The 144,179-nt window shown below is 38.9% G+C and overlaps 1 protein-coding gene and 1 long non-coding RNA gene across 2 annotated transcripts in view; one reads left to right on the top strand and one right to left on the bottom strand.

Annotated features, from left to right (window-relative positions):
- Positions 1–50,407: 50,407 nt before the first annotated feature.
- On the bottom strand, positions 50,408–129,322 carry LOC146321121 (uncharacterized). The gene is made up of 5 exons (XR_014771351.1): positions 129,237–129,322; positions 129,027–129,104; positions 96,032–96,198; positions 52,714–52,833; positions 50,408–50,682 (listed from the first exon to the last, which is right to left on the bottom strand). It is a non-coding gene; the product is annotated as an uncharacterized LOC146321121 (long non-coding RNA).
- A 2,368-nt stretch (positions 129,323–131,690) lies between these two features.
- The window catches only part of sall3a (spalt-like transcription factor 3a), a 17,009-nt gene continuing 4,520 nt past the window's right edge, over positions 131,691–144,179 (top strand). The window contains exons 1-2 of the mRNA XM_084726158.1: positions 131,691–133,107; positions 142,779–144,179. The exon at positions 142,779–144,179 is cut by the window's right edge and continues 1,749 nt beyond it. Of these exons, the coding sequence (XP_084582284.1) occupies positions 133,026–133,107; positions 142,779–144,179 (1,483 nt within the window). The 5' untranslated portion in view covers positions 131,691–133,025. The remainder of the gene's footprint in view (positions 133,108–142,778) is intronic.

The following is a 144,179-nucleotide window of genomic DNA, read 5'->3' as shown; positions in this document are numbered from 1 at the left end:
GCGTTTGTCATTGGTTATCAGGGGATGATATATAGTCTAGCCTGCAGAGAAACATGTGTTGTGCTTTAATCTAGAGTGCATAGGCCAGTATTCATGACCAGCAGCTGGAGAAAATCACAGGAGACGAAGAGTCCACCGTGGAGAAAGGAGACATACTGCCTGCCTGCCTGGCAGATGCTGGTTCTTGTTATCAGCCCTCTCTCCACCTTATTTATGTGGTGACTTACAACCCGACACCCTCTTTTTCCGCTCACACACTGCTCCTTTGCCCACACAGACACATTTTCATATGACTAAATGTCTGTTGTCTGTCTGTTGTGTTGTTGCTCAGCGTATTCTTGTATATTACCAACACACGCAACAATTACTAAACTAAGTTAGGATATATTGAAATGAGAAACCATGTGTTCCTTTGGAAAAAACAGAAGCCTCATGGTTAGTTGAAATTTTAAACTATGATTTCTGGCTGGTTGTTATTTTAAAAAGCTAAGAACTCCAATACTGGACAAAAAAATGACCCTCAGCCATACTAATGTCTCTGTGAGGCTGTAGTTAAACACAGCTATGAGCTAAAACAGCATACAGGCCGTACCTGTTAACAACTGAGAGAGACTCACTAAGCTTTTAAGTTTGTCAGGGTAAACTAGAGCTGCAACTTGTAAACAGTGTCTTTATTTGATCACTGGTAATATTAATGATCAATTTATCGATTAATTGTTATTAAAAAAACATTTAAAAAATTGTTTCTTACCAAACATAAAGAGTTTTTTTCCTCCTCAGTCAAAGCTTTATTTCCATTGAAACATATTGTATATTCTCTGACACATGTAAAGAAGTAAAGGCCTACATATTAAACACATATACCTGAATACTGCATAATGTGGAGCACGCTCATAAAAATTTCAGTGATATTCAAGATATCTATTTAATAGTAGATCAATTAGATTTTACTGGATTGACCAAATTTTTAAAGGGACAGTTCACCCAAAAATGAAAGTGAGTTTCACAGGAAAACAGCTTTGCAGAATCTCTTAGACAAGGTAAGTGAATGGTGAATAGTGTTCAAATGTAAAAAAAAAAAACGACTGGAAAAAAAAACATAAAATGCCTCCATACTGATTGTCTGACATAATACAAGTCTCCTAAAGCTCCGACATGCCTTTTGCACACCGTCACACCACACACACACACAGTTCAGACAGTGTGCATGTGCACGTGAACGTGGCTCCAAGCTAAGTATCTACAGAGAAGATTCAGGTCAAGAACATGTTGTCAATATTTTGTTTTAGTGAACTTGGCATGTTGGTGCTTTATATGATGTATGGTGTCAAGAATTCCACTTCCTGAATGACAAGAGCAATGGCTGCTAAGAAGAAAAACAGGTATTGGTTGCACAAAGAGACGCTCTCACTTTACTAAAAGCAATTTGATCAAATGAACCACACATTTTGTGAAAATATTCACACAGATGTCTTGTACCAGCACCTGTCTATACAGAACTTCATTCATTGGACCAAAGATAGAGATAGAGATAAAATGAAGACACTGCATACAAGGTGTGATGCAGAAACATCACTGACATGACTTAGATTCGAAAATATTATTTTTCAGAAATGTATCAGAGATTATTTTTATGTGTTTGGAAAAAGTTCACAGGAATTCCCTGCTTATTCAGGAACAGTAAGACTTATGGTTATGTGATACAATCCCAATATATTTAACAGCTCCTATTGTCTCAGAAGCAGTAAGCTTCTCATCTCCCCTCTGCCTCATATCCATATATTAGTTTCTGTTTTACGCCCCAGTTTCACACAGTGCTGCTCTCTTATTGACAAGCCCCTACTGTGATATTTATGTCACATATTTAATATGGACATGGGAATGATTATCAAATCCATAGTTGCCAAGAGTGTCCGATCGGCCTTAAATAATGGATGAGCAAGGATGCGACTCAATTTGTGAGGCCGCACAGAAAGACAGGGCAAGTGCAGCCATCGACCCCTCCGCCCACCCCCATCGCTTTCTCCCTCTCCGGAACGTCATTATTCTGGTCGATCTTTTCTCCCCTCGCTTGACATCATTCAATGTAATCATCCTTCAATAAAAAACCTGCTTGTAATAAAAGGAACAACCCGGGTCAATACACAGAATATGGAGAAGGATGACCCTGTGCGAGGAGACAGCGTATAAATGGGCCTCTTTATCAAAGCGGATAGCTGCCTGGTGCCTTAACAGGAATTCGACCGTGGATGGAGTTATCATTACTGTTACCTTTTGTATCATCGGTGTTTGCGCTCTGTGAATATGAGGAAGAATGATGGCTACATTAATGAATCAATGGGCTAATGAAGCAGCCATTGTGTTGGCTTATTGAAATACACTGAGGAAAATTAAAGATTTCTGCAGCATCTCTGCGCTGAACGCTCTGCTGTCATATTACTGGAGTGCCAAACTCACCCATAGTATCTCTGGATGCACTTTATTTTACAGTACATTAATAAGATGTAACAAGCTGTACTTTCTATCATATTATACATAAAGTGGAAATAATATGTTCTTTATTAGACATTAGTTATACCCTAATTATACACTTTACACTTAATGGGACACTAATAAGACATAACAGGCTGTATTAAAAGTGTATTAATATTACACCAAACCTGGAAATGATATGATATGATATAGACCTGTTTTAAACTTTATTAGAGGGTAATTAGGGACACATTACAGCACAATCATACTGTAAACTAAAGTGTATTATTTCCCACCATTAGACACTTTATTAGGGGATCATTTGGACACATTACAATTGAAATGTACTGTAAACTGAAATTAAATCATATATCTAGAACTTGAGACATACCTTTTTTGGTCCCATACAGTTGGCAGAGTAGCAAAGCCAGATGCCTACTTCTTTGATCAAATCACATTATCTGCATGCTAGATATGTTAGCTAGATAGTTAACCTTTTCTAAAAAACTAACTGCCTAAGAGCAGTAACTAGGGAAGCAATAAAATTAGGAGACCACCACACATTAAATGGCAAAATTCAGAAGGCCACAGACTTAGCCTGGTTATCAGTTAACAAGCAATTATTAAACTTAGCTAGCTAACATGTAGTAAAAAAAATGCTATAACTAGTTAGCTAGTTATTGAATGCCACAGAACAAAAAACACCAATCATAACTGCAGTGAAATAAGATCAATATCATGCTGTTACTGTAATTTATTAACAAAATAGTAACAAGTTCAGCCTACCATGAAACCCTGCTCTCTGTGGGCTCTGTGAAGCTCTGACTAAAATAAAACTTTATGGAAACAATCGAAGTTTGGGAAAATGAAAATGTTCAAGCGGCTGGGTCAAAGTAGCCCCAACATGAGCAGTGCAACAGTTGTGTTTACAGTACCCCAAACAACCCAGATTTATGACCCAGCATAATCAACCCAGCAACAAGTTTACAGAAACAACAAGTAGTATTAAGCATTACAATAAGTCACCCATAGACAAAATATTCCTCCACCTCTAGCAGATATGTTATTTCACTTTAGTTTATAGTACACTTCTGTTGTAATGTGTTGTAATTACACTCTAATAAAGTCTAATAAGGCTCTACTAAAGGGTCTACTATTGTCTGAGAAAGACCAAATTATCACTAATTTTGTCTAATTTGAAACACAAGTACAGCCTGTTATGTCTTATTATTGTACTGTAAAATAAAGCGTGGCTGCATCTTTTAAAACATAGTGATTGGCATCTGTCATGTGACATTTGTGCATGAAACTGCAGGGAAAGAAATGCAGGAGAAAAGCAAAGAGCAAAAAGGAAACAGAGGTCACACTTTTGTCACATGCTGTTCTTCAAGTACACACAAGCCAGTCTGGACTGAGGACGGTTCGAGGGTCAAATTAGCTGACAGGGTAATTTTGTCAGGACGACATGCAGAGCTGCTGATTATCCCTGAGCTAGCATCATTTTTGTTTATCAAAAAATGTTAATTGCCTGTTTTTACGAGTAGGGAAAGATTAAAAGTTAATAGGAGAGACTAAATAAACACAATGCAATTGCATGAGGCTGTAGAAGATGGTAATTAATTTGTGGCCACCCCTGAGCTAATTAGCTAATATAAAGCAGGAAAAAAGAAGTTAATGAGGCTTAATGTAACTGATACACTGGAAAGTTTAGACTAATGAATTTATGAATGCGTGAGGAAATCAACTTCATGCTCGCTCTGACTTTTCACGTGGTGAGGCACCTCCTGGAGATGGAAAACTTACTTTGTTGTAACTTGATCACCTTTGATGTGCAATGTAAGAGTTTGGCGCTATATAAAATTTCATAGCTCCGTTTGATTCAGGGTGTGAAAGCAGAATCAGAAGTGCTGCCTCCATGCCGAGCGAGAGATGGTGGACCATAGGAGGGCCCATACCGGCCCAGCGGTTAGTTTGTTTTGTCGATCCTCAGGGTGTAGCTGGTCGGAGGATACAGGAGCTCGTATATTGGGAGGTCTGGGGAGGTCAGTTTGCCTGGGGGAAAGGGAGGAACGGAAAATAATAATCAGTGGGGCTCACAGTGAAGATGGTCCAGGGGGCTATGTCACAATGTCAGCTGCTACATGCAAATCCTAGCATAGACCACCATCTACACTATACCATCCATATCCTCCACTCTGTAAATGTTTTTAAGCAGGGTCAGCTTAAAAATCTAAGTCCCCTCCTGTCATAAAAAATGTGAGTTATCCACACATGGATATAATAATTTGTTCAAAGTTTTCTGATGACTTTTGATGATGTAAAACCAATGAGTTAAGTGAACTTAAGAGAACATTCAAGTTCAGTAAGCTCATGATATTAAGTTGAATCAACTAAATGTACAGGGTCAGAGAATGACATTGATACAGATCCAAATCATGGTTAGAATTGTTGTCATGGTTATGAAAGGGAACAACCATGATTTATCTTAACACGTATAAAAGACACACAGCAATTTCCTGTTTTTTTTTTTTGTTTTTTTTCAAACTACTAAACAGAGAGTTTTAACTCTTAAACAGTTGCATGCTGGGAAGTCTGCTGCTGAAAACAGCCAATTGTTGGACCACATTTAAAAATTTATTTCAGTTAGTTACACATTTTTTTTCAGAATCAAATTAACGAGTTATGTGAACACAATTTCTTTGAGTCAGTTGTACTTAATAATACATAAAAATAATTTGAATGCTTTGAAATCAACAGTTTGCATTAATGCAACCTAAATTTAACGTAGATCAATTTAAAAGCTTCCAATTTTCAAACTCAATTTATACTATAAATATACAATATAATACTATACTACTCCTTAACAACCTCATAGTATGGTTTCAGGAAAAGTATTTTCATGGTAAACTCAGAGTGGCATTTCAGTTTTTTAAATATAATGAATATAATTCCTAATATTAGCATCATTTAAGGTAGCCTGACTAATGATAGCTGGTTTCATTCAATAAGTTTATATAAACTTGAAGAACTCAATTTAACCATTTCAGATGGACTATTTTATATCTGATCATGAAATATAGTTTTGTTTTGCATTAACCATATTTTTTGAGTCACCAAAAGAAATTGTCTGCAGGGGAAACATCTGCATGAATGTCATCGTGTCAGATGTCCAATACCAAGAGAAACCAAACTGCAGTTTTACTGAGATAAGAATAGCAGGTTAAGGGTACGAGTTGTAATTTCAAGTTATTATAAGCCAGAAAAATATGGACTGCCAGCACTAAAACAGAAAGGTGAATGGAACTCATTCAAAATATTACTTTACTTCACCTACTAGTAAAATACTGTACACTTTTTACAGTGTAATATGCTTCTTTCAAAACTTAACTAACTGAGTTGAGTGAACTCACAGCAGCACATTCATTTGACTCAGAAGAATTCAAGTCTGAGCAACTCATGTTTATAAGTGGTCTGAAAATAAAAACTAGACATTGTAATTTGATTTAACTTAAGGATATTATACTGTACATTTACATTAAGTTAATGAGAAATGATTGATTCCACTAAATACCTGTCTAATATTTTACAGTGCAGAGTCCTGAGTGATTGGTGTGTCACCTCTGAGCATGTTCATTCCTGTACTATCTGTCGCTCTCATCACCTCTGATGTTCATTTTAAGAAACATCTTATTATTTCACTTACAACTGTGCTGACCGCAGAGGACATTACTTACACTCAGTAGGGTCACAATGGCATTTACTGTTGACACTATGGGCTAAGGTTCATGGGTAATTTGAATGAAATTATAGGGCCGTGATGAATCCTGCTAGTGAGTGGGAGCCAGAGCGGCGAGGTAATCAGGTAATTGCAGCTTTCATAAATGTAATTTATCACGAAAGGCAAAGGCCAGCAGTGGTAGCTGACTAACTAGCACGCTCGCCGTCTCTTCAGACTGACCTGCAAAGCTTTCACGTGGTGACATATGTCTTTATGAGCTGTAGGGAAGCATAATGGGCGATAAGACAGAAATACCCCCATCAAAGCATCCCTGTCATATTACATAAATCAGCGCTCTAAATGGACATCTTCCCACACAGTTTGCTTTCTTCTTCATGGTTTACAGCACGCAATTTGTCAATCACACTTTGATGGAGCGCCACAGATGCTGTTAATGACATTCATATAATAGATTTACAAGTGTCAAAGGCTGTGTTGCAGTGTCACAAATGGGAACCTGATGGATGAGCTGGTGTGTTTTGTTATCTGTACAGTTCATAATCAGTACTGGCAGAGAGCATATTGTACATTTTAGTTGGAGTCACTCAAACAGAAATGTGGCAGCACAAGCTCACAAAATGTTTTTAAATGAGGATGAATACAGACAAGCGTATTTACGCGAACTGCATCAATGTTAAATTTCTTCACTATAAATGTGGGGGAAACTATATTTGAAGGGGTGTGCATAAGACTGTCATTACACCATAACTATGTCATGACACCTTTCATGAATATGAGCAAGTCTGCATGAAGGTTTATGACTGTCATAAATTATTCAGTCAGTTGTGCAATTTTTAATGCAGAGTTGAAATTGCTTGAGATGACTTTGATTTGACAACTTGTCATAAACCTAGACAACATAACCTGTCATAAACATGCCATAGCAGGCCTAATTACTGAACTTAAATAAAGTGTTATTACACTGTCAAATGCTTTTATAATGGTGCCATAAAGACTAACCCAAAGATAGTTCGACATATGGACAGGAGGAGTTGGGGACTGAACCACCAACCCTGCGATTAGTGGACAACCCAATTATAGGCAGCCTCTCTTTAGTTTGTATTTAGCTTAACGGAAAGAATAGTTTGGTATTTTGGGAAACGCTGAACTAATCTCTGTCAGCTTTGATGTCAAGAGTTAGATGAGAAGGCTGATACCAGTCTCATATTTGTCCATTAGATCTTAGTCAAAAGCTAGCTATCGATTAGCCTACAAACAGGGGGAAACAGCTTGCCAGGCTCAGTCTAATGGTAACAAAAACTGCCTATCAGCACCTTTAAAGCTCATCAGTGCCATATCTTGTTTCTACTTAATGTACAACATTTTAACTGTTGTGTGTTTTAGAGGTGCTGAAAAGTGTTTTTTTTTTTTTTTTTTTAGAAATGTTTGGACTGAATCAAGCTTTCTTCAGTTCCAGTCTTTATTCTAAGCTAATGATTGCTAATTAGTTTCTGGCTGTAGCTTCATATTTAGCATACAGACATGAAAGTGGTTCCAATCTTCTCAGCTAACTCAGCAAAAAAAGTCAATAAAAATATCAAGAGATAATATCAAAAACTAGAAAGAGTTTGGCAAGGATCTGGGTTACGATTAAAGTTTTGGTCACAGTTTAAAGCTGGGGTAAGCGGTTCATTTATGGTGTCATTGGTAAAAGAAAAAAGTTTCATAATAACCTTTGAGTGATAATGTAATTAAATTAGACTTTTGTTCCTCCTCTTGGCTCTGTTTTCAGGGTTGAGAAAATCTGGTCTAATGACAGGAGACTTTGACTAATCACAGGTCGGTAAGATAGTTGACTGAACAATCAACTATCTTTCTCCAGAATTGTTTACTGCACCTTTAATAGAAGCAATATTAATATGCAGTTAAATTGGAAAAAAAGAAGGTAAAATGGTTAATGCATGTAAACATTAAGTGATTGTTTCTAGTCTGCCCTTTTGTGAGTTAATACATAACAGTGAGAAATCATGTGATCACAAAGCACACACTGCCATTCAAAAAAATATGTGCACATATAATATAAATACCACTTAACAAGCATCCAAGTTGCATTGCAGAAACAGTACAGTACATCGATTTCCAATGATGACATTTGGGATTCAGCTGGTCTCCTCATATTGTTTATTGTGTTGGCGGACTGCAATGGCAATCTCAAGCAGAGTCCTCTTGGATGAACAAACATCGCCGTCGACTTAGCTCAGCTCAGATCTATATGAAACACTGGTATCCAACCTGTTGAGAGGCATGTCGAAAGCTCAGTCACAACAATTTGTCCCCTAATTCGAAAACTCTACAGATACATTCAAGGCTGATTCACACAAAGCCAGACTGACAAACAGGTACACATCATCAAGAAAAAAAAGGAGGACAAAACCAAGGAAAATGAATAGAAGCTATACATGTTGGTGTGATGATCCCTCCTTTTTCCTCTGTAATAGTCTTTGGATGGTGGACGGTGATGTAAAACACAGGAGAGAGATGACAAAGGCTTTGTTTATGGGTCAAATACTCATTTCATAAGAGCCTCCTGCAGAAAACTGAAACATGATAGGTCAAATACAGGTCTAAATGCCTTTTCCAGTTTTCCTATTTTCCCATTTCGACATATCCGTCTGGTGTCCGTGCTCTCTCGCTTCTCTAATGGAAAACTATTGCAGAAGCATTTCTCCGTCAGCTGGGGTCAAGGGGTCATCACTGATGTCACTCTCAAAGTAACCAGTGGCAAATAGGTCCTGACATGTGCTCTCCAATGAGAGAATGAGACCGGACAGCTCCTCTGGCTCCCCGACTGATAAGCCATAGAAAAGAATATGTGAGGGCTCGGAGCATCACGGACACTGCTTCTGCCTTTTGAGAGACTAATACCAGCTGCCGCATTAAGCTACAAATAACAACTGGGTGATCTGAAGGAGAGGCGTGTTCCTTTTCTTTTTTCTTTTTTAACCTCTCACAATGCAGTGTCAGTTAGACAAATTCAGAATGTGGCTTTTTTGGTTTGTTTTTTTTAATACCTCTACTCATTTGTTTTTTAGTTTAAGGAGAAATCTGTAATATATTTATGGTAATAAATCACAACCACACCGTGGGCTTTTGTTTTTAGGATACCAAGCTCGACAGACAATTGACACACAAACTTACAGAGGAGGACTCATGACACATTATTGTCAATTACAATATTGCACTTGTCTTGTGCTCCTGAAATATTCCTGCAGCCGCCTGAGCTTCCTTGAGTCTACAGAGGAGGGGACAGGAGGAGACAACTCGCTTTAAGCATAGACAGTATATTAAATAGGATTTCAGTCTATTTATACACCATCTATGGCTCCAACTTGCTATTTGGATTGCAGTTCTCATTTTTGCACGTGCAATTGTTACATATTGTTCCTTTAACTTGTGCGTGCATTTAACACTGTCCCTGCCATTGACAATATTTTCACAGTCATACAGTAAAAGGCACTGTTACATATCTTTAAAATAGTACAGCAGTCCTAGGTCCAAAAACAAGAAGAAGATCTGCTAGAAACAAGCACAACAATTGGAAAAATGAAAAAGAGAAAAACGTTGATGGACTCAGACTGATAATGTATATTTTGACCAACCCTCTGATCTGAATGACGAGTTTGCCAGGGGGAGACAGATACCTTCAGACATGGTACAAGACGCATTTCCCATTCTCACCCAACAGAGGTGAAAGAGGTAAGACACAATCATTTCTGTGTTTTGTTTTGGTTAATAGTTTGAGATTTATATTGTGATGTTATTTAAGAGATGGAATCAAGTGATTCAAGTCCCAGGTCTCCTTTATTCCTACTTGCCAGAGGTCATACATGTAAGATACCATAATTTAGATGATGGTTTATTTAGTTTGGCAGGTTCTGTGATAATTAGATGCGATGTAAAGGGTTTATTTCACAATAATGACCTGCTCACTGCACATTATCCCACTTATTTCATGATACTTATCAAAAAATCAAGTTCACACATATTAATTTAATAATGATTTTATGGATTTAAAAATTATTTTATTGATACTTGCTTGCTTTATTGCTTTATTAAGTCCATGATCAGAGCTGTATTCATAGTAATGATCTATTCTGCTTAGCAATGATCTGTTATGGTCTGAGTATTTAACAAAGCCATGTCAGAAAAGACAAGAATGTCTGCTCAGTGTCTAAAATGATGAGACAAAATGAAACAGAAATAATTAAGCTATCATGTGGTGCACACAATATTTATTAAACTGATCTGATATGTTATTGTATTTATATTATTTCAGATGCACAGTAGAGGGAGTCAAGGCCCAGGAAATAAGAAAACAAATTTGAAATAACTTTTTAGCTTGAAAATTACTTTCATAAATATGCTTCTCATATTTTTGTCTGAAATGTTTTTTGTTGTTTATGAAAATGACTAAAATTCAAGTGTCAATTAATAAATGAAGAAGGGAAGCCAGCATGAAAAATGTGTTAAAATCAAAACACATTTGTATCACAAGAGATGGCATTTTTACCTCCCAGGTTTGTGTTTTACTACATATACAAGTGACACCCTTCCTCTCTCCTATTCCTTCCATCTTCCTCCCATCTCCGTCTCAAGTGTTAGAGCGAAACAAATTCCTCTTGTTCACTGTCAGATGCATGTCGTGTAGTGTGTGATTTGCTATGCACATCCCTGGTCTAGTACAGATTTCTACGCCTGTTTGTTCTATACAGGCGTGCAGTGCGTCGCCATGCAGCGTGACCGCTCACTCCCTGCCCTCGCCTCCCCATCTTCATTCTCATCTCTGCTCGTGTCAGGGCAGAATATACTCTGGGATTGACGTAAATTATATAAAGGAAACATGCCAAGAGTGAAAAAAAAAATCCCTCAAAAATCCCCCTGTACCTGATATTTTAATGAGAGATTCAGTATCTTTTTTTTTCAGCATCGCTCCTTTCTAATCTCTATCTCTTCTCTTCTTTCCGTCTCTGTCTGTCTCTCCACTCTACTAGTCAGAGAGAGGATGACTGAATGAGCAGGAGACTGGCGTTTTCTGATAGAGTTACACCCCACAAATGGAGTCAATCAAGGGCCGGCTGAAAAAATTCATTTTCTGACAGATGTGTCAGCAAGATTGTCAGGCCTCCATGACAACAAATCCATAGCACTAAAAAGAAAAAAAAAGGAGTGTAGAGGGATGGGGTGTTGGGGGGGAGAAGAAAAAGAGAGTTAAGGAGAAAGCGAGAACCCTGACAAAGTGTAAAACAGGAATCCTCGGAGTGGATTCCCAGTCAATCAGAGCACTTACCTTTCAGCTGTCCATAACGCTATTTCATACCAATTATTACCCCCACTGAGCAGGTGACAGGCTTGTGTGCCGACGGCAGCGCCACGCAAACTCCCGGTAATCCCGAAATGACGGATTGGGAGGGAAGCCTTGCAGTGATTTGTGACAAAGTAACTGAACATAGACTTCTGTACTTAGAAACGTGAGAGCAGTTTGTCTTCATGCTTATGGTAACACTCTCCACTTTGATTTGATGCATGGGTTTTAGTCCGCCTCACCAATATTACTCCCCCGGCTTACGGGGGCCATCACCATTCAAGTTCTAAATTGAAAAATTGCTGTAGGGTGTCCATTTGGTGTTTGCTGTGTATTAATCGATAAAAATAGTGTTTTTGTTTCTAGGAAATGTCCTTTTGTATCAATATAATTAACATTTGCACCATTTATATCACTTTATAGCTTTGTTTAAAGGGATAGTTCTAATTATTTGATGTAAGCTTGTGTGAAATACAGTGTATCAGCTACAGTAGCTGCTGGCTGCGCATCCCTAGTTTGGAGAAGCAGAGAAGGACAGCAGCATGGAAGCTAAGCAATGAACTGCTGTGGACAGGGTTAGCAACAAAAGGTATTTTAGTCACTTAAAAAGTCACTTAAATATCAATTTAAGCATATGCTATAGCTAGATTTTTTTTTCAGCTTTACTTTGCCATCCCACAGCCTTTTCTGATGAGAACCAATGTTAAATAAGCCAAATATTACTTTCTGCCACTAACCAAACTCCACTGGTGTAATCAGTCATTTTAAAACACTGAAGTCACACAATAATAAAAACAAAGTAACAGATTTAGGCAGAGGTAGACCAGCAGCTTCCATATTCTGCAAAGTAAAATGACTGATTTTTCCTGTGGAGTTTGGTTGGTTTGGAGAGAACAATGCGATGGCAGTTTCCCATCAGAAAAGGCTGTAACAAAGTAAAGCGGTGAAAATATCTTAAACATAATAAACTAATACACACACAAACAGACACACACACAGAGATATGTATTGGTTTGAACTCTTAAACAATGCATGCTGGGAGGTTTGCTAATATGCTGATCATGTAAACTATGAACTATGTTTATAAGTTCTGAAGTGTTTTGAAAGTAAATAAAAGATATTTTAAGTTTAACTTGAATAAATAAAACTTACATACACATTACATTAATTTTAAATAAATTTAAGTTAGTTATTTTAAGTTGATGATATAAGATTAGTGGTATAAATTCCTACATTCCTGTATGATGTTCGACAGTATAAAATGCAGTGTTTCGCCTCTGTACTCTTCTCTGCTTCCTCAAACTGGGGGCGTGCTGTCAATACAGTCAATACACTGACTATCAATAAGTACCTCATACAGCCCCACATCAAATAATCCGAACTATCCCTTTAATCCTTTCTTTTGTTTTGTTGCCCCTTCATTCTAATGCATTAAACTTCTCCAGCATTGTCTCTGCCAAGCTGTAGCAGGCATATTCACAGACAGACCATAAAGATGGTCGCTTTGTTTGACTGTTACCCATAAAACCCCCCAAACCCCTCTTGCTTGTAATTTTTTTTTTCCTGCAGAGCCCTTAAGTCTTCCCGCCTGTTATATTTCCTCCACATCAATATGTCACCTAGTTCCGCCACAGCAGGATGTCAACTTAATGCAACACCAGGGTTAAGAAAACACCATCTTTGCTCGCTGACTGATCGCCTGTCAGCGCTCACACAAAAAGTTTAGAAATTTGATCCACCTGTCATCTCGCCTGTGATTATGAATCTCTTCCTCTAGCAGCTCCGAGGCCCATTCAGATGCAGTCTAGCTTGGCCTCGCTCAGCATTAGTTACATGGATGAGAGAGCAAACTTCAAATCACTCCGAGTGAGTGGGAGAGAAAGAATCCAGCTCATCTTAATGTAAACAATTGGGCCCAGTGGTGAGCCCACCAAAATAGACGCCCGGGTGGGGAGGACAGTCTTTTTTAAGGAAATCTTGTAATTTGATTTGACTTATAGGAGTCATACAGCACAAATTGAGGCATCTGGATGATTCCTTAAAAAATCTCTGTATTTCCTTAAAATAAAATCAAGAGAACAAATGCAAGAAATGAGCACTCAAGCTAATATCTTGACATCTTTTTGCCCCCTCCTACCTCTGTGTTTGTTTCCTTTTCATCCCCAGAAGACAACAGCAAACACAAAAAGAGAATACGTGTTTCTTTATCTCTAACCTCACGGTGAACTGCAGATGACCTTCTGAGTCAACTGCATTAGCTTTGGGGTGGCCAGACTCTCTCTCTCTCTCTCTCTCTCTGTGTGTGTGTGTGTGTGTGTGTGTGCAAGGGGGGTGCGAGAAGAAAGAGAGAGAGAGAGAGAAAGAGAGGGGGATTTTTCATGCTCTCCATTACAGTTGTTTAGGTTAGAGGGGTTAACTCAATGAGGCTAAGTAAGTTTGAACTGTGAATCACATCAGCAGACTTGCACATTCACTTATGCACAATTGCAAATGTACAACCCAGAGGTAATCACATTACCTCTGCTTTGCCTGTGTGCAAATTGCAGGACTGAGGCCTGGTGAGCGGCAGATATTAAGAGGTCCTTAATTTCTATCCCTTTAATAATGAAATGTTTGCCAATTATTGTTTGTTTTTTTGAGGTTTTTGTGAGCACCACACTGATATATCAGTTGTCCAGTATTACTGGTCCGATATTGGCTTAGCACAGCTATATCAGTCTGTACTGGAATCAGTGTATCTTGTCCAGCATTTTTTTTTTACAGAACATAAGACAGATATTTTTCAGCCATTTCTATATTAATTCAAGTAGTACCACTCAAATGTTTGTTTTTATTATTGTCATTAAAGTATCAAGATTACTGTTTTTGGGGTGCTGTTTTAGATTAAAAGAAGAAGAACATTGACCAATACATCTAGTTTTTACATCATTCTGTAGCTTCTCAGTTGTGTTCCTTATGTATTCGAATCCAATCATTCACATTTTGGCTGAAGTATGAATGCAAAATATTATTTTCACAAGTTCTTCTAGACTTTTTCCCATGTAACCTGATGTAGGTTTCTGTATGTCACTAGGTTAAAGGAGGGGGTGGCAACAGTACTAAACTACGTTACTGTTTTTTGCTAATGGCTGAATGTCCATTTCCACTTGAGAAACCTGAAAAAGAACACAGATGGAGTCAGCCTTTAAAGGGCTAGTTTGGATTACCATATTCATTGTGGAGTTGTATGATTTACTATTGATAGTCTGTGTATGAGCTGCAGTAGATGCTGGTTGACACACCCCCAGTTCGGACAAGCAGAGAGGGGGCGCCAGCATGGAAGCAGAGCAATATACTGCTGTGGACAGAAAGGCCCACCTAAAAAAAACAACATCAGTTTAAGTGCATGCTATATTCAGAAAATTTTCTCTTTACTTTGCCGCTAGACATCCTTTCCTGACAGGAAAATTTATTATTTATAGGTACCGAAATACCTTTTGTTGCTAACTCCATCCACAGCAGAAGCTTCTCTCTTGGCTTCTGTGATAATTTTCCTCCCTGCCTCTCAGAACAGGCGGCATGCTGACCAGCATGTACTGCAGCTAATACACTGACTACCAATCATACAACTCCACATCAAATAAAGTGAACTATTCCTTAAAGATTTATTTGTCAGGAAAAGGAACCATTACAGTAGTTATGGACGGAGGGATTTACTTCACCCACCTACAGTGTCTAAGCAGGTATGGGCACTTGAACTAGCAATCTTACAACCTCAAAGCCATTTGTCTAACCTGTTTTCCTCAAACTAAAGAAAATTCATTGTTTTCAGTTTTCAAACAGCTTTTTCCTGACCGAGCCTCCTTTTTTTTCTTTTCCCAGATAGAGCCAGAGACTGATTTATTATAGATTTTCTGTGTTTTGATTGTTTTGCTGAGAAGCAGGATGGGAAGATGGGACTTCCAGCTGCTCTGGATGCTTGGGAGTCCTGGGAGTCCTGGCCCGGCTGCCCTCCCGGCTGGCCCAGCCAAGTGGGCATGCGCCATTGTGGCCCGCGGTGGGGGGTTGATGGGGCTGAAGAGGATGGGCCAGAGAGGCCACAGATGCCTTAAATGACTTGGCATGATGGGATAGCAAAAGGGGCAGGAGCATGGCTTGCAAGTAAATCAAAACAGTTTTTCAGTGATATGTGTTGGGAATGTGTCAGAATCTTAAGAAAAAAAAATACACTTTTACACATTTGAGTTGCAAAATAATCTATAATAAAAGGTTTTGTATTCAGTTATGCAAATAAAAGATAGTGTTTTTGTTACATGGACCCTTTCACACCTGGATTCTCATAAATGTGAAGATAATTTTTTTAATATTTTAAATTTTTATCTGTGACTAATAGATAATATGATTTTTATTGGATTTAATACTGTCAAACATGTCAAATTCTGCTCTGCTAAATTAAATGAGTGTTGTGTGGAGATTTATCCCTCTTTTCCTGGACTCTTTCCCCACACACCTTTGAACCAGGATGATCCCAGTTAGTCTTGGCTGGCTGTCTCGAACAAAGACGCCCCAGGAAGGGCTTCCAACCTGCACTTGAATCACCCATGATACCAGACCACCAGAAGGGCCCCCATTAGATAGTAATTCATGTGGAAGCTGTGGGACCCCAATATCATTATCGAACCACAGACCTGCCAGCTTTTTTTGTGCCACAGTCTGGTGTGATGCACATTCTTTGACTTTGAAGGGAAACAAATGTGTATTTTTCATGTTAGGGGTTGAATCGTGTGGTCTTTGTTATTGTAAATAGGGAAAAAAAAAGGACATTCGCATGTTTTGAATCTAAAATATAACCAGATATGATATGCTATTGATGCAAAATAGATCATTTTAGGAGCAATTTATTTCCCTGATCCTTTACATCCTAATCATGGCTTTTTTGATGTGCAACACTGGTCCATCAAGTTTTGTGGTAATCATTTTAAGCCACAATCAGTCCCATTTGCTCCCATTTACGTAGATCGAACTGCAGCTTTCACATGTGGTATTAATACATTCTTTATAAGGAAAAGTAGCTGTGTATCAGTCTGCACAAATTGACTTGACAAAGTTTTATGCTGTGAAATACACTTTAATAGAACACCTCGGAATGGTAGTGACATAGATTTACAAAGAAAAATAAAAATAAAAGGCAAATCATAACAGAGTGATCCCAGGGCACATTTCATACAGAGCACAGACTGCAGGGGAGACCGGGGAGTGTTGTAACACCAGGTTAGTTGTAACACTGTCAGTGTGAGTAATCAGAAAAGTGCAGCACTGATGCCAAAATGTTAGAAAATGTTGATCAGTGTTTCCTAAAGCCTGAGGTGATATACTCAAATGCCTTGTTTTGTCCACAGCCAAAATATACTCAGTTTACTGTCACAGCAGAGTAAAGAAACCAGAGAATATTCACATTTGAGAGACTGAAAGCACTGAATTTCAGCATTGGTACTTAAAAAAGACTCAAATGATAAAACAACTATCAAAATAGCTGCTTATTAATTTAATTGCAGATTAAGCGGACCTTCAAGTCCACATGCTAAAACAGTTAGCTGGCAATGGCTGCTTAGGGTGGGGATAGTTATAAAAGTTCATTAAACTGATTATTCTTTATTCTTCGGTAAAGTTATTTCATAAATTGGATTGTGTGGATCTTAGCTAGTGATACAGCTCACTCCAGCAGTAGGGTAGGTTGTAACAAAAAACTCTTTGTACTTACCTTTAACTCACATAAAAAAAGAAAGTGTTACTACCTTCCCCAGTCTCCCCTACTCTTTATAATATTATTTACAGAGACCCAATAGTTCCCACCACTATATAAACACAAACAAAAAAGCAGTTCATCAGTGCACATGAGTGCAGACTAACTCACAGAGCTACACCATTTTTTGACTTCCTGCATGCTCCTTCACTTACAAACACTCTCCTGTGACAGCGCTCGAGCACAGCAGCTCACACTCTGAAATGCAGGAAAAATGTAGGTGATCAGGTGGGACCCAGGAGAGAGAGAGAGAAAGAGAGAGAGAAAGAGAGAGAGAGGGGGAGAGAGAGACGGAGAGGAAAAAAAAAAAGCCAAACTAGTCCCTTTAACTTTTTAAAGACTTTTCAGCATTTGTTCTGCACACTTACCTACGCAAACTCCAAGGGGCCACAGTGACTGGGGTCCCATTTCAGGCCCAGCGTGGAGCCGGAGAGCTCCTCAGCTGTAAAATGAGAGCGCCGGAGCGCAGTGTGAAAATGGATTAGCCTCGCTGAGATAAGGGGAGCCCTCAGCGAGCCATGCACGCCTTCAATGGGGAAAAAGAACTGCTGTACAAATTGTTTTTGGTACATTAAGTACCTGTTACTTTATTTCACAGATGGAAAACAATAACACAGGCTCTGGGGTTGGAACCACCGCTGCACAGAGGAATGTGAGAGGTTCAGCCCACCTAGCGCCCTCGGAGTTTGCCCCTTTTTCTTAATATGCAAAGTGATTTTCGTAAGGACTTTTGACTGCGAGAATTCAGCAGATTGACAAACATAACATATGATGATAAATGACAAAGTGCCACGTCGGCAGCCAACAGGCTACTGAGGGAAATCATACAGAATATCAATGTTAATAAAAAATAAAATAAAAAAGGGTGAATGTTCCCACTCAGCAAACAGGGCAGGGATTTTTCATTAATAGGCCCGCTGCTGCACCAGGGCCCCCCAAATTAAATGAGTGTGTCAGATCCTGGATGATTTATACATTTGGACTGATCTAACAGCTCTGTGGAACAGCTATGACACCCTGACAAGCCAACAATGGATATGAAAAATGAGCCAATACCACGGCACTAAATCTGAGACTTTCAAAGCCAAACGCACGCATAGAATCGAAACCTCTAACATACTCGCAAGTATAATGAAAATAAAGTGGGGAAAAAAATCCCCATAAGATTCTCTGCACAATTTTAGCTAAATCATTCAGTGTTTATATGAATGGAGTGATGGAGACAAATTGGTCCGAGTGGAGAGTGGCAGTACTTTGCTTTTCTGATGTCTTTTTGTGGCTGCGTGGAGAGCACATCACTTTACGGCTAAATGAGATATCAGGCCTATTGCTGAGCTTTGACTCAATAGGAAAATGTCAAATCAAGTTAGAGCTAAGGTGCTTTTCAAAACACCTCAATTCTCCTTCTCTTTCTATCAAATTTAAAATACCTATGCAATTTATTGTGTATTTTTCTCCCCTTTTCTTTCTGGTTACTTTATTCAAAGAAAATGCTCGGCAGCAGCGGCAGAAAGAAACCTTTCTCCAGTGACCATGGCAGTGGCAAAAGCTGTGTTTATAATTATGTTGTGTGGAAGGCTAGTGGCCTTACTCACTTGTTAGATGAAGTGATAAAAACCAACATGATGGACTAAAGCATTTTTGCTTTTCTTAGTATTGTCCTTTTACCCTCTCATTCTCTGTCTGATGAAAAACTGCACTTGGTGTTCCTCAGAGCTCAGCAGATTTAGAGGAAACAATTACCAGTCCGGTGATCTCTGCTTCTCCAGTCCCGCCGATAAACACCCAGCGCCCTGAGGTATGGTCTGAAAATGATACAGTTTTAAACGGGGTAAATTTCATTGTTTCCTTCTCCACCCCACACCCCACCCTCTCATCCGCCCCCCCACCCTTCTTTCTCTCCCTCTGAGGTTTTATTTCGCAAAAGTGTGAACACATTTTTTTGTCGATGGGGGCAAAAAAAGAGAGGAACAATAAAGAATATGAAAGGCCCATCTTCACAGAACATTAGACATCGCAAAACAACCCAAAGCCATGATCAGATATATCAAAACTGACAAGTAAAAGTTGATTGCTGAGTGTCTATTGATTGAGCTATATTTCACAGGGAGAGCACAGCCTCATAGTTGTCTTCACGGTGCACCAAACCCTGCTGCTGCAGAGCCACAGTTAATGGAGATGGTCAGCGTAAATACACAGAAATATCAGTATGCTACAGTTGCTAACTTTTATTATTATGCACACATATAACAAGTAAGTGTAGATGTTTCACAGCTCAGTGTGACAGTATCATGTATGTAACATTTATCTATTTATGCAGCATATAGTAGTTTGCCCAATATGGGTTTTTGAAGATTGGAAATATTTATGCAATTATTTAACATCTTAAAATTTGATCTCCTGCAAGATATTTTTTAAAGAATTTCTCTGGAATAGCATACAGTCCAAACCATTAGCTTTTGTAAATATAGGATATGCTACTGAATTCAACACAAACCCATATATACACATGCATACACTCCATTACTTACTAATGCAATAAATCCTCCTGTCATGACGGTTAATGTGTTTACTTTTTGTTCAAACTGTTTAGAGGTGTTGATTATTTTAGAGGTGGCAATTTCTGTTGAACTGAATGGTGTTTCGTCCACCCCAGTAATATCGATGTTGTCAGTGATATCAAACACTCAAATAGTGGTAGCTGCATCTGCACAGTTTTTTTTATCTGGTCTCAATATGAGGCCAACAAATTGGCTGCACCCACATAGGTGAGTGCGCACCTGTCAAAGTTCAGCAAATTTGAGCTTTCGTTCAAGGCTGTCGCAATAAACCATATACCACATATATTAAACAGTTCAGTATCATGGAACTCACATTTATATTGCATAGTGGATGATCAGCCTGTTCGCATTCCCATGATGTCAAATACCGACAGTTTGTCATTCCTTGGTGACTCATACAGATGCACAAGGTACCCGCAAGCATTTATATGAGATACATTAACTTCAGTGCTAATCTATCTGCGACTGTGTGAGACTCAGCAGTCTTTTAAGGAGTAGTAAGGTGGACGGATTGGTCAAGCCAACACAGGACTTTCACCCTGGGGACTGTGGGTCACGTTCTATGCACAACCAGCAATCTGAAACATTTTAAGGTACATTTTGTTACATGTTTCAATCAAACCCCAAATCTGATCTTTTCCCAAACCTAACCAGGCAGTTTTGGTGCTTAAATCAAACCAAACTGCAACTGTTTCACAGCGTTAACTGCATGTGAAAAAGGCTTTCTGGCAGCATCTTATACAGGCACTAAAGAGTAACTTGTACATTAGTATGAGATGCTGAGGGGTATGACAAAGCAACATCTGCATTTAACAAGCTGGGTTGAGAGCAGGTTGGGATGACATGTGGCTGATACCGCAAAGCACAATACCACCAAACTAATACTGAAATAAATACTCTCCCAAGTGAGTATGAAAATCATTTAATAGTTTGGAATAGTTACACAATTTCTGTGAGATTTTTTTTTTTTTTAAATTTTAGATGAGAAGATCGATACCACTCTCAGGTCCGTACGCTAAATATGAAGCTACTGCCAGCAGCCACTTAGTTTAGCCTAGCAGCAAGACTGGACAACTGGGAAACAGATACCCTGGCTCTGTCCGAAAGTAACAAAATCCATACCAGCACCTCTAAAACTCACTAATAAACACAATATATCTTGTTTCTTTAATCTGTAGAATGACAGGAGTGTAAAGGACAAATCGGGCCTGCTGGCGATAGTTTTGTACCCAGTGCACAAACATTATTGTTTGGCAGGGATCATGGTTAAGGTTGTAAGGTGTTAGGACCCTTTTCTAATGAAAATACAATCCTATATTTTTTCAAAATAAAGAATGGGAAAAAGAGCATATTAGTTTTGATATTCAGCTAAAAGGAAAACAGATAACAAAGGACAGATTGAAGCACGTGGTGAGGTGTTTAAATGTAAGCCAGAGCTGATTTATGGTGGTAAAAGTGGAATCAGGCCATGAGAAAGGTGAGCGAGTTGGAAGATGAGAACAGACAGAAATGCATCTTGTGCCTGTTTTCCAGATTGTATTTGATTATATGACATTTAGTTATGACGTGCACGCAGCTCTATGATCATCTGTAATTTGTGTCTTTATCCCCCCCATGAGTAAAAGAAAGAGACAGGGAGAAGAAGGGGATGAAAAATCGTAGAGATGCTGACAGCGAGTGAAACACTTGAGCTGTAGAGAAGGCCAAGCGTACGGAGCACAGCAGAGCCCGGGAGTGATTGAATGATCCCATTCTGGGCTCTTTGTTAGACACTAGGCAGCGATGTATGAAGATTGATACACAAGTGCTCGACTCGGTTTGCTGGATCATCAAACGGATTGATATTATACTCCAGCCAAGGATGAAGACAAAGTAAGTGTTATCATACTCAATACTGGGGCTTGTCAGAGGCGGGAAATCATCCAGTGTCACTGGTTATGGGAGCATTTCGCAGACTGTCATGAGAATTTATCTGGGAGACGCGGCGCTCCGTGGCAGTCTGCAGCTGACGGCGGAGGCCCCGGCTGTACCGTAAAGATCTTAGCTAAAGATTGAATTACAACATTGTGCTCCGGACTGCATTTATTTCACTACTATCATGTTTGTCCCCGTAGACACTGTAAATCCCCACGCTTCTTATCAAGTGGCCATTTATTGTCTTTCAAATCACATTATTCATGGTGATATCATTATTTAGATAACATACGCATTACAGCAAATGATTTGTTTATCTGTTGTACAACAAGGGCTCACTACATTACCCCTGAGGTTCCTTCATGCTCCTCATTATTCCTCAGTCCTGGGAGCAGTCAGTGCAAAGTGAAGGTAAGAAAAGATGCATCTGTTTGGTGGTCCTACTGAGGGTGCTACATGTAGCTTTTTCACAACATTCAATTATCACTGCACTAAAGGAGACATATTTAATATATTTACTCAACAAAATCATAACATGAGCACAATGTAGCATCAGAGATTAAGGAAACATGCTGAGTAGAAATATTCGCTTCTCTGACAACAACGCCACAGCCACTGAAATTTCCCTTCTGGTCCAGGCTGTTTTTCTTCACCCGTTTCACATTCATTAAAGTTAAATTTAATGCCAAATGTTTGCCGGAAGAGTTAGTGTCAGTTTCTGATTCGTAACAAATCATTAATAATTTTTAAGGAGGAGTAGATGTTTATAATGGTTAAATTGAGCAATATGTTAATGGAGTCTGGCAGACAGGCAGACACTGAACTAAACATAGTGGCCGCCGCATGGTTTCAGCTGAAACTGAAGACAAGACCCCAGTAACACTACACTTTCTGTTGGCTTTTCTGGGACTCTTGTAATGACAGGTAGTGGAATTAGTGGCAGAGACATGTTGAAAGTGAAAAAAAAATAACTTTAAACATGTTCCTTTTTCCAATAAACTAAAAAGAAAACACTGATCGGAAAAGCTTTGCAAGAGGAAGCAATTGTGGTTTCAGAGCTCATAGGAGTGACATGGCTAAATCTACAGTCCTGTTTATGTGCTTTTGTGGAAGAGGTATTCACAGCAGCAATAGCACAACTTATTGTTTGGTTTGTTTTTGGTGTTTTGTGTGTCTTTTCTTGTTGAGTTTTGTGTATTTTAAAGGCTCATCAAAAGACAGGCACCGGAACATAACTAAGGCTACAAATGCTGTACCATGTTCTTGTCTCTGGAAAAAAAATTGACAATAAAAATGTCCCTTACAAGTGGAAGTCATTCAAAATGTTGCTTAAATGTCCAGATTTTAAGATTCAGCGGGAGCAAAAAATGGGAAAAATGGAATATAATATTCAAAAGCATGTTTTCATTAGTGTGTGATCACCTGAAAATAAGAATGTGTGTGCAGAGCATGCAGGTCCACTTCCACAGACTCTGTCAGGTCTTGCCTAGACGCCATAGATTTGCTGAACTCTTGAGAGATTTGCAGGCCATGCATCATTTCTTCATTGTACATGTTCTGTAAAGTAATAATGTTTTATAATGTGACAACACTGTGGTTAAATCTGCTTAGGTTTTTGAACTAAAATCACTTGGTTAGGGGTCAGGAAAGATCATTGTTTGGGGTAAAATGATCACTCTCACAAGATCTTTTGCAAGTCTGGGGTTCCTATCTGGACACAACCTGTGTCGCAAATGGCTGGCTCTTTTGTGTTTTTCACAGGTTCTCCTATACACTTGGAAGGGGAGGGTGAGGTGAGTTGGTTGCAGTCTGCAAGCTCACCACTAGATGCTACTAAATCCTACCTATGGGTCCCTTGAGTAAAAGTAAAAAAAAAGGTAAAATCCATAAGATATACTAAGCAGAAACAGGCCCACTCATTATGTAGACCTGTCAGTGTTTTTACTGTATTAGTGCATTAATGTGTCAGCAGCATTTTATTGCTGTACCTGCTTAGATGCAACAGTTGTATTTTGAATTTGTAAAACAACTGCTAACTACTGTATAGCTGCCAGGTAAATTTAATGCAGGAAAAAGACAAAAATGTCTTGTCTGATATGTACTGTTAAAAAAGTGTAACATGGCATAAAATGGAAATACTATCAAAGTTACACTTAATGTTGCAATAGGCAATCTGCTGCCTTGTATCACTCCGCTAAGCCGCTCTCACCAGATGACACATCAAACATGCAAACCGTTTGGTGTCAACCATTATAACTAACTAGCAAACTAATGTCTGTTCTACTCGGCTAGTTATGTCTGACTCAGAGGTGAGAAAGACACCAAGACCCGATCCTGGATGACCCTTGTTTGTACAGAGTCAATGTGATCAGCAGGTTAAGTGCTAGTTAACTGACCATGATTGGTTGTTTGATTCAGATGAGGTCCAGTTTTTTAAGAATAACTAAATACAGATGGGCAGATATACACAATTTTTAAAGGAATCCTTCAATTAAATATTGTTAGTGACATGCAATAGACAAAATCAGTTGATTCAAACCAAATTTTATTGAAATAATATTGTCTACTGCAGCTGTATGTTACTTTGCATCACGGTTCATTGGCAATATTTCAAACTATGGCGAGTCTTTTGCAGCAACTGGATGCAACTAAAATCAAAAACAAATATAATTTTGTCCTTGAACATGCTCAGTGAAAGCACTTTGTACAGACGCACTATTTGAGTAAGTAATTCCAGTCTGCCCATGCTACTGTCAGCAGAAGCTTCCTGATGCTGTTTTCTTAAGAGTTGGAGACACAGGGCAATATAAGAGTGTGCTTCTCTCTATGGAGTGGTTTTATGCACACTGTAAAACTGTCATTTATGTCTGTGCATACAGTGCCCTCACCATGTCGCCAGGCTCTGTAAAAGCCATGTATGGGAAGCGCTGCAGGCCGTGGCACTTATGGATATTTCTCTTTACATTCATCATTTTTACATGTGCTCAGTGTGAGCCGAGCGCTGTCAAAAAGAATTACTGCTTTTCATCTTCATATTGAAATACCAGAGGGGGCTGTTGTCCTGCTGCTTGTATTATATCATTTCTATTGTAATCATATAGACTTACGCTACAGTTTGCGCGTCCGTGCACAAAGGCAGACACTCACACACACGCTCACACACACCGAGTCCAAGTGGGATGCTTGAGCCAAGAGGTGCTTGCTATGATTTGGCCTTGTTAAGCTGTTGACCCTGAAGAGAGAGAATTACCTCTGTTGGGAAGCAGGCGGTGCACGTGTGTGTGTGTGTGTGTGTGTGTGTCTGGTGGTGATGGGAGCAGGAGAAGGAGCGCGGGCGGGGGGGGCGCTAGCTTTGAGTTAAGGGCTCTATCAAGGGACAAACTTCTCTGGCACCACAAAGCCACATGATCCATCTCCCTTTTTAGCTCGTGTCAGGACCATTTTATGTGATGATGATTTGATGCTCGGGCAGCGGGCCTCCTTCTCCCTCTCTCAGATTGAGCTATGATAGTCAGAGCTGGGATCACTGAGCTGCTGGGCTCCAGCCATCACAAAACAGCACCGTGTCCCTCAGCTCCAGGAGCACACTGACAAATCCCCTTTCCCACTGGATTCACAGATCCTACAGGGGTCACACTTCACACCCAGAGACTCTGATCTTTTAAAGTGCCACAATTACAATTTGTTAATCTAACAAGCTATAGCTGTTGAAGGAAATTATTAAATCAGGATAGGGAGATTGGAAAGTACAAACTGTTGTCTTTTGTCTTTTCATGGGACTGTTGACAAAAATATGGCATAAACTTTTTGACATTTTGACAGTAATAGAACAAGTGCAAACAATTTAATAAAAAAAAGTGTCTGAATTCTATTTAGCTGATTCATTTTCTGGTTCCTGGTATTGTCCATGATGGCTCACTGTCATGACCTAGTGGTACATTTGAATAGAACACAGCCATAGTTAATGTTATTAGTTATGACCAAGTCAGACCAGCACACCCACACAGGTATTTTCACTTACACTAGCTGATAAAACCCCGACTTGTTTTGTCTTGTCTTGTTTTCATATATTCCAAAGATCAGAGCGCCTAATCACACTAATATGATGTTGGGAACGTGCAACACCACCAACACTATCATACAATGACTGACACCCACTTTTTAAACCCCTGGAGTGTGTATTGCACAAGAAGTAATGTGTGAGTGAATGAGTGAGTGATTTCAGACAGCCTAAACACTAAAAGAATGATAATGGTGTATGAGGGCTGAGGTAAAAATCAATCAGCCACAGTTTATATGCGCCCACGCAGTCCTGAAAAAGGTGACAATAAGGCAACATTACTAAAAGCACCTGCGTCGCTGGAAGTGTGAAGTGACTGCACAAGTTAGAGCAATGGCTGTCTGGTTGTCTTGTCATGCACATTTCTCTTCCCTCTTTTTTTATATGAAAAGTATTGCCATTACTTAAGATAATTCACACCATGCTATAAACAGTTTTTTACTGAAAAACTAAACAGGGCAAAGTTTCTGTAAAGAAATTTAGCTTTTGAATGGATTCAGTAAAACTTCTCAATGCTGTAAGACTTTTATTGGGCTGGTGGCAGAGATCACAGACATGGATCTCAAAAACATTGATGAAAATCATAATAATAATAATTCTTATTATAGATATTTTCGTAAGTTAGGCAAACTCACTCTTTATGTTATGCAGTTTTTCCCTAATGGACGTCTGGAGCAGTCCCACCTCTGCTGTAAGTGCTGGTAATAAACAAAAATCCTTTAACACATTGCTATTATGATCATAAATGCTGTAAATCTACAGCACTGTCCAATTACATGCAGCTTTTAAACAGTGTTAGTATGTTGTGTTTGTGATAGGCTGTGTAATAGTGTAATAACTCTGTCCCCTGTAAGACGGCCAGCGAGGCTGTGTTTAAATGAGACGGTTCTGCTACATTAGCTTCATAACACCATAATCCCTTCTCCATAAACCATTACATGCGCCGCAACATTTCTGATTTATGGGGGGTGGAGGATCAATGGGAAAAAATTAATGCTCGCAAAACGTCCCTGGGACAATATTGAGCAGATTTTAATTGTGATTTCATTCAAGTGGCTGTTAGCCAGATGATGAATGGGAGCTAACCTTCCACTCTGCCGAGCACTGGAGAGAGTCTTTAATATGACAATTAAGTGTCTGTCCTTTAGATTTTATTGTATCTTTCGCTCTCTATCTTGCAAGCTACTTTGTCCTCCCTCCTCCTTTTTTCTTTTTTTACCTCCAGCCCACCCACCCACCCTCCTCTTCCTCTTACTATCTCTCTCTCTTCACATCACTTCATCTGTACAGTGTAGCTTTTGTGCAGATTAAATTGAGACTCCAGTTTTCTCCATCTCAGAGCACTTACTTATGTTTTATGACACGCACTAAGTCAATTTTATGTTGTTATTGATTTTCTTCCCCCCCTCTTCTTATTACCCTCTTGCTTAAATCGACACAAACCATTTTGCCTTTTGCTCGCTGATTCTTCCCACTCTTGTCTTGTGGTGACCTTAAGTGTATGACCAAGACAGAGAAAACTGTCTGTGAGTGGAGAAATCTGTGTGTGTTTTTGTGAGGCTTAACCCTTAAAGGACCAGTGTGTAGGATTTAGTGGCATCTAGCCGGGAGCTCATACTGCAAACAGCTCGCCTGAAAACTCACAAAAAATGTGAAAAGGCCCTTTATAGTGTTTGTCTTAGTCATAGAATACGGCAGTAGAATATGGTGGCCTCCATAGAAGAGGACCTGCTCCCTCTGTAGAACAAGAAAACACACAAAAAAAATATTTTCAGGTGATTATACACTAATGAAAACATACTTATGATTATTTGACTTCTGCCATATTCTGCCAGTAGAGCCCCATAAATCTTACATACTGGCCCTTTAAGTGGAAAAGCACATGCAAATATTTTATTAAAATTAATCACTATTCTTTAATGCATATAAGGTAAAATGACACAATTTCAAGATCAGAAAAATAGACATATCACCTTTATGTTACAATTTTGTCAGTGCTGTGACAAACCAGGGTCCAGGGTATTACCCCGCTACTTGCCCAATGTCAACTGCTCCAACCCCCTGTGACCCTTTAAAGATAAGTGGTTATAGAAAATAGATGGATGTAATTCAGAGTGTAATTCAAATTACACTCTGTACTCTCTCCTAATCTCATTTATGGTATAAATATACCATTTTCTCAATTTTAAATAGATCATATACCAACTTTAATACATTTCATGAACAATTAGTTAGCTACCTCTATTGTGTTTTGTATACAAAACTTTGAAAAAAAGAAAACGGTGAAAAAACTGAACAACAGTTATCTACATATGTTTTTAATGCTGGAAAAATCCAATATTTGAATAAACAACAAGCATGTCTAAACAAAGCATCTTATTCCTGTTCTTATACCTCCATATTTCCTGTGGTGCCTCTACACGGGTAAGTGGCAAAACAGACTTCACCTCTGTCTTTCTTCATCTGTGGAAACTGCTGACAGAAATTCAGAAGCATGCAGGTGAATTAATCAATGGTACACATTTAAGGGTAAACCTAAGGGTAATCAATATTTCACACCTTTATATTATTGATTATCTTTAGAGTATAGGCCTCAAAACATTAATATATCTGTGAGTGATTATTCCTGTTTGATACCCTTATCTGTGCAATGTCTTCTCCAGGATACAGACATTCAGTGCCTGATTATCAAAGTTGTGAAAAGGTCATTCATCACTTGATTTGATTTGATTAAGCATATATTTAAAAAAGACATTAACAAAACAATATAAAAAAATAACAAGAATGAGGACTACAAGCCTACAAGGCTTATCATGGGTCTCCTCAAGTTTCAAATTGCATTAAAATTTAAATTTAATTACAATTACTGATTATATTTTGGGTCTAAATATTTAGGTTCAGAACCAAAAGTCCCTTTTTTATAACATAAGTCTCACACAGATAGGTAATATAAAAATGAAAGCAGTAAAGTAGTAGTAGGTGGTAAAAAAAATATACAAACAAAAACACAAAGAAAAAGCAATGACAACAACTATACATATATCCACACAAAATAAATATAACAAAATATACAAATATCTCAAAAACTAATGGCAGTTCCAGGAATGTCCAGAAAAAGTGTTTTTCTGTTGTTTTTTTAAACAGTGACAGGGACTGACTTAGGAGCTAATTTACACCAATCCACAATATGGATCTTAGATATTTCACAGATGTTGTCTGGTTTTATACAAATGACATTTTGAATTAAAATGAAAATCATTCCTGAAAAAATCAGGCAAGCTAGCAGTTTCATGAACAGCTTTGTAAATAAACTCACATATTTGAAGTCTATTAATATTAAATATGGACAAAATATTTAATATACCAAAACAGTGGGGCAGATGTCATCCTGGAATTAGAGAATATTGAGGCTCTAATGAGCCGTTTCTGAAGAAGAAAAAGTCGCTTAATGGATGAGAAATATGTACTGGCCCACACAATATTATAATAGGAAAGATATGGATTTATTAAGCTGCACTAAATGCACTAATGTCTACAGTAACACTTGTTTTTAGGAGGAAAAAGTTTTTTTAATGTTAATAGGCAGTTTATTGCCCCAAACCAATTTGCAACCTGAGACATCTCTGCATTAATTGATTTCATCAAGATTTCAGTGTTTTTATGGGACTGAAACACACTGGTGTCATCTGCAAATGAGAAAACAAACACAGTTTTGGAAACAAAGGCTAGATCATTTATATAAATAAGAAAAAGATGGGGGCCGACCATAGACTCCTGAGGGACCCCACACAAGATGTCGACTTTATCTTAGGTAATCACGTAGCCAATTGAATACTGAACCTTGAAAGCCACAGAAGCTTAATTTTGCTTATAAAATTTTATGATTTTCTGTATCGAAAGCTTTTGATAAATCCAGAAAATTCCTACTGTGTATCTATCATTCTCTAAAGCTGGTGTAATCTTAACAGTAAGTTGTAGAATATCCATAAATGCAGAGTAATTCTTGCTAAATCTATATTGTTTCTAACACAAAATGTTATTGTTATTTAATTGACAAGAAAATGTCCTTATAAACAATCTAACCCCCAAAAAACATAATAAACATGACAAAATAACAACATTTACATCACTGTGAGAGTCAAACCGATGTCATGGTCAATTGACATTATTGGCCCAATATTGGCATGTCACAGCTACATTGATCTATATTGGTATCAGCACTTTTTTTTAAAACAGAATATAATGCAAATGTTTTTATTTGTCAGGTTTAAAGACAGCATTTGATTTTTCTATTTTTAATCCCTTTTCTTTTAATCTTTTTCATTTCTAGTTATAAATAATCATTGTTTCAGTGCCCTGATATAATTTTGGACAATAGAGTTTATTTTTAAGCTGTAAAATATCCTGCCTCCATTACATTTTTTTGCCCTGGGGAAATTGAGGGAAATTATATTCTGTGTATAAAGAATATCAGCTGATATATCAATATCTGAGTTTCTTTTGCTCCCAAATATTGGTAGTGGCGCTAAAAATGCAGTCAGACTACTGACCAATGTCTTTGTCTATGCATGTATGTAATTGTGATGCAAATGATGAGTATATTTTTAAATGTCATAATGGCATAAAGTCACATGACCTGAGTACTTGACCCGTCCAATATTCAGGGTTGACATCCCAATTAATGCCCCTCCCCCACAGCCAGTCAAATAATAGTGTCTCCCAGGATACAAAAACCATGTTAGGCTTACAAAGTGTGGTTCGCCCAGAGAAAAATCAGTTCAGTCTGCTGTAAAATGAAAAGGTATGACCAGAAGGTGGCAGGTTAAACTTGGAAGTGCCACTAATCAAAACTTCACTTGCATTCAAGGATTCAAACATACATTTCCTTTTCATCTAAAAGAGGTAGTAAAACACCCAGATGTTTTTAAGCTTTTTTATCCCTACACCACACCTGGCAGGATAATTTCAGATATTTTAGTGAAGGTGAATGACATCACCTACCCAGCCCAATTTGTGGCCCCCAGAGGGAAAATAAACCTTTCCCTTCACTCATAAGGCACAGTGTCGGCTCCAAATACTTTCATAGAAAATAATTGTCTTCATGAGTTGTTTTCATCAGGTTGTTCAAGTAAAAGAAAACATGGTTTGGAGGGATTTTTAATTTCACCTTCATCATTAAGAGTGACAATGCCTCTGGCACAATGTAAGCGGTCTCTTCTGACTGTGTATTTATTCACAAGTGTCTCTGCAAACTGAGCCAAAAGAACTGAAGGACAAAATTTTCAATGTTTGTGTGAAGCATTACAGATTGTAATTGAATAGAAATTAACAAAACAGAGTAAATAATAAGTGTATAAAGTCAGTAAACAATGGGAAATTGGAAACAAACATCAATAATGACACAAAAATAAAAAAAAATATGTAAAGTTTTATGAGGGAACTTGTTTCAACAGTAGCTCTATTTACACTTCCTTTCCAGTTTACTTATGCATTGCTTTAAGCAGAACTAACTGGTAAGAGCAGGGGGGTTAAATGCAATAAGAGTTGGCTTGATCTCAATCAATTTGTCCCTGTCTGCTGGCAGGTGCCCAGGCTTTGCTGTGTCCCAGTCCCCAGTGTTGGCTCCATCAGGACTCCCAGCAAAGAGCTAAGCAGCAGCATCAATGTGACCATTTAGACTGTGATCTGTGCAGATGCAGTAGGAAGGTCAGGCCATTGTGCCGCCCTCCTCCCCCTTGCCTTTCACTTCACCCTCTAGGACGCCGTCCACATCAAAGTTGTTATTGAGGCCCCTCAATCGGAAATCCCGGTTTGGCAGGGAAGCGAGGTCTTTAAGAAAAGAATGAGGGCCTTGACCCAACATGGACGACTAAATCAGCCCGCCGACAGCCCAGAGGAAGATTAATACTCATAGGGCCTCTTTACACCTGGTGTTAACAAGCATCTCATATCTGGACTGAGACTAGATTGTGTTTACACCTGATTTTAAAATGCATTTCTGGCAGAAACTAATTTTCTTTTTTTTTTTTAATCCATAAATTCAATTTTGAGTAAAAAAAAAAAAAATGATTGGATCTGTATCACTGTTTATGGTGATTTACAACAATCATTTTTTTCACAGCATTACATTTGTTTAACCCAAAAGTTATATTTGGGGTCCTGGAGACTTTAGGCTCTCCTTAACTTTTCAAACATTCCTTTATCACCTTGATTGTTTCTTGATGAGATGTCTAACAGAGTTTGACCTTTCTTGGGTATACTGACCCTAAGCATAGTCACCATATGGCAAACAAAAGCCATTTATTTCCTTTATTTTCTTTTTTTGATGGAGACACAGTATAGTTTTAAAGTGTTTGCACAATTAAAGGACCGCTGTGTTGGATTGCAACCAACTGAATACCACCCGCCTCACCTTCCCCTTCCATGTGTGTGAGAGAAACTATGGTTGCTGCGAAAATCCTGTGGAAAAACGAGGAAGGCGCAGCAAGTGATTTGTTTGTATGTTCTAGTCATGGACTTTTAAAAAGACAATACCTTGTTAAAAAAAAAGAAAAACAAATGTGTTAACCATGTGACTACGAAGATCTGACATGACAAAAGTCCTATGCCTGTCATAGGCAGACTCCAATGGTCTATTTGTGGTTTTGGGTGTCATTGGCAAATAATGTATTCTGTCATTTAGGTATAAGGAGATGTTGCCTGAACTGCTGGAAGATAAGCGGAGATCCCTGCTCCAACTAAAAAGTAATTTATATTTATTCAACTATAATCAGTATTACATAAATCAAGAAATATCTTTTTATTTTGGACATATAATAGCAATGGTTTGCGGCCATTTATTTTTGTCACCATCAAATGTGCAAACCCAGTTTGTGAGAAATGGAAGGGTTACCACATTTTTACTTTTATAAGTTTGATTTTAATGAGTTCAGAAGAAAAGTGGAAAAATGGTTGATCATGCAATTAGTGTTACCTGTGGGCCTGTGAAACTTCAGCGTCAAGACAACACAAGGGTTGAAACTTTTATTCAGCGTGATGTTAGCACAAATGAAAAAGCTGGCCAATATGATAGGGTTAAATCAGAGGAAAAACACTCAAAGCAGCGGCACAATTGAGTATGGAGATGACTATAGTGAAACCACTTAATTCAACAAGTTATTTTTATTAAACTTAAGTTTGTCAAGTAACTAACTCTTCAAAGTGTTTTTCTGCAACATTGTAAGATAATATGCACTAATATGTCTGAGCACAGCCATAGTTGGTTTTGTTGATTACATTTTCAAAGTGTCTTGAGTACATTAACAGCTAGATTTGATGCACTTTGTCTTTGTCTCATTATAGTCCCATCAAGGTAAAGGATGCTGTGGTTTTCCAGTTCACCATCTGAAGGAGGACACTACATCATCTCTGTCCTCAACAGCAAGGAGGAGAGGAAAAGAGCGGAGGGGAGAAAATGGAGGCAGATTGAGGAGAAGCTGTAGCAGATAGTGGGATGTATGACTTCTTTCCACTTCCTCGCTCCCTCTGTTTCAGCTCATGTGGAAAAGCTTTTCAAATTATGATGTGGATTGACGTGCAGCAGCTGTCCCCTCTCCTGGGTCCTGTCCGTCACCTCACCGGTCACCGCTGACAGCACTATGATGGATTAGGAATTGTCATCCAGGACGCTTGTCACTTGTTTACAAGACGGCCATCCCTCATCTCTCACCACAGGCCTTATAATCTGGCCGACACTCCTCCAACCCCACCTCCCCCGCTGCCAGACACGCTATACAAGACAACACCATACATTACAACAGCTTTTTTTTTCCTTCTTCCCCCTAACCTTTCTCTCTCTCTCCCTTCTACATCCCTGGGCTGAACACAGTCAACACATTTAATGCATTAATATATGTGTTGTGTTCGCCAATCTCCCAGGGACTGGGGCGATGTCTTCTCCTGTCAACCTCTACCCCTGAGAACTGACTGGGTTTTATACAAACATCCCAGTGGGAGAGGGAGGGAGGCTCAGATCTAACCTGCATTCTGTTATTTGAACAATGGGGTTTTTAAATCTGCGGCCCAAAACTATGGACGATAAATTCTCTATCACTAGAAACACTTGTTAAGGGCTCTGAAAAATAAAAAACTATCTAATTTGTAACCTCTGGTTCATTACCTATGCAGAGTAGCATTAACTCTCGATTTCACCTCTTAAAATACTATTCTCAGGTGGGTTTATCTTCTTCTACTGCTACTTAAATAAGTGCAAAAAAGGGAAGAGGTTAATTGATTTATTGATTGGCAGAAAACTTTTTTTAATAAAAAAAAAATTAAATATGAAAACATTTGAACACATTTATCAATATTTTTTATTTCCAGCCTCTCATATGTAAAGTAACTCCACTCAAACCTTATGATATTCCACATATTTCATACACTATGAGTTTTATTCAACTTTTAAATACCATTCATAACTAATTAGAACCTGTTCCACTTTTTCAACTAAGATATTCATACTTCAACTGCTTTTCTATATAAAGAAAAGCAAGCAGTTCAGTTTAGCATCAGCTTTTCAACCAACCTTAAAATGTTCCACATTTTTCTTACAGTATTGAAATTATTATACTTTTAAAGACAGCATAGTGCCCGCTTTACACTATATTTTGCATCCTTCATCCATTTCCCACTTTTCCAACAGTTTAAATTTTTATATATATACTCCCCATCTTTCACACACTGAGTTTTATTCAGCTTTATGTCTCATTGATACTAATTAGATGCTTTCCCACTTTTCCAACTAGGTTATTCATGCTCTTTCAACTTCTTCCACCATACATGTTAAAGCCAGCAGTTCAATTTAGTGTCAGCTTTTCAACAAATCTTAAAACATTCCACAAATTGTCATATTAAGTAATTGATGTTATTATACTTTTAAATCCAACTATGCAGATTATCATCAACTTTTCAACATCTAGTATTTACATCTGCTTTTCTTTGGAAATTGCCTTTAGTTTAAAATGTCACTTTCAGTTCTGACAATTTGTTATGGGCATTTTTATGTATTTTTTTCTGATAAATGGATCATTAAAATAATATAACTTACAAATTAATCAATACAAAATTGTAATAAGCATGTTGTGCACAAACAGACACTTCTTACCCACTTAACTTTTTGTTGTGTACATTGATTTTGAATTGGTTTTCACAGTTTGAAGCAAAGACAGTGAAACCAAGCTCAAGACCATTTTCTGAAAGCTTTTCAGACCCAATGATGTCGAGCCTGCCTCTCAGAAATATCGAGGAAGGGCGCCCCACAGAGCGGACTTTGATCTCTCTCTACAGCATCTCTCAGTCTGTGGCCTGCTGTGGGAATGTGTGAGTTTATGCTCCCTCTGCAGGCATAGTCCAAACTGGAAGACAAGCTAACCAGCCTGCCTCTCAGGCTTGGACTCAGCCCTGCCAGCTGTGATCCTGCAGAGAGGATGAGTGGATGCCATCTACCCTGCACTGCTGAGACCCTCCCTGTGCTCCCAGTGTGGCCCTTGAGAGAGGCCATAATCTTCTCCTATCTGCCTTAATGGTTCCCTCTGTGGATGCCGAGATGGCAGGCCTGGGAGTGGGGGCGGCACGCTGAATCCTACCACGAGCATATTGTCATTAAATTAAAAATTTCCAAACACTCCCTTGCTCGTGGCATAACCGCCGCCGTGAGAGCGATCATAATTGGCTCTGAAAACATGCATAATTGCCTTCAGCTGGCGTTCTTTTACAGTTGACATTGTTGAGGCGGCGGCGGGGCGATTGGTGAATTGAATATGCAGCTTGTTTCACAATGGCAGTCGTAATTGAAATATGGTACGTGTGAGTGGAAGATTACATTAAAGCTCCTAGATAATCACCTGACAGGGGAGTCATTGAATCGACAATCTGCCGTGGAGTTTCGGGGAGCGGGCCAGAGCGAACAGGCCGAGGGAGGAAGGGAAGGAGGGAGGAGGACGAGGGGCGGTGGGGGTAAAGGAAGGCATCAGGCAGAATTAGTAGAAGAAGAAGAAAAAAAAAAAAAGCTCTTGGCTGGCTCACTTATTCAGAGCAGTTCTGGATTGCCAGCCTGGCATTCCTGGGCTCTTTTCTATCACCACATTTCTCCCGCTCACTCCCACCCTCCCTATTCTCTCTTAGATGCTCACCCCTCCACTGCTTTGAGTAGACCACTTCCCCTTTAAGAGCTAACAGATGGCTATCCATTGCTGTTGCATTTTATCCTCATTTGCAATCATATTTTTATTGCTTTTTTTTTCACAGTGGCAAAATAGCACCTTTTTAGTCGACACTGGCACACAGCACTGCCTACAATCAGTTGAAAGAGAGGTTAAATAAACAGAGAATGTGTACTGCTGATGATTTTCACTTCACCTGTGAGGCATCTTTTTATAGAAAAGAAGTATGTGGTTGAAACATCCCATGAGTCAGATGGCATATTAAAGGGAGAGTTCGGATTGTTTAATGTGGGGTTGTATGAGGCACATCTTGATATTATCTACAGTAGACGGCGGTCGGCTCAGCCCCAGCTACAAAAAGCAGAGAGAACAACAAGAGGCACAAAATCTATACTGCTGTGGATGGGGTCAGCAAAATAAAGTTATTTTAACCTCTTAGAGAAGTTCCACCTAAACCTTTTTTTAAGCAGCTGAAATACCTTTTGTAACTGACCCCATCCACAGCAGTACATTTCTTAGTTTCTGTGCTGGTGCCGCTCTCCATTTCTCTAAAACTGTAGTTGTGCCGATGAGGGGTGTAAGAAAATTTTGAGTATCGTGACATTATGTTTTGTGATACTGTGCTGATTCTCAAAAACACTCTATTATGATACAAAGATACGTGGCAGCAGTGTTGTTACCTATCTTCACAGTTCAGTTTGCATAAAAATTAACTTTTTAACCCAGATTTTATGCATAATGGTCTTATGTTTTTATAGTACTTCCCTTAAATTTGTTTTAAATAATAGCAATATACATCCTTGCTTAAAGTATTGCAATGTATCGCAATATACTGAATTGCAGCATATCATATCACCAGATTCTTGATAAAACACAGCTTCAGCGCCAACCAACAACCAAGTAATATGTTAACTATGGAGATACAACCCCAAAACAAATATCCCTGAAATATGCCTTTAATGTTTTGATCTCTGTCAAACTCTTCATGCCATTTTTTGTGACAGTGCTTTCACTTCCTCAGCCTAATAGACAGCAGGAAGGGAAGTGTTATTTCACAACACATGTTAGGCACATTACTGGGAAACTGATAGAAGATGCACAAAAGAAAAGAAAAGATGCTCGCATTCACCCTCTCCTCCTCCATGCATGCTGTAGACTATCTGTGCTGCTGTTGTTGCTGAGGTAAAAAACCTTGCAGGTGCCTCCTCTCTTTAATCTACTTCTCCCCTCACCATTATCTTATATTTGGGTATAAACACACAGACTGTGCAACCCGATAATATGCAATTAAAAACAAAGATCATTAAAAAGTTATTGGTGTCTGCCTAATTACTATAACTTTACCCCCCTTATAATGAGCGTGCATGGGTATTGATTCGAAGCAAATCTCCCTTTCCTCCTGGAAAAAAGCAGGTAGTTACTTTGTGTTAAATCATTAATATAGTAATGATTTTTCCAGAACACTCTCAATTAAGACCAGAGCAGAAAATGACCCAGGGGAGTTGAAGCTCACGCTCTTAAAAGTGTGATGTTCCAAATATATCCTCGCTTCTCTCACCAGAGAATATGGATAGGGCCGAGCCGTGTCTCTGAATCATTTAAAGCGGAATCTTGTTGATTAGGATGTGTGTAAATGCGTTTCTGTGTTAAAGGTCTGCACCTTTAATGTAATACAGTACTAATACACTACACTGCATAAGCTTTGTGTGAATATAAAGCGATGTAATGGTGCGGTTTGACCTCCAGTAGGTGATAAAGATAAAGAATGCAAGGATGAAAAACGGATGAAAAAAATTCATATCAAAAATGAAAAGAAATACAGAAAATTTAATTAATATATTAATAAAAAAAAGGTTATACTACAACCTCGACAAAAGGTTAAACAATCATCACTGTACCCATATATTCTCACTAAACCCTGCCTTGCCACTGCAAACAATTGAGATTAGTGTCAACCAAAATTTGGTCAGTTAAATGTATTCTACAAACAACAAGACTAAAGAAATGATCAGACATACCTTATCACACTGACACGATGACCTCTCCCAACTCCAGCTTGAGGTTGCAAATTAAGGGGTGCATGCTGGGTGTTTTTTTCTGTCACTTTAAGTGACCATCCATATGAGCGTCTTGCTGGACCTGACATGCCACGTCACACCATCAAATTACATTTAACCAAAGAGTGTAATTAGGCTAATTGTTGTATAGCTTAGGCATAAAAATAATTTTAAGTTTTCAAGGTCAAATTCAAGGTCTTAAAGTATTTTGGTAGAAATTACATCTTATTTTTTCTAGCCAGCAATATACAAATGACAAAATACTCTAAATTAATTATTTGGGGATGGTTTGGAGTTGCATCTCCACACATGTAGGACACAACAGGAGATTATCTGTGTCAGACACATTCTCATCATTGACATATATAAAGATGGACAACATATCAGCTTCCCAAAAGTAAAGCCAAAATATCTTGATCGCCCCCTAGTTGCTGGACCAAACTAAGAAGTACACATGAAATACATTTTCCAAATGATGTTTTTTTCTGTTTCAATTAGTTATTTGATGCTATAAAGAGGAGGTGTCATGTCATGACTGACAGCTGATGCCTGCTCATGACTGAGCTGGCTGGGTGTGTGGGCAGTACCTCTGACACGACAGTACAGACTCTTGCTCCAAATGACATCACCAGCGCAAGACGGCTGTGCGTGTATCCGGGATATTTTGGCTTAATTTTTGTAGCGAGAGGAAGTGGAGACATATCGTCCAACTACAGTCAGTAGTTCTCACCTATGAGAAATACTCTGACAAAGCCATAAACTCATCTGTAATGTTCATGTCCTGGTATCAGTACTACATGTGTTTTGCATCCGGAATATCAACAAGAGCGGGTTCTTCTGGTTTTGAGCCAGTCACATTATAGCTCATCCACTCACTCACTCTGGGTAATGACCTGATCCATTAACACATGGGCTCAACTGGAAATTGCACAGATTTTATACTATAGGGAGCCACCAAGATAAAATCAAGTCAAGTCAGTTTCATTTATATAAAAAAATATTATTTACAGAGACCCAACAGTTCTCACCAAGAGCAAGCGCTAATTCGACAGTGGCGAGGAATAACTTCATCCATTTAATGTCTGGTCCAGCTGATTTTGACATTTATGTTGTCACATACAGCTCCTCTAGGTAATGACTATAGTTCAGCATTGCAGTGTATGTGTGAAAGGGACTTATGTTGATGTATGTTGGCGAGGGTCAGTTCATGCCACCATGGGAGAATTCTTGTCTAATTGCATCTCTCACATAGAAGATGGTACAGCATCCTGTGTCGTTTTCAGGTTTGCACACGTCAACTTGTTTGCCTTGGTCATTCAAATCCTGCTACTCTGTGATCTCTGAACCTCCACCCCAACCCATCCGAGCCCCCTCCCCCCGACTCGAATCTCCCCCGAACGCTCCAACAATTAGATCATTTGTCCGTCTATTATCTCAACACCTGCAAGAAAATCTGTCTCAATTTTCCTCTCTGCTTCTGATCTGGTCTCCCTCCCGTCTTCCTCTGTGGCCCCACTGAGATGCTGGTTCAGCCCCAAGCAGCTTCTGTCTCTGTCAGGAGGCTCCTGGGCACTGCCATCCCACCATGCATTGTGCCCATGCCAAGAGTCTGTGCCAGTTCACACCCCTTTAGCACCGAATACTTGTCGCGACCCTGCCTTTTCTTTTCTTTTGCGCTCTTTGGAGGCCCCTGTGCCAAACACACACAGGGCTCAAGTAGGGATACACAAAAAACATCTCTCTCTCGTTTCTTTCACTCAGAGCCATAATATTCACTTAGTGAGGACCAGGAGGGGCTGGAACAAAGAGATCTTTGGGGTTGGGCAGTGATTCGTTATAGTCTCCATAACCACAGTTTACAGCAGCTTTCTTTTGAAACGCTTGACATTTTACTTCCTATTCCTAGATATAGTCACCGGGTACAGTGCGTCATCTTTGTTTGACTTTATCACACGTAAAGAGCCATTTTCACTCGGTTTAATGTCATCGCCTAGGTAACCAGCAGGTTTTTGGCAACAACACAGAAACAGCCAATTTGTCAATGGAATGTGTGAAGTGTCAATATGAATCTACGTGACCCCGCTGGACCTCATTCAGGAGATAATTTTTCATATGCATATGAGAATTTTTGGTGTATTACTTTCTCACACTTTTTGTTTTTTATAGCCAGTGACAGACTGGAAAGAGGCTCCAGTTCAGGGGTCCAGAGGACTGAGGAGGGGCAGGAGGAGGAGGGTGGGAGGAGGAAGAGAAGTGAGGGCAGAGAGCTGGTTTTGTGGGAGAAAACAGTTGGGCACTGATGGATAGATGAAGAAATCTGAGCTCTGTTCTTACAGTAGGCACTCGAAGCCTCTTGGGGTGTTGCTCCTGGTTACTCCAGGGGTTTCTGAATGGATCACCAGCAAAATAAGAAATGTGTTCACCAAATATAATCCTTAAGATTTTAGTTCTGGTTGACTTGGTGACACCTGTGGTTAGTTGGTGGTTTAATACTACAGGACTCGCCGCGCAGCTTCTTTGTCAGGAATACAACAGAGGAGCAACTGGTGTATCTGTGCATGAGCACTAACTTAATGCAGCTGCAATATGACGTTAGGAGAGTAATGTCAATGAAAGAGAAAATTACAAACAGAAATGCTGACTTATATACATGCATTGTTTCCTGTGAATCCCTTATGCATAGATAGGCAACTTGAATCCCACAAGAGAATGGAGGACTCTGCCACTAAAAATGAAAACTACTACTGTACATTTAGCAACAATTCACCCAAATCAAACAAAAAATGTTGTTTGCCCATGCCCCCTAGAGCATCACATGGAAGGGTCTTCTGATTGACACGATGAGATCCTTTGGCTGTGCCTTCCAAAGCCATTACAAATCACTGTTGAAAAATGCATTTTGTTTTAATAATGTGACAATGTGGTATTTAAGGTTTAGTGAGGTGCAGGAACAAAAATGACTTGGTTAAGATTATAGAAAGGTCATCTTTTTGTGGTAATCTGGGAACCAGATGAATTTGTGCGTATTTCATTTGCTTGGGCAGATACATCTGGCCACAGTTCAAACTGATTTGCAGCAACCTTGGATTTGGTCTGGCCAATCAACACCATTTATTTAATTAGGGACGGGTTTGATGCAGTGACTGACAGAGGAGCATCACCATTCCAGACACGTCACATATTTTAAGCTTAACATTTAACCAAGGGATCGCCCTTTTGTGCCATGCTTGGAAACAGAGCCTCCCGAAACTCGCATCGACCTGTCAAACTAGTTATTAAATATGAATTGAGATTCTGTTATTGCATTGCCTATTTCTCGCCTCAGATCTTTTCAGAAACACATTGTAATGGATAACGCTGCCATTTTTTTTCCTGGGTAAAACTGGGCTAAGTCATACATTTCATTGGTCTGATTGGTTGTACATCTACCCATTTGTATCCAGATGCATTTTAGTCTGTGCCCCTTAGAAATCAAAAATGGACTGAGAGATTCCAGACTACAGTAATTCACATTTGTGACCAATTAGCATTTGTGAATTCACTGGATGATGCCAGTGGGTTTAAAATAAATACTTTGTTAAGGCTGGGGAAACATTGTGGTTAGGGTTAGGTAAATCTGATGTTTTGTTGATCCAGCCAGACACTTATGCAAATTTATACAGTTTTTACACCAAAATGAACGTGTATATACAGGTTTTTCAAGCATGGCTAAACTCACTAAAAACAGGCGAGTGACTCTCTTCATTGCCGGAAGAAAAGTTTGCCTGTGTGTTTTTTTTCTGACATGCACAGGAAAGCAAAGGCTCAACTCATGTCTGTGCCAGAGACATTTTTAAAAGTCTCTGTTCATCTCTCAGTACTTTTGTAGCGTCTAACTGAATTTCTGCGCTTTTTGAAATTTAGTTTCTCTCCTGCATTGCTGTTTTTACTTTCAGCCATCTGCCTTACTTTCTTGCTTCATGTTCGCTTTCAGCAGTATATGTGCCGTGTTACTGCTGAAGAAAAAATATTTCCTGATTTTGCTGCTTCACAGCTCTTTGACAACAAAACAACAGAGGGCTTTTAATGTGTAATGTGAATTTATAGGAAATAAAATGTTAACACACCTTGCAACCACACCTTCAAGTGGGTGCAAACTCTGCTGTGCTGGGCTGATGAGTCAAACTGAGTCAACCCAAGCAACTCGTGTATGAAAAAGGAGGAAGAGAGTTGCAAAATTTACAGATGGAGGCAACAAGCGTATGTTGTCTCCACTGAAAAGATGTGAAAATTACCACCCAGTCATGTGTGATACCTGTTGCTACTACAGAGTCATTTGACCCAGGAGTGAATAACAACAAAACTCTTTCCCATCAGAGGAAAAGCCAGACATCAGTGTGTGTTTCAGTCAGTGTAAAAGGGGTTTTAGTAGTTGTATATCAAAGTTACTTGACTTCCTGCTTTGCTCCCATCATAATTCCCACAGCTGCTAGAAGGCTTTGTCACTTAAATGAAACATATGTCATTGTCAAACAACTGATGCTGCTGTTCTTGGAAAAAACTGTCTCATATTTAGAGCTAATGTGTTGGAGTTGACATGAGTCATGAGCTCATGAAAAGTTTCAGGATTTCACCTTTAAAGAATGAGACACAAACAAGGAAACTAACTTGAAGCCACAAGAAATCTTCACACTGCTGGGGCCTTGGGATCAAGTCAAATTGGAGCTCATGACCTGTAATGATTTTTTTTTACTTGAGGCTCCGTGACATGAAAATGTTTGAGCTCCCCTGCTGTACATACTTATGATGGCCGGGCGGCAGTGTGTCACAGCGTGGCATTTATGTTCATGTGACATTATCAAAATGCTCATATGACAGCACACCAATTATGAATCCTGACGAGATGACACCGGAAAACATTTTGCACTTCCACTCTCACTGACATGACCTTTTACTGTGATCCCGCGTTCCTCCGATAGACGTCCCCTCCTGTGCTGCCCTCTCTGTTTTTTTTTTTTTTTTTCTCTATTCATAGCTTCAATCCCAAGGTAAATCCCATTGGGTGGATGCTTTGTCGTGGAAGCTTGTGAATGTTTTCGCTGCGTTGCTGTTATTTATTGCCCGCTGACAGGGCCATGAATTCCGGGCCAAAGTGAAACTCATATTGTTATCAAAAGCATAAAATTCCTATCACTTTAGGTGTCAGAGCAGAGACAAGAAAATGAAACAGGTACTCATAAAGGCAGCGGGTGTCATAAATCAGCTGGAGGGGCCCGAGCAAAGGAGACGCTTGATTAAATAAGGGGAATTAGGTATTTTTGCAAAAGCGGGAAATAACATTGATCTATGCCCCTGTCAGTGGTGAGGCTTGACACTATTGTGTATTGTTTATTTTTCTTGTGTATTTATAGTATGTCAGTCTCCCTCTGACTGAATCATATGAGTGAGTGAGAGAAAACCCAGCCTCCTCTGGCTGCCATGTGCGCTGTTGCTGGAAAACTAGGAACAGACATATCCTGGATCTGACTTCTCTGGTTTCCTCAGCAATTGAAACACCGACCATATCCCGTAGCTTTGTTTACCAGGACATATGTGAAATGAGCCAATAGGACTACTGTTTTTGCTACAGCGCCATAGGCATCAAGAGGCAATTTAAGGTCAGTCAGGGGTGAGACACTCCACTCGTTTATACCAGGGTGCAATCAAATTTCATTGTGCTTTACGGAAAATCACTTTCGGCAAATCATTTCTATTTTTCTACTGAGTGTCAGATATCTATTTAATAAGAAGAAGTCTTGTTGTTAGGAAAATACGGTAAATCTTCACACCAGAAAATTCGAACTCAACAATCCTTTACTTGTGTAGCCTGTTTCATTGCCACCTTGTACACTCTCTGCAGAATCTGTACCGAGAGTTTGGATTTTCCCCCATGGAACCAGACTGGCACAAGTAACAACAGATAAGATTTAGTAGCCCATAAGTAAATACTCCACCGATTTTACACATTAAAGTCTGTTTAAAGGTCCAGAGCAGAGTTCTGCAAGGGACCAGCTTTGTAAACCCTGCATCCTCCTGCACCAACAAGACTCAGTACCAGAACCAACCCCTTACCTGTAACTGTCACCAGGTCAAATCTTGAGATAAAACACACACTGACTTTTAACTCATTATTGTTCTTGTGTCTGTCAATTTTTTGGTGCTCCAGCTCCAGCTCTGTTCCTAGCTTGTGGCTATCAGAAGCTAATAGTTTTTTTTTTTTTTTTTTTTACAATTTTTCTAAACAGTAAAGCCATTGACACCCTTACTGTCTCTGATCACACCAAAATTCTTCCAAATGTTCATCTTGGCCTTTGATAATGTATTGTACACAGTTTGCTATTCTCCACTGGCTACTTTTGCATTTGTCATACATTTTGATGAACTAGCTAACAGCCAGCAGCGGGCTGACATCAACAAAGGTTGTGGTGTAGGTGTTCACATAAAAAAAAGAAAAATCAGGCAGCTGATTAGGTTTGATATTATGAGCTAATTTAAATGTTAAAAATACTTCACACTTCTTTTTATTTCTGACTTCTCCAGGAAAAAAAACTATGAATATATAAAACTATTATAAACAATTGAGATTTGTTCTCAGCTGTTGTCTGCCCACAATTTTCACCCATGCCTGTATTGGTGAATTTCTAAAAATGAACTTTTTACCCATTACACAACTTTCTGCAGGTTGCCCAGTTTAGGACTCTGGTCCAGAAGGAGCTACAAAAGAGTCATTTCTGCTTGAGGCTATTGTCGCTCTGGGGAACATTACCTGCTTTTATTCAAACACACACAGCTGAGGGCATTGTAGGTAATAAAAGTGCCAGGTTTTTTGCAAGCAAGAGGAATACTTCTTATTAAAAAGGCAATGCCTGTTGTTCTGCTGCATCAATTTGTATCCTCTTCTGTTATAGGTGTGCATTACTAAATCACTGGATTACTCTTAAACACAATGTAAACTGTCAAAAAAGGGCTTGTTCATTACTTTAAAATATCCCTCCTGTCATTGTTTCCTTGGTAAATAGTATGAGAAATGCCTGATATCCAGTGACATTCAGAAATATGACTTATTGTCAATGACACATCTCTCTAAAAGCAAATTTTGCAAAGCTCCAGTTTGTTCTCCCTAAATGTATAATTTCAGTAACGCCCCCCACTATGATTTGGAGGTGTCTGCATGGCTGATGGGATCAGTGAACTCTGGAGAGTGGGGTGATGACCTTCCACCCCATCCATCACCCAATGATGGACATGGGAAGCCGGTCCCTGACAGGTTTGGGTGGGTAGGCGGGGGTGGAGGGTACAAATGGGGTTAAGGATAGGGCTGGAGAGGGATCTCGGTTACGGCAGCATGGTGGCTGGAAGAAGAAGGAGGGGGAGGGAGGGGGAGGGAGAAAAGTGTGGCCAGGATTGAGGTCAGGGATGTATGATTGGGGTATTAGATGGACAACAGCTAGCCTGGTTAAATGTTTGTGTGGGGGGACGAAGATGGATTATCTGACTGTCTTATGTGTGACAAATATACATTACGTCATTTTGCCAGAATCTTTCTTTCTCTTGCTTTTTTTTTTTACAGTACAGGACATGAAACCAGTTCTCCCGCTGACATTTGTGAAAGAACAACCAACAACCAACAGACCAATAGAAATGATGAATCTGGTAATCAGGAGCAGTGTCACTCCATTCTCCAAATCTTGCTGAGGTGTAATGAGTCTCTGAGGGCCACTTGTTTCTTACTCCCACTGAAACAGGGACCAACGTCATCAATCTTCACAGCGGCTCAAGTGAAGTTGACTTCTGTCTGAAGGTGCTCCCCTTTGTTGATTTCTTCTCCCGGAGATCAGTGGAGAGCCCACGTTCCCGTCACACGCCGAGAGAGCGTGCACACGGGTGTGATAGCATGCTGTGTGGACAATGAACAGCAAACCTCCAACTGACACGGCCAGTATTGAGTGAAACCATGCCGTGAAGCGAGGATGCAGGATACACACACACACACTCACAAATGTCAGTGTGGAATGGGTTCAGTGACATTTGACCCCGCAACCCAAAGGCCTGTCAGCACCATATACTAGCATCGTTTTGTGCATGACAGTGTGATCATATGTTTTCCTCTGTCTGACCTAAATGCAGTCATGTCTAGACACTTCGTTCTGCTGCTGCATTGCTTATATTGTGCCTCATGTCAAAAAGTTTGCTTTTTTAGGAAGTTAAACAAGACTCCTTCCCCTCTCCTTTCAGACAGTAGCTTCATGCTTGGCATAGTGAAACCAGGAACAGGCCCAGGGTGATCTGCCCAGTTCACTCTCACTCATAAATCTGCAGTTTCACTGTATATTTTTTTCTGCATTGGTTGTGATTTCATCTTTAAGCAGAGGTGGAAAAACTATTGAAAATCTGTAATCAAGTAGAGCCTACTGTGACTGAAAAATTACTCAACTACAAGTAAAATTACTGGAGTTAAAAACAATACTCAAGTAAAAACACAAAGTATTCTTTTGAAAAACTACTTGGAGTATAAGTTATTTTTAGCTGTTGATGTTTATTCAGTCAAAAGGGTTTTTTGTTTCTGTCTAAATGACTCACAACTCCTGGATTGTTCTCATATTGGTCACTCACCTGTGTCTGCTGCAGCATTGTTTTTTTTTTTTGGTCTTTTTTTTTTTGTCTGTATGTCATGGTTTTTTCATGACCCATTTAGCCTAATTAGGTATAAATATGCAGGAGAAAGGTTTGGATTTTAATTCAGGTTGCAAATGTACTTAGTAGTAAAATATGATTTTAAAGTCACCATGAAGTTGAGATCAGTGTTTAAAAAAAACTGTTGATGACTATTACTGGATTTGTGTCTAATGATATTCTTTCTCACTTTTTAGATAGAATACATCTGGAGTGTTTCTTTGGGCCTCACGGTAAAAAACTTTTAAACTTTACTCACTGATTTGGGTGAAAACGGATGATATTTTATGGGTAAAATATTCTCTAGTTTCTCCTCTGATATCCTCTGGCTGCTCTGCTTCAACCGTCAGTGTTTTAGTTACAGAGTTTTCCTAATGGACAAAGGGCTTTAGCTCACTTGTTGCTGAAAGTAGCTTACTGTAACTGTTAGCTGTTAGCATGGCAGGTCACCGAGATGAACACATTCTCTGAGACCAATGGGGAATACAGTATCGAGGTTGTTTACAGCGTTTCCTGATGGAAACATAGCTTTACTTGTTGCTAAACTAAGTGCTACCTGCTGTTAGCTCAGTTAGCCATGACTCAGCCCTAGGGATTCTGGGAGCTAAACCCAGCAAGAAAACAACCTCAGTACTGTTATTTGTTTTCACATTAATTCAAATGGTAGGCCGCAGGAGTGAATTATAATTTTGAAGGTCCAAACGCACTGAAAGCGTGTGTGATCTGAAGTACACCCATTATTTTAAATGGTTGAACTTCTGAAGTGTGTCAGACTTCCTTGATGTGGCTTCTTTGACCTCCTTTCAATTGGAGTGTCAAATGAGGACTTTTTTTTCGCAGCCACAGTACTTGTTTGGAGACAGGTAAAAGGAATTAAAAAGGCATGCATGTGAAAAATGGGTACACCACCATAGAGCAGTTTAAAAAAGAAATACATACAATAGAGAGAGCAGAAAGGATTGAGTGCTCACATGGATGAGCAGAGCAAAAGAAAGGCAGTGTGTGAAAAAGGACAGAAGTGAAAATAAAAACTTTTTTTGATGAATCATGAATTCTAATGTTTGAACTATTCTTTAGACTGGAGTGTCTGTTACAGTGTCAGTACCTCCAAAAAATACTTAAGTAAAGTAAATTGACCAGTTGTAATTGGTTACTTCCACTTCTTGTTTTTAAGTGCAGTTTTGTTGTTTCTCTGTACATGTTGTTTTGCCAAAGCAGATGCATTTGCATACCATGATGCAAATAAGGAGGCTATCATGTCTTAATGCCAAGATTAGACTAAATCTTATTCCGTAAACAAGGATAAGCTTTTGTTATAACCTGACAAACAACAGGGATTGACACAGATACTGTATATTATAATCTTCTGCAAGATTTACTCTGATTGATCCTGTTGTTTCTGACTTTCTTCCCCTGTTTATCAAAGTATTTGTGTAAACGACTACATATGTCTTTCTCATGTATGGGGGTGTGCGTGTGATCTGTTGCTGCCAGTTCATGTTGTGGTGTGGTCTGGGTGAAACAACAAGCTGCCCTTGCTTGCCTTCTGCTGGCCAGGGCCTCAGTGGGATGGGCAGTTTGTGAAATGACAGGACATGCCAACAAATTGCATCACTTCTGCCTCTGTGGCCGAGGACAATGGGCCACCATATGCCGAAGTGAGGAAATGAATGGATCTCATTTGTGCTGGCACCCTGAGCCCCCGCTCCCCCCGACCCTGCTGGGGCCTCCGTGGCACCGAGGCCGACACAGACAGACGAGCCCACCCTCTGCCACGCCGCCGTGCTGCTGTCCACCACAGGGTCCCAGAAGCCAACTCCAGCAAACACATTATTGGATTTGTTAGCTGATGTATGGAAATCCATAAAAGAAGATAAATCAGTTGAGTTATATTTGTAACATTTTCTGAAGTTGGGCTGAGATTACATTTTTTAAACAGAATTTTACACAGACTGCAGGGTTATCAGTTTTATACTTTACTTTAAAAGTTTGGTAGATTATTTTAGAAGAGAAAATATATTAATCACATTTGGTGGGTCACTTACACAGATTTTTACCTGTTTTTTCAGATAAATATACAGGCTGTGTCTATAAAAGAGGCACTTGTTCAAGTTTGTGTTTATCTGTCTTTATTTGTGCGTGTATGTGTGTGTGTGTCTGTGTGTGTGTGTGTGTGTGTGTATGTGTGTGCGGAGGCCTGGGATGATAGCAGATGATTAAGGAGTGGCTGCTCTGTTGACATGAGATACTAATGAGGATGAAATGAGAAGGTCAGGGCTCGTCTCCAGGAGGGGGACACCCCCCTCTTCCCATCACCACCACCGCTACGACTCCCCCCACCCCTCCCCTCTTCTGTCCTTGTACCCCCTAGTTGCCTCCCTCCTCAGGATGGACGGCTAATCCTCCTCTTAATCGGCACAGACCAGTACACACACTTGTATTCACACACACACTGACACAAACACACACATATACACTGAGGCGCCTCTGATCAGGCACTCTGCATCTTCATAATGGAGGTAATTAGCAGCTCAACAAGGCTAGCTCAGCATTATGATTAGCACCTCTTTTTGAGCGCACTCTAAATCTGACCAGCATGGCCTCCGCTGTCAATCTATTCTGTTCTGCACTGTTAATAAAGCAGACATCCAAATGTTTATTATGGAGTCGATTAATGCTATATTCTTATTTGAAAAATGTTTTATTTTAGTCATTACCTTTAAATTTTATTTAAAAGACCAAGATTAAGTTGCACTACAAGATTAATTTAATCCAAGATGAGTTTGAGTTTAGCAAAACCAGGTTTTAAATGAGTAAATTCAGATTTAAAATTAAACATAGCTCTGTCGTGCTACTAATCTCACTAATCCAAGATTACTAATGTAAGGCAAAATTAAATCAATGCAGAGATGCTTGCTTGTCCAAATCAAAAATAAATAAAACTAAATTTGAGTGCTTTACTTGTATGTATAAACCATGAAGAGACACCATTCAGCAGCTCTGTATTTTTTAACTGAACATTACATTGTTTGCCAGCTAGCTGAACAGTTAAACCATTTTCAGCTACATTGTTTTCTAGCTAGCTAAAAAGTAAAAAAAAAAAAAAAAAAAAAGAATGTTACATTGTCTTCTAGCTAGCCAAAAAGCTAAAATATTTACAGCTACATTGTAAAAAGGAAACAAAATGTTACATTGTTTGCAAGCTAGCTAAAAAGTTAGTCAACCTAGCTAGCCTCCTCATGATGGCTCAGCAGAGACAGTCAAATTTTTCCCTCTTTCAGAGAAACTTGTTGGCCGAATTAATGGAACAAGTATAGCTGAACAATAACATTTTTAAAAGGCAACTAATTCAAAGTTAAACCATGATTTAACTGGGTTGCAAAATGTATCCTTGTTGGTGCATCCCAACCCAAAAGTCTTACAGTCCTATTAGCCACTGGAGGCAGTGTTGGCTTTTAAACCCAGTCCGACTTAAGCGGTTTGACCCAAGCAAGAAAATGAGCAACTGATGCTGACAAAACAACCGCTTTTAAAACACCAAAAAGTCCAATACAAACGGACATGCAATAATCAGTATTGTTCAAATGTGTTCATTTTATTCAAAAGTCATAAACATGTTCAAAATGTTGGGTTTTGGGGGAGTGGTTTCAACACGACTTCCACATGAAACATAGTGTACAATTTCACTAAATGACAAAGAATTGCAACTTAAATATCTTTGGAGTAATATTTTCTGATTCATAGGTCATGCAGCTGTCAGTCATCACCAAAATAATCAAGGAGTTATGCAGCGATAGAGGAATGTAAAGAGAGGACATCCAGACAAAGGTAGGAGTGATGGTCGTCCAGCGATGCAGCACAGCGACCTGTGTGAGTGCAGCGGAGCTTTTATTAATGGAGGTGTGAGGGTCTCTATCAGCATAGTGAACTGTTGACCCCGACAACGGGAAGGAAGTACTCAGCCAGCTGCATGCCATTTTTCATCTCTCTGATAGACCTCAAAAGAGAGGCGTGGAGGGGAAGAGAGAGAGAGAGAGAGGGGAGACAGAGAAGAGGGAGAGAGAAAAAGGGGGCGGGTCCGATAATAAAAAGAAGTTGGCCCTGTGAAGTGTGGCGAAGTGTTAGATGGTGGCCTCCTAAGCCGTGACCCCTGTGATTTTAAAGAGCGTCAAACTCACCTCGTTAATCAAAGGCTGATGCGTATCGCAGCGACCCACCCCCCCACCCCCCCTTACACCCAAAACCCCACCTCAGTCAGGTCCTTATTGCACTTTGTCATTTTTCACAAGAGGGTCATGAGTAGATAAGGATCCTCAGGTTGCCACCAGCTCAAGAGACAAACTGAAAGGTGCGTTTGATTGTGTGTGTGTGTGTGTATGTGTGTTTATATGTTTACATCAATTAAAGGGGAAAGATCAGGGTCAAGATCGGGGTCTGTGTAAAGATGAGGTTTTGCAACACTGACATAATACTTAATGATGCATTATATCAGCGCTTATTAAAGAGGAACTCGATTTCACATATCCTGTTTCCAGGCCCTCTGGAGTACCACTGCATGTACAGCAACATTACACTGTTCTTACATCAGAATAAGTGATATATGCAGGTTTTTTAAATGTGGGTAAACCTGGTAAAAGTAGGTCATTGACCCTTTTCCCATTGCCAGTAGACGCATTTGCCTTTGTGTTTTTTGTTTTTTTTTCTTTTGTGCACTGGAAAGCCCTATGCGTGCAGGAGAGGAGAGAGATAGACATTTTTAAAAGTGTCTGGTTGTTCAACTCTCAGTACTTTTGTAGCTTCTAACTGAATCTCTGTGGCTTAAAGTTCAGTTATTGTCAGCTGATACGAGTTGTGTTCAGTTACTGTAGATGAAAACCCAACATTTCCTTATTGTGTTGTAATTAATACTTTTGGATAACAAAATAACAGGAGACTTTTATTGTGAAGAATTTATTGAAAGTAAAACTGTTCAGGTACTTGACTAAATACAAGCATTCATCACTTTATGCGCACCTTTGAGTGGGTGCAAATTCACCTGTGTTCAACCTAAGTCGAACCAAGCTGCACGTGTGTATGAAAAAAGAGAAAAAGAGTTGCAAAAGTTACTGATGGAGGTGACAGGTCTTCAGTGCCTCTGCTGAAAAGGAGTGAAAATTTGCATATCCATATAGGTGTCGTGTTTACATCACTGCAAATCAGAGGTGGAGCTGATAACTGTGACTACTGCAGCATTATTTGCCCTGGGACTGATAAAATAATATCCTTTTCCATTGCAGACAAAAGCCAGATGTTAGTGGATGTTAATGGTTTTACTGTCCAGCGTAAAAGGAATTAAAGCCCTCAGTTGAGCGAGTAAGCAGTGGGTAAACATTTTAGTTCCTACAAATCCTTCACAATAAAAGTACCCTGTTATTTTGTTGGCTTTTCATCGGCGGAAACTCAAGACGACTACTATCAGCAGAAAGCGAACAGTAAAATAAATCACATACCTGAACGTACAAACCGTGATGCAGGACAGAAGCTAAACTATAAACCACAGAGATTCAGTTAGAAGCTACAAAAGTGATGAGAGCTGAACAGTCAGCTAATCATTTAAAATAATCATCTCCTGCACAGATATGAGTTTATTCTTGGCTTTACGGCACACAGCAGAAAAAACAAAACAGAAAGGCAAAGTTGTCTACTGGCAATAAGAAAAGGGTCAGTCTCCTATGTAGTTTCATTTAACAAACCTGCATATAGATGGTAATTTTGGTGTAAAAGTGGTATTATAAACTGCCTAAATGAGCAAGAGATAGGGTTTGTAATAAACAAGGAAACAGTCTCTAATTTTACTCTTGTGTGAGTCTGCCATGTTTGTAATTTGTCATGTAAAAATTCCAGTGTAAATCACTTACCACATTTCGGTGAAACTGAAGTTCTTATAATAGAACTTTCGTGCAAATCAGTGTTCAGGAGTAATGTTTCTTTGGCATGCAATTTCCCGTCCTCCTGGGTGTCTCATTTTCCTCTTCCTCCTGTAACAAAAAATGGAGGCAGTGAAATTTATAGAGAAAGATTTTGAAAGCATGCTTGGTGCAATCAGCAAGCTTTGCTGTGTTTAATCAGGAAGTGAAAATATATATTTATAGACGGTTAAAAAAAAAAAAAAAGTTACACAAGTTTGCATTCCCAATTTCTGAAAATCAAACAAAACTGAAATATGCTCTAACTTCATAAATATGCCGTGGATTAAGTGTTGCTTCAATCCAGCGCGGTGATTGCTCTGTTTGATCAAGAGCGAGGGAAAGAGAAGAGTGTGTGAGAGAGAGAGGGAGAGGAAAAATGAGCCTGCCAGTGGTTAATTGAGCATACAGATTCCTAATGTGTCAGGCGGTGGCCTCGCAGATGAGGGATGGCACTTTTTTACGATGCATCTTCCTTTGTTTCCTCTTTAAGGCTAATGAAGTCGGCCTTCCAGTCGCCACCTGGGCCAGACACTCAGACACCAGAGACACTCTCACATCCCATTCACAAAGTCCTAACAGCGAGTCATCATCTTCAACACCACCCCCTCCTCCCCCGCCCCTCCCTCCACCCTCAGCCAGCCCAAAGACAAATACACACACACACACGCAATGACACACAGGCGTGCTTCTACACATACTGTATGAGAATGCACACACGCACACACACCCACACACACACACACACACACACAAGAGTCGGGTTATTAGGTGGACGTTTGTGATAAACTCACACTCTGGGCTGATGTTTACAGCATATTCATTATCAAAGCCGCAGACCTGTTTATTTTTACTGTCTCAAAACAGCAAGCATCCATTATCCAAAGATTTTTTTTGTCTCTCTTGGTTGTCTTTTTTTCCTACATGCCTTTAGGTCACCCACTAATGAGCTTAACACTGAGGAAACGTGGAAGCGATTAGACGAGGCTTGGCTGTTTGAGCAACGGGGTGATGATATTGTACCTTATGATTACACACATTTATATCAAGAGAAACAAGAGTAAGCTAGAGGGACTGTAGCTTCTCCCAGCTACACGTCTACTTGGGTTTTCTTGTGTGCGAGCAACTAGTGAGTGATGATCTCTGTGGTTGGCAGCCTCGCACTTCCTCCTTATCCTTGTTCTGCTTTAGCAAGGTTAGCGTAAACCTCCTTCAGCGCCTCTTGTCTCTTTTGCTGTGGCAGCTCACAGGCCAAGCAGTTCTGGTCACCCAAACATGTTCAAGGTGCTCCGTGACCATATGTTTGCTCATTGGGGAGTGGAGCAGGGAAGGGCTGCATTCTATGACCTTCACCCAGGTTGAGCAATGAATACTCCAGGCTCCTCTCGCTTGGGTTCATGCCAGGTGAACACTGTAGTCGAGCATCCCAGACATGCAACCGGAGCCCAGCGAGCATTTCAGGGCTGCAGCACAGGCAGGCACACAGAAGGTGGAGAAACAGAGCAGGTGGGAAACTAGTTCTCTTTGCTTTGTGGAGATCAAGTTTGTCCTAACTAGTGTTTAACGGGTGGTACAATTTTCTAAACCAGCAGAGGGCCATCAGACAGCACTTCATCTGATCTTAAAATGAGACAAGGTTGTACTGACAAGGTTTCCACGTACAGCAGCATACTCACATATGTGCTTGACCTTACAGATTAAAATAGCTTAGGTAGATAATTAGTGGAAAACAGTCCAGAATAATGGTTTAATTTTTGGTGGTACTCAACATCTGCTGCAGAGCTTCTGTTGGAAAACAGTTACTGTTTGTCTGTGAAAATAAATTACTTCAACTTATTCAACTTCAACTTAAAATACTTCAACTTAAAAGAAGTTACGGGCAGCCGTAAAATTTTAACTGAATTTTAAAAGACAAGCTGGCATAATCTGTAATAATTCATAATAAAAATAAACATTTATAGTTAAAAAATAACTTGATATTAAATTCAGCTGAACTTTTACAATTACCTTAAGATATTAAGTTTAACAACTCGTAATTTTAAGTTGACTGAAATTGAAAAGACAAGTTAAGGGGATTTTGTAATGATTCAAACTAACTTAGTATTCAAAAAAACATGACTGATTTATTCAGTTGTACTTGAGAAAATGCATTCAATAAGCTTAAGATATTAAAATGAAACAACAACTCTTCATTCACACTGACAAACATTGCAAAGAAATTTGTTTTCATTTTATATTTTCTCAGTTTGAAAATCCAGTTCCTCATTTTAGAGCTTTTATCTCTCAAACAGTGCATGCTGGGAAATATGACTAATATGCTGATAATGTTTCCGTAGAAGCGTGATTTAATGAGTTGATTGAACTCTGTCCAGTACATTCATTAAACTCATCATATCAAGTCAACAATCTTTAAGTTAAAAGAAGTTCTGAAGTGTTCTGAAAATAAATACTTGAAATTATTAATTAATTAATGCGATTAATTAATTAATTTGAATCAATAAAATTTGTATATTTACATGTTTCCACTAAATTGCTCCATGATTATTTTTTTACAATAATATGGTATGGTGTGCATGGCACACTTTGTCCTGTACTTTCCCTTTACTTCAAATCAAAACCAACTTCCATTTTGACTTGTTTCATTATATGATATCAATTCCCTATTTAGTAATATTCAGCTACAGTAGCAGCAGTTCCCTGTTTTAGTTCTCTAGGCTGCAGACAAAAGTGTTGTGGTTTTAGAAGCATTCGGTGCCAGGGTCCTAATAATTATCAGTGAATTTTAGTTTTCACTTTTAGCACTTTAAAGGCCAAAAATAAGACTATGCAAATGTTTATGTCTAAAAATGCAATTATTAATTGTATCTTGTTTGAAGTATATATTGTGTTTAATATTTTAAATAGAAATACATCAAGACAAAATTAATGGCTAAAATGAGAGATATTATAAGCTGTCACATCATGCAAATATTGGGCCCTTTAAAGTCAAATCTCTTTCTTAAATTGACTGATACAAAAATGATAAAAGTCAACATAATTTAGTAACACAGTTTTTTATTTCTTTAAATATAATTATTTTTAAAATTCTTTATGAAATTTAAAATTCATATCATTATGTATTTTTTTTCTACATTTTTTTTTTTATATATTTACTTTTAATTTCAGTTCACCCCAAAGCTTTAAAACCACATTAGTTAAATCTCATTGTTCGGCAGTGGGGTTCCTTTACATTATCTGAATTAATTGTTTAGTTTTAAGCTCTTTTAGCACACACTCCTTGAATTATACCATCTGCATGGGTGCAAAATAAACAACAGATTAAACCTGCGCTGATAACTCAAAATGTCTGCATAGTCGCGTCAACAAGGGATCTTTATGGGGAGGGAAAGGGCTGAAGGAAAACGCCATTACTCTCCAGATAATTTAAACATGTGTTGGCATTTATCTTGGTGGTCCATGTCCGAACACTAATGACAAACTCTTGTTATTAGTGGACTGAGTCAAAGCCAAAGGCATGCCCACCCAAAACTTTAATCCGTTAATGTTCCCTGCTCTCTAATTTGGTATTAGGAAAAAATACACTACATGCATATGTACAGTAGTTCTTCAAAGTAGTATAAATACAGAGGAACACATATTGGACATGGCTTGTGTTTTTGCTCCCCCCATCTGTCTCTCTCTGTACCAGTCCTCCACCATCAAACTTTATTTTCGTGGGAAGATTAAATATTTCTGCTTGAGAACACCCTTTAAACTATGAAATGACTGCTGTCACTGACAGACAGACCCCCCTGTACACACACACACACACACACACACATACACACACAGACACACACACCACGCTCCCCTGATTTTGGATGGATAGATGGTCGGGGAGAGGAGGAAGGAGGGGATAGGAGGTGGGTGGGGGCTGAAATATATAATCTCCTGAAAAGAATGAGGCCCTCTGGGATTTTCTCAAAGTGGCCCCTCTTTGCGCAGGGGCTGGGGGAGAGTGGGTGAGTGCTGGTGGTGGTGGGTGTTGTGGGGGGGGACTAAAACATGACCACTCCACACTGTAACCTGAGCCAGAAGGGGGCCAATCTGTCAAATAATTAGCTGTTGCCCAGCACAAAGGTTTTATTTGCAGGAATTTCATCGAGGCAGGATTGAATAATATGTCTGTGTATTGTGCGGGGTCATGGGAACATCATCTCTTACTGGTGGGCCATAAAAGACGGCTAAATGATAATGAGAAAAGGCTCGGGTAATTCAATTCCTCAAGCGTTGGTTTCCATCTTTCTCCCCCTCCTCTCCTCTCCCCCCTTTCTCTCAGTCTTTCTGTCCTTTCTCTCTGCTCAGCTAATTGCAGAACTTCATGTTGATGTTGAAGTGATTTTGTTCAGTGTGCAGGGAAACACACTGATTGATATATGATTTAAAGGGACAGTTCACCCCACAATCAAAAATACATATTTTTCCTCTGGACTGTAGCGCTATTTATCCATCTAGATTGTTTTGGTGAGTTGCAGAGTTTTTGAGATATCAGCTGTAGAGATGTTTGCCTTCTGTGCAATATAAGGGGAGTAGATGGCTCTCACTTTATGTTGTTTAGAGTAGAAAAAAGAGGATTTAAAAAAAAAAGGGGGGGGGATTTAGCCTTTTACCAAACATCATGACTCCATTACTCAAAATAATCCACAGGCCATGTTGTGAGCAGTTTCATATTTTCTTCTTACCATTACGCCCTAATTCCAGAGGTTTGATTTGTATTTTTTTATTGTTTGCAAACTCTCCTAGGTATTTAAGATTAGTAGGAACTGATAAGTATAAAACATTGGCATTGCCTTTGAACAGGATGATGGCTTTGGCTAAAACAAAATTGCAAACAAAGCTATGCGTGTAAAAGTCTTTTGAAATTTTTGTCCTGCTCCTCCTGATTTTAAGCTGCTTGATCTATATGCCAAACCTATTATTACTCCTAATATTGTAATTAGGAATCATTCTGCTTTCGACAGAGAAATGCCCTGAAAATGTATCACATATGCAAAAAATAAAATCAATGTAAAATAATTTGTACCACAAGCAGAATTGTTTATACTCTTCCAATCTGTTGACTTCTTCCTCAGTCTGTTTCCTTATTTTTACACTTCCAGTTTGCATGAACAAATAACTTTAAAAAGTCCAAATGTCCCAATGAATACTTCCTAATTAGCCGTGTCCCAGTTTTTTACTATTGCTGAAATTTGTCCAAATTGTACTGTTTATCAAAATTCAAAGGTTACTAAGTATAAGTATTAACCAAATAATCTGATGAAATTCTGCACATTTTCCACTTTTATCCTGGTCTTGGTCATAGACTGTTTTTCTTGTTTTTAAACTAATAAGTGTATTGTTCTTTGGCTACCCCTAGATAGCACAACTGTATGTCCACTAATGAGTACAACAGATTTAAGTTAAGCAGAATGAAGTATAAGGTGGGGCAAGTCCAAAGTGTACTGTCCTCATATGCAGGCGCAGGGTCTCAGGAGGACAGAGAAGAAATATTCCTTCCTGAATCTGTTATCAACAAAGTCTGTGGATTATTTTGAGTAACTGGGTCATGATTTCTGGAAAAAGATGTTGCTATAAAATGTTCAAATCTAATATCTCAAAGTTTTGGTGCCTGGAGCACAACGAGCCAAGTGCCATCTAATTCCATTATATCTCCAAAACTTGGCAACTCTTACCTAAACAATCCAGATGGATAAACAGCAGTACAGGCAAGAGGAAAAACATGTATTCTTTATTTTGAGGTCCATTTAAGCTGCACAAAAAGAAACACATTTTTCCTCTTATTTACTGGTATTTGTGTAGAATTTATGAATGAACATTGGCCTTTTTATTTTACAATGTGAATATACAAACAAGCAATGAAAAGTGAGAAATAAATAAATAACTTAATAAATAACTGAATGAATAAGTGGATGAATGTAAAAGATAAATAAAGTATAAATGAATAAATAAGCAGACACACAAAGAAAGAAACACTTTCTAACAGATTATATCAAAGATTTTATTCAAATACCTTTAATATTTTATTGGTATATTGATTGCTGGAACATAAATGAATAGATAATCAGCTGGATTTGCCTCCCATTCTCAAACACACCGGCTCAGTTGTCTTTTTGTACACTGACCCCTGACCCCTGAGAGCAGCCAACCAGGAAGTGGATAGTGTTAAAAGGGATTGATTGGTTTGTGGTCTATAGATGATTGTTTATATCATTCCATACTGGAGGTTTGACCTTTGGCGACCCCTCTGCGGGCCAATCCGCTGAGAGCCATGACCTGCATCCATTTGCAACAGCGCTAATTAGCTTTGACGGGCCTGGGTTTTTGCGTCGGGGTTGTAAAATGAAGCCCTGCAGTGCCCTGATTGAAGAAAGACGCGGTGCGGCTACTCCACTTCATGCCTACCATTTCCTCCTGCCCCGAATGTCAAACACATTAAACTTAATGTACCAGCAAATCTTACTCAATTATTTGTATGTTGTTGAGGTGTGTGCGCACGCGTGTGTTTATGTGCGTGTCTGGTGGCCCTAAATGGTGTTCATATGTCAGTGTATGTTCAGCTGTCTGAGCACACTCAACCATGCTGGTGTTTACATGTAAGAGGGGGATGAAGCGGGAGAGGCAGAGTTTGTCCATGTGGGATGAGGTTAGACGTCCTGCAACACATTGCAGAGGGATGAGGAAACTTGCTTTTAAGTAAAATAATTGGATTATTGCATCCTGTGATCTCGCTAATTATAATGAAAGCAAGCTTACAATTTTCCAATTATTATTCTATGCCGATTCTGTTCCTCTCTAATAAAGAGGAGCACTGATGCAAAACAAAATGCCAGGACTCCATTTCCTGCCTGTGCCTTAGAGCTATTCAGAGATGAGGGACGTACACACCCTCCAAATATCACCCCCAATACCCCACATAAAGCATCTGACTACAGAACATACACAGCCCCCCAAATAACATGTGATAGCATGCAAATTGTTGCCATGTACAGTGCGCTGTCTCTGAATTAAATACAGATATAATAACCTCTGGAGTCCGTCTATTCATCTGTGAATATATATATATATATATATATAATTATATCTCTTGTAGAGACAAACTGAGACAAACCAGTGGTTTGAAGTGAGGTTGTATGAGGTGCTTACTGACTACTTACTGGTCGTCGACCCCCCAGTTTAGAGAAGCAGCCGGAGTAACAGTGTAGGAAGCTAAGCTATGTACTGCTGTGGATGGGGTCAGCAGCAAAACGTATTTTAGCCACCTAAAGATATCAGTTTAAGTTTACCTTTCTGTCAGACAGCTTTTTTCAAAAGGAAACCGCTGCCACATTGAGTCTTTCTAAAGCAACCAGACACCATTGACAAAATCAGTAATTTTACCTTGCAGAATATGGGGAGTTGCTGGTTGCTCATTTTTTATGATGCATTTGTGTGTTTAAACAGAAAAACAATATCCGTATGAAAAAGGCCTTTCAAGGCCTTTCAACCCCCTCCTCAGATTTCAGTTGCAGTTTGGTTAGGTTTCAGCAACAAAACCACTTGGAAAGTAGTGGAAAAGATCATAGTTTGTCACTTCCATGAGTGTTTAAAAAGCCACACTGGCACTTCATACTGGGTGCAAATACCATTTTGGCTATGGACAACTAGGTGCTTGTCTCTGCCATGCTAGGCTATACACACTTGGGTGTAAGTAGCCACACTGGCTGTTCCACCCCAGGTGTAAATAGACACGTTGGCTGCACCAACCAAAGTGTAAATAGCATCTGCCAGAAAATATTGTACAATAATATTATACATTTAAAATCTGCTAAACAAAAACAAAAATTGAATGCAGACAAAATCTTCATAAAACTACCAAAATGGAGCTGGACTCCAATTATTGATCTGCCATTACAATACAGAAATCCAAAATAAAATTCTCAAACTTCATAACATTTACTTCAGCTTTAAAGTGTGTTAAATCAAAAGAACAGTGTACAAGATAGTTTATGTGGTTTATTCTCCACTGTGTCCTTGGTTACCAGGCATCAAACCGACATGAGTCACTGACTCTGTCTCTGACAAATCATTGTATTCAATCTCCTCCCCTCGCAGTATCTTCCACTCTCCCTGCTCCTCCTCCTCCTCCTCACACACACACACACACACACACACACACACACACACACTCGTGCCTCTCAGTATCAGTCACTCATACGTCTCCCTGCCCTGCCTGTCAGTCTTCCGCCAAATTCCCTGGATCACACTACATCTGACAGTATTTCATCTTGGATTTGAGGATAAGTGAGAGGATTTTGGTTCAAGCTCGGAGCTTAGCATGAAAACGCCGCTCAGTGTGAAAAGCTAAGGGTTTACACGATGTGGGATCCCCCACACTCACCCCAACCTTTTTTTTTTCTCTTATGTCGCTCCCTCACCGTTTCTTTCCCTCCCTCCTTCCCTCTTTGCAGGGTTTTGTTGATTTAGCTGTGAGTGGCTGCCTGACACAACATTGGCTAACTCCTCAAGGAGCTAAATACAGCTAACCCCGTTGCATAGTTATTCTATCACTGGACTCCGAGGGGAACACAAAAAGGATGTATTTTAATTAAGCAAAACCCAGGGGCTTCAGCATTACTATAACCACACGCAGGTGGAGACAGTGAGATGAGGGCAAGAGTGAGGATGGAGAGAATTGTAATGTTTGATGTTGCACTGCATGATGCACCTTGTTAATGTGTGGTATTTGAAAAATAATGTGTACTCTCTCATTGACTGCTATGAGTTTACACATATAGGCCTTTACTGTAAAGTCAGCAACACCAAAGGGACTTCATCTGAACCAATCCTAAAGCAGGGCTGCACAGAGTGTGTATGCAGTGTTTGAATAGAATAGGTGTGTTGCTTTTCTGCTATGGGATGCACAATCCATTTTGTAACAATGATACAATGAACACTGACATTAAACAATAATGCAAATAAAATGAAGTGCTTTCCTTATTGATAAAGAATGCCATAATAAGACCAACACCAACTCTGAATTAATCCTACTAACAAGTATTACCTGTGTGTAGCCAAGGCTTGACATTCCTCTGTGCCATAGAGCTCCACTATTGTCCCAATCCAACATATCCCAAATCCCAAAACAGTGTACTGAGTCACATGTTCCTTAATTATCATGAACACACTATAATTCATTTATATCGCTGTAAATATGTATTCATATGTATTAATGTGCAACTAAAAATATCCACAACCAAATCACTATCTAGTCACACGTATCTGACTAGCATTTGCTAAAATCTGTCTTGGTGTATAATTCAGCATTTAAAAAAAACCAAAAAAAAAAAACCTAACAAACAAATATTGCACATACATATTGTATATTTGCAAAATCTTTCCAAAACCAGCAATGTGTTAGTCCATTTTTCAGCTCCAAGTCAGCCCCAAGTCCACTGGTCCCTCCTGAAGTTGTAAATCTTTTAAAAGGTCACAAATTTTGTTGAAAATAAGAAAAACATACGGTAATACTAGACGTATCCTTTAAAGGTAGAATTTGCAGCATTGTAATTACACCATTCAAAGTTGGGCCCTACTCCCCGGCTCCCTCAGAGGGAGAGAGACATAGGGTCCTATCTTACACAAAGCTGTTGCGCCAGTGGCGCAGATGGCTTTGCTATCTTCCACCACCAGAGGCAAAACTAAAGTGTGACCAGGTGCATTTGCTATCATGTGCTTGGTGCATTGGAGTTAAACCACTTGCGCCTTTGACCAGCTAAAATAACTTGGTCAAAGCGCAAAGGCTATGGTGCAATTGCTCTGCATGTACAAGATAGCACTTAGGCATTTTACTGAAGCACACACGTCTTCATAATCACAAAACACCTTCATTCATGTGAAGTATTTTACCCACACAGGAGTGTGTGTTTGAACATATTTTCTATTAAATATAAATATTGAAGTTAAAAGTTAGCGTGTGTGTGTGTGTGTCGTGCTTGTCTCAGGAGCACACACGTCTCCACACATTCATGTAAAAATAAATTTACACATGAAGCTGCTTTGGAGGGGTCCTGCCTTCTCCATATATTGTGCACTGTCACACTTTCACCTCTCAAACCAGGAGTTTTGTCTCCTTGTGTTAAAAACCTTTGTTTCCTCCTGGTAAAGCTGCCGTTGTACTACCACCGCTTGCACTCCTGATGCACCTGCTACTTTAACATGATGAGAGCCGACTTTCTAATTGGTTCATTGCATGTTCAGCCTAAATTTGCATTTGAATTAATCGAGGTACTTGGGCGTAGCTGATAGGTGCGTCCTGCTGTGCGCTTCTGGCGCAAGGGACGGGACAGGGCACCCCTGCGCCCCTGGTGTAAGCTGGCAAAGGTGGATTTGGACACACCTTGAATAAATTAAGTCCGTTGTGATTCACACGTCCCATGTGCGCTTTAGATCAGTGAAAGATAGGGTCCATAGACATTGAATTAAGAGAGTGAGTTTCATCAGCAAGAACAAATCTGTGATACAGAGAAATAAAAAGTTATTTTTACGTTCTAAAACATGAATAAACATGCCCACACCTCTGCAGAATAGATTTTGCGTCAATGCAGCTAAAGCAGTCCTCAGTCTGCTCTGCCCATGTTTGCGTGTGCATATGTGTGTAAAACTCTTTCTGCAGCTCTCACAGACAGAGAGCAACAGATAGAGACTCAGAATGCAATGTAACCTTTAGTCACAACAATTTTAGTTTTTTTAAGAGTCTCACATTGGCAAGGGGCTTAACACCACTGCCAAACAGGCTGACGTCCAGAAGTATACTGCAGATGCAGACACCACAACACACTTTTAGTGGGCAATAAGGAATAATTTAGAGGTATTATGTTTATATGAGTCTATACATTGTTTTGTTTTGTTTTTAGGAAAATGTTGCATAGTATGCTTTGTGTGAGGTTGACATGTTGGAACAATTACTGTAAACAAATAGATTAGTAGAGAGCAGTGACAGACCCTCCCTGGACAGAAGTATCTCTCCATTTGGTTCAGTAAGACTGCTCTCTAACGTCAGTTAAAGAAGATGGTCTTTGCATTAAAAAGTAGCTTGTGGGTTTTCAATTTTTGGGTCTCTAGCATAAAACAATGCAGCAAATTTCCCGCCATAACCAACTTAGCAACAAGCATGTTAAAATACAGTGCAACGGCTGACATAAACTGTCGGTCTTCTTAGTTATAATCTCATTTACATGTAATTACAGTAATTATACTAATGCCTTCAAATATCTGTGGTATGATTTATTTTGTGTGGGAGGACTGAGAGAGAATTGACTGTGTCTGCTTGTGTGTTCAGCAGCATACGTGTCTAACAGACTCTAATAACAGGTGAAGGGTTAGAGTGGACCCCCTACACACACACACTCACAAATATCTGCAGCATAGGTTAACCCTGGAAATAAAGAAATAAAGGCATTACATGGAGAACCTGAGGAGAATCTTGAATGCCAGTTGGCGGTAGGAAAGATGGATTGCCTGAATTCTCCACCAATCACCAAACAACACATTGGCTGCAGCATTGATTGATGAAGTATTTAAGTCGTCAATCTCACATCACCTGCTTTTCTTGTCCCCCCCACACCCCACCTAAAATGCCAGCAGAAAAGCTATGCTGTGTCTGCAGATCGGATGAACCCTGACCGATGGAGAACTTTGCAGATTTTCAGATCAAAAATTTAAAATGCTGATGATAAGGCTGCATAAATGAAAGCAGGTTGTACTGTATATTTGTTACACCACAGAGAGCCTTTCTACACTCTTAGAAATAAAGATGTTAACTAGAACCATAAAGGGCTCTTTGGCTTGTCCCTGTAGGGGAACCGTATTTGATTCCAGCTAGAACATTTTATAAAAGTTCCACTTGGAACTCTTTCAAAGAGTTCTATCCATAACCCAGCACAAAGTGTTATACCTAAAACTATCTGTGAATGGTTCCACCCTGTCTGGGGGTTCTATCAAGACATGTCCACCTTGAAAAGGCGCTAACAAGAATCAACTCAGGGTGTTCTACTAAAAACATTTTTTATATTCCAAGGATTTTATCTAGAACACTCATAGGAGGTTTGACTGAGAACCCTTTTATATTCCAAGGTTTTATTTAGAAAATACATGGGGGCTCTACCAGAACCCTCTTATGTTTTAAGGGTTTTATTTAGAACACACACAGGGGTTCTACTGAGAACGTCTTTATATTCCACAGGTTTTACCAAAAATACACACAATTTGGGGGTGGGGGGGTGGGGGGTCCTACAGGGAACCCTTTTATATTTCAAGGGTTTTATCTAGAATCTACCAAGGAGGTGCTACTGAGAACCTTTTTATATCATGTTGCAAGAGCCCTTGACAAACCTTTGACTTTCCTCTAAAAATGGTTCTTTGGGATCTTAATGGAACCCTTAGTCTTACAAAGAACCCTTGTTGTCTTCAGAAGAGGGTTCTTCAGAAGCAAATGGTCCTGGATAGAATCTCAGCCCCTCAGGAACAACCCTGTTGGAACCCTTACTTCTAAGAGTGTATAGAGACACACAGCTTGGTTCCAACACAACCACCTTCCCATGTAAAGCAGCCATTTTCTAACATTACGCCTCCACCGCCGCCATCGCACTACTTTGTAATAGGCCTCAGTATATATAACTCAGCCCAATACTATTGATTACAAATCATGATTAACAATAATTATATTGATAAAAATGGAACAATAGCCGTCACCTTTGACCTTATTTGCAGACCTCTTTGTACTCTATGATGTATTCAATATCATAATCATGCTTGAGTACACTTGGTTTGAAAAACGGGGGGAGAAATCAATGGGAGAACGCTCATAAGCAGAGAGAAAACATCACACCTGCAGATATTGTGTTGACAGTGCGTTGGAGAGCAAACACAGAGCCGCTGTCTCCTCGGAGTTATGCTGAAGAGACCATTGATCCACCGGTTAACCTATTCTCCTGCATCAGTACAGCAGCAAAGCCCTCGGAGGAAAGCGACCTCCCCCCACCCCGGCCCCGGCCATTGTTTCCCTCCACTAATATGATACCCCCTGAAGGTTCTCCACAGACCTCATTTCTAATCAATGCATGTGGTTGGTGGGATCATCCTGTCTCTGCAAATTAATGACTTCACTTTTTTCTGTGGTTTCATTCCATTGATTTGTTTTATTAGCCCATTGATCTCCATGCACTCCCCTCCTCAACCCATCCTCTACCTCACCCCCTGCTTCCTCTTTGTTTATCAATATGAGAGCTGATGGCATCAATCCTGCAAAAAAAAAGTGCTCCAATGATTTGGAGAAAAGTGTGTGGTGGTGCACCCTGTTGCAACAAGGCTAAGATGTTTTTCTGTCTGTTTGTTTGTTTGTATTTGTATCATGCATGATGCAGATTTGTTACATTTTCTGAGTCAGGGGTGTAAATATAGATAACACAGGCAGTGCAGCTGCACTTGGGGCCATGGGGTGAGGGGGTCCATTAAGAGAACAGCTCCTCCAACAATGCTAGGTGTGCAATGCTTAGTGGAGAATGGGACATAGTAAGTGACTCAGATTGCCTGGAAAGTATGTCTCAGTAACTGATAAAAAAAATGTTGCCATTTTCTAAATATGCCCTCAGAAAGGGAAACCTACCTCTGCCAAACAGACAATATGTAAGCTCTGCCACGAGGGGTCTCTCTAACGTCGAAACAACAGTAAAATACATACTTTGATGATGTCTGAGGTAGCATGGGATTATGGGATTATTATATATATATATATATATATATATATATATATATATATATATATATATATATATATATATATATATATGTATATATTTATTTATTTATTTATTATTTTTATTTTTTTTTTCAATTATTATTAAACAACAACCATTGCAGATGAAATGACTCTGGAAGAAGTAATGCGAAAAATAAATGCAACTATGAACTATGCAACTATGAAATTTATTGAATAAATTATGGATTTCTCTGTGTTTGAACATTGCTGGAATCATTTGGAATAATGTACGTCCACAACTCCACAAAAAGTTTAACAAATGTCTATTGTTTTTAGAGATTTTAATGAAGAAATGTTACATATTATAGCTTTAAATTGTCAGTAGCAATCTGTTACAAAATAAGTAAACTATAACTCCAAATTTAATATTTTCTTTGGTATGTTTGTCATTTATAGATATGCAGTGCTGTTGTTGATAATATGTGGGTTGATCTTGTCCAATGTCAAGTCATGTGATGAGACATACACAGTATCTGATTAGGTGCAAAACAGTCACTGACTGACTAAAATCCAATACATTTTTGGTCAGTAGTGGTGTGTGTGCTGCATAACTAGCATGCACAAGGGCTCATCGTAATAATGTGCACTGGAGTCTGCTGTAACTACCTGTGTTTACATGTCCTTACAAATATCCAGGGACTATTTGTCCTTAACAATAATTTGGATAAAAAAATTAACATAGAACTGCAGTTGTCTGCCAATGTCTAATTAGTATTAGCTGGTCAAATTCAGTATTTATTGTGACAAATCACACACACACACACACACACACACACACACACACACACACACACACAAAGCAATGCATTTTTAAGGTTTAAAAGATTGCCGTTTGCCCTTTTCAGCATGAAAGCTGCAGCTAGGCTGTTTTCTTGTTTCCTGGGCGGATGCCGTAATATCACTTGAAGTAAGCGACCAATGGCAGGACTTATACAGGCAGTGTGCATTTGTTGAGTCAGACTATGAAGTAAGTGACTAGCAACAAATCTAACACGTTATTCAGTCCATCATGGGGAAAGTGAGGAATATGCACAATTCTATTATTTTGTAATTTATTCCTATGTATGCTGTAATCCCTGTCAGCACTCCTCTGGCAGTTACACAGCGTCTCTCCCCGTACCCTCACACAGTTTGCCTCTGGCAGGAGACTGACAACTTTTACTACACTTATGGGGACAATCTGTTGCTCTGTTGCACTGAGACTTTGTGAAAACTGGTACAGAGAGGCAGACAACAGAAGGAGAACAAGGCAGGGTGGTAGAAAACATAGTTTCAGTAGACTTGGTAGTTATGAGAAGAAGTGACCCAATGAACAAACCAACTCATGACCCCCTCCCTTGTCATAGGTCCAGCTGGGACATGTTTAGTGTCCACACCGAGCATGACATGGTTGGTACGCCACTGTTGTACCTGGTTCCCTTTATTTGATTTTCTTCACAAGAGACTTGACCTTTGAATCAAACACACAGTCGCATCTGAAACAAAATGCTTGTATCTGTACGATGTAAAGAAAAACTCACAACTGTTCATGGTCTTCGTGGGTCCAAAATATGAATATCCAGGATAAAATAATCTGCTTTTATTAACAGTCATGGTCTAAATCACTTAGACGTTCATCTGGTCAGGGCTCGGCGCTCTTATTAACAGCCATATCTAACTCTCTCCTCTATAATTCCCTTTGAGATCCGAACAAAAGGATAGGAAGTGCTTTACTCCAACAAGTCAGACTTCACTTCACAGGAGGAATTACAGCTTTTCATTTTCTGTCACTGGAGCGTTTTAGTGAGGTGCCCCACTAGCATAACGATGTTCTTTCTCTCTTGTTTTATGACCATGCACAAAGAGTTGATTCACAGTAATTACATGTGAAAACACCAATGGCGACATGTACATGTGAAGTTTAGAGAACACTCGGTGAGAGACAGCCGCAAAAGTACACACACTAGATATTCTGATGCTGAAAGAAATATATATTCAGAGCCGTTTGCACCAGACGCAAAGACTCACACGCTGGAGAGAAACAAAAACACACTAAAATCCCTTAAGGAAACAAAATTCAAATGTGTAGTTGTTCACGTTAGCCCCATGTCCATCAATGCTTCTGTCTGAACCCATTAGGATAAACACAGTTTGCATTACACATTGTCCTCACATGGCCACTGTTGTATTATTCCTCTCTTTCCTGAGCCACCACATAGCGACACATGCCGTCTAAGAAAACAAGCTGAAGTAATGCTGGAGGCCACAAAATGTCTGGCTCCGCCCATCCTCCCTCCTCACTGACTTCTCCATCCCCAGTCCTGTCTGTAGTTCTTTTGCTATCCAAGAGCTGTCTCTCCTTAGTCTGTAGTGTGAACAGAGATGGGCAATATTTCAATTAAATATAAAGCCGAGTTAAAGGTGCAATATGTAAGAACTGGCCATCTTTCAAACCTCACAAATCTAGGGGAGAGGTTGCAGACTGCAACAAATACCCATGCTCTTACCCTCCCCTTCCAAACGTGTAGAACCCATGATGGCTGCAAAACCCATAAAAAATGCAAAAGGCCCTCTCTAGACCCCGTGATTGGTTTGTCCATTCTGGGCTACTGTAGAAACATGGCATTGCAACATAGCAGTCTCATCTCAGACTCATTATGTTTTCGGGTCATCTGATTCTTGTCAACACAATATCTAATGAACAGCTTGAAGATTTTTTTTTTTTTCACACAAATGTTCATTTTGACTCAAGGATGAATTGATTAGATTTTTGTGGTCAAAAGTCAAAGGTCAAGGTCACAGTGACCACACTAAACAAAATTTTGGGGATAACTCCAGAATTCATGCTCTAGTTATAACACAGTTACACAAAAAATATCTAATAGGGTAAAATGATGAGATGTGATGACATTTTATATCCCAGAGGTCAAAGGTCAATTTCAATGTGGCATCATAATGTTGTAATTCTGTTTTTTGACTAGTCTCTTTTATACAACTATTGACAGCTGACTTCTCGCTCTTCTTCAGCAGCTGTTTGAGGCTGCAAGTGATCAACAACTGTCTTCAGTTGTTGATCATTTGCAGCCTCGAAATCTTTCAGCTAGGCAGAACGTATGTCATGTTAATGTTAATGTAAAATCTGTGGTCTTTGCATCTTGTGGTGGCATTGCAGCAGGTGCTTCACCATCTGTCGCAACGATCTGAACTCTACTGGCTGCACCCTGCACTGCCGAAAATGTGATAATAGCAGTTTGCACCCATCCCGACCTACCCTTAAGGATAGTGCATTTCTGTGGTATGACTAAATCCTGACAATGTCCATGTTCAAAGATGAGAGAGAGACTATCAAGCACCCCATTCCCCCGCCAAACTGCATGTTTATCCAGCTTGTGGGAATTCCTGTTCCTCAGGATGGATCTGGAGTCGTCACGACTGGCAATGTTCCCGTCCCACCCTGCCGGCCTCTTTCATGGAAATCACATCCCACACAGATAGACGATTACTCACTCACTGTCTACTTAGACATTACACTGATGACCTGGAAGCAGGAGAAATCACTAGTGTGTTTATATTTATAAATAACAGTGAGGTGAACCCTCACGAAACACATGCAGACATGTAGGCTGAATTTATATTTTAGCCATTCAGTCACCTGAAAACGCAGACAATGACTATGCTTACGCATGTGCTCGATTTACTGTTTTCATTTTAAAGGGGCACTCAACTGATATAACACCTGAAGTTCAGTTTACTCATCATGAGTACTCCTACTCAGCCTGTAAAAACAGTTGTAAAATGTTTTCTGTGGCTCCGCAAAGGGCTTGCCAACATTTGAGTCATTGGGATCATCTTTGCATGGGCTTGAGAATTATTAACATTTTTAACAGAAAGATTTTGTGACAAACTGGAGACATGTGGTTTGAAAGAAGTGGGCATTTTGTAAAGAGAGTTGCATTGTGGTGAATGTAGGATCAACAGTTTTTGTAGTTTGACTCATACTGATGAATAAAAGTTGGGATATCTCAGAATCAGATTTTGAATATTCTTTTTAAATTGTGTCTTTTGTGAGTATTCCTTAAAAACAAATAAAAAGCTTTACAAGAATTTATAGAATTTATACAAAGAATTTAAAGTATTTAGTCTCCTCCCCCTCTGCTATCTGCAAGTCAAAGTCCCCATCACAATATAGAACAACAACAAAAAGCTCCATGCTGGTCTTGCATTTCCACGTTTGGTTTTAGTGCTCTGGCAGTGGCATGTGCACAGACATCGACTTGATCAATGAGTTGACCGTTCCACATCACTTGAGCTGCTGTGATAGTCGTTTAATAACGTTCTGCAAGAACAACACATTCTCACTCCCAGCTCCTCAAATACAGCAGCTCAGTCAGTGACCCCACGCTTCAAACTATGACGCTGTAGGTGATATGCAGACTTTCAAAATAAACATATTTAGGAAAACATCATGGCTTGGGTTAAAATACTTACGCAAGCTTACATACTTAAAGGGACAGTTCACCCCAAAATCAAAAGTACATATGTTTCCTCTGGCCTGTGGTGCATCTGTACTGTTTTGGTGTGAGCTGCAGTTGAGTTGTGAGTTTCAGAGATATAATGCGACTACATGGCAGTTGTCCTTTAGAATCTTCCAGAACTACTAATAGAAAGAAGAAAATAGTTTCCACATGAAACTCCTCATAACATAGAACTTGTGCCATTTAGTCCCATTGTATTGGAGGGAAGGCAGACGTCACTACAGCTCTCTATCTCCAAAACTCTTTTTTTTTTTTTTTCATTTTTGATTTTGAGGTGAACTGTCCTTTTAATGAAGTAAAACAAAACAAAATATCTTAAACAGAAGTCTAAATTGACTCTTGATTTGGACACAGGTATTTTATTGTTTACTTTTGTGAAGATTTATCACAGGGCTCACCTCCAAATATGCAAATATTCCACCAGTGCAAGTTCCCCCAACACTATTTTGTGAGGGCACCATTACTGCACCCTGGCCTCTGCACTGCCCAAGATGATTGTTATTGGTTTAAAGAAATACAATCAAACCAGAGCATTTTTTCCCCATGTACCAGAATGATAATGGCTTTAGCCAGGCCGTTCTCCAGTGCTGGCACAGCGCTAAAACGAATTGTGGAAATGCATGGTTAAACTGAATTGTTTTTTTTTTCAAAGTAAGTAAATTTGCAGTTTTTCAGCTTCACCGAGTGAGCTTGTATTCAACCAGTGGGTATTTCTGTGCCTCCAGAAGAAAGAACATAAAGCAAACATAGTTAAACATGCAAACATATGCACTCCCTAAAAGTATGTACACATATTCACGCATAACAGACCTCTAACTTGCATCATCTTGACATTATTATCTGTATTTTTTTCCCAGTATTCAGGTCATTAAGATTTTTCTCTGGGATTATATGTGGTACTGTATTCAGCAGGTAGGTAGCGTAGGTTTGGGTGGGTTTAGCCACTGCTACATCCTTGCATCTCTCTCCTGTCTTTACATAAATCCTTTCAGGGCTTCTGGCAGCAGTTTCCTGCTCTTTCATCTGGCTCCCTTGTGGTAGGACTATTAGCCCGGCCTGTATACCTGCAAGTGTTTGGGAGGCAGCTGGCTCTGGACGCTCAGTGCCTGCACGGGCCCAGGGGCTGCTGGGACCTGGGAACGCTGGCACCAAATACCGATGGGTAATTAGACCTTCATTCAAGAGCAAATGTGGCAAGCATTAGACACAAGGCTCTTTCCGGTTCAATTCATATCTCCATCCTGCCTTCCTTCCCCTCCTATAGCAACCACGCTCCATCTTTGCTTTTTTCCCCTTTCTTTTCTCTTGTTTTTGTTTTTTCAGTGTTAGATAATCCCTAATCTCAGGCCAAAAACTTGACCCAAGATTGTTTTAGACGTGGAAACTTGGTGTCTAACAAAGAGAGAAAAAGCTTCCAGTCAGTGAGGAGAAAAAAATACTCTAATTTCTGTCATTTTGAAACATAAAGCAAATTAGTTTGAATTGAAAAGGACATTTTTGAAACTGTGATTATTCAAAAAAGCAATCTGACAGCACTTGCCTTTTCAGTTTTAATTTCTTACCCCAAAGATACTTAATTAACACTGGCAAAATATGACAAAATAATCATCTCTGCTCATTGAATAATTTTCAGAAAATGCCATTTCAGTTTTTTGTGTTTGAAAATGAAAACAAAAAATCAGTCATGAAAGACTCAAGTACCATCTTTTTTTCATTATAGACATGTTCACTAATAAAAAACAAAGTCAGTATAATGGCCTACCCACTTTAAAACATTCCTGAAAAAATAATGCTGTTATAATTTCTGTCTAGACATAATATGAGCTGAATAAATTTATCCGACTCTGCTGACGTTGTGTAGTGTGCCACTTTGTCTTTCTCAGTTGTGAGAAACATGACGGCGGTCGTTTCTCATGTAAGAGGAAAACTATGAGAGGCCCCTTCTAGTTTTGTGGTGAAAGGTGACATAACCCATAATTCCACTCAAACCACAATGTTCTTTTATCAGATGTTCCTCTCTGATACTGCGAGGGTGGTTCACATGACATGACACAGAGCAGTTGCAAATGACAAATGACTGAACTGCTGTAAATGCACAGACATATGGAGCACCACAGTGAAAAAATAAATGCATAAAACATTTTAAATGAATGATCATATAAATTAAAAGTGTAAGATGGGAGGAGCGACTCAATTGTGAGATAATTTAAGAAATAATTACAACTCAGCTGTTTGTTTCTCAGCTCCTGTTAGCTAGAGAAACAAATGCTAGCTACCTTGGCAACTAGCCAGCTAAACTGGCTCGCTAGCTTAAATTATAAGAGAGCATCAAAGTAAACAGCCAGTGTTAAAGTCCAGCAGTTCAATTATTAGTTTAGAGTTTCTTCAACAACATTGTGATTTGAAAGACATGTCAGGTCTGTCTCTACAATTCCTCTAGCCTACAGGAGCTAGCTAGCTAGCTAGTTGGCAGTTGCTGAGCCTGTTTGGCAACAGAATCCAGGTGATTGGCTGAAAGGTGAAGGGGGCGGAGACTACTGGCAACAGGACAGGGGTGATATATTTTTGTATGCCAACCAGAAGTAACATTTAAAAAACACACTGACTTCCAGCCAAGGGGACCAGAAGTGCCAATTTGCTAACTCATTTCTATGTTTTTGGACTCATTCCTACAGCTCTCCATTATGAAATTAATTATCTTATCAAATAAAATTGTCATTGGTGAAAATAATATTTAAACAGTTTAAAAAAAAAATGTTTTAAAAAAACATTGAAAACTGGTTGGGTTAAATAATTAATTAAATTATTTCAGAGTTTATTGGTTCATGTATTTGACTTTATTTATCCAATATTTATGTCTTATTTATTTAATATCATACCCTTACAGACAGGTGTACAGAGGGGCATAGACATATGGATATGAAAAAGATTTGAATCAGAAATTTAGAATTCCCTCTTTAAATCTTTGTGTCACAGGTAAGGCAGGCTTGAATAGACTGACGGGCTGCTCTTTGCTGTGCAGTGAATGGAATCATAAGGCTGGGGAGGATGCTGCTTTTAGCGGTCAGGGAAAAACACTGGGTCCAAATTAGCATAAACAGGAACACAAAAGAAAAAGGGGAGAGGAACGAAACAGAAAATAGCGTTGTCAACAGGACCCCCCGGTGAGGAATTTCAATTTCATATATCTAATTATCCCTGTCAGATGGAAAGAAGTGACAAAAAGCTGTCTTTGTTCTCTCTCTTTATCTCCCGCATCTCTCTCAATTAATTTCAGCATACGAATATGACTAATTGTCTCTCTGCAGCTCTGCAGCCACATAAATAATAATTTCGGCCCATGTTGGAGGGGGGGTGGGATGTTCACGCATCAATTTATGATATTTGAACACAATGGATTGTGCATAATTCAGGTGATCACGTTAGCGGGCCGGTGCCACCTCTCTGTAGGCAGCACCCTCTGCCCCACAGTCTTGTAGCCTGCATAATACCTCTATGCTTTCCCGCTTTTGTGAACGAGAGCGTTATGTCTCTCATTTCTGTCATTGCGATTGTTTCTTTGTTTAGAGTGATGATATTAGCATCATAATCACACAGAAAGAAAGAGGCAGCAGTGATGACTGATTTATGCATGGTTTGTGTGGAGAGACCAACAAAACCAGTCACCATCTACTGTGCATTTTAATCAGATATGCGCATGTTTTTTATTTCAGGCATTCATGTGCTAACTAACTTGAAAAATCAAAATTTAACAAAATACACTACTTGAGCAGTAAAACTTTTTCAGTGGATGGGTTTATTGCTTTTAATAAAAGTTTTTTTTTAATGCTTCAGACATAGATAGTGATGTAAAGTAATAAAGTATATTTACTCAGTACTTTACTCTTAGTAAGTGCAGCTTTTAAGGGTCTTCCATTTTGTTACTTTACACTTCTACTCCACTACATGTCAGAGGGAAATATTGTGCTTTTTACTCCACAAAATTTCATACACAACTTTACCTACTTCAGATTCAGATTAATAATACAAAGTACATCATTCATTTATTCATTCATTCGTTTTCTGTAACCGCTTATTCCGGAAGGGTCGCGGGTTTCTGGACGAAGTACAACATATAAATGACAAATAAATTAGGATGAAATATTAGTCATTCATTCATTCACAAGCTCCCAAGCAGATAAGGAGCAACAACTGTGGAGTAAACTGTGATGATTTATTGCTGATCACATCACCCCTCACTGAATATCACAGGATCCTCTCTTCACAGATTCATCTAAGTATCGTTTTAAAGAAATTTTATATTCACGAAGCCAAATCTGCAAGTGAAAGGCCTAACTTTTTAGACCCCTATATCAAACAATATATTTCCTCTATGTCTGAATGTACAAACAAAATGTATTTATTTACTTATATTAACTTTTGGTGCCCTTGGCTTATCTGTGATTGTAGGCTCATATGATATACACAGTCTTTACACCTGTCAATTGCTGTAGACATCAGTTTGATGTTGTTGTTAAAAGAAAAAGTATATTAAGTATGGGCCATTCTGTGTAATAAGTAGCTTTTTACTTCTGGTAGCTAAGCTTAGCAGTTCCTGAACACCTAGATGACTAGATAGTAGATGTTGAGTTACTAGAAACTTGGGAGATAAAATGAATCATTAGAGAATGATTAGTTAATACTGTGAATCAGTGTAGGTACCACTTTCTTAATGAACACCAGGCACAGCGTTATGGGTGGGCCTAACGGGCCTGGGCCCACCCACTTTTATGACTGGCACACCTTAAATGACTGGGAGAACATGTATTTTCTTAACTTTTATTTTTAATTATTAAAATCAGCATTTTAATACACCCTTAAGACAAAAAGTTTCCATTTGACAAAAAGGCAACATTTATTTGGCTATTATCACATGTGAGTTCTGGACCAATCACAATGGGCCAACTGTTTGCCAACTGAAACTGATTTTACAAAGATTTAAAATTGTCAGAATCATCTGGATGTGTTAGTCACCATCCACAGCATAATGCCAGTCATTTTTGTTAAAGTCAGGTTACCAGTTGGAAACAGTGTTAACTTTTGTGATCACCCAAAGTTACTGTGGCCCACCCAAAATTTAAATCCTGGTGCTGATGAGAGCTTACGTAAAAAAGTTAAGTGAAAAAACAAACAAAAAATAAATAAATAAATAATTTTAAAAAATGCTTAACCATAAACTTATGAGGCTCTTGATGATCCCCATCTATTATTAACTTAACTTAAAATTTGGTTGTGTTTGCTTAATCCCAACTTAAATATGGCAAGTGAAATGAACATGTTCTTTCTAGGTTCACTTACTTAACCAGTATTTACTTTTTTTTTGTGCATGCACCCTCAAGTGAAGTGGTACTTTATGCTGAGTAGAGATCTCCCTCATTACTTTAGATAAATACAATATATTCAGGAACTACTTAGAAATGAATAATCATGTTTTCCTGATTGGTTCCTCACTTGTTCCTTAGTAACTTCTCACAATTTTGTGTACCGCATTGTACAGTGTCACCACTCTTTTGACTATTTGAATCTAAATGGCAGTGGCATAGAAACACTCAAACTACTTAATCAAAAATGAGTGTTTTTCCTCTCATACAATTTGCTTTACCATAAGAGTATTGCACTCTGGTTTACATTTAACTCACATCACAAGGTTTGTGACTCTGACAATGATTGTATAATTAATTGGTATCCTATTCACTCCAGGAGACCTTGTCTATTCCTGCGTCTCGGATAAAAAGAGGAAGGCCAAAAATATGCACTTCTGCTGAAAAGATGTTTTATCACTTATTGACACTGGCATAAAAAGCCCTTGAAGGACAGTGCTAAAGTGATGACATTTCTGATTTAATCAAATCCTTCTGAAACAATCAGAAAAAACCCTAAACATAATGAAACAAACATCCCAAACTTGTCTGAACAAAGCTGCAGTTGAGCCGCGGCACTCCAGCCATAAAACATACTCACCCATTCACTCACGAAAGAGAGAAGAGGGGGGTGGGAGGGATGTGAAGGAGGGGGTGGTATTGTTACATTTCATTAGACACATTCCTTCTCTGTGGACTCTTGACCAGTTGCCATGTCATTTTAGCTGACCACATTTCATATAAACCTCTCTCACTCTCTCTGTCTGTCTTTCCTCTGTCTGTAAATAGACGGACAAATTCAAATAAAAATAAATACATTCAAATATATTCGCATTACTGTGTTTGACATAACAATTAATATATTTCATGAAATTTAATTTATTAATTGCGTTCATATTTAGTTAAATAGCATATTAAATGTCATGACTTCAGTCAGAATGCCTTGCTAAGACCTAAGTTATGAATAAATACTGACTTTGCTCTCACTGCTCTCCCTCGTCCATGAACATATTGTCCAAACTTATATCACTAGATATAGAGTACATTCTACAAATTTAATTATACTGGATTGGATGCTTCTGTGACTTTTCTTTTTTCTTTTTCTTTTCTTTTAAATTTTGCATCCAATGTTGCTGTAATTTAAAAATGTTGCTGTTCTTATTTTCTCATTATTTTGCTGTGCTCAGGACACTTTACTAACCCAAAATGTTGGTGTTTACTTTATAAAACGTAAAGGCCATACCACATCTTCAACTGACACTAACATTTCTATCAAATATAAATCATGAAGTACAATCATCTGATATGAGCATAATTAGCTGGGATACAGCGCTCTGTCACCAGCCTAGACGCCTATTAGGGTGCTAACATAATTAGCAGCGGCTTATTGGTTACTATAGCTACATTTCCACTTTACAGCTAAACATGCTATGACTAGGAGTAGCACAGCGTAGTGATTGTATAGCTGAGTGAGCAAGAGCGAGAGAGTGCGGCAGAGACTGACGGTGAATGCTGAGCAGAGGAAAAGGTGAGCAGTGGAGTTGTAAGTAAACAGCAGTAAATGGACAGTGTAGGCTACAACTTGTCGGTGAATAAAGGCTACAGCTTTGTTTCCCAACTGCTGGAAAAGTGTTGCAATGATGATCAGCTCCACCTACGCTGAGGAGCTACTGTCTGCAGTGAAAAACAAAGTAGAAGCACCAAAACGAGTAGAGTACAGTGAAGTCGAGCCACAGCATTTGAATCTTTGGTTATGTATTGCACTTGAACATCTCACAAAGAATAACAAGTCATGAGACTATTAATAATTTCAAAAAATGATGCAGAAAGACAACTAGCCAACTATTTACCACTGTGAATCTGTACAAACCCTTTTATTGAAGAAGACTGCAACGGGAAGAAAATGGACTTGAAAAGAAATGATTGACTAGCTGAGCCAAACAACCAAATAGCTGGCCTACAGTTAGCTCTATCTCTCACTGTAATGACTGCCCGTGGCAGCGATTCAACAGTCTGAATTGGCCAAATAGTCACCCATAAAGGAAATTTGTGCCAGTAGTGTGAAAGGCAACTTGGTCCGGGCTCCTTAACTGTTTTTTTAAAGTACATGTGGTTTAGTTTTTACCAGGATTCAGTCTAATAATTGGCCAGAAAAGTATTCCTTCAGCTCCTCCTACTGAACTCAACCAGTAAGATTACTTCTACCTCTAACATATCTCTTCCTGTGAGAAATACTTGTGAAAGAGCACAAAGACAATGTTGGTTGATCATATAAATGGAATTATATTGGATGGGACTATCCAGTGATGCAGAACAACCACTTAGCTCAACTACAGTTAGCTTTGTCTCTTAACGACAGCCCATACCAGTGAATGAACATGACAAAATTGACTAAAAAGTCACCCACAAGGTAATGACAACTTGGCTGGGGCTCCTTAAATATTTGTTGAAGTACCTGCAGGTTTTTGTTTGTTTGTTTGTTCTTAATCAGGATGCAGTCTAATAATTGGTGAAAAAGTGGTTCTTAGGTCCTCCTACTGAGGTCTAACTCAACTTATAAGCATATCTCTTTCTCTTTGTGGAACTTAAGCTCTAATATCCAAAAAAAGAAAGAAAAAAACTGCTTTGTAGAGGTCATACTGTAATTGACACCTGTTGTAGTCAAACCAGAGAATGGCATTCAGTTGCCCTTGGTGAAACAGGCTGCATCATATCAGGAAAATGCAACCTGTCACTCAGATCCAACTGAATCATTTTGTCACAAAACTTTCCATACATAAATTAATTTGCATTTTTCCATCAACAGTCAAGTGTCTACAAAAAAGACGACAACAAAAGGAGAAAAAAATGATTTGCATTCGGTGTATAAATAGTTCCAGGACAAGGGCTGTTAAGTTTGAAATTAACATGTAAACAGTTGGAAAGTCTGCCCTGCTACCCTCCCACCCCCCACCCCCCACTCCTTAACCCCCACCCCTGGTTCCCTTTTAGCGCCTTGATAAATATACATAAAGCCTCACACAAAGACCGCCTTGTTCCTTTAAATGGGCTACTTTTTAATGGAGACATATATTTCCAGGATTATATCAGCATTCAGTTGCAAATTCTGAGTTTTAATACTCCAGTTGGGGCAGTCTATGAATAAGAGTATCATTTGAATTCAAGGAACACCTGGTGCTGAGGGCTGGGCTGTGAGGGGGCTTCGAGCTGACCTGGTGTCAGTGCCAAGGCTTCACTTGTTCCCAGCCTTCCCATTCAGACTCTCACTGCCTCAGTCCTCAGTCTCATACTGTAGACTGAACTGCTCATGTAACTTTATGCTCCTGTCTTATAAATGCTGAAGAAGTGACATGTAGAAGACAAGTGCAATATTTTGAGATCACTGAGGGATCCAAGATGGTACTAAATAAATATCCCAAGTATATTGAATTCATGTATACTTGAATACACCTTAAGTCAGAGTAATCATCAGTATATTTCATGTGTATTAATGATTAGTTCACTTTAAATTTGGTAATATGGAATGGCTAATTTTGCACCAAGTGTATTTTAGTTTTCGAAGTACACTGAAATACAGCTTAAAATACACTTATATTACAGTGCACTTTTTGTAAGAATGCTCAAATACACTTTTAATGAAGTGAAATTTAAGAACCCTCTAATAAAAAATACTCAAAGTGTATCACAAAGAACTATTTTATAGAAGCAAGCTAACTTACCACTTTAAGCATTTTCAATTTTCCATCCTTTTTAAAAGTACACTATTGCACAATTTACAATACACTTACAATAAAGTACAGTTCTTGTAAGTATACTGAAAGAAAACTTTAAATGTTCCAGAATTAGTACATTTTTTATTACATTGCAGTTGACTTTAATGACATCTATTTTGAAATAAACTTTAAATCTACTTTGAAAAGTAAAAGTATAACTTTTGCATTCCTAAATTATAATTCTAAGATGCGAGGTACACTAATGTTTTTACCTGGATTAAACAGCTGAAATCTTTTAAATGAATATTATAAAGACATGTTAGAAAATAAAGATTTCATTGCACATTGCAGCTAAAAAGACTAATTTTTTTACATTCATTGCAAAGGTTCTCAGAATTGGTCACATGAACATACAGTTTTAGTGAGAAAGTACTTGTAAACTCGCACATGGAGGAAAAATCATCCCATCATTGTCTAAAATATTTTTTGGTGAGATCAGCTGCATTTGGTTTAAACTACAGAGGGTTTTTTTTTTTACTTTACTTACTTGGCTGCATGAGAAAAGCAAGGGGTCGGGGGAGGTGGAGGCAATGAGTAGTTCTGTTTGGAGGAGGAGAGAGGAAGGGGTACAGGGTCTATTCGTATGCACCCCACATCCACTCAACACACAATCAGGCCTGTATTGCATTTTGCAAATTTATACCCAGGATGTTGGTTTAGAGTGTTTCCCTGCAAAAAAAAAAAAAAAAAAGAGAAGGAGTTTTTTTTTTTCAAGTAAGTGTCTGCTTTCATGAGCAAGAGTGATTGAGGCACACAAACAAACCTTTGTTTCCTAGCTCACAGATGCAAGGCCCGAGCACTGATTTACGCCCCACCCCGAGACACATTTGCACTTTTTTTTAATACTTTAAGACTCAGACTGTATGAAAAAATAGAGTATTACTATGAAAAAAGAAAAAAAAAATAGCTTGGATAAAATTCAGCTGAATTGTGTGTTTTTTTTTAATTGAAAGCCAACCTTTTTGAGTTAAGGCTAATAACAGGGTAAAAAAGTAAACAAAATAATGTATCACTATACTGAGTATATGCATTCTACAATTTAAGTCCACAAGCCATTCAAACCAGCATCTCTTTTTCCCCAAAATGTTTGCACAGTCTTATGTTTGCAGTGGCTGGAGAGCTGTACTCATGACAAGCCAATCTATAGCCAGACACAAACAGTCAAAGTCAAAGGCAAGAAGCACTGCAGCTAAGAGACACTGATCTGTCTTTTTCATGGTATACAGGTAGTAGGTAATGTTGACTTTAGTTATTGATATAACTATGTACCACTGATGCTATAAATTAGTACAGTCTAGGATTAAGTTATATATGTTAGTGTATCGTCACTGTAATATGATGGCAGAGCCATGTCTCAGCAAATAGTGTAGTTTTTTTTTTTTTTTTTTAGGTATAGACCATCATATGGATGAGGTGGGGTGGATCGATGGATGGGTCAAACAAATGCAGGACTTTTACTCAGGAGAACACATGTACTCATATCACATATATATATAACTCAGCTTTCACGAGTAACTTCTCAACCCATTCTCATCCCAAATTGTTAAATAAGGATGTTTTGTCAGCCCTCTGCATCTCATACAAGCTCACAAGGTTAAGACTGCACACCATTGTCATTTTAACATGTTTTTCAATCAAAATAAAAATAATGACGTAAAAATTAGCATTACCTCTAATATTACAAATCATATCACAATTGCAATATCAGTCAAGATAATTTTTTACTTAATTAAATTACTTAGGTAGGTTTAGAATAAGACCATGTTTGGGGTTAGAATAACTACTACGTCACATCACTGAAGCAACTCATATGATGAAAGTCACATTGCGCAAATCATGTGAAACACATAACTTTATGCACTTTAATACTTTTAATGACACTGGTTTTCACACAGGACACAAATCCTCAGTTTCTTTGGTGAAAATCCTGTTTGTTTGCACCATCCATCCACCCCACCTCCTCCAGATGTGGACTTTCTCCCTCTTTAAACTTTGGTGAAAGTCCAGTGCGTCTCATACAGCCATGGATGGGTTTACAGTTAAGTCACTAGAAAGCCCAGTGCGTGTCTTTCAGCCATTGTGCGTTTCTGTATGAGTCGCAGAGGAGCGATAACAAAATGAGTTGGTAATGAGAACAGGTTGAGCTTTTTCAAGTATTTTGTCGCCTAAACCAAAACTGTGACTATTTCACAAAACTACAACAAAGATGACCATGATGATGAAGGTCATCTGACTTTTGTTTCCACGTCCAAAGCCCATAAAATTCAGTGGAATAAACGGTGTGAAAAGACACTCAAAAACCTTAAAATGCGTAGACATGACACATGAAATGGTCTTCAAATTGATGTGTTACTCAAACCCTTTCTCATGAGATCACGTTGGATGGCATGGTGCTGGTGTGTCAGGTTGATTCACTGATGATTGGGATGATCAATTTATGCTAAGTGATCAATTGGATCATTTAGAATCAGAATTGGATCATCAAGAATTTTGAAAAAAATGCAGCATAATTATTATTTCTATTCTATGAATGCAAGTTTTAGTATGTGAGAGGCTACTTATCTGCACTGGATTTGCATCAGAGGAAGTCTTACATTTTGATGTCCAAATGATAGCTTTGTAATATGTGCACTACATCAGATCAATGTGTTATATTTACTGAGCTGAGAACACAGTCAAGTCGGCAGGCTGCTGACAACTTGTTTACGTCAGTCCCAATTAATAATTAGTTTAATGATTTGAGCGCTTGACATGTGCCCCGGACAAATGCGGGCAGGAAAATGCACACACAGTGCTGTTTGCATAAATCTGCCATTTCAGCTTGGGTTGAGGGGGAACAGAGGGAGAGAGGTGGGGGAATTATAGGACTCAGATGTGTGTGATTGGCGGTTCCCTTGGCTCCCAGGGTTAGAGAGTTCAGAGAAAAGCCGATTATTGCTCTCCCTCAGGTCAAGCCTTCATAAATAAACAAGGAGAGAGCCTGAGGCACTGTGTTTTAGTATGATTAGCATATCATACAGCCTATCGACAAGGCACTTATCATATTACAGCATGGCCGTCCTCTGAGCACACGGAGGTTACATGTATGCGGCTGCTGAGCATACATCTCTGTTCATTAGAGGGGTCCTCCGGGGAGAGAATAAATCATATCAGCACGTGGTTATGGCAGCGCAGGCGTTTGACTCCTTTAATAAGCCGGAGAGGAGCTGACAGTTGGCTTTACACTGAGGAGCAGGATGGGAGACGAGTGGAAATGATGGGGAGGATTGATAGCGGGAGAGAAGTATACTCAGAGGCAGAGCTGTGGTACTTGAGGCTAATATCTGGACCACTTTTCTGATGCCTTAGACCTGTTTTGTTGTGTGTTTGGATTCTAACTCACCTTGGTCTCAGCCATTTTGGATCCTGAGTTAACTAGATTAATGTCTTCCAGGTTCAATTTGGTTTATGTTGTCCTCTGTTTTATAAATAATTCTTTAATGACCTCAAAGTTCTATGATTTGCTCAGGGTTGAAGTCAAGGTCTGTACTATTTATGTAGTTTTGCATGCAGCCAATCACCCATAGTGTTTATCATAAAAAAAAAGGTAACAAAGTACTCCATTGGTATCTGTATCGCTTTAAGAGTACAGGTATTGGTACTGGTATTGTAATTTTTTAATTTGACTAAGGGTATGTTCACACCAGCGTTGTTTAGTCTGCTTTAAACGAACCCTGAAGCATTTACCCCTTTGGTGCGGTTCATTTGGGTTGTTGTGAACATTGGACTCAAACTCTGGTATCAACAAAACAATCACCCTCTGGTCTGCCTGAAAGATGTTGTCAAGTGAACTCTGGAGCGGTTCATTTCATTCAAGCCAATCACAGAAGTGTACCATTCTATGTGTAATTTAATTGATTAAAAATTGTTTTCTCTTCTGGTCGCTGACTGGTTAACTTGAAATATGGACAAACCTGGACATAAGAGACGTTCATTGTTTCCCCTATAATGGTACAGCTCTCAGTAATTTTGTAGCTTCTAAGTGAATCTCTGTGAATCAATGTTCAGGTATCTGCTTTTTTACTGTCACTGCTGATGAAAACCAAACATTCCATATTGCTGCTTCATAATAAAAGTTTTTAAACAAACAAACAAAAAACCCAATAACGGGGCTTTTATTGTGATGAATTTATAGGAAATGAAATGCCTGCCTTTGGAAAATCAACCTTGCATTAGTTTGATGCAAGAACCAGACTTTTGAGGTGTGAACCTGACCTAAAATAGAGAGCAGGTAAATTCTGAATTGAACATTTTGACTTTGAATGAGACTCAGTTTCTCTGATCTTGGCCCTGACTTTTAGTTTCACTCTTGGACTTGGACTTGCCAATCTTGGTCTTGGCTACCTGCAAGGATAATCCAATGAACAGAGAAATGGAATAAAATAAGAGGAAAGGATAATAGAGTTTGGTACAGCGAACAGACAAAATAATGTTTCTTTGGATGATGAAATTAGCCCAGAAGGAATTATGACTGTGTCTTAAAACCGCATCCATGATGGAGTGGAAGTCACCCCGACTCTCAGACACGCTACTCAGATTTCAATTTGGGCAAGCCTTTTCTCCTTAGCTACACAAGCTCAACTCACAGACCAGAGGCCACAATTAGCAGCTAGCCACTCTGACCAGGGAGAAAGAGCAAATGACATCCGCACCTAAGCCCTCCTAAGCCTGGGGAGCCGGGGCACGGAGCAGCCTCAGTGCTCTCCTCCCTCCAGTCAAGCATGGCCTCTTTAGGTGGTCCACACACTGGGGAGGGATGGTATATTTTAACAGTTATTAGCGCTGTTTAGCCTCCCTCCAGGAGGCGGGAGTGCTGGGGATGACCAGTTGGGTGGATATACAGTAGGCTATAAGAAGCTGCAATGCAAAAACTGGGATATTGGATGGCTGTTCTTCATGTCTTGGCTTCACGGTGGTGGCACAAAGCTGGGATCAGTCTGGATGCCATGTCACTTGGATAATCACATCCACCACTGGCATGGATCTTGTGCCGAAGAGAGGGACAGCAGACATCAGGTGCATACATTTATTTTCAAACCTAATGTTTAAAGTGGACCTATTATTACTTTTCCTTTCTTTCTTATTTTCTGTCTGTTTTCTGTGTTGGATATTCATATTAAATGTGGCCAATGTGTAAAATACCATTATCCCAATGTTTTCTTTTTCTTTCTATTTTTTGACGACAGGCTGAGGCTGTTTTGAGCCCTCAGTTCAGGCAGAGTCATCTGCATGGCTAACTGAGCTAACTAGCAGTTAGTAGCTAAAGTAGCTCACTGCTAACAACAAGTAAAGCTTTGTCAGTAAACTTCGTAAATCAGCTTCAGTTGAGGCAGAACAGCCGGAGGACATCAGAGGGAAAACCAGAAAATATTTAATCAATAAAATAGTCAAAAAAGTTACATCAAAATGAGTGAATAAAGCTGTAAAGCTGTGTGCTTGAGTACAGCAATCAATCCCCAGAAATACTCCACTTCAGCTCCCTCTATCATTTTCATGACTAATTTTTGGTGTGATAAGCAATAGATTAATCCAATTCAGTGTCACTATTTTCCATGTAAAGACAGTGCACAGAAGCAGTGGGTGTTGTAGTCTTGCATAGTTAGACCTATTCCTGAGCTAACTCACCAGTTAGCCCAGTAACTAACCACTAACAACAAATAACATTGTGTGTCCATCAGGAAACTCTGTTAATAGCCAAAAGTTGTGGCAGAGCAGCCACAGGATATGACAGGGCAGACCGGGAAATATTTTCTGCATGAAATATGAACCACTTCCCCCTAAATCACTTAATAAAGTTGTGGTTTTGTACAGTAATCCGTGGCGCTTACAAGCATATCATGCAACCCCTCAGCAGACTTCGAAGTGGTTGGCCAATCAGAAGAAAGTAGGCTTTTAGGGAGGGGGGCTTTAACGACACAGGAGCTAAAATGGCTTGTTTCAGACAGAGGGTGAAGTAATGGGCTGGATAAAGGACCTGTATAAGATAAATAAGGATATTTTTAACTGTGAATCATGCAAAGCTGCTGCACTGGAATTCCATAATGGCACTATATAGCTGGAAATAGGTCTCCTTTAAAAATGACTTGGAAGAAAATCTCCAAAATAGCTATACTCTGGAATTACTTTTGTAAAAAGTAAAACAATCCAATAAATCATTTGCCTGATCCTCCGGGGCTGTTGGGGAATTTGTATGTTTTTGTTTGTATACATACAGCATGCATTTTCTCAGACCATCCCACCACATTTCCATGCACCTTTCTGTGTGTGTGTGTGTGTGTGTTTGCATGTGTGTACCTAAGTGATGCCATCCCCTCACACTCCCCCCCCCCAAATTCCCCCCCTCAACCCCCCACCCATGCAAATTAGAACTTCACACACGTCGCGGCAAGCTGCCGGGTGCTCTGTGATTTCACACGACCAATTAAGGCCCTCTTGGCAGTTGTGTGAACAGTTTCATTAGAGGAGATAATATTGCAAAGTGAAATGATAAGCAATCATTATGATTAATTCCCAGACATTACATTGCTCGTTAATGAGGTGTAAATGATCTCATTATTTTTTGAAAGAGTACAGATTAGATTAAAGTGGAGTGGACAGCGCTCCTCGGTGTTCAGACAAGTTAGTGTTAATTAGGCCCAATCTCCAGGAGCAAATGAGCCGCAACCCTTTGGTAAACAATTAGGCTCCCATAGCCCTGGGCTAGATGGACAAGGATAGGCAACTGAATGGATAGATCGCTGGAGAGATGGATATTAAGAGAGTGTTCAAATCTGAATCCAATTCATCGTTCTGCAGCCATGCAAAATTAGACAAATTTCCTCTTGTGCTGAACAGTAGAGTTAGACAAATATTTGAAGGCTTTTATTGACTATCAGCCAGTTAGTCTGGTTTACTGCTGGTATGACGCAGATCCCCTCTTGACTGCAGCTACATAATATTTACAAAATTACTGAAAAAAAATTAAATTCAATCTAATTGTCCTTCTATCTCTCTTTTAACCCATTTTAAAGTACAATACACCACTGAACATTCTTAAAAAAAAGATTAAGTGAGCAGTAAACAGTGAGGCTGATATCTCCGGCTGCAACAAATGATTATTTTCATTCTCAATTAATCTATCACTCATTTTTTTCAATTAATCAAATAGTTGTTTTGTCCATAAAATGTCAGAAAATTGTGAAAAATGTTGATCTGTGTTTCTCAAAGCCCAAACTGACATCCTTATATGTCTTGTTTTGTCCATAACCCACAGATATTCAGTTTACTGTCATAGAGAAACCAGTAAACAGCTGACATTTAATTTTTGTTTCAGAAAATGACTCAAGACAATTAATTGATTACCAGAATAGTTGCCGATTAATTTAATATTTGCCAACCAATCATTTAATTGATTAATCATTGCAACTCTAGTGATATTAATGAGATAAAATTATGCTGGATACATCCTGCATCATTTCTCTCATGCATAGGTCGACAATTTGATTTCAGTGTGGTAATGGTGACTTACAGTAAAAATTCATATATAGAAGAGTAATTACAGGAAAAATGTAAATACACATTGAGGGGCTATTGCTGTTAAACCAGTAAACAATAAACAGTAACAAAAACTGGGTTTGATTTACTGAAAATCTTAAGTCTTGTTACTTTAAAGGAATTTACATCATCAGCCAAAACACTAAAAAAATGAAATTAAATAGATAAATAAATCAATAAATAAAGTCCTGCTGAGCTACAGACAGACGACTACACAGGAGTGATTCCCTGCTTCCAGTTTCACGTTTTTGGCCTTGCAGCTGCTCTCAAGGTAAGAAAACACACCCTTCAGGTGCTTTAAATGATTTTTCGGAAAACAAAAGTGAAAAAGAGGAATTATTTTGAAATCTTTTATCTTTATTTCATGAAAACCAAGCTCAGCCTATTGATGTCAAATTGTCATTCATTGTGTGTCTTTACTGATTCAAACAACACTTTTGTATTTTTAAAAAAAAAAAAGTTTTTTGTGTGTAACGCACAGTTTAGGAAAACAAAAAAGACTTTTATTTTTGTGCTTTTGTTTTTGACTTTAGTAATGAAATTCATTCATTCAAGAAGATCCAATTTATCATTGTGCTTTATTGAAATAATTACATGCTTCATTGTTGGAGTAGAATGCCGGTAAACACGAGGGCAAAATTGTTTTAAACGTTAAACGAGAAAAAAACTTTTTAAAACATTATTAATTAAAATCATTTTCTTTGAAACAGTGGGAGCACTTTCACCAAGGCAAATCTTGATGTCTCTAAGGTTAGAACAGCGTTCCTGTATCTCATCTAAAGGCAGACTGGAGCAGCCACAGTGGGAAATGTCTGCTTCTGACAACATTGATTTTACCATCCTCTCCCTTTGTCTGAAAAGATATGCTTAGATTATGACAAGAAAAGCGATGCTGTAATCCCTCTGCCATAGGAGTTATGTTTTAGAGACATCAGGCCCTTATCGGTGATTGATAACGCTTAACTCAAAAACATATAGAAGCATTAGGAACGTCAATATTTTGCCGGCGACTGAAGGTGACCCCTGGTTCGCAGTGTTTGCAGTGTGTGCGCGCAGGGCTTTGATGGTAAATTTGTAAGGGTGGTTATGTGGGGAGGCTATTATGGATTTGCTATCTTGGCCTGAAGTGTTTGCGGCTGATTATGTGATTAAATCAATAATAATTTCTGTTTGGGCTCCTTTGCTCCTCTGCTTCATCTTCTTTTTCCTGTGTAGTTGAGTGGAACGGTGGGTGGGGACTGGTGTACACAAATACAAATGCGGGCACAAGCACACACACACACACAGAACCATATACTACACACTGCTGAACAACTGTGCAGCAGATGGCATCAAGGGTGCATTCCAAAAAGTTTGCATAGACATATGAATGCTAAAAAAGCTAAAAAATAAAATTTTTCAACAGCTTTAAACACTTCTGTTTAATAAAGGACATGCACAAATGCACCTTTAAAGGGACGGTTCATCCCCAAATCAAAAGTACAGATTATTCCTGTTATTTATCCATAGATTATTGTGGTGTCAGTTGCTGAGTTTTAGAGATGTTGGCCATAGAGATGTCTGCCTTATCTCATATAGTGAGATTAAATGGCACCCAGCTTTGAGTGCTCAAAGTGCCAGAAAAAATAAATAAAAATATATAAAATAAAAAATATAAAAACTTAAAACACAGTGTCTCTTGAGAAATCATGACCCAGTGACTGAACATAATCTACAGACCTTGTTGTGAGAAGTTTCATGGAAGAAAGATTTTCTTTCTACAATCCCAATTCCAAAAAAGTTGGGATGCTGTGTAAAACAAATAATAACAGAATGCAATGATTCAATTGAATACAGTACAAAGACAACACATTATTATAAAGTGACCAACTTTATTGTTTTTTGTAAATATACACTCATTCTGAATATGATGCCTGCAACATGTTCCAAAGAGGTTGTGATAAGGGTGCTCCATAATGTGCCACACATTTTCAGTGAGAGAGAGGTCTGGACTGCAGGCAGGCTGGTCTAGTACCCAAAATCTTTTACTAGGAAGCCACACTGCTGTAACATGCAGAATGTGTCTTGGCACTGTCTTGCTTAAATACATAGGGACAAATCCGGAAAAGACACCATCTGGATGGCAGCACATGTTGCTCCAAAACCTGTATGAACTTTTCAGTGTTAACAGGGCCCTCACAGAACTGACAGTTAACCATGCCATTTGCACCAACACACCCTCGTGCCATCACAGAAACGCCGGCTTTTGAAGTTGGCGCTAGTAACAATGTTGATGGGCCTTTTCCTCTTTAGCCTGGAGGACAAGACATCATGATTCCCAGAATGAATTTGAAATGTGGACTCATCGGACCACAGCACTTTTTTTTCTTTTTTTTTTTTTTTTTTACTTTGCATCAGTTCAACTCAGATGAGATCAGGCTCCAGTTAAGTCAGCAGCATGTCTGGATGATGTTCCGGTAGATTCCACCGTAGAAAGGGATTAGTTCATACATGGAACTGCTCACAACAAGGTCTGTGGATTATCTTGAGTAACTGGGTCATGATTTCTGGCAATTGACATTGGTGGTAAGTTTTTCCAAATGTCTTTTGTTGGCCTTATTCTTCTAGTGAAGGGCTCATTGCAAAAAATGCAAGTCTCCAGTCCAAGGCAAACTGTAGGGTTTGTACAGAATTAAAAAGCCTTTATTTTACATGACAAAAAAAAGTGTTAAAAGTGTTAAAATGACCAACATGTATCAGCTGACACAGATCTACAGGAGTAACCTGCACATCTATGCTGTGCAAGGTGCAAGCCTATTGGTCAGGGAAGTGATACGTCATCAAAATAAAAACAGGGCGTGGGGGCAAATGAAATACAATAAATTAAGAAAGAGAAGCCTGAAGCCAAGGCAAACATCTCTATGGCAGAAAACTACAGGCCAGAGCAAAAATATGAATAGTTGACTTTGGGGTGAACTGCCCCTTTAATACAACCAGACAAATAAAGACGCCTAGGATCAATTATTTTCAACAAATAACACACTTACCTAACGTTTACCCAAGATTTGTGCCCCTCGTCAGTGATGCGAAGCTCAAAACAAAACTAAAGAAGATGCCCCACGCCTCTGCTGCATCTGTTTGAAGGTTCCTTCCCCTATACCTCACAGACGGGTTTGTTGCCGACTTTGTGCCAGCCACTCCTTAGCAACCGCAATCGCTCCCCTCTCTGGTTCTGCCAGGTTTGTTGTTATGTCTAGACTGCAGGAAATGCAACATTACATTTGTTTACAACCAACAGGAACTAGAACCAGAAGCTGTTACGTGATTAAAGAGTGCTACCCAGAGAGAGTGTGTGTGTGGCTCAACCCCCTGGGTTTGGCAACGATCGACTCGATATAGGCGAACCAAAATGGAGAAAGAGCTGCTGTCCGCATCAGTTAGATGGACAGATTATGTTCGACACTGCGATTCCAGGTGCTGAAGGTAAGTTAGAAGGAGCAAAGTTTGGGTCTGTTTTGTACTGTATGTATGTTGGTGTTTACGTGAGCATGTGACTGCGCAGAATATGCATTTAGTGTGTCTGTGGCTGCGTGTGAGTGTGATTGTGTGTGGCTGAGTTAACTCACAATCCCTCAGCACCCTCTTAAATCTATACCCAATAAAAATCAGCGCCGTCTCGAAAAACAAAACCCAGGGAAACATCTGTAAAACATCGATTTTGCAGATTGCAAACCAACTGCATGGCTAATGAGAAAAGAAATCATTTTTGATTAATTAACCTAAAAATTGGAGAATCTAAGCTGCCACCAGGGAGATGACAAGTGCTGCAGGCCTGATCACACAGGAGGAGGACATATACTGTAGAGCTGCCTCCAGCTCGCACGGGGAGGGAAGAACGAGAGGCTTTGAGAGCGCTGGTAGTCGAGGTATGGCAGCCATTACTGAGCCAAAATCACCAAGAGCCTTTGTGGTGATCGAATGCAGGACTTAAATATTTTCCACACAGTAACTGTGCCCATTTATTCATGAGGGGGAAAATGTTGGTTAGCTGTCAGCATAGGTGGAATTTACTGCTTTACAGTACTATGCATGTTTTAAAGGGTTGGTTTACCCAAATCTCACACACACACACACACACACACACACACACACACACACACACACACACACACACACACACAAACATAATGTCTCACTTACCTATTATGGTATCTTGCCATGCAGATCATTTTGGTTTTATACACAGACATTATTTTTGCCAACACTCCAAATACAATGGAGGTGAATGGAAGTATTTATGCGTAATTTGACCACTTAGACAAATTTAAGATCTCGTTTAAGACCAAGTTTGTTCTCACTGTTTTCTCAAGAGCTGAATATTTATGACAAACTTAAGATCAGTGCAGTGAGACAAAAAAAGAAATTTATAAGATCTTCAATCGGGCTGAAATTAGTTTCAGGCTGAGACGACGCAGAGGCTATTTCTCAGGAGCCGAATTTAAGAAGTACGAGAAAATGGTCAAAGTCTCAAATTGGTCTTAAATTGAGACACAGACTGGGCAAAGATGAGACCTCATGTTGAACTTTGCTTTCCTCTGAATATTACACTCAGATCCTGCAGCAATACACTTTTAAAAATGTTCTTACAGCTTTAAAAAATATATTTTTTTATTTGATGTTCCAAAAGCGTTTATCATGATAGGACGTTGTGACTGCTTCTCGACATATAGCCCCGAGAGAGGACAGCTAAACATATTTGACCTCTCAAGCTTGTATCCCAAGACTGCAAATGGCCTGCTGGGACTTATGGGAATTATCAATAAGTTTGGAGCTTGTTTTTAACCAATCAAATCACATCACTGCGGCCATTCATTGCACACAGACACACACACATATACACACAAAGGCACAAACAACACAAACACATGCAGTTTGAACAAAAATACACCCTTGTACTCAAGAGCTCTGCTCACACACACACACACACACACACACACTCTCAGCAGAATCGAGGGAGGGTGCAGACAGCCAAGTTGAGCTGCACTCACAACACAGCTGGTTCTCCAAGGTCAATAAGAAACTTGGAGTGTTTATTTGTTCATGTGTTTTATTTGCTTTCTAATACAGCCGAGGCTCTGATTTGACAGATCTTCTTGAAAAGAATCATAGCGCTTGTAACGTCTAAAGAGCGTGGGAAATTTCCACTCCCCAAAGACGTTTTTTCTCTTTTTTACCCTTCTTCCTTTTCACTCTATTAGATTTTCATAATTCATTACCATCCTGACTATTTCCCCTGGTGTCTTAATTTTCCCCTTTCCCCCCCTCCAGAAAGCATAATGGTCGTACCCTAGCAGCTCACTAGGGTGATGCAGTAACAACCTCCTACCCTCTGATGGCTAGACAGTAGGCCATTGTAAAGCTGAATCGCCATGGATTTATGGCCATAGTCCTGGGTTCCCAGAATGCAATGTCACTCTGTCACACCGTCATCAATCTGCTGTCTCTGACCAAAGACGAAGAGGGAAAAAATCACAGCTGAGAAGTAGCACACAACAGCGAGAGTGATACTTCTTTATGCATGATCTCATTTTTATCAGCTGTCTGTCTGTCATAGGTAAAATGTGTGAGCTCCATTTACTCAAGACGGTCTGGGTGCAGCCACATCACACATCATCTACTAGTTCCAGATTGCACAATTAACAAGGAGCTGGTCAAGTGCCAAATGTGGCAATTGTAGCAAATTAATACACCTTTTTGATGCCAAAGCTTTTCCAACACGTTTAATCTTCATTAAGCTATAAAACCTGCAGCTCTGTGGCCCCTTTTCACACGTTTATATCCACTCATGTCGCAGCATAAACCTTTAATATGAACACTGACAGCAATCCAAATGCTGTGAGATTTGGCGTAATTAATTGACATAAATTCCTGTCTCTCTGCCACACATCCTTCTTTCCACTTTTTTTCTACTAAAACTCACATTCAACAACAAAAACAGTCTGTTGACACAGACTGCACACTGATCTCATAAACTCCTACCTTTCAGAGTCATTTCCCATGATCTACACACACAGATATTGAACATCATAAATCAGCTTCATAAAGGACGTCTGAGCGATTCTGTGTCTTTTTTGGAAAAATAAAAGAGAAAGGAAACCTAAATCCTCATGATTAATGTGCTCTCAAACCCTCTCATAGCCATGGTAACCAGGGCAGTTTGCCATGCCATTTAGAGGATCCAGGCTCTGACATAGAAGTACCATTTTTCCAAGTCCCTCTCACTGATGTGTCTCCTTAGTTCAGAAAGTTTTTCAGTCTCCACTCTTGTGTGAAGCACAAAAATAAAAAGTAAATAAAAATTCCGGTTGAGCCAAATGACGTTGCATAATAAGATAATATAATAAACAGCGCTCCGTCATCATCTCTCTGTCCTTAGATACTCTTCAGAAACTTACTGAAAACCTTTCAGAGCATAATTAAAATGAAAGGCCTTGTGTCATTCTGCAGTCACGACATATAAATCATAATCCGTTGGAAAATTAGTCTTGGATTTTACACCGGTAATTCCTCTTAAGAATCATACAGAAATACACAAGGCTAAAACAAACGTCTTCACATGGGCTGGGGTTATAAGGGGAAATTTATAAAAATGGCAAAACTAAGAAGCTTTTCAGTGCATGAAAATCCTATTGTACGACACAGAAAGGTCATGTATTGACAGGCTGAGGGGCAGAATTCCCCTACTTTTTTTTTTATTTGTACATATTTTTCCTATGGAGCTCAATAAAGATTAATCAGAAAACTTATATTGAATTTTCAGATTTATTAACCAGTTTTTTAAGGTAAGTAGGAAGGAACAGCTTGGAGAGAAATTAAGAAAAGACATGTTAGTAAAAATCATCACACCTTGTGATGAATTATGACAGTTAAGATCAGTAGTATTTTATAGTCAGGGTTGGGAGGGTAACTTTAAAAATGTGTTCTTGTACAGCTACTAATCACCTGTTACCTGTTTGTAAATAATGTAACCCAAGTTACACAATATTATAGTAATTTATTGGAATCGGTTACCTCAATATAAAGTATGGTGAAATTGTTTAGCCTAGAATAGCATTTTTAGGGATGCAACTAAGAATTATTTTAATTTAATCAGCTGATTATCTTCTCAATTAATCTATTAGTTGTTCGATCTATAAAATGTCAGGAAATGGTGAAATATGTTGATAAGAGCACAAGATGACATCCTCAAATGTCTTGTTTTGTTTACAAGTCAAAAACATTCAGTTTACTGTCAGAGAGACGTAAAGAAATCACAAAATTATCACATTTAAGAAGCTGAAGTGAGAGATGAACTTAAATGAGCTGAGAATTTAGTTTTTTTTTCTTATAGGAAAAAAAAATGACCCGAACCTTGTAATAGTAGATTAAATGTTTTATGTTTGTTGCTTGATTTAGTGTCTCCAGCTGTCCCTTCCGTTGTTGTATACAGTTTATTGATTGATTGATTGACTGATTTTAAGACAAAAAAATGGTGACATCCTGTGACATAAATGAAGTATGTCAGGTGATGCAGGTCCTGTCCCTAAAGCTGCAGGTGATTCTTGCAGTTTTGTATAAAACCTAATAGAAAGTGTTTCACCAGAAGGCACTTCACATTTCTGAAGAGGAATTTCAGTCTCGTCTAGACTGCACATGGTCAAATTTAGCGCATGTCTTAACCAAATTCCCACAGAAGTTGCAAAGTAAAATGGGAATTAAGGTGCATTTTATTCCACTACTGCAAGAGTGAGAATATGAGAATATAATAAACGATCAGAGGCCCTTATTTTTCTGGTCAGATGCCAAAAAAATAAGAAAATGCCAGTAAAAAATTAATATAAGTTAGTTGATACTGGTAAAATACTTCCTTAAAGATAACAATAATCATGCTTAACAAAATAAAAGCATAAATAAATAAACTGAAGATTAGTAATAAATTCAGAAAATTAAGACAAGTAGTATTTTATCATTTTCTACACCCAGTAAAACTGATTATTTATGCCCAATAAAATGCATGCTTTCAGGTAAAATAGGAGGGAATACACACCCCATAAAGTAAAAGGCATACTTTGTTTAAAATGTACATAAAATAGAATGGAGAGGGGAATTACATAGTGTAGAAGCAGAAGTAAATGAGAAGTATGGACGTAAAAAACTCACCCACTGTGACAGAGCTGCGATTATAAGTTTGCTGTTGATGCCTCCAATCCGTCAGCAACCTGATGTGCGCCTCCTTTAATTTACTATGTCAATAACACCGCTGTGGAAACCCAGCCAGCATGATAGATGGAGACGCTTTGCATGGACTTCCCTCCAAAGTGCCAATTCTTCAAAGTAAAAGGAGAGAGAGAAAAAAAAAAGTTAATAAAAAGTACCATTTCTAAATCACCTTACGTGTCTTTGCTGTTACATGTTGCAGCAGCTTTTGCATTCTTTTGGGGAGCTGGCGTTCACTTTGAACCTTTTCCGTTTATGAGGCATCAACATTCCCCTCATGTAATTAGTCACCACAGTCACGGGTGGATGTAAATGCTGTTTGTTCAGTGCTATACCAACATAATTCTGTAGTTTGAGCAAAAACACAGTCAAATTGAAGATCAATCTTGAAACTTAAGCATTAAAGTGCTAAATCTACAAGTTTCTTTGCTAATAATAAATGAGCCAGGAAAAATACACAGGGAAAAGCGTGCATCTATCAGTGAGAAAAATGTTCTTTCAGTCAAGAAGTGCTCAAAAGCAGAAGTCAGATTCTGTAGATGCCAAAATAACCAGCGACAATTAAAAAGACAGAGATTTGCCATGTCAGAAAGGAGTTTGAAAAGTTTGATCTAGCTCTATCACAGCTGAGGACTTGGCTGTTTTCTTAGACAAAAGGTCTTGACAGGAGGCCACAAAGTTCAATTAAAGGAAGAGTGGAGAGGTGAGCATTGATTTAAAAGACAGTATTTCAAACTGCACCCCAGAGTGCAGGGCAGGGCTCTCACACTGATGACACTAATTCTTCAGGGAAATTCATGTTAGTTGGTGTCTAGACGTTTTATTACTTGGCCAAAGCACCAAAAGAATGGCGATCTCCCCATTTTGGAGACTCAGCTGTTTACTTAGAGGCAGACGGGTCTGAGCACATTGACATCTTTCAGTCACACCAGCCGTCTCTCTGGTTCAGGTCAGTTTGGTTTTCACTTCTGCGGGTATAAAGGCCTCCAGAGAAGGTAGTTTGTTAAAATATGACCTTACCTCTTTATATTTTTTATAATTTTTTTAATTTGTTGGCTTTAATGCTGAGATAGGCAATGGAAAAGGAAGCATAGCATTTGGATTAAAGAGGAGGCAACAATCAAAGCACATGGCATCTCTCAACACCTGGTCAGATCAACTGGGCGCACCACCGCGGATCACCCCGGCAGGGGAGGGGAAGAGCGGACTTTAGGCTGCTTCTGGCTAATGGCCAGACAGGAAATTGAACCAGACAAAATGGGACTCAGGCTGGCCAAGCAACAGGAAACCAGAGACTGTTGCGCCCACACAGAGAGACCTGCTCCACCACAACATCCTGGATCAAGGTGTTACACTTAACGGGCGGACCACACTCAGAGCTGACAGGACGCAACGGGACGTGGGGAGGAGGAGTCTGCGTTTACATCAATGATGCTTTATGCTCAAATGCAGTCAAAGCTGCTGGACAATGTTGAGTAAAGATGTCGACCATATAATCATCACCATCCTGTTCCCGCTGTTTACATTCAACCTGACACAAATTCAGAAAATGCACTGCTGAATTATTTCCTGTATATATACGTGTATATTTAGATATGTAAAAAACTGTATACATTTGTTTTATTTTTACCCAATTATATTCTGAATTTCATTCATTATTTGTATTGTATGCGTGTAGCATCAACGAACAACAACTCTTGTTTCATTATACAGTTCTGTTGTATGATGATAGTAAATAACCTTGATACTTTTCATCATAAGATATAATATCAAAAGACTCATAACAATATTGAGCATATCTCCATAAAATTGTCAAATGAAAACTGTAATTAAGGATTGATTTTCATCCACTACCGTTATGAGTATAGTTGAGCACTTCAAAATAAAAATTTGGAAAAGCTATAGATGCAACAAACCATTTCAGAGGAAGTTGAAATGATGAGATAATTAAAAGAGCACCAGTCAAACCTGCAACCGGTAAAGAATGTCGAAAATGTGGTAAAAAATTGGCATTTCTGTTATCGCCCCCTAACTGCTCTACTGCTACTTTTCATCTGTTCAGTGGAAGCCTGAGTGACAAATAACTCACATGCCAAATGTACAAGATATTTATCCACTGGATATTTAGACTGTTTACTGAATTTATGGCGTTTTCACTCACAAAGTGTAAATGCACATAAAACAGGTGTATGGAAACAAACTTACAGTGTTAACCTTCTAAATGTGTCTCTCTACTTGACCGATCACCTACTGCAGTGGCTTCTGACTTTTTGTTTGTGCAATATTTCATCACACAAAGCAGTGTCTGCTGGTCACAGGATGCATGTCTATGACTTATGGCACTATTTCAAAAGAAAAAGGAAAGATTACAGCTATCTGTGGCAGAATGCGATATTTATTCTTTTTTTTTAATTTCCTCTCCCAACAATTATCTGATGACCCCATTTTGTGAACCACTGATCTACTGGATGTCAAAGGAAATCTTCTATCAAAGTTTTGTCTGAGATCATTTACAAGGAAACAGAGTCTTTCCTATTAATATGTAGAAGAGCAAAAAATATTCATGCGTACTTTAAGTTGAATCTGTGTTGTTTTACAACTAAAAAAGACATTCATTTAGTTCACAGAATTGTGCTGGAGACAGAGAAACTGTACCTTACTAAATGCATTTGCTATCATTTAATTTATATATAGTACAAAGACTTCAAAACAGACACTCTACCTCTCGCTCTCTCTCACACACACAAACACACACACACACATACTCAAGTTGATTAGCAGGGCTCCTGTGAGTGTGTGTCACGTTTTAGTGGAAAATTACAGCTCTTTCAACAATTCCTCAGTCGGGATCCCATTCTAAAGTGGATTTTATCTGCAAATCACAATTATTTTGTTCATGCTCTGTTTTAATGGGCACCCCCGCTGGGCTGAAGAAGACACTTCTCTATTCATAAATGTATTACTGCTGGGGAATCATTAACTTATTGTTAGCGGCGCGACTGATGGCTTATTGACATGACAACATTCAACCAACACTTTTTGTCTTTAAGCCGTACATCCATATCACTGAAACAATGTCATCTACCCCATTTCCACCACTCCCCTTGTGTGTTTGAGCTTAGTGGAAGGCTTTTCACTGACCGGGTAAAAAAAAATAAATAAAAAAAAAAGTACCCAGCAAGAGATAAGTGTAGGCTGGGTTTCTGGGAAGTCTGAAGAGGTTTTCTTTATGACGAGGAATAAGAAAAACAAAAGCACCAGATGCCACAGTAAATAGGACATGAGGGTGTGAGATGATGTTAGGCAGAAATCACTGTTTGCTGAAAATGACACACTACTTCTGTTCGTGTCAACTTGAAGAGAATAAATGCTCAAACAGCGGCAAAAACACAGCCGAGACGATAAATTCGGATGGGAGAATTATCTGAGAAGCGAAGCCCCGTCTGATATTTATGGCAGGATGATGCAGGAGAGTCATAGAGTCGGACAGTTTGCACAGATGGTGGCCATCCTTGGTCAACATTCAAATAAAAAAGGGAATGAGCGTCTCCCTCTGTGTCCAGCTATTCCTCCTCCCAGTGAATGCAGACGCAGATAAAAGGAGGGGGTGTAAAAGTGTTTAAGTAGGCAGAAGTTGTAAAGGAGAAAAAAGCAGAATCGCTATTCACTGCTTGTGCAATCCTTTCTGCCTTGTTGAACTTTATTAAATTCTGTCGTTCTCTCCTTCCCGTCTGGCTCTCTTTGTCAGCTTCTTCTCATGCGTAACTCTGATTTTCTTTTCTTTTCTTTTTTTTTTTTTTTTTTTTACAGAGGTGTTGTGGAGGGCATTCAGGCTGAAAGAATGTGTTGGTGATAATCATCCCACAGTGTACCAATAAGAATCCCACTGAGATGAATCACTGTCAAAAATCTGGGGGTAACTAAAAGTCGACTGCTTATTGTGCAGGAAATGTCTGAGTTAGTGAGGGTTTCTATACGGCCGACGGCTGTGTTCACGCTGCAGGACTACATGCTCGCGACTCTTTTTAGGAGCGATTGTTCACACTGTATCTGATACCAATATGATTTCACAACAGTGTTGAAAAGGCAGGCACACACAGGCCAAAATAATCACATGTTTTCATCACTTTTCACGTGTGAGGCATCAAGTTGTGACTGTATCAAAACAATAAAGTTGGGTATGTGGTACAACTTACATGTTAACACTAATGCCATGATGTCAAATCTTTTCAAATTTTCAGAATTTTCTAAAAAAAAATGGCACCTCTTTTTTCCAGATTATCCTAATTTGTAATTGTTTATTAATTAGGTTGTTAAGACATGAATCACCAATAAGCTGTTACAACACATGAAGTGAAAAAGTGCAACAGTGACCTGTTGCTTGCTAAATAGTGAGCCCACATACTGTTAGGCCTTACAGCAGATCTCAGTGCTTACTGAGCGTACTTTGTCTTCTCCATGTCAGCTTAATCAGATATTTGTTAACATTTATTAGCATTTAACCATTGTCAGTCTATCTTAATAGATAAAAAGTTTCATTTGGCACCGAATTAACATATCAAATTACCAGATTCATACACTGAGGCTTTGGCAATATTGTTTACCGTGACATTTTCAGCATGCTATCAACAACCTTCTTTATTAATATCACAAATGATGACATGATGTAAGTCAATAAACAAATGGTCACGGGTTGTATACTTTAAAATACAGCTCCCTCTGCAAATTATAAATGGTAGTAAGTTATTAATAAATGAGGATCTGTTCTACACTAAGGCTCCTGTTTGCCTGTTATAATTATTAGTAACTCATTTTTAAGATTAATTAGTAGTAAGCAGTAACTGGATGTTGCCAAATAGTGAACCCACATCAGTGTATGAAGGCTTTGTTACAATTTGTTTATAGTTGCTTGTTTATGATTTATAACTTGATTTAAACCTAATTAAAAAACAAATAAATCATTTATAAGGATGGTCTCATTGTAAACTGGTACCAAAAACATCAACTGTGTGTTCAGCATAAGAACACACATATAAGTCTCATGCTCCAGGATCCAGTTCTGTGCCTCATGCACACTGCAAAACTCTGAATTGGCCTAAGACACTTTGTAAAGATAACCTCAAAATATGTCAGTGCATTCATTTGAAAGTGAGCTAGAAATATTTAAAGATATGTAGAAAACAATGGGTTTTTTTTCTGAATGCCACATGTTAAAGTTGAACAAATATGAAATGATTCAAGTCACAGCAATATATTTAAAAATGAAATACCACCTGGATTATTATCATTTTCACTACTGTTTTATGGCATGGAAAGATTCATTGACAGCAGATTTTGTTTCATAAAATATTTGCTTTTCCAGTGTGATATCTGGTCATGGGAACTAAAGCATGACTCACTTTTTTGTGCCGTTGTTTAGTCACTTACAGCACGTAAAGGTTAAAGGTAGGGAGTCACTTGGTTAAATATTCAGAAAGTCAAAAGTGACTTGAAGTACGAGTCATAACATGTTCCCTTTAATGCCACTTTATCAAAACCAGCTTTCTCTTACCAGAGTGCTTTTTCATATAGTCCTGAAATAGACCCTTATTACAAGAGATCTCCAAGGTTTAGACCCGGTGCGTTAAGAGATAGTTGAATCATTTTAATTTGTGAATTGAATGACATTGTTGTTAAACTATTCTTCATGTTGCCTTGGAGGTGTCTGGACTTCACTATGAGAGCTTCAGGACACCTGCGTGAATCCTAGCTCTTCTGCCGTCTTTTGTTTTGTTCTATTTTTTTTCAGTCTAAGAGACAAGTTTGGTCTGGAAGTATGTCTGTAGTCTGGCCATTCATTACAGCAGCTATGAAAGCCCAGCTAATGGATATGAAAGCCCAATCAATTGGCCAGGAAAGGGAGATTAGGGAGGGATGAGTCACTATATTCCTCCTTCTTGACAACCATGTCATGCCTTGCAGCCTCCCCGGAGACATCGCTGATTGATGCCTATCTTTCATCAGTGCAGCTTTAATCTGACATTCCACGTGCTTTATAATCATATCAGTGGAAAATCTATATCGCATCAGCCTCTCTTTCCCTGCTCGCCACCTGTGGAGCAGAATATACTTTTGCTTTTATAAAAAGAATCATATAAAAGAACTGCCAAAGCTGACAGTAGTGAGAGTCACGTCTTTATCTATTGATCACGTTCTAAGAGAAATAAAAAAAAAATAAAAAAAAAAAAAACGATTGAGAGGAGATGAAGACGAAGCGTAAGAAAAGGCTGTTCCGTAAAACAAACAGTGATTGTGAAGTGACATTCTGGGAAGAAGTGGCAGGCTCTCTCCTGGTGCCGGCCAAACAAACAAACAGAGGAGCGAGACAAAGTGCAATCACTGACCTTTGTTCAAAGAAGCCATCTAATCTGTTTCCACTTTACTTAATTAGAAAAAGCAGAGGGATTTTTAATGTGCACAGTGTTAATGGGAAACAGCTCACAGGTGCTAATTAAAAAGAAAAAAAAGGCCTGATCTCTTTGGTAACTTTGAGTCCATTAATCTATATATTCATCCATCACAAACTTGGCAAACTTATCTCTGATTATAAGTACACTGTTTTCGAAGCTGAACAACAGCTCGGATATTAAAAAAACGCATGTTTGCCAAAGTATTAATAAATAAAGACACGTTTATTCGTACACTTACGCGCCATGAAATACAGGGTCTGGCCTTTGTCAAACCTGAGAGCTCGGTAATTTAAACTCTTTCTCTTTCCTCACTGAAGGCTATACAGCTTTATGCAGACAGTGATTATTAACCACTGCTTTACAGGATCCACAGAGGTACCATGTGTGCCCTTGAGGTGGCAAATACATTCATTTCCTCTTTGACTTTGAGTGGGAGACGGAGCCGGGCAGCATTGAGCTGCCAAAACACTGTTTCATTCCATCTAATCTAGTAAGTGTTTGACGGACGGCAGGAGGTAGACAACTTTAATATGGCCTGAAAATCAGGAACATGCCATAAATTTATACTTGTTTTACTCAAATATTATAATCTTACACACCGAAGAGTGAAAAACTACTGATTTATGTCTAGTACAAGCACAGTTCTTGATGTTTCTTTGTTGGAAAGACACAACAAGCCCTTCTGTTGTTGACTGATTAAAGAGCTGTCTGCATCATGTCATATACAAAATGAAAAAAGAAATGCGACAAATTTCATGAAGCTTGGACTCGCTTTCTTACATTCTGGGAAAACTGTGAACTTTTGAAAGCTTTGGAAACTTGAAGATGATAACATTTCTAGAGAATGCAGAGGACAATGACTAACCACAAATCTCACTTCTGCAGGTTTAAAGATTAAACCCACATTGTTGACAGTTTAGAATTAAACCTGGAGGGGTGTTGCAGTAATAACATAACATACTTAAACTCTATTTTTTAGAGCCAAATTCTGTACTTTTTGCTCCACTTTGCATTTATCTAACAGGTAAAAACTATACTATTTTACAGATTAAGATTTAAATAGCCTTCAATACTGATAATAATCTTAGATGTTTAAAATAGTTACACAATCTGGCTACATGTCAATGCATCATTAATAATAATCCAATATCATAATGTACATTGATCTGACAATGACAAGTTCATCTTGAATAAAGAGTACTTTTACTTTTGATACTTTATTTGCATGTTGCATATAATACTTCTGTGTACTTAAAGGCCCAGAGAAATGGTTGTGGATTGTTTGGTCGCATGTCAATCAAATCTGGTCAAACCACACAGTCCTGATAAAGCAGATGACCTGTTTTTGATGATTAAACTCTTGATAAATAATACTTAAAGATGTTTTATTGTTGTTGTTTTGGTTGTTGCTTATGCAGTCATGAATATTTATATTACATATAAATTATGTAGTCTAATTTGTAAAAGTGTTATATATTATAGAAATACTTCAATGTACTTTAAGTGTTACTTTTAAGTATTTCTACACTGCAACATTGTTGCTTTTACATATATAATATGCAGTGTCAGAATACTTCTTTCATCACTGTATATGTACATATGTACATATTTTATATGTTTTCAAGTTGTCACATGAGTATATCTCACTTCATTTCTTATAATATATGATGTCAATTGAAAACAACAACAAAAATCTATGATGCAGCTTATTTGTCTCCACTTAAAAGCCTCTAATAAAATCATATTCTTTTCGCTTAAATGAGTTATATTAGATTTGTTTTCTTAATTCTTCACTTAAGAAAGATAATGCTAAAGAATAATGCACTGATTTTTGCTTCCTGTGTGATATAAGAGCCAGTAGCTGATGAGCTCAACCTCATGCTATGCACCCTTAACCACATTAAAGCCCCTCTTGTATGGGCAGTGTGTGGTCTGCCTCTCAGGGACGGCAGGGGACGCAGGAAACAAATTAGCTTTCTTGACCTTGGCCCAAGTTTCCCTTCCACCCTTCACCCCCTCTTCCTCCTCCTCCTCCCTGCCCTTCATCTAGCCACTTCAAGGGTCAGCTGGATGACAACACGCCTCTGTTGCGCTCCACAGTGGGGATATATTCAGATGAGGTGCTCATATAGGCCTGACGTGCATGGTGGGAAATGAGGTTTATGGGTTCAGTTTATATATGAGGTCAACTGGATCTGGATGTGGTCAAAATGATTGCCAGCCGAACAAATGTCAGGTTTATGATGCAGGGCAAAAAGAGCAATTTTAGGCTGGAAATACGGGAAGGGTAAAAAAAAAAATAGAGGTTTATCATTTGGGTCTCTGCAATTTAAAGGGACAGTTCACCCCCTCAAAAGACTGTAGAGTTTGCATTCTATCATTTTTGTTTTATTTAGCCTTTATTTAACCAGGTAAAAACCAGCTGAGATAAAAAATAAAAAAAAAATCACTTTCTCCTGAGTGACCTGACCAAGAAGGCAGCTAAATTACACGTTGAGTGCACGTCAATTACAAACAAAACAAAAATACAAGACAGGACATGTATGTCAAAGGCTACAGTATAAATGGCTAATATCTACGGAAATAGGTGCAGATGCAGATAATGCATGCCAAAATGAACTGCGTATTTTAGCAGCATTTTGTAATAAAAACTTAAGCTAGCATTTGTTTAAAACTGGATAAAGAGATTAGAGAGGGTAGACTGAGTCTAGCCTGCAGGTCGTTCTTAGAGTAGGGCTGTAACATGATAAACTCCTTTTTCCCAACTCAGTCTGTATAAATGGCAGTTTTAAGCCAAGCCTATTGTTGGATCTAAGATTAGTATTGTGTACAAATGAAAGTTTGTGTGTAGAGCGTATGTGCACAGGTAATCTGGTTTTACAGCCTGCACATAGAAGTGAAGACTGTCTGACCAGAGTGTAGAATGTGCAGTGATGAGTTTGAAACGTATCACAAAGCAGTATGATAAAGTTGGTCAAGTACGGCCAAAGTAGGGGACAAGCAAGTCTGGAAATGGTGTCACCATAGTTCAGCTGAGACAGGAACGGGAAGAAGATGTCTTTAATCTGTATAAGAAACACAGTGTGAACTTTTTCAGTTTCTTAATCAGGGTTTCAATGTGAATTAATTAATTAATTCATTCATTAACTTAAATTATGTGCTTGTATTTTGCCTCTGCCTTATTGTTCTGTATGTATATTCTCATGTTTATTCTCTTTTATGTGTTCACTTGTGCCTTTTATGCATTTTTACTGTGCCCTGCTCTAAAAACTATTGCCCTCCAGGGACAAAAATAAAGTTGAAGTTGAAGCTGAAGCTCTCCAGAGACCATATCTCCAAAATAATCTAGATGGATTGATAGCATCACAGGCCAGAAGGAAAATATGTATTTTTTGATTTTGGGTGAAATGCACCTTTAAGCAAACTGAAATAAACTCAAGCAAGGGTTAATATAAGGCGCTTAATGGAGACAGCTAAATTTCAGCATGGGATTAAACAGTGAAATCACTATTAAAAGGAAGATTTCCTGACAACATGAAGCAGCCACTCAGTCGTTTTCCACCCTCAGTCTCAAGGTCAAGATTGCTGTCTCACACACACACACACACACACACACACACACACACACACACACACACACACACACACACACACACAAACAAACCAGACACAAACACTGCAAACCTTGTGAATGAAAAGCAGGTTTTTCTAACATCTTAATAAGTTTAAAATCTGAAAAGAAATGCAATTTTCCCTGCCATGGTGGCCTAAAATGAGAGACCTTTGGCTATAGGAGTGAAAAGAATCCTTTCAATGATAGATATTGGATTGTAACACCAACAGGCAAATCTAATTCTCTCAGTTCACACGAAAGCACGTCTACGTGCATCAGTGTTCGGCCTGAGAGCAAAAATAACCTGGGGTGTCCAGGGGAGGGAAGTAGCAGCACTATATTAATGCTCATGCTCTTCATTGATCTATGAGGACTCCTTAATCTCGTGGGCAGCTTCCTCCTACGTATATTTCATAATGTGATACATCGTGCATCGATAACACTGGTAAGGGCCTATGCTTTCTCATGCTGGCTCACAGCATTTATTGATCTCACAGTGAAGTAAACATGTCTTTAACACACGGGCCTGTCACTCCTCGCAGATATAACAAAATTGTCAAGCCACGGTCCTCGTTATTGCACGCTCTAATGATGACAGGGATCAATAGTTAACATGACAAGATATCATCTGCAAAGTTAATAACTGTCTGGATGGAAAGTGGGGAGGGTTAAAAAAGGCACCTCTGTGTGGTTAAAGGCAGGCAAATACATGTTGTATTGCTCACCACCTTCAGCTCTCTGCGTTGGGGGATTATTTATTTGCCGTATGATTCAACTGGTGTTCTGGGAATGGATGACAAAAAAATACATACAGTAAAGTGAGTCAGGAGCATGGCTTTGGCAGTGTACCAAATTGACCATATCCTTATGACTAAACGGTAGCTTAAGCCCGAGCAATTTCCTCCGTATTTTCTGCAGGCAGTCATGTAAAAATGATTATAGGTGTGAGCTCTGAGTATGGTGCAGCCAAAGTGGGTTTATGAAAGCTACTGGATACTGGCTGTCAACAGCAGTTTTGTTTTTGCAATTTTTGCAACCCTGTCTCTTCGAAGTAATTACGTTGTGGTGAAAACGCAAGTCCTGCCTGGATTACAGTCATATGCTTCTTTGAAACAATCAGAGATGGTCAGCATTTAAATTAAATGAATTTAAAATACATATTTAAAGGGACAGTTCAAAAAAATTGAAAATACATATTTTTCCTCTGGCCTGTAGCACTAATTATCCATCTGGATTATTTTTACTTGTTGTGCGATTTGCAGAGTTTTAGCGATATCAGCCATAGAGATGTCTACCTTCTTGCCAGTATAATGGGACTAAATGGCAGTACATTTGAAAAATTAAAAAATCAGTGTCTCTTTCCAAAAATCTTACTCAAGATAATCCACAGATCTTCTTGTGAGCGGTCTCATATATTAACTACTGTTTTTCTGTAATATAATTTTCTGAAACTACTTCAGAATCTATTGCAATTACTTTCTTTTCTGCTAAAAAGAAAGTAGTTCCTGCATGAAACTGCTCACACATTTATTGTGCTTTGAGCACCACAAGCTGAATGCCATTTAGTCCCATTATATTTGAGAGAAAGCAGACATCTTTATGGCTGATATCTCCAAACCTCTATGACTCACACCTACACTACCTAGATGGATAAATAGCACTACGAGCCAGGGACTTTTTTATCTATTTGTTTTTATCTTGTAATGAATTGTACCTTTAATTATTTTTGAGCATTTTGTAATTTGTATATTCCTTGGCAGAAAAAATAACATAATTTCTAACAAAATACTTTAAACGCTTGTATTTATGTATTTGAAATACTTCAAACACATTTTTGAATATGTCATTTTATTCTCAAATTAGACACATTTTTATCCCAGGTTTAAACTGTAGAAAAAACTGAACAACGTTTAGTCTTATCACAGTCTTTGGCTAAGTGCAAGTAAATCATTTGACTTGTCCTGTCAGGTCCAGCAGCACACTCATTGTGAACTGCATTTATGTTCCTCATGACCAGTAACTTAAGGAAAGAAATTGCTTTTGTGTTTGGTGCAAATTTATAAAGGTATGTACTGAAAACATGATCAGATATCATTATTATGATAAGCTTACTGAACGACACTACAGCACAGAAGAAAGGAGCAATTAGTAAACACACGAGCACTAGAACAGTTATTCCCAAAGTGTGGGCCGTGGTCCACTGGCGGTCCGTGAAGGCGGTGCAGGTGGGCCTTGATAGGTTATGAAAAATAACCTGGGTGGCCCACAGAAAATTTTCAGATCTGAAATAGGACTGTAGAATTCTTAAATTTGGAAATGGCTACTTGAGAATATACTTACTAGCTAGAAACAGCCCAGCTTCCCCCCTTGAATTTGCAGCCTCCCACCACCATTATATTCAAACTGGCCACCTCGGATCTTCGATGTGAGAAATTTCCAGAGCTCATCTTTTCAATGGAGGAGAAGTTCCCAGGATTTGAAGCCAATCTGACATAGTGGCCAAACTGTGTAATGACAACATCACATCACTCATAGACTTACACTGTGAATGAAGCAGTTGTAAAATGGTGGATACTTCTGTTTGAGCTTCATGACCTCTGCAACTTGATTCATTTCAGTAGCAGGATTTGATCTGTTTGGTCCAGTCACATTTGGGGAAGTCTAAAAGCCCCACATGATTAAAGCATTTTATCAACATTCAAGTTAGCAGAGGGTTAAGTCAGCCAGCTCAGGCAGCTGCAGCCTATAGAGCATGCACAACATGCATGGACATTTCTTTACAGCATAAAGGAGATTCTTTGGAATAATACACCACTGAGCAACTTTCATAGAAGTAAACAGTCCCACTTCCAACACTGTATTGTATTCTCCTTAAACATCCATGATGTAGTGGCTACTAAATGCATAAAATGTGATAATATCACTTTGTATGGAAGGTACTTTTGTTTTTTTTTTGTTTTTTTTTATTGCAAATGACTTGTCATTTGATGAGCAATTTGTGACAAGATACTTTCTGATGTATTTGTGCACATTTCTGAAAACATATGCAACATACATTTATGTAACAAGCTGAATACACAAGAGGGTGGCTGGGGTGAATGGCGGATATACAAAGTACAAGACTGTAACACAACAATCCAGGCCTCATGTCCAGACAGAAACAAAACCAATTTGGTCTTTTTTTGGACTTTTGAATGATGCTATAGTCACAATGAGTGTAAAGTGTATTGCAAGATTGCCTTTTTTTGGGGAAAATAATTAAAATGCATTATCAGTGAACATTTTACTGATTCACTCTGCATCAACATTTCTGCAACTTGCCAAATATGTTAATTAACAACATTTCATCATTACGTGTAGAAAACGTATTGAGATCAGGAAATTACACCTCAAAACATATTTGCTGTTGAAAATTAGCTGTATATAAACATAATTTCTAGGAGGCTATGGAATAACATCTGGACTGGTTATTGTTAGACCTCTTCTATCCCCTTTAGAGCTCTCTTGTTGTTAAAAGATGCTTATTTTTCATTGTCCATCTAATCTTTCATTTAAAAACTAATTTTCTTTTCTGTTTTCAGTATATTCTACAGATTTTGTTTGTTGAAGACGTTGTTTCATATTGTGTCATACAGTGTGCAGGAATTCTTTTTTTTTTCACACAATTAAATTTTCAAGTATGAGAAATACAAATAACATTTTTTTATGTTCTTGAGTGAGAGAAAAAGTCTCATTTAAACCTTTACAAGACACACAAACTAGGAATAAGAAATTAAACTGTTAAATGCAACAATGTGCAAGAAATATTACATTTTAGTGAACTTGTGTGGATGAAAAGACCAGCAGAGTAGTTAAAGTTAAACCAGCCCAGACCAACGCAATAGTCTGAAATGATTCATGTTAACTGGCGGGTAAACCAAAGGCCACCAGTTCCTGGTCACACTGACAAGTGTGTGTGTGTGTGTGTGTGTGTGTGTGTGTGTGTGTGTGTGTGTGTGTGTGTGTGTGTGTGTGTGTGTGTTTGGATTCCTCTAAAGTGAGATCACATGGTTGGCAGTCTGGGTCCAGACAGTAGGAAGTGAAAGTGCTACTGCAGCCACAACACAGGTCAGATCTCAAACACGGTTTTCCGCTGTACAGTGCAATCACTCTTCTCGTTTTACTCACAGGATATATTTGAAGAGCAAGGACGGAGGAGGAGCCCCGGTTCGAATGATGTAACAAAAAGACGACGATAGTTGGATTTAGAAACTGTGAACATGCACTTTTAGTCAAGATCCGGCATGAGGAATGACAAGAAGCAAGAGGAGTTTCCTAGAAAACCGTCAATTATGTTCACTGTAAAAACATCATCCAGGATTTTTGTGGAATCAACTAATCTTGTCTGATTAACTTAACATGAAATATACTATATAGTTTTATTTATTCAAGTTAATTCAACTTAACATTTCCAGTATTTACTTTCATGACATATAAACGGGAGATCCTTTAACTTATAGTCTTTCACCTTGACATAAGTTGAATGAATGTACTGTCAATCAACTCATCAAACTTAGTTTCTGAAGACACATTATCATTACATTCACAGACTTCCCAGCAAGCATTGTTTGACAGATAAAACTCATGAAACCCTCCCTTTTCATGGTCATGGTTGGATGTTTTCACAATAGAAGAAAAACACTGCATTATCTTCAGAACATCTGAATAAATAGATCAAGTTTATTTGACTAGGAAAAGTTTATTTGTTTTGAATCATTATAAAATTGCCTTTCAAATTCAGTTGACTTAAATTTTTAAGGCAGCCCAGACACTTTTTTTAAGTTAAATCAAATTCTTTATTTTTACAGTGCTGTTACATGAGCAGAAATAGTAAAAACAAATATTCAAAACAAATAAAAATCACAGTAGAGAAAAAAATCATCTTAATCTTAGTCCAACTCTAATTAAGTATAATTTTAGTGATAAATTCTTATTTTTCTGACAAAACAAGTCATGGGGATATTTGTTTAAACCGAAAATAATAATATAATCAACATTAAAGTATTTCCAGTGTCAGCATTTGTTAAGGAAAATAAAGTTAAGTCTGTTCTCATTTGTTGAACATGTTTGTGTTATAAAAATACAAGAGCTTGATGCTGTGCTCAGTGTTGCATTAGAAGCCCTTATTTTTTTCAGCAGTTTAATGAGCTGAACCTTGGAAGTGTTTTGGAAGGAAAAAAAAGGACACACTCTGGGTTACTCAGTTTGATTTTATTTTGTCATTGTGTCTGCCATCAAGGGAGGCAGAGAAGAGCAAACGTGAGGTTTGACAAAGACAGTGGCAGATGTGGAAGTGTGAAAAATAAAGCGAAAGGGGGATAGCTATTTGTGTGCAGTGAAGAAAGACATAAAAAACAGCCTCGCACTGAGATAGTTGCTCTAAATGAAATACCTGGAGATTGCATGTTGCTTCGCATTTGCAGGGGTATTCAATTTTAATTAGGGTTTTGGAGACATCTTTTATCAGACTGTCACTAATCTCTCCCTCTTTCTCCCACCCTCCTAACCAACCCCCCCACCCCCCCACCTCTACCAAACACACACACCCACACCCTCTCAGCCCAACATTTGAAAATGCAAATACACAGCCACGAGAAAAATAAGGACCAAAAAATTAAGAAGAAAAAAAGATTTTATGGAATAGTACAACAATTTGTCTGATCCACACATTATCAAAAAGCAATGAATTGGGGACAAAACCATCGTCCCATTTCATTTTGGAGAAAAAACCATTACCTCTACTTTTTAATTGCATTTTCTTTGGGGCAAAGGTGATAATTAATTTTGCTCAGGGAGACACACATGAACCAGTAACAATAATATAAAAAATGTTAAATAGTTTTCTTGCCTTCAGTCCCAGAATAACTATTTGAATTCTAACAACTCTATGAAAGCATATTGTGGGACAGGATAAAAGCAGAAAATACATCACAGTTTGTTGTTGTATTGTTCACGCCCAAATACCTGCTTATTTTGGCTTTAAAATAAGTCATGATTTAACATTTAAAGACAGGGAAAAGGGTGTGAAAATATCTAATTTGAATTTCTTGTAAATTAGAAGTTGGATAATTACAGTGTTATTTTCAAACAAAAATCAAACACTATAAGAAATCATACAAGAATTTAGTGGGATCAACTATTTTTTTTTCTCATTAACTTAATATAAATATACAACTTCTAGTAATTTAAGCTAAAGCAACTTAAATTTCCAATATTTACTTTCAGAACTTAAAAGCATGAGTCTTGTAACTTGAAGTCTTTTGACTTGAAATGATGAGTTGAATGAATGTACTGCACAAAGTTCAATCAAGTTTCCTCGAAGTTTCCCAGAATAACCACCAGCTATGTGCACTGTAAAAACAAAATCTTACAGGAATTTAGTGGAATCAACTAATTTTCTCTCATTAAATACTACTACTTTATTACTCTACATGTACAAGTTTACATTTATTCAGGTTAATTAAACTTAACATTTCCACTATTAAGTTTCAGAACTTAGAAGGTTAAATGATGAGCTGAATTAATGGGCTGTACAGAGTTCAATCAACTCATTAAATCAAGTTTCTAAGGAAACATTATCAGCATATAAACAGAAGTCCCAGCATACATTGTGTGTGAGTTAAAACTCTCCTCAGACCCTTCTTTTTTTATAGTTTGAAGAAAAAATAAATGATTTAGGCTTCTTGTTGTGCCACTTTAATACACTTTATGATAAGTCATGGTCATTTTCACAATAATGAAAACGCTGAAAACATATTTTCTCAAGTACAACTAATTAAAATCAAGTTTATTGGACCTAAAAAAATTGTTTGTTTTTGAATCATTACAAAATAACCTCAACTTATCTTTTCACATTCAGTCAACATAACATTTTAAGGCAGTTAAAACAAATTGTTTATTTTTATAGTTTGTATTTTCAGAAAGGATTAGTAGGCATCATAATTTCAATGAGGGGATCATTTCCCCACATCACTTGGATATGATGACTGAATTGACAATAACTTTATTAAGCAAATAGTATTATTGGGGTTTATCCCACGATACATTCCTTGATGTTGTTAGAGCAAATTGAATTGTGCTTATTAAATAAAGGTTAAAAAAAAAAAACTCTGAGTCTGTAAGAAAGTGACTTAAAAAAGAGTCAACATAGCCATAAAACAAAGGTAAGTTCTTGCTATAAAATGCCCCCCTTTTCCCCTTGTTTCTATCTGTGTGTGGTGTGGTGGTTAGCCTGTCTCCCTCTCTTCATTCCCGGCCCTCTTCCATTGTTAGTCACCTTGTTTATTGGCTGGAGCAGCCGTGGCGTACTGGACATCATCTGAAACTACAAACGACAGGATGCAATAAGCTGGAGAATAGCAGCAATCTGAGGAAAGTTCTCCATTCACCAGAGCTCCCTAACTCTCTGTCTTCTTATCCTGGGCAGAAAATAAAAAAATCAATACGGGCTCACAGGGCTTGATAAAAGTGCTGGACAGGGAGAGAAGCAACGCTGGATATAGTGAATTAAAGTGATCAAAATTTTCCAGTCGACTCAGCCCACAGCCTACATAAACTAACAACCCTGTCTCCACAACTGTCCGTCATCCTCCTCTGCACACCATCTTCATTCTCTCCTTCAACTTTATTTCTATCTTTCCATGTCACTGAATTTCATGCCATCCATTTATTTCTTAATTGAATAATATCGATGTAAAAATGTAACATTATTAATTAATGCAACAATATGATGATTAAAATGCACAAAGCACGTTGGAAAATCAGTGTGAGAACAAGACACCAACTCAACAAATGACTTCATGAGGAGGATGTGGCACTGCAGCATGTACAGTATGGCTGCAGTATTCATTGTTCATGCTACAACTATGCTCAACAGTTCTATGATTCGCTCACTGACCAAGACAAAGGTTACAGTGCTATATCTTAAACCGTAACTTGCAACCCAACAATACTTCAGGCTACGTTAACTGCATTTTCAGCCCAGTATGATGGCAGTGTGAGAGAATCTTGCACGCAGACACACAACTTTCACTCAGGAGACTGGTGTTTGGTTCCCCTGCCAGACCAATAGTCGGTGTTGATTGTTTTAGGGAAGCAGAACCACAATCTTTTCCTAAACCTAACCAAATAATTTTGGGGCCTAAAAACTACCCAAGACTTTTATTTTGAAAGTGTAACCAGATGTTGCATATTTGTTATTGCTAAGATGACTGTGGACTGAGAACAACTGTGGATAATACATTAATTTGAAAATTATGCAACAGAGAAAAAGGAAAATTTGTGTCCATGTGCACAAACTTACAATAAATGTTGTAATTATATTACAATTCTTTGGCTGCTTGTGCTAAGCACATTAAGTTGTGCACACAACTTTATTTTCTGGTAAAGATATTATCAAGGTTGTTCTGATACTAGTACCGCTATCAGGAAATACCTCTGACACAAAATACGGCATCAAGAATGGTGGCAAGTGCGATACCATGTCTGTTGTTAACCCTGCTACTTCCCCCAGGATGGCAAAGTCATGTTCTACGTCATTCATTCTCTATAGCCAATGTATTTGTATGTTTTACAAAGAATTTAACCTGAGCCACATTAGACAACAATTATAGCAATTATATCACATCCATACAGGGTTAGTAGTGTATAGATGTTAAATCAAATAATCATGCACTGAAATCAAATCACTACTCATTATCAATTGATATGTGAGTTCAGTTAATGTTAACTTCGTCCATTTGTCTTTTGGAGCAGCAGGCAGTGTGAATGCGAGTGTGCAAATGTCTACTAGGGTCTAAGTGACTTAAACTTCATCAGAGGGTGTACATATAGGCTCTGTGTTGACATCCGCGTACCCCCAGTTTGCTGTGCCGGTGTGGACAAGCTTGCAGACAAGTCCTGTAGACACCAGTTGAGTGTGCAAGTGTAGAACACGTCCTACAAGCGTACTCCAGAAAGCATAAAGAGAGCAATAACGCACTCATGGTGTCTGCAGTCGGACATGTATGTGTCTCCTTGGGAGTATAAATCCAGGTTTAAAGTGTAGAGCTGAGAAATCCTGCAGAGACAGGTGATAATTCTCTTTAGGTTTGTCACTATGAGCACATTTCACATTATAGATATCAATTTTTCCATTGTTACTATTGAAATATTAATTAGTGCAGCCTCAAGTAGAAATAACAGAGGCAAATTTCAGTCTGGTAGCCAAGACAACCATGCTCACCCCACTAAAGGTATTGCCAGTGCCTCTCAAAATTAAGACCATAAATCCTGTGGCTTCATGAAAATTAGTGTGTTGCCTTCCTGTCCCTAAAAGGAATACAAATGTTAACTTTCTTTATTTATTCCTCCATGCTGTCATTTTATCATCTGCCATTGCCAGAACGCTTGAATTACACTGTAGCTGCCTTGTAAAGCAAAACAGCTGACTTTTCATCGAAACTTGACCCTGCAGCACACCGTGTAAATTGTGCAGTGGAAATCCTCATTTGCTTATCTTAACCATGTTAATAATGTCTTAAAATAAATGCTGTAATTCAATAATAAACAGTCAACCTTTTGAATGGGCCCAAAGGACAAGCTGAAAAATCATCACAGTTAATGAAGTACGTTCCATGCCTTCGCCTGAACTGGTGCATCCGACCACACATACTCTAATTCAATTACAGTAATGCCGGCAGCAGCTGACTCACTCTGCTAACACACACACCCCATGCCAGCCCTGCACAGGGCCCCTCTGGCACCTTGTCCACCTAACAGTAAGAAGGGATTAATAGGGATTGACCAATCCAGTCCAGTCCCATGGTGTGTGTGAGCTTTACCACGGAGCTAAGCTGACATGCCAGCTCAACACTGATAACTGCAATTTGATGGCTGTGCTGTACTGAGTGGGAAAAAGTTTCATCATCTTCTTTTTATATCAAGATTCTGGCATTTGTTGAGATTTTCAACTATAATTCAGAGCCATCTTTTTATAATTTCATTTGGATTGTCCTGCATTGCTTAATCTAATACACTAATCAATTTTAGAAACTACTTAAATTTGGATAATATGATAACTTAAGAGATATAGGTCACCAAAATGAGGCTAAGGTGCTGCTACGCCCTGCACATACCACCCACGACTGACACCCAAGCTGCTTCAGCTGCCCTGACCTGAGCCGTCTGTTTATGTGTGTGTCTTCCGGTACGTGCCAATGTGACAGTGGATGTGTGGGTGTGTGTGTGTGACAGAGATCTGCTCAAAAGAAACAACATCCAACTACTCTGGCCAGCATTTGCTGCGGTTTTACATCCTGTTGACCTGGGTTAGAAAGCAGACAGCCTTGGGACACTTAAGTCCAGCCGTAACCCTGAACGACGCGCACATGTCCTGTTAGCTCACATCACAGCTTGACTTTCCAGGGACCGGGGACCCGCCGCGGCCTTCAGCCAAAAGCCTGCGCTTTCCCTTTAGCCTCCTCTTCAATTGGTGTGTATGGTGCAACATACCACTAATATAGAAAAAGTGGTAGGATGAGATGAGATTTCCGGAGAAAAAAATGAAAAAAGGAGTGGTGTATATGTACTAAGATCACTTACACTTTAAGCTATCAAGCTAAAACAGTGGAACTGTTTTATGTGTCCTACTGCATATTATTCATATATTTTAAATATGTTTGCTTCTGGTATTGAATATAAAGAAAAACATCATATGTTTTAGATTGACTAATGATTACATTTGGATGCGAAGTGTGGAAAGATGCAAGTCAACAGATTACAAGTCAAATGCACTAGTTCAAAGGGGGATTACCCCGGGATCCTGTTTATCTATGTGTCTTATTAATCTTGTGTTAGCCATGCAGATCCTGATGGTCAACCTCTGCCTGTCCGTTTCTAAATTTATCTATTTTAATCTCTTTATAAAGCAAAAGGATTCCAATTACAAATGCCACGAGAGTCAATCCAATTGAAAAACAGTTGGCAGTCCAGTGTTTAACACTTAAAACCTTAAGAAAAGATTACAGAGAGGGGCCGTTGCGTGCATATTCGAGATGCAATGACTTAAATGCATCACTCTGAAACTATTTTGCCTAAGTGTTTCTGTCAGAGTTGCACAACAGCCAATTAACTGCAGGTCTTTACTGTATGCTGCAGAGAGAATCAGCCACAAGCCCCCTGAAACCAAGCAAGTGTGTGCAAGAAACCTGTCACCACATAGGAGTGTGAGGATTAGGATTACTGCATTTAGGATTAAGAAAACTGGTCTGTACAGTAAATTCTACACTGTCAATTAAACATTTTTTTTAAACATTAAACATTTTTATTAATTAATAAATTAATATGACATATATATGACATATTTCTTCTTTAAGGCTCTGTACAGTCTTTTTTCTATTTTAACAACTGAAAGAAAAATGTCTAAAGTCCAGATAAAATAAAAGGTCAACACATAACACACAAACACAACACTCCAGGAAGTCTACATATAGTGCAAACGTCATGTGCCTGGTCTAAATACAGATTATACTCAGGTAAGCAGTAGAGGTGCACACAAATGTCATAAATGTTGTATTTGTGTCTGTATTTGCATCAGATGAACCAACAAAATTACTGCCTCTGCATTTGGATTATACACTAGAAGTTGGTGTGGATTACACTGGAAGTCAAATTAGTGTGTCTTACATTATTTTTAACATTTTTTTTTTTTTTTTAAACTAAAATTCAGTGGCAATGTACTAGTTGTGCCTACAAAGCATCAACATGATTTAATATTGAAATGATTTAATAGTGTATCCTCAAATTGTCTCAAGTCCACGGCCACCTCCCCTTTTATTGGGGTATATTGAAAAGTCTGGGGGGAAAAAAAGCTCAAATAAAAGCTATGTAGATAGAAAAAATCCTGTTTTGCTTTGGAAATAAAAACCCGACAGTAAAAATATACAAGTAAATTATAAAAATCCTTCAGTTGAAGGGAATTTTCTTGGTGCGTTAAATCAGTGATTTATTAACTAATAACTGGTGCAGTAATCACGGAGCTAACTTTGTAGCATCAAACCTTTATATCAAGCGATTGAGCGAGGAATGAACTCTATACTTCATCAAACAGATCTTCCCCTCCAGCCTCTCTGTACCTACCTTTTACTTCAAAGCACAATATGTAAATTCTGCCACTAGGGATCTCTCTCTCACAGGATGACAAAGATGATTTTCTCACTCTGGCGCATTTAACACATCGTGTGTTTTCTCAGAACTATGGCAAATAGTTAGCGTTGACTAGCAGTAAACGTACCATTAGCTTGAAGAAATTATGGATTTCTCTGCATTTGAAGATTGTCGGAAACATTTGGGATAACGTAGGTACCTAACTCCAGTGGTGGTCAAAGTACTACAAGTGAAAGTTGCTCAGTCAGAGTTAAAATACTAGAGTACTTGCTTTTAAAAATACTTAAGTATTCAAAAGTACAAATTACAAAGTACATTTTCTAATATTTATCCATTGCTTTATTGTTTTCACAATGCATTTACAGAACCTTGTAACTCATAAATCACCTAATGATGCACTGACCTGCTTGTAGAACCACTCTGCTACACAAAGCCTATAGAAACACATATAAAAACTTCAGCATAGAAATACAATCAAAAACAAAAAGGACAGCTAATGTCATTTTCTGACATAACTGTATTAAAATCACTGCATAAAATTAGACTGAAGACAACTATAAGGAGTTCTTCAAGTCTGTTAAATAATTGAGATTTCCTTCTGGCTTTAGGGGCAGTATATACATGAATTATGCTGCGTTTTTAGCCCTCATAAAAACAATCCAACATTAAAAGCCTACCTGGAATTATTTCTCTTTTTCTAATTATAATAACATCATGAGATTTATTTTTGTCTTTCTCCTGCCATCACCATTACCGAGTTTTGTTTGAATGAAAGAGGGAGATCTTGTTACAGAGCGCGCCTTGATGACGTATTTCCGCTTTCACACCAGTCCAAGTTGAGAGTGGGTACTGTGATTGGTTTTCTTCTGTGAGGAAAAATGTACTTAAGTACGGTACTCAAGTAAATGTACTTTGTTACTGTTTACCACCGCCTAACTCAACAAAATATATAACATATTTTGAGTGTTTTAGACCTTTTAATGTAGAAATGTTACATTTGCTGGTTAAATTCCTTCCAGTCTTTAAAAGAGGATAAGATGGAAGATTTCCAAAGTTATCCTAGACGCTGTTATCACAGATAAACGGCACCATGATTCCTGACATTTTGACAACATTGTCTGATAGTCGTCCCAAGAGACATAATGTGGGATTTTTGATCAAGTGTATTCCAAACATCTTATTCAAGAACGAAATTATTCCACCCCATATTGTCTGTTATCACAACTTGAAGTATTTTAAAAATCAAAAATCCAAAAGGCTCTTTAAGATCAAGCTTTCTTTGCTCTAATATTTCTTATCCGTAATCCAACATGTGATGTCAGTCTGCGATCTTGTGTATGCACGGTTCACTGCAGGTGCTTTTGAAGCTAAGCTCATCCCTACAAACCATGATCGATGAGTACGTTGCCATGTAAACACACACATCCAATACCTCCCCTATGCATTGCACACACACAAAAGCACACACAACCACCAAGCTTGATTTTGAAGGGTCCTTAATCACAACTAAGCAATTGACTGATCAATGACAGATATGAGGAACAACTGTGGAATGCTAACAGGGCCGCATTCGCTTTTTATCAGTTTCTTTACTTTGGCCCATTTTTATCACAGATTATATTTCTCTCTGTGTTAACGGGCTCTGAGCCCCACCAAGGTATTAATTAAAATCTAAATACTAAATATTGATTGATACGTTATCAGGGCATAGCAGTTGGTCTGCAGGCTATTGATCCAGCCTGTGATTTATTATCATATTTAAGAAAAATCATTTTGTGTGATTATACGGGGTAATGGATTTTTAGCAAAGGGGTGTAATTCTTTTCTTTTTTTTGTATCGCGTTTGTTAGGTGGAAGGTGGAGCAGATTTCTCAATTGCATTCGGAGATCACTGATATCCTTGGTGCTGCACCCCCTCGAGTCGCCCCCACCCTCCTTTTCAGCCCTGCGTGGCCTGTGAGGGGCTAAAGCTTGTGTAAGAGAACGATCCCCCCGCTCTTGTCATTGGGAATAATGGGTATTGGGATTACCTCTTTAATCACAACAAAGATTAACAGATGGTATGAGAACAGTTATTAGCAAACATCTTGCACTCATCAAATCAATAAGATGATTTGTAATCAGGCTGTCGGTGCAAGTGAAAAGGGAGCCGGGGCTGTTCCCAGTGAAAGATCCTGGCAATCAGAGGCTACTGTGTAGCAATTACCTCTCCACAAAATAGGTGCTCTTCCTCCACTGGCTGGCAGTCCTCCAAAACACACGCCAGACTGATAGCAACATAGGGCATTAACACGGCAAAACACAAAACACTGCATGGGTAACCTTGTATTTGATCAGGTGTTAGGTTGCTCCGCAATTTCATTTCACTTTGTGCCTTTTAATTTGGTGGATCTCGTCGTGTACTTGAGGGAAAAAATCTAAATGTTTACACATGCTGTCTCTCACTACAAAAGACCGTGGAGCTCATTAGCGGGTTACCATAAATAAGTCAGTATAGGGACAAAGAGGGAAGAGCATAGAAACTATACAGAGGAAGGTTCACCGTGCAAATATTTCTCCCTGGAGACGGAGACCGAGCGAGAACGAGAAAAAGGCTGAAGGACTGGAGACATGCCACTGCATCCACTACTGTACGTGAAGGAATGTCAAAACTGTGTAAAGCTAAAGCCAACTGTAACCCTCAGCAATTTGCTTCTTCATCTTTAAAAGCTTTGTTAGTCATATAAGTGATAATTTTCTAACAATAACCTCACTTTGTCCTTCACGTACAAGAGCTCAAAATTCTCTTTTGCGAGTCTCTTCTGTCTGTATGAGTCATATTATATGCAGGTGTCATATAAGAATATGCTAAATTGTCCTGTGGTCTATGATTTTTTGTGTTTGTTTTAAAATCTGCGTATGTTCTTTTCTCGTCTACTATTATATGATTACTTTTCATGTATTATTATATCACGTATAGCCCGAGAGCCCTCGAGACCGGCAGGTTTAAAGCCACTCCAGAGGAGGACAGGCTTTGTTTATGTGGGCTTGGAGAAACTGAGAATGACGTTCATTTTTTGTTTTGCCTACAAGGACATAAGGGAGGTACCTTTTACTAAAATGTCCTATATTTACTTTGATTCCTTTTGGCTGTGTGAGTACGAGAAACTTGAGGTGTGCTTTAAAAGGGGAACCTTTTTTGGAGCAGACTTTATCTGTCAAGTTTGGGAGAGAAATCAAAATATTCTGTTTAAGGCTGAGCTGTAAAATTGACTGTATGTGTAATGAAAGGATATGAACTGCATTTTGCAGCTGTCTTGCAAACTCATGAGAGTTTACAAGACGTGCATGACACGAAAATAAAAGAAACTCAATCAATCAATTATATAATATTATCCTAGTTTCCTGTCTCACTGAAACATTACAGTACATTTTCTTCCTTTTCATTTTGCATGCTGAGTAAATAAAGTAAAATCAGGCCTACAAAACATGTTCATGCACAAACCAGTCACTTATTTTATTACTGATTTCGCAAAACAAAAATCATAATCTGCTTTTTTTTGTTTCATTAAGAAGCAAAACAACTGCTGTTACACCATCTCAGCATCAGATAGACTAAAAGACTAAAAGGTATCAGTTTAACTCTACAAACGTAATTGCTGCTCTTAAAGCTCACAGGCCTTTTTCATTCAACCTAACCTTGTTTTATCTGTGTAGTGGGAACAGCAAGATCAAACTGATGCTCTAGAACAGTGGTTCTCAACCTGGGTGATGGGACCCCCAAGGGGGGTTGCAGGATCATTTCTGGATGGTTGTGGAGAACAAAACAAAATAAGATATTCTGGCAAGCAGCATCAAAGCAGATTTTTTACATTACTGTACCAGTGATATAATGTGAGTTTGGTGGATGCTAAATAAAGTAATTCCTGAAAAGTCTGGTACAGAAGGCAGGGGCTCACAAACCAAGATGATTTTTCTGGGGGGTCGAGACTCAAAGAACAGCCATTCTCAGTGGGCCGTGGTTAGATTATTTTCTTTTTTCTTCTTTTATAATTGACAAAACTGGTTATTTTTAAACCTAAACGTGCTCAAGAAGTCACATAAATAAAAAAACCCCCATCAAATTAAAATCCATAATTTGTTGTTTCAACACACCAATCACAACGCATCCAAAACCAGAGACAAACGTGTTTTGCCACTGTTAGTTTTGCTCATGTTCCTTCGGGTGGCTGCACATCTGCTTTAGAAACTGTGCAAAATGTGTGAAATTTGACCATAAATGCATTAAAAGTGGAATCATAATGGCAGGCAGTGATGCTGAGCCCAAGTGTGTTGCATGTGGTGAAATCCCACAGTTTATTTTTCTTCTGTTTTTGTCATTTTATATATTTTTTTTCTTCTCTCTTATTTAGGGGGGTGGTCCTCGAATTTTTTTTTGAACAGTCAGAGGTGGGCCTGAAGTTACAAAAGGTTGAGAACCCCTGCTTCACTCTGTCAGGTAGCGTCGCCTGAAAATGCAGAAGCACACACATCCGACCTTAGCGAGATGCTGCATTTGTTAAAGCTTGGCTGGCTTTAAATATCCGAGGAACCTTGTGAATACCGAACATTATAGTCTTAATCTTTTGTTTTCTGCCTTTTCTCTCATTTCAGATGGCGTGAAGCACACTCACACGCTCGTACGGGCTCCTGCTCCCACATACACTCTCACTTCTAATTGTAATTTAATCACTACAAAGACATGCAACGGTAGCTATTTACCATACATGTATCAGTATTCTAACTTACGCTGGCTTTGAATCATGATTCGTGATATACAATCTATCTATACCCCAACTCCTGATGCACACACACTCAGGTAAACGTACACACACACCTCCACACTGTCAGTAAGACAGTGTAGATATGCACTTACCAGGATTAAGCAAGGCAAATGGTGCCAAAACAACGGCAGTATGAAGTAACTGATGCTGTTTAAAAATTCAAAGGCCTCTATTGAACAGACAATGTGGCACACATATCACTGGGCCACAGATCCCTGCAGCCCACTGGTCTGGCTGCTGGCTGCTTTCAGGCACATGCATAGTCACCCACACCACCTCCCCACCCTCCCAGCAACACACATCAGGACCTCCACGCAGACGCAAGTATCCACAGTTACACTCAAAGAAGAAAAATAAAATCGCTCTCCAGCACATTTCACCTGCAGTCCAAAGACATTTCATAAAACACACACGGAGACATACACACTTAACTGCAGACAGAGACACATGGGCACCTCTCCCCTCCTGTACACACACGTACACACACACACACACTCACAGTCACTTGTCGAGTGGCTAATATCTTCCCAAGGTCAAACCTGACAAGGAATTCCAATGAGATTAAGTGTCATCAGTGAGACTTTAGCCGCTTTCTGCTCATTGTTCTTGGAAATGGCATTAGAGCCGCAGATGACCACGGCCTTGGAGCAGTAAAACCTCTTTCCCTTTCCTGCGAGGGCCAAGTTGATATGTGAGATATTTGATACGGGGCCTCCAATTCAAACATCAGAATATAATAATGTTCTTACATCTATCTGTATCTGGGAGGGTTAGGCCAATATATCGGTCTACAAGTGTCTGGGTATTAATAAATATCAGGTATCAGCTGGCAGACTGTGTCGCTCACTTCTGACTGAGACAGAATTTTATTTGGCTTGTCCTCAATTGTTCAAAATGTCTTTTAACAGTTGATTCTTCATTTACGATTCCTAGAGTTTTTCATGTAGAACACACTGTATTTATGCTTCTTGTTTGTCCGTGCTGTCCACAATCAACCAGAGTTTTACATGAGACATGGAGTTGCATTCAGTGCATGTGCAACAGGAAAATCTTAACCCTTAGATGCATAAGTAAATAATAAACAAACAAAGCAAAGTGAGTCAAAATGCCCCACTTGATTTATTTTCTTGCAATATCTATGTAATGATTTTTTTAAAAAAAACATTTTATATTTCAAACATTCCTCAAGTCAAACTTTTTTCACTTTTTAATGGTTTGTGGTTTATGTATTACAACTGCGAGCTTACACACGCAGTATCTCATAGGAACCTTTGATTCTTATCAGCTGTCAGACAATAGCCACTGATGATGACCAGCAATGTTTAAGTTTTACTTTGGTTAAAGCTAACACATTTAAGCTTATGATCATCTTTTACAACATTTATATTCATTAGTCCCAGCTTGGCAAAATTTTTGAAAGTAATATAGAAGTGATATGTTAAATGATATTTAAACAGCTTTGCATTTTTAATGTTAATCTATGCAACATTTATATGGATTAGTGGCACCTATAAAGGCCATTACAAGAGGCGGGGCATGAGGCACTGGGAACCCCTGAAATCTGATTGGCCACCCCAAGTGCCAGCCCATTATCCTTAAGCGTGTTTGGTTGTCTGTCCATTGAGAGGCGGGACACTAATTTGAACCAACTGTTTGACGACCATTTATAAATGCTTTTTGTTTTCTTTTTTCTTTTTTAATGTAGCCTACATTCTTTTTGTCCAAGTTAATTTAAATAATACATAATACAAAATAAAGGTATTTTTTAAGTCTGGAGGATGAATTTAGCTTGAAGAAAAAGGTACAATGGAGGAATATTTTCTTTTAGAAGACTTCATGAATTAAGTACAGAAGCTTTTTAATAGATTTTTATGATGCCACTCTGTTGTGTTGGGATTGGTATTACCTTTTTAAATACAAAGTTTAAATACCGGAATTTAAGAAACTTTAACAGACTTGTAATGTTAGTAATTAAAGTAGATATGAGAAACAGTACACTAACGTATGTCCTATTTGGGCCACCAGTGTCATAAAAAGTCTGGAAAGGCCCCTGTCACCTTGTATACAAGTATATTAATACAGTGATGATTATTTTAATTTTTATTGTAGGAAGCAAAAAAGTGGTATCAGGGCTGTGGTTAAGAAACACCTTTGAACAACCACTTGGATCTCTCACAATTTTTTATGTTACAGAATTTTGTGATTTTTAGGTGTAATAAACTTTTGTCAGATTTTCTGTTCACCCTTTTTTCCTTTTTCTTTTTCTTCTTTTTTTTCTTATAAAATGTACTGAAAAAGGCATTTTTGGTAGGATCATATTTGGGGGATTTTCAAATCTTCCCCTTTGTACAATTGTTTAAGAGTTTGTATCTCTCATTCAGAACATATTAAGGACACAATATCCGTTGATTTTGTTTTTGTTGCACTTTGTGCGGGGTAGACCCACACTTACGGGGAAAATAAATGGACTAGTAACAATTTCAGTATTTCGGAATTCACTTAAGAGTTTAGGGTTGCAGAAAAAACATAATTCTTGACTCTAAAAGCAATGGTTGGAATCAAAAATTGAATGCAATCTTCACATATTTCCCTCCATTTGAGTCAGTGTTTGAGTCTGGCAGATAATCGGAGGGTGTTTTGTTTGTAGACTCTTCTGGTGAAGCACCAGCCTTGTCAATGTGTCAGCCAGCATTTGGTGTGCTGCCTTTCACACTGAATTTGACACATAGTCCTTTGGTGGCAGCAATGAGCATTTTGTCATCTCCTCTCGAGTGCCAACTCGATGTCCAATTACACCCCAGCTACTAATTTAATTACAGTAGCAGAAGAAATTGGTTGATTCAATTCATTTCAATTAGGCCTGATTGGAGCAGTCAGATCAAATTTTGCTCATCTCAGGTACGAGCCGCCTGTCACATTTTATATCAGCCTGCCTCATTTGAAGCATGATAAGCAGGCCGTGATATTATAACTGAAAAGGTATGGTTGAGTTCACAAAAAAAAAAAAGTTCATGGATCACACGGATTCAAACGGCTCCTAATCTGTGACTCCGTGATAAATGTGAGAGTAAAACACTCCACTTTCAGTGCAGGATCACAGCCAGTTGCCACTTAGTAGAGTCACAGCTACAATAGTCATTACTTATGCATGATGTCCACAATTATGTATCAAATTGTGTGTGCATGTGCGTGCGTGTGTTTTACATATCCACCTAATGGATGTGTAGCACAGAGTGAAGCTAGAAAACATGTCACGAAAGAAAAAACACTCTTATATCATGTCAGAGTGTAATAATACTACACACCCTCAGAGTGGCTCCCTCCTGAATAGTTTTACCGTCACTTTACTGAAAAGCCCCGATACGAATAAAATAAAGTTGTGCTACTACCATTAATATTTATAAAGATGAAATAACTGCAGAGATCCTATTTCAAATCATAAAATAATGCGTGCCTGAGTCAGTATAAGAATAAAGGATTAAAGGAATATCATAATAATTACATATCTCTCTTTAAGACACATCTCAAACATTGTCTTAAAGTAAATCAGAACCTTGATCACTTGGATCCTGATATGATCCGCAATGTATTTTGTCTTTTTTTTTAACCTGTGAACTGTATATTTGTTTTTGTACAATATCTTCTCTTTTGTCACCTGCCCACGGACGACAGCTGTAAATCAGTATTCCTGCTCAAATCTGGCACTTTTACATCTTGTATTTTTACACTGATGTCCATTAATCTGCACTGTCCCTATCAAATGAATAAAGTTTAAAGTATAAAATAATAGACTACCACAAGATAATGATAATTCCCCATCTGAATTTATCAACACGTTACTGAAAGGATCCTTAAGACACTACCATAACATGTAAAACATGCCACCATCTTTATGATAATGTCTATAGTGATCCTATTATAGATTTTAAACAAATGCTGTGTGAGGACAATACGTCAAGTTGAAAAGTATATAACAAGCAATAAGAATATCATACATGCATAATGGCATGAAATAAAATATATGAGATCACTTCAAACTCAATATCAAGTACTACTGATGCAAGATAAGGTTCTATAGGAATATTGTATAACCATTATGGTGATGCTTTAGACATAAAAATTCATAATAAGTTCACTAAAAAACAATTAATTTGACCCATTAATCTCAACTGAAGTGTTAAAGGAATTTTACAATTAAACCATAAAAAGTACAACTTCATTAAATGTAATATTCACAGACACAGAATGTGATTATTATAGCCATAAGAGATAAAACAATGCTGTAAATACTAATAGACCAAATAATGAGTTATAATCTAGCAGATATATTTTCAGAGTATGTACATAGTGACTTGTACCTCAAGATTACTGTTATTATGATCAGCCAGTAGCAGAAAAAAGTAAAATCTCATCTCTGATTGGAGCAAATAGAAGTCTAAGTAGTATGCACACAGGATATTATAAATATTAAGGTGGTGCTTCAGATATAAAATTCCTCATAAGGTCAAAAAAAAAAAGGCCCATTAATCGTAACTGAAGTGTGAAAGTAATTTTACAATAAAAACATACAAATTATGACTTCACTAAATATAATACAGGGACAGTATGCGAGTGTTATAGGGCTAGTCATAAGAGATAAATGAATGCCAGTAAATAAGGGAAATGTAAACTAAATAATGAATTACAGTCTAGCAGGAATATTTAAGGAATATAGTGACCTCAAGATTACTGTTATTATGGCCCAAAAAGTTACGTCTTGTCTGTGATTGGTGCAGCTAGAACCCCCAGCATTATGTCAAAGGCTGCCACAGTACTTTCTATATGAAGTGCGTAACCATCATGCTGATGCATAAGACATAGGATTCATAATAACTTCACTAAACACAATTAATTTGGCCCATTAATCTCAACATAAGTGTTAAAGGAATTTCAAAATAAAACCGATTATTAACTAAATGTAATACTGACAGACACAGGATGTGACTATAGGCATAAAAGATAAATCAATGCCAGTGAGTCCATTGTAAAAAGGTTACAATATTTCAAGAATACGTATATAGTCCTCAGAAAGAGTTTTATTATGATCAGCACAAAAAAGTTACATGTTGCTACTATTTCGCTAATAGTGTATATAGGATTATTAAGATAATACCGAAGACATTAAATTCATAATAATGTCATTAAAATATGTTTGAGTCATGAGTTTTGCTTATTAATCTCAATTTAAGTGTTCAAGGAATTTTACACTGAAGCCATAGAAAGTATGAAGGTCAATAATGTAATAAAGACACAGTATGAATCACTACAATCTAGCAGGAGTATTTTCAGAATGTGTAGTCACACGCCCTCAGCAATAGTGTTATCAAGATCTCTTGATCATTTCACAATACAATCATATGAACTTCATAATATGCAATACTAAGGCATAATATGTGAGTATATGCCAGTAAATAGGGTAAATATAAGCTAAATAATGAGTTACAATATGACAGGAGTACTTCAGCAATATGTACACAGTGACATGTCCTCGGGACAGTGTTATGATGAACCAATAGCAGAAAAAAAAGTTGCCTCTCTCCTCTGATTGGTGCAGATAGAAAGCCCCAGCAGTATGCCATAGGCTGCCATAGGCTGCTACAGTAGCCTGTGGTTTGTGTGTGTAAATGCGTCTTGGCACCAGTTGCGGCGGCGCAAAGACGTCTGATTGGACACTGACGCACGGGACGCAGTTTTTCAGACTGCGTTGCTTTAACGGGTCCGATCACAGGCTTAACAACCCAAGCAACGCACAAAAAAACATCAGCTCTTACATTCTCGTATTTGAAGATATCTAATGGTTAACTTTATGACGCACGGCGACAGAAAAAAAGAATAAATCCAAACTCATTTACCTCTTGGCGCGTCTCCCTCACGGTCCGGGCCTCCCCTCCACGGTCTCCGCAGTGAAAGACAGATAACCTGACGGCAGACTGCAGAGAGTGGGAGAGAGAACAGAGCAGAGGAGTTCTTACACAAGTCAGCCGCTGCAGTTTATGATGCAGAGAGGGCCGGTGTGTGTGTGGAGGAGAAGAAGAAGCCAAAGTAGCCCTTTTTTTTCTTACCTTGCGACACAGATCCAGAAGGGGTGAAATGGGTAAAAAACTGGTTGTTTGGGTGATTACACGTTTCTTCTTCTCCTCTCCCACCCTCCCTTCCCTCCCTCCCCCTCCTCCTCCTCCCCCTCCCCACCACCATCACCACCAGCCCTCTTCTTCTTCTTTGCTCTCCCCTCTCTCAGTGAATAGAGGGAGAGTGGCCCCGTCTGTAATAGCCGCTGTGGGGCTCCAGCTATGCAGCAAAGCGTCCTTTAGGGTTAAAAGACACCTCTGAGGCATCCGGCATCAGCTGTGTCATAAAACAAACGCCCATTTTTACTTTGCAACAGCAGCCAGAATTAAAGAGCTATTTATTTGGTGTTATTTGGTGCCATTTTTTCTGGGTAAATTGTAATTTTTGATAGTTCCATATGGGGTAGACATTTTTCTTCTTTTAATCCACTGTCATGTCAAATCAGTTATATAATATAATGGGGTGGAGGCAGAATTCCAGGCTACATGGAGCCTAAAATTTGAGCCTGACCAATATATCAGCCTATATCACAGCTCTATCAGTCTAGCATATATGTTGTCTAAAATAAAAGTTTTTTTTAACAGAATATAATGCAGATTGCTTTATCTGTGTTTTGTATATATTCTGCATTATATTCTATTCTACATAAAGAATATTGGATGATGTCGATATCTTTTTTTTTTAAATCCCAAATATCGGTATTGCCATCTGCCCCAAAAATCCCCTACTTAAAAATAAAAAATAAAACTAAACATTACTGTCAATCAAAAAATTTCACACCAGATTAATTACTTTCCCAGAAGTCCAAGCTGTTTGGCAATCCTGATCACACTGGATCTTCCTCCATCTTTCCCTCCCTCCCTCCTCTCTCTGTATGTGTTGTGTGTGTGTGTGTGTGTGTGTGTGTCTGTAGTCTATACCGGATTAAATGGCACCTCGTCTTAAATGGCACCTTGCCTCGTTTCCCCTCTCCTTTCATCATCAGCAAAATAAAGATTAGGCCTACAGAGGAGATTGTAAAGGCTCGCCCTCGCAGGGATCTTCATTCCTCCGCCTTTGTGATGATATTGATGATGATGATGGCCAAGTGGACAGTTTGATTTTTGTGTGGCGAGCTAGTTATAAAGAATCAATATTATATCAAGGGGGTAACTTTGGTGATAAAGGACTTCAGCCACTCTGGCTATTCATCATAAGTCTGTAGCAAGCAGATAGGTCAAAAGAAATTATATTGCTCTAAAGAGTGTGTCTCCTTATCTCCCGGTACCAGGGGAGTGGAGGACACGCCGATCGATACAGTAGCTGCCGTATACTCCTTGCAATTATCAATAGCTGATTTTGTCTTCCTCGGGCTGCATCTATTAATACCAGATAATAACAACCGCCTTTTGGACATAACTTCTAGCGGGGGATGATGGAGGGAGAAGGAGAGGAAGAAGAAAGAAGAAAGTTTGTTCACAGGACGACCTTGTTGTCAACAGATTTGTCTCTCATATGAGGTGGACACAGGGGAATAGACAAGTCAAACCGACAAGAGGGAGATGGAGAGGGAGGGGGGGGGCTCTAACTGAGGGGCCACCCCACCCAACTGAAAAAAAAAAAAAAACTCAGGATCCATCGTTACAGTAAAATACGTTTTAGGCGTTGGAACAACTAAAAAACGTGATTATCAAAATAATTATTTTTAATAACTTAGAATACTAAAGCACGCAATTATTTGTCTTATTTTATGACATATAATTAAGTTTGAAATATGAAAAACAACCGAAATTAATAACTTGATGTTGCTGAAAAATCACGTTTGTTTTTCCGTCTTGTTTACATGCCTGCCGGCCTCGCACGTCTTAATCCTTTCAATCCTGCTCTCATTAATATGACCCCATGCATCCAGACATTTTTAATGCAAATAGAAATGTGCAAAATAAAGGGTTAATGTGTTTATTCAGTAACACAATGAGCTGGCATCAGTGCACAACATCGTTGCTTTTCAGCTCTTTTAATTTTAAGCAGAGTGAAAACAACCTTACAGAGTATTAAGAATTATATTTTATGACGTTTTAAAAAGGCCATACTGTCTTAAATGACGCGGTAAAATAATCTTTATTTTTCACAGTAAATCTCTAGGATGTGATCACTGTCAGAGGAAGGACAAGCTGCTTGTCCAGTGGTCGCCATCGTGCGTAAAATGTCCATAACCTAGAGTAAAATTTAACGTAAAGGTAGCAGGTTGTGATCTACCGTGGAACTAGAAAATCGCTGCTCTCATAAAAAAAATGCCCTGGGAGATTAATATGACAGTGTGTCTGTTCCTGGCGGTGGCTGCTGAGATATTATATGATGGGAGGTCAAATCTGGGTGTTCACACACTAGAGTCTGTCTAAGGACGATCCATTGAACAACAGTAACGTGGTGGTACATCCTAGTGGCGGCTCAAAGCAATGGGCTGAACCTCTGCTTGGGGGTTAACTCACACACAGCGCAGTCCCCCACACACACGGAGCCATGCCCAACGCCGAGAGACCGACAGCGCGACCGGGCTGCCAGAAGATAACTTCAAAGTTGGCTTCGTGAAGGAAAGACACCGAGTGATGCTTACATTTGGAAACCAAGTGCTGTTTCAGTGTTTGGCCACCGAATATCCATAAAAGACACTTTTCTTTGGAGAGCGCACCGAGGCGAAGGCGCAATAACCGGGAGCTAAAGCACGGCGAGAGGAGGTGAAGGAGGAGGACGAAGGGAACTTCACACCAGAGACACTGAAGCGACTTGTCTTTTGCGGGACAAATGAGTTTTTGAGCACACTGACATTGTCGCTGAGAGGACTGTTGCAGATCGCTGCGCCGCTTTTCTCGGAAGACGCGCGTCAAAGTTTGGAGAGCGGAGCTGCGCCATTAGAAAAAAAAAAGAAAACTGGTAACAATTTATTGCTATTGTCAAGAACTTAACCCGTCCTTCCTTCTCGTGTTATCGATGCCCGTGCACAGAGTCAAACGGCAGCTGCTTTACAGGGAAGATGTCCGTCAAGAGCAAACTTTAAAGCCCTGAAACATCTCAGAGACTGTAAACATCGCTTCAGGAGGAGGTGCGTTCAACCTCGGCACACACACTGAAAAAAAAAAAAAGTTACCGAAAGAGGAGAGAAAGTGCGAGAACTGAGCCAATCTCTCGAGATAGACTTTATGAGAAAGACGGAGTTGTGATGTAAAAGTGGGATCATAAAGGTCAGAGTGATGAAGATGAGAGATACTTGGAGAAGAAACGCGGCGGTGAATCCTCAGTGAAAGGAGGAGGAAAAAAAAAAAGAGCCTGACGTTTCCCTGCTGAAGACCCCCCCGTGAGCTGCTGGCCATAACAAGAGATTTGGTGTGTTGTGTTGTGTTGTTGGGGGAGGCTGGATAGTAAAGAGAAAGAAAGAGACGGGTAAAGTCTGAGAGTGAAGCGGCTAATTGCTTAGTCCGTCCCTCATTACCATATCCAATGCGCGTCCGCTGGACTCCAGCCAATCCTCCCCACCTTCACACGGTGCCATTAATCGCGGGGCATTATTCACTATCATAATTATTATACCGACATGCGCAATCCGACGCACAGCAACAGCAACGGCGGCAGCAGCACCGGCTAATTTCACTTTTTTTTCTTCTTCTTCTCCCCTCTCCGCTACCAGACGAACTGTTTGCGAACTTTTTTTTTTTTTTTGCGTGTTGATTCAGTCGCTCTTCGCTGATGTATCTGCAAAACGCAGACACATCTGAAGCATCGCCAGCACTGACGCCGCCAGCAGCATGTCCCGACGCAAGCAAGCCAAGCCGCAGCACCTCAAGTCGGACGAGGATCCCGCACTAGCCGGGGTGGTTTCCGAGCACGGTGAGTGGATCTGATCAGCTGAGGTCTCTGAAATACAAAACAGACAACTTCACACTCGCAGCAAAGCTCTACGCCAGTGTTGTTCCTTCACTTTCGGAGCTTTTTAACTCGTTTTTTTCAAGCTTTACCTTAAATTTATATTTATTTGGATCATTGTTTGGGTTCCGATATGAATGTCTTAAATATAGATGCAACAATTTGTATTAAATGATTTATGATATAGTTTTTAAGAGAAAAGTCTCCTCAATCGTCAAGGAAGTACACGGCTCTAGTTGAAGAATTTGTGTTTTTTTTTCTTTTATTCCAAACATCAGTTTGACCTGTGTGTCCCTATCGGCTGTTGGCTGATAGATGACTTTAAAGATGAATATATCTGATGCATTATAATCATTTATAAGAGTTCACACTGGCAACATTTATATTAGTCTGTGCTGGAGGCCCTTTTTGAAATACCTGTTTGGAAACAGATTTTTTTTAATACTTTACTGCATGTCAAATAGCGGAACTGTTTTCTTAAATAGGTCATTGAAATCTTGTATTTTGTATGTGAATATGCGCACACTTAAACACACGCACAAACATGCGTGCAAACACAATATGAGGAGTTGGGGGGGAAAAAAAAGTGACAGTCTCTCAGATGTGTAAAATTCCTTATCCGCGCATATAAAAGTAAATCGTGCTTCCTATGTGTATTTTTAAATATAAAAAATGGAAACCGCTAATTTATATTTTTAATTTTAATCCTGCATCAGTGTCTTTTGTCCCTCAGCGCCTGTCTGGTTTCTCCGAGAAGCAAAAAAAAAAAAAAAAAATGCGGATTCTGTTGCAGGTCGAAGCCTTGTTTTGTTATGGAAATGTTTTTTGTTTACCCCCCTCACATAAATTTAGCACACTTGATTTGTTCCCTTTTGCTCACAATGTCGACAAGATCGCTTGACAGAGCTCGTCCTCGCCATGTGGGGAATAAAAAGGCTCATTCATGTTTTTATTCTGTACTCTCAGCCTTTTTACGCAATAAAACGAGCATTATAGAGCTAAAGTCACGTCTTAAGAACGGCGTAATGCTGTGGGAATTAAAGGAACAACATGACAACTGTAGGAATATTATTATAATAACTTTATAGTGCTTAAAAATCCTATTGGACATGATTGATTTAAATTTACAATTCTTTTAAATTATAGTGTTTTTATTGACTGTATTTTACAAAGGAATATTGCTTTACATTTTCATACAAAAATCATTTTATATATGAGGAATAAAATCAGTTAATTTAGTAATTTTATATAAGTTAAATAAACACACCCTTTACCAATAATTTTACTCTCATAATCATAACATTTCATGATGTAAACTGTAAAATGTCTGTCTTTTTGCGAATCCATAAGCCTGCATGCTCCTAACAAATCACTGCTATTATTTATTCCTCACTATAGGCTCATGTTGGCCAACACACACACACACACACCAGTCACAGACACACACACGCACACACACACTTTGCAGGGCTTCTTTACAATAGAAATGCGTGATGTAATCTCTGGGGAGCAGCTCTCTCTTTTGCATGGGGAAATGTTAGTATGAGAGGGAGAATCACACTGATGATGACTCTTGGCTCTTTTGTCCGCTTTATTTCTTTCTTTGGATTTTTGTAATTTCAGGACAATGCACAATTTAAAACAAACATTGTTTCTGTTTTCATGTTGAGACAAGCCTTCACAGATTTTGTTCAGGGATGCGTCCATCAGGTTGCTCTCCTGTAGGATGGTGGAATGAAAAGCGGACTTTTCGATTTTTCTCAATTTTCTTGACATGAAATTTACACGCAGGCAGAATTTCATTTAAAAATTTACTTTCTGCAATTTGTGAACGAGAAATCGGTCTAAAGACGAACGAAAGAAGTGTAGAATTAGAAAAAATCCATACATTCTTTTCCTGAATTCTGCATCTTCACACACACTGTCCCACATGAGTGTGTTTCTAAAATAAAAACCCACACACAGATTGTGTTGTAACCTATAGCATCCACACCATTGTGCTTGAGACTGGAAGTGGCCGTGGAATGTTCTTGCCTGTCCTCGCTGGAGCACTCATACTGGCTCGCTTGTTTTCAGGACAGACGTTGCAGTGAGACAATCCCAAGCCTTTTGGCAGGGCACACTGAGCCCACACTTAGATAAACCTAATAATACCATGTCTCATCCAAAGCTACCTTACAGACAAGCTACAAATGTCACACTGTCAGTGTATCATTGCAGCATGATCAGATTCTCCGCTGCCTCTTGCCGTGCTGCAGCTCGTGACGACACTATTGATCGCCGGCCTTGACAAATCATTGCATATAATGTCGAAGGAATCCAAAAGTTCCAATCGTCAGGAGCTGCTTGATTTGGACTTTAAATCCATAGATGTTGGGCTTGTGGCAAAGAGAAAGGCGAGCATTTGAGTGGTGTTCAAGGACACACACTCTGTCTGGAGTGCATTTCATGAAAACAGCCATCAAAATAGGAAAAAAGCTCAAGATTAAGAAGCTTAGGTATAAACTTCACCTTGTGTGTTCATTTTTTCCTAAATTTTCAACTTGATTTGACCTCTTTTTGTGTGGATTTCTGTCACTGCTGTCCGCTGCAGCTCAGCGAGGATCTCTTTAATGTGCTGCATCCCTGAAAAGATGAAAAATCAAGTGCCAACAAGCTTGTCTGGCATATCATCTCCCCCTCAGGCCTTCCGGACACTTGCCCCCTGTGGGCATGGGGGGTTGTGAGTGTGTGTGTTAGTGTGTGTGTTAGGATGGGGTAGAGGAGGAGAAGGAGGGGAGGGGTCTGCTTAGGAGTGCTTTTATAAAGCTTGCTGACTTAACCTTTGTCTAGCACCCGGCCAGCCAGGTCCTGCCGCTAGATGTCAAGCTCCTTGTACAATTAGAACATGTGTGCCGTTGACCTTGGCAGCACAGCTTACTCGTGTCCTAGAAAGTGTGAACAGCGGCGGCGGGCTTTTCATCTCGCCACCGTTTCTTCCTCTGCAGCCAGTGTCAGTGTGAAGGTGTGCATGTGCAGTGTGTGGCAGGCGGAGGCGTACGTAGTGCATATGAACACAGTTGTGCCTACTCCTATTGAGAGGAATTTCCAACGGTAAATTTCCTCAGCTATGGACTGAGATTCGCACATTCAATTTTAACCAAGAAAAGGAAATTTTACTAGTATTATTTATTGTTAAAATATATTCTAGGGCTGTGACTGACGACTGTTTTCATTGTCGATTAATCTGCCGACCATTTTCTCAATCAATCAATTAGTTTGATTGGTTGTTTGGCTCATAAGGTGTCAGAAAACTGTGAAAATTGTTCATCAGTGTTTCCCAAAGCCCAGGGAGACGTCCACAAATGTCTTGTTTTGTCCACTACACAAAGACATTCAGTTTCTGTCACAGAAGAGTAAATAAACCAGAAAATCCACATTTGAGAAGCTGGAATCAGAGACTTTTTTTCTTAAAAAAAAACACCACAAACAATTAATTGATCATCAAAATAGTTGGTGATCAATTTAGTAGTTGATTGATAATCAATTCCAGGTCTAATTTTCTACATCTTACAGGAGACATCTCAGGACAGATGTGTTGTCTGTGCTTTCACTGACCAGTTGGACCACTACAGATGTGGTTTCAGTTTTCATTTATGATGCTTTATCACACCCATGTTCATATTTATTCATCTTAAAATCTTTAATATTAAACTGCAACGATGCAAACAATATTTTCATTGTCAATTAATCCATCCATCATTTTCTACATTAATTGATTAGTTGTTTGGTTATATAATGTCAGTTAATGGTGAAAAATATTGATCACTTTTTCCCAAAGCCCAAGATGACGTCCTCAAATGTCTCATTTTGTTCACAACCCAAAGATATTCAGTTTGCTGTCATAGAGGACTAAAGAAACCAGAAAATAATCACATTTGACTGACTGAAATCTTTTTTTTTTTCCTTAAAAATTACTCAAAACGATTAATGGATTATCAAAATAGTTGGCAATTAATCTATTAGACTATCAAGAAATTTTCTACATCTTAAAGGAGACGTCACAGGAAAGAGATGTTGCTCATGCTTACACTGACCAGGTAGACAACTACGAATGTGCTCTCAGTTCTCTTTTTTGACGCTTGATCACAAACACAGTCACTATATTTAAACTTTTTATTCTCTCTACAACTTAATGTTCAAGGCATGAACGCATGAAGTTATGAGGTTCAAAAAATATACTATAGTGAGGAAATCCCTGCTGACAGTGACAACATGGTTCCCCTGCAGTGGGGCTTTGTTTGGCTTTTGTTTTAATCCCCTCTCACCATTGGGTGCAGGCCTCTGGACCACCCACATAGTTGTGCCAAAGATGTCTTCAAGAAGGCACTCAGATATGGCAGTCTGTGTCTTAATTACTACTCAGCACTGCAAACACACACGAACAAGTAAGATCCTGATTGAGAGGAAGGACGAGACAGGAGAGACTATTTAACATCAGACTAAAGAGCAGATTTTAGAGGATTTAAGAGAAGGCTAACAAGCCATCAGCTGAAGAGGTACGTTTTGTCATTAATGGTTTTTCTTTAGATGACTTTGTTTGTGTTTATTTGGGTGATTTTAGCTCTGATTTAATCAGAAAGTAGAGTCATGGAGGAAGAGTTTGACAGCGGTTTGTTATTGACGTTGCTTTGCTTAATGGGTGTAAAAAGTGCAATAGTTTTCTTATTTGAAAATTAGTCTTTAACCATCTTAATTTGAGGTAAAGATCACCACATAAAAAGACAGAATGCATCCTTGGCCTGCTGAGGATGAACGTCCATTAGATCCCCAAAGCCTCCTCCTCATCTCGACCTCTTTTGTAAATCCACACACCCGGAGACAGAGAGCCATCTTGACGGGTGACACAGTCATCTGGACCGAGTGCCGTCATTGAATACTGTATAGCAAATGCTTACACAAACAAATCGTTAATGTTTTGGCTGCTCCACATCTGCAGGCAATGACAAAGGCCTCTCTGTTAGCGCAGATATGACTGTACCACTCTGCAGTAGGGCTGACCAGGCCGATGACACACACACATACGCACGCACGCACACACACACAGAGCTGTCCTCAAGCCTCTGCAGCTCTGAGGATGCATGGGATCACTGGAGGAGATGATTTATGCCGTTATGGCCGCATGGACATTTATGTCCAAGGAAATAGAAGAAAAGTATAATTTTTCGAGGGATCTATTAGTTTAAAAAAACACATCTGAAAATATCTGCGAATGAGAGAAAAAATAGTGGGATTAATGCAACTGCTGCAACAGTGTGACAGATAGATTCAGTATTTTTATTTTTATTTCTTTTAAAAAAGGTGATCAAAACTTCACAAATGTTCAAAATCAAAGAAAGAGCTGATTTTTCTTCTTCTCTGTTCTGAATGATCCCCTGCTGACAAACAAATTACCAAAATAAAATGCAGCAACATGCACACAACACATCAGTTAAAATAGTTGTCTGACAAATCAATTTAAATATAAAATTAATAATTCTCTATTTAAATAATTCATTTCTTAGAGAATCAGAGTGGTGGAAGTGTGGTCAAAGAATACAATGGAAAAATAAGGTAATTGGCACAAGAATTCCAACATTGTTCAACCCAGCAGGCATCTTTTTCTTTTTCTTTTTTTATTTTTTCGCTCTCCCCTCCCAACTTGGGCAGGACCTATAGTGATGCATCTCTCTTTAAGGGTCCTAAGCTATCCTCAGATGCTTGAGAAGAATGCATTTTAAAGGGGTAGGAGGGGCAATTCTAGTAAGGCTGCAAATGCAGGCACTTTTTGAACATGTCTGTTCTTACTGCCCCTCATAACATAAATCAAATTACAAGTATCGCAGTTTGACAAGCTTAAGGTATAAGATACAACATATTTGAAATGACCCCCATTTAAATGAGATACCGATGACCTCACCTTAACACAGAGTAAATGTTACCAGTGTCATTGTCTGTGTGTGTGTGTGTGTATGTGTGTGTGTGTGTGTATTCATTAAGTGAATCTGGAAATTGTTAAGAATGGGAGAATTAGTAATTGCTCAGTGCTCCGCTCAATGCTCGGCTCTGTGGCGTTCACGGAATCAGTGGAAAGCATGAATACCTCATCTGATATAATATGTCAGATTAGCGGTTTCAGTTAGCATGCCAAAGATTGCTGAGCGAGATAGCGGACACACAGATTCAATGTCTACAATCCCCCTATTGACTGCGTTCAGCTTAATATTTGCATCTGAGTAAATGAAGACTCTTAAAGGAATGAGAAACGGATTGGATTTTTTTTTTGCATCCCTTCCTTTCTCATGCTATAGGAAAATCAATACCCTCCCTCCACACACACACACACATACGCACACACACACATACACGCACACACATGCACGCACGCACACACACACACACACACACACTTTTTCACTGTCTTGCAAACACATAACAACCACAAAATGTCGCCTTCACACAGCTGCACAACACAATGGCACCCTGCTGTTCCAGGGTGTCTATGAATGCAAATGGAATTATTTTGAGATCATGAGCGTGCACCATGTTGTAATATTTCCAACAAAAACATAAAAAATTATCAAATTGCACACAAGTGTGTCCTGTATTGTAATAGTGAGTAACTGTATTAATGTTAAAACTGTCAGAAACCACAGCAAAGTCCCACATAAATGGTTTTTGAAACCTTTTTTAACGTGGCAGGGAATATATTTTTGATTTGAGGTATTGAATGTAGAAAAAAAAATTTTTTTTTTAAAAGTCAGCAATATTCCTTTGATACTTACTAGATGCTTACAATGAATCAAAAAAAATTAAAAATGCCAAGTGAGAAGGACGTTTTCAAATTAAAATATGAATCTTCAAATTAAATTGACAAAATCTATATTTAAAGTAGGAAAAATAACAAGTCTTAATTTTTACAGTCAGAAAAGTAAGCTCTTTACAGGGTAAATCTCACAAGAAAGGCCTGTGCACGCACAGTTAAAAACACTCTAAATAGGTAATCTTTCTCTGACAGCAAAAAGCATGTGTGTATATGTGTTTTAGGTTTATCTCTACACATACACACATCATTTGTGTGTGTTAATTATCTGTGTACGTGTATGTGCGTGTGTGTGTGTGTGTGTGAAAAGAACGTGTCAGTGTGTGAGGTCAGAGGCATACAAAGGCCCCCACTTGTAATTGTATGAATGAATAAAAGAGATTGACAGTAATACCATTCTAATAACTAATCAGCTCAACACAATGCCTACTCATTTGCGTTGACCTTTCAACCCTCAATTATGGAAATGAGTTCTGCTGTCCGCTGCTGGGCTAAGGAGATTTTTAGCCTGCTGTCACGTGTCGCTGACGTTTCTCACTTACTTGCTCCTTTTCACCTCTCGATTTTTATTGAGGATTTGAGCCTTATATTAATAGAAATTAAGAAAATGATCTGTTTTTTTTTGTTTTCATTACATTCTTATATAGTTTTCTAGGAAATCAAGGAGGGAGGCGACACTGATATTGCAATGTAGAAATAATCCATACACCAAAATGAAAATGCGCAGGATTTTGCATTTTATTTTCCTTCATTTTTTCGAATTTAACCTGGCAACATACATTACGTGATTAAGTAAAATAATATCTTGTTTTGTCAGCCCTGCCCCCAGTGAGGATGAGAACACGGAGCCTGTCCAGAGCCTTTCTGTTGATAATTAATTAAGTTACAGACACCAGACCTGGATAGCTCATGGGCCCCCCTGGACAGAAATTACAGGAGGAGTGATGAATTTCTTTACTAATGAGTCACTGTAATTGGCACGAATGCTTTACGTCTGCATCACCATGGCTCGTTCTGTTTTAACCTTTGGACTGAGCGTCAGCAGCGTATGAATCTCATGATCACTCACTTAGAGAGCATAGTAAGACATTTAACGTCGAGTAAACATTGTAGGTCTGTAAACATGCAGGGTTTCATTTAAGTTTTTAGGGGGAATGTCACTCTGGAAATTTCTTTTTATCTCTCTCTCTCATAGCTCAAGCTGGTTAAGCCTATTAGATGAGTTGCACTCCTATGATTAGTGGAGTTCTTAGTTTTTGCCCAGATTTTACTTTGCTCAGGATGGTTTGTGAGTGTGTGTTTTGATAGACAGTCCCATACGTACCGTACAAATAATTATAAAACCATTTATTTTTGTTCTTTTAGTGGCTATGAGCCCCTTTTTAAAGAATTATTAACTCACCTAAGAACCATTTACCTAACCTAGTTTTATAGCAATGACCATCTTTTTGTGTAATTAATCACTTCTATTTGCAAGAACGCCTATTAAATTGTCCTAACAATTTTTATAGTGTAAAGTGTATATAAAATTGTTTAATTTGTATGTAAATAATTATATTACCAGATATATGCTGGGTCTCTGAGTGTAAACTGAAATAAAGTACGTGCAGGATGCTGTGGCGGTGATTGAGCAGACTTCCTATTCGTAATGAAAAGGAAATATGTAGACAGCCATGAACAACACACGCACACACGCACACACACACACACACACACACACACATACGTAGATTATAACTATGCTTGAACACAAAAAATAAACACGCAGGGGAGGCCATTTTTACATGGTTTTGATCAGGTGTGAATTAGGTCCATGTTCAGATCGTACGCTGGCTTGTTTGACTCTTGATGGTTGCATGTGGAAGAGGAAGTGGCTTCCAACAACTGTGATTAAACATGTGTAACTAATCAGAGACTTTGCTGCCATGGCACTAGCATGTAATTTGTTGAGTCTTATTTCAGAGACCATGGGAGAAAGAGAGAGAGAGAGAGAGACAGAGAGACAGAGAGAGACGTAACACAGACATGTTTTGTATTTCAAAACAATTCAAAAACATTTCAAAGTGGGAACATTTTGAAATTGTAGATATGTATATTTTGGTTGCATGTTTTGTAAATGCTGCAATTTAACAGTGAACAGTGCAGGGAACATGTAAGGGGCTTTAGATTCAATAGATCTTTGCATTTAATTTGAGAAAACAATTTGTCTGACATCATGACTAAAGAATATTCCAGTAAAGTGTCTCTTGCTGCAACTCAGGGCTGGAGTATTACCTCTGCAATGCTAACTGAAAAGGCCCAGGCATTTGAAATTCAGGTGGAAATGACTGGGCTTGATAGCAGAGGGGAATCCTAATGGGGCCATCAAAGTCCTGATTTGTACCCAACAGATGAGGCAGCTGTGAATTGTATGAAATATTGGAAATCAATAGCTTCTATGGAATTTCATTAAGCGGCAGTATCCACAATTGATAGGCCCTCATAATTTGATGGATTGCACAAAGAAAATTATTAGCTGGCTCTATGGAGAGGGTGTGAATGCACAAACCTGGGACTTGAGAATTGGTGAACTAGGGCAATTTGTTCAGAGTAAAAAAAAATAAAAAGAATATTGATTTTGGTTATGTTAAAAGAGAGAAAAAAAATCAAAGGTTAAATCTTTGCAGCACTGCACTACAAAATATGTGTGGATTCTTTATTGATTATTTATTCATTAATTCTTCTTTTTTTTTTGCTCCCTCCTCCTCCTTTCCTTCCCCCCTTCACTCCCCCTGACCCCCTCCCCTCCCTTCAGGCCGAGGTGATGTGCTGGATGATGCCGACAGCGGGAATGAGAGCCGCAGTGGCAGTGAGGAGACGCATGTGTGTGAGAAGTGTTGTGCCGAGTTCTTCAAGTGGTCAGACTTCTGTGAACATTTAAAGAACTGCACCAAAAACCCCCTGGTGCTCATAGTGAATGAGAATGAGGACACACCTAACCCCTCTCAAGAGTACCCTACAGAGCCCTCCCCTGTCCCCAGCTGCCCCAGCGAGCAGGCTGACAGCGAGGACCCCAGGGAGGGCAATCACAGTCCTGCTGGTGAGGGGGATGACATCCCAGAGACAGCAACCTTAAATGGGGTCAATGTCCTAGAAAAGGAGGACGAGCAGATGGAGCTGGAGCTTTCTCCGGAAAAGAATATGGATGAAGAGAGAGATGTGACATCCCCTGAGCCAGACGGCTCTCTACCTCAGCTCAATGATGTCGTCCCTTCCACTGTTACAAGCTACGCCATGCCAAGCACCAATGTTACCTTGGAGACCCTGCATGGCACCCGCGTTGCCGTTGCCCAGTTTTCGCAGAGTGTAAGGGCGGCAGCGGGCAGTGGGGTTTCCACAATGGCTATTCCCATGATCCTGGACCAGCTGATGGCCCTCCAGCAGCAGCAGATACACCAGCTGCAGCTGATAGAGCAAATACGCAGTCAGGTGGCTCTGATGAACAGACAGTCTGCCTCTCAGCCTGCCCTAAACCACCATCACAGCAACACTGCTGGAAACCAGGGGCCTGTATCCTCCTGTGTCCCCCCTGTCGCAAGTCAGCTACAACTACACAACTTCATCACTCCTCCTGTCCATCAGCTGCCTGTTAGGTTGCCGGCCACTCTCAACGGTCAAGGCCCTTCACCCCTGACCTCAGCAATAGAAGGGCCTCTCTCTCAAACGCCACAAAGTGGCAGTCAGCCGTCCAACTCTTCAATCCCCAACACATCCACAAATAACTCGGTGTTTCCCCCACCAAGTGGTACTGGATTGTCATCTCTGCTTCCCTCCTGCTCATCCTCAGTCACGAACAACATTAGCACTAGCAGTAGTGTAACAGGAGGTGGTGGCATCAGCAGCAGCTCAGCTCTTCCCAGGAACTCCACCACCCCTCCATCACTCAGCCACAGCAGCCTCCTGAGCTCTGCCTCCAGTCTACCGCTGATACCTCACAGCTCATCCAGCAGCGTTATCTTCCCCAACCCACTGGCCAGCATAGCAGCCACAGCCAACGCGCTCGACCCCCTCTCTGCTCTGATGAAGCACCGCAAGGGGAAGCCCCCAAACGTGTCTGTGTTTGACACTAAGCCCAGCTCTGAGGATCCCTTCTTCAAGCATAAGTGTCGGTTCTGTGCCAAGGTGTTTGGCAGTGACAGCGCCCTACAGATCCACC

The sequence above is a fragment of the Lutjanus erythropterus genome, chromosome 9, assembly GCF_056507025.1.
Source record: "Lutjanus erythropterus isolate fLutEry1 chromosome 9, fLutEry1.hap2, whole genome shotgun sequence".
Taxonomy (NCBI): Eukaryota; Metazoa; Chordata; class Actinopteri; order Lutjaniformes; family Lutjanidae; genus Lutjanus; species Lutjanus erythropterus.
This window is presented reverse-complemented; position numbering and strand designations above follow the sequence as displayed.